The following is a 121,515-nucleotide window of genomic DNA, read 5'->3' as shown; positions in this document are numbered from 1 at the left end:
CCCCCCGCCCACTGCTGCCCTCTACAGAATCCACCCCCCAAATCTCCAGGAGGTACTTTACCTCCTTCCAGCCTATGCATTCGTTACAAATCACATCTTTCTAGATCTCGTATTGCTTTCACAATGGGCTTTACTGCTAGTTAGATATAAAAACAATAGCCCAAAGTACAGAAGAAATCAGAGAAAGAATTGTTGCAATATCCAAGAAGATCAAGAGGCATAACAGTTGGACCTAGCTATACAGAAAAAACTTCCAATTCCAGACTAACCAAAGACAGTTCTACAAATCACTAAAGGGAGATGAAAAAGTAAAAGTAAAACCAGACAAAGAAAAGACAACAACCTTCTGGAAAGAACTCTGGAAGACTCCAAGGTTGCAGTCACATGTGCCAGATGAAGTGGAGGGGAAGCAAGACTATTACCTCCGGACTAATTTGATCCGCAGTTGCAATATCACACCTCCCTTCATACCTGTGGGCTCAGCCCATCGCTGTGCGATGAGATGCAACTGCAGGTGAGTCTTTTTTGTGCTATTTATTTCCCATGCACATAAACAAGGAATTGCGCCTCCGCACCGAGGGCCCCCTATGGGTATATGATGGTGTGCATGCTGCGAAGGGGGGGGGGAACGGCACCAAGCCAGGGTGACCTGATCAGACCATCCCAATGGCATGCATGTGTGATTGTGCAATCAGACAGGAAAGTCCATCTGTGGCCTATCACAACCTATTTACTACCAGATTTTCTCCAGTGTCTTTTTACTCTGCTTCTGTGGTGAAGCAGCATGGGTTGCCAATGACTGCAGGACACTTCCCAGATGTTGCTGTCTGATTGTGCCCTTTAGATCCATCTGGCATTCGTGCCTATGTTAGATCTACTGGTGCATGTGATCACAGCCCAAAGAATATTATAAAAAGTGACCTGGATCACAGATGTGGAAAACAAACTGAAAGGAAAGCAAATGAAGGATATTACAATAACCCTGGAAAGCCTACAAACACAATTGGAGAAAGTGAAGAACTGGTCAGCACCTGGAAGAGATGAAGTCCATGGCTGTTGGCTTTAAAAGTTGACAAGTCTTCATCCATGATTGGTTCAACAGCTTAATAATGTGATCCATTCCAAAGCTGTAGAAGATTGGATACCAAGTGAAAGTACATTTCTCATTCTGAAGAACAAAGGGAAAGGGGCAGTGCCATTCAACTTTCATCCTATTACCTGCTTCTCAGCAACTTTTAAACTACTGACAGGAATTGTGGCTAGTTCATTCAAGGATATCTACAACTTAATTCAACTTTATCACATGAAGAAAAAAAGAATTTTCTAAAAATTCTGAGGTACTAAAGGTCAGTTACTGATTTGATAAAACAGTAACAAAATTGTAAAAGGCAAAAAAAAACAAAAACCCACAACCTGAATGTTGCTTGTATTGATTACAAGAATTTATTTGATTCACTCCGTCATACATGGATCCTAAAAATGCTAGAAGTGGTAGGCACTAGCAAAACTGTAATAATATTTATCAAAAATGTCATGAGTAAATGGAACATGAGGCTGATAGTGAATAGAGAAGAAATCAGAACAGTTAATGTCAAACAAGAAATCTTCCAAGGAGACTCACTACCACCACTCACTACCACCACTCACTATCACCACTCACTATCACCACTGGAGAGCCAGTTTGGTGTAGTGGTTAAGTGTGCGGACTCTAATCTGGGAGAACCGGGTTTGATTCCCCACTCCTCCACTTGTACCTGCTGATGTGACCTTGGGTCAGTCACAAGCTCTGGCACAGCTGTCCTTGAAAAAGAGCAGTTTGTGTCAGAGTTCTCTCAGCCCCACCCACCTCACAGGGTGTCTGTTGTGGGGAGGGGAAGGGAAAGGAGTTTGTAAGCCGCTCTGAGACTCCAAGTGAAGGGCGGGGTATAAATCCAATCTCTTCTTCTTCTTCTTCTTCTTTGTCATTGTCCTAATACCACTCACAGTCAAAAAAAAAAAATACCACTCACAGTCATTCTCAATAGCACAGGCCTAGGATACCAGCTTTCAAAGACAGGCCCAAAGATTTAACACTTATTGTACATGGATGACTTGAAAATTTATGGAAAGTAATAATCAGAGATTGATTCTTTACTAAATACAGTTTGAATATTCAGCAAAGATATAGCAATGGAATTTGGCCTTGACAAATGTGCAGCATTGGCTCTGAATAGGGGAAAGATAATTGAACATGAATAAATCAAAATGCCAAACCAAACACTGGACTTTGAAGTAAATTACAAATATCTTGGGATTTTGGAAGTTCACAATATCAAACATTCCCTTGCCAAGAAAAATATAGCCAAGGAGTATTACCAAAGAGTTAAAAATATATTGAAAACAAAAATGAAATGGAAGCAAAACGGTAAAAGCAATTAACACGTCAGCTGTCCCAGTTTTAAGATGGCATTATCAATTGGAAATAAGCAGAATTAGAAGTGATAGATTGCAAAACTCACAAGATAATGACAATGCATCACTCACTACACCCTAGAAGTGACTTTTACTTACCAAGAAAATTAGATAGAAGAGGTCTCCTGAAGGTTAAGCAACCAGTTGAAGAAGAAAAATGAGCACTGAGTGACTACACCAAGAAAAGCAAAGAGAAGCTTCTAGTTGAAGTGTACAAGCCAGACTTATTTAAGGTTACAGAAACCAAAAGATTATAATCAACATTTACTTTGACAACTGGAAGGAAAAGAACTCGCATGGACAATATTTGAGAGACATAGATAATAAAGTTGATTGCGCATGGACAATATTTGAGAGACATAGATACTATGACACTACCTGGAAATGGCTCCAAAATGGACACTTGAAGAAAGAAACAGAAGGACTCATTCTAGCTCCACAAGAACAGGCACTTGAAACGAACACTTCCAAGATTCAGAAGACCGGTGATGATAACAAATGTTGACTTTTCAAGACAAAAGATGAAGCAATTGACCACATGGTCAGTGCCTGTAGTAAAATTTCTCAAACTGACTATAAAGGACATTGTGATAGCATTGCAGGTATGTTGCACTGAAATGTTTGCAAAAAATATGGCTTACTATCTGCCAGAAATTCATGGGAGCACAAGCCAGACAAGATAATGGAGAATGATGAAGCAAAGATTCTTTGGGACTTCTAATTACAAACAGATGAACACCTGGAGCATAACACCCCTGACATCACAGTTGTAGAAAAAAAAGAGAAATAAGGTTTGAATCACTGACTTTGCAATCCTAGGAAACAGCAGAGTAGAAAAGAAAAGAAAGAACAGGAGACACCAAGCCAAGAGTAGACCACCAGCCATCAGGGGCTTGACAGACTTCCTGTTTTATTTGCCTGGAACTGTAAAGACAGGGGTGTTGACATTCTGTGGGGTCCACAGTGCCATGACTGGTGATTTGACTTTAGCTTCTTGAGTCACAAATTGTGCAAACTTGATGTAAGGTAGCCAAACAATGATAGTGAAAGACCAGTCTCAATGCCAAAGGAAACTGTGTTTGGGCAGAAAAGAGGCTATTTATTTCTCTTACAAATGAAGATAGAGTACAGTTATGAAATCATGCTGCAGCGGTTGTTTTTGAAGAGACATAATGTAATCTGATTTGTTCTAAAATAAAGACAAAATCATATTGATGTGACAGAAGAGGGCATGCAGCAATAAGGCATCATTTTGCCCCGCAGCTTCACATGATTTGCCCCAAGTCTACTCAATCCTCAAAATGTGGGGAAAATTGCGCGAAGCTGCGGGTCTTGTGTGAAATTGACACGTACCATTGAGGCAAAAGGGCAGAGTGAGCTTGTGGGAAATCGGTCACAATTTCTATTTTAACATGCTAATAATGTACAACATAAATGCAGAAATGTGACAGAAGAGGACATGCAGCAATAAGGCATCATTTTGCCCCGCAGCGTCACATGATTTTCCCCACATCTACTCAATCCTCAAAATGTGGGGAAAATCGCGCAAAGCTGCGGGGCTTGTGTGAAATTGACACGTACCATTGGGGCAAAGGGGAAGAGTGAACGCGGAGCAGCGCTTGTGGGAAATCGGTCACAATTTCTATTTTAACATGCTAATTGTTATGTATTCAGATGGACTTTGAATGCATGATCCGTATAGGACTTGATGTATGTGAAACATCTCATTGAAGTGCAATGTTAAGCCTGGGCTAGGATCCTAATGTAACCAATAGGAGCACTAGCCCAGGTTGTGTCATCCAATCACCTTACGGAGCGGGAGCGCTCGTGATTGGTCATTATCCGTTCAACCTGATAGGTTGTTATTTGTACAGTGGGAGTGGCTACATTAGCCGGGAAGGTTTAAAAGCAGGCCAGCTTCTGTGTTAAAGCTGTCCTGGCTGACTGATGTTGATCCGTGTTGGAGAAGTAACAAAGCTGAAGAATAAAAGCCGCATTCTTGCTGAATCACTCTCCGACTCTTTGTTAAGCACACGACTTAACACTAATAATGTACAACATAAATGCAGAAAAGAACAAGATATCTCTGTAGTCATATTTTGATCCACGAATGATGAATTAATGGTTGCCTGAACTTTCAAAAGCTGCTCTTGTGAAGTCTTTTGTACAGTGTAACCCTATTGCCTGTGTAGAAGAGCCCTCTTGAACAATTCAGGTTTGCATAGATTCAGGTGGGTAGCCATGTTGGTCTGAAGCAATAAAATGAAGTTTGTGTCCAGTGGCACCTTTAAGACCAACAGTTTAATTCTGGGTATAAGCTTTCGTGTTCATGCACTCTTTTTCAGATACATTGAAACAGAGTCATCAGCCATTACATGTAGGTAGCAAGTGAGGAGGATGTTGCCCATATCTGTAGACTTCTGCAAATGCGGGAACTGTAGCCTCTGTTCATAACTGGGTCACTGGCCACTTCTTCAGCTCTGCAGAAAAGAGCAGTGCTTCAAAAGCACAAAGAAAATTTGTGGCAGGGGATCAGGTTTTGCGAGCCACTGCTCTCTTCTAAGAGGGCTCTTCTACACAGGCAATAGGGTTACACTGTACAAAAGACTTCACAAAGTTACTTGAACAAATTAATAGGGTAGACCTGTCCACACATGCTTAAGGTAGGATAGCAGCTCAATGTTTCATTAGCAGTGGTACTTAAGAATATCTATTTTCATGCAACAGAACAAAGTTTGAGTTCAGTGGCGCTTTTAAGACCAACAAAGTTTATTTACACTAAAGCTTAGACCCAGAATTAAACTCTGTTGGTCTTAAAGGTGCCACTGAACTCAAGCTTTGCTTGGCACATTTTATGTTTATTGACTGTTAGCCTTTATTTAAGCTGGTTATAGTTTAACTCATTAGCTGAGAGAGAGAAGGAAAAGAAAGAAAGAGGGAAAAGGAAGGAAGGAAAGAGGGGAAAGGGAAAGAAAGGGAAAGAAAGGGAAAGAAAGAAATAGGGGGAAAGGGAAGGAAGGAAAGAAAGATAGAAAGAGAAAGAAAGGGCCAGAAAGGGAAGGAAACAAAGAAAGGGAAAGAAATGGGGGAAAGGGAAAGAAAGAAATGAGGGAATGGAAAAGAAAGGGAGCAAAGGAATGGAAAGAAAGGGGAAGAAGAAAATGGAAAAAAAGGAAAGAAAATGAAAGCCTCTGTGCATGTTTGCTTTCCCCAAGTTTTAAATTCTCCCACCAGCAGTTAAAAAGGAGTTTGAAGGCTTACATTTGTAACATCCCCCTTCGGCTGTGAGTTCCCGGGCTACAGAACTCACTCAGCCACCCTTTCTCATGTCCATTCAGCATATAAAAAATGAAAGTGAAACAAGAGCTCCAACAGGACCAAACTAAACCACACAGATATTAAGGGAAGTGCAGACTGTTCCATTACACATAGACCTGTATACAATGAATATACCACAACAACAGAAGAACAAGACCCTTTCGGGGGAGGAGGCGGGCTGGCTGGAGAAGGAAAAGGAGGCGGGGAGACATGCCTGGCTTCCCTGCTGGATCTTCTCCAGGTGCCCTGCAACTGGGGCACCTGGAGAAGATCAGGATGGGAAGCCAGTCATTTTAAAAAAAACCCTCTCTCTGCTTTTGTAGAGGGGCTCAGGGGGAAAGGAGGGCATGTCTCCCCACCTCCTATTCCTTCTCCAGCATTCCTGGCTTGCGGAAGAAGGAGGCGGAGGCGGGGAGTAGGGTTGCCAAGTCGACTCACCCCTCGGAGCGGGGGAGCCTTGCCGGCGTCTGGGAGGTCTCAGTGGCCGCGTAAGCGTGCGCGCTGGCAGCACGTCACCAGAAGTGACGTGCGATGTAGCTGACATTGGGGGCGTGGCCGAGCTCGTTGGGGGGAAAATCGGGCCTCCGAAGCGGGGGATTCCCTGCCCCCTGGCCCCATTTGGCAACCCTAGCGGGGAGACATACCTGGCTTCCCTGCGCAGTCTTCTTTGAGTGCCCTGCAGTGACAAGATCGCACAGGGAAGCCAGGCATTTAAATCCCCCCCCCCAAGTCTCTCCGGTTTTGCGGAGTGGCTCAGGGGGAAAGGAGGGTATTCTGCCCAGCTTCCTTTCCTGGCTTCCCTGCACAATCTTCTCTGAGTGCCCCGTGGCGAGAAGATCGCTCAGGGAAGCCAGGCATTTAAATCCCCCCCCCCAGTCTCTCCGCAAAAGCGGAGCGGCTCAGGGGGAAAGGAGGGCATGTCTGCCTGGCTTCCCTTCCTTGTTTCCCTGTGCAATCTTCTCCGAGTGCCCTGCAGCTGCGGGGCACTCGGAGAAGATCGTGCAGGGAAGCCAGGCATTTAATTCTCCCCCCTTGGGGCCTGGGCTTGTAGGAAATGACCCCTGAGTATAAAGACAAATAGAACAACACCCCTTCACCTTCCCCAGAAGAGAAAATGGACTACACATGTATGATTCTTTTGTACTGGCATGGAATGCCAGGAGCACGAAGGTTCTGCCAAAAACTGTCACTTTGTGCTTTTTCCATTAAGCTGAAGGGCAAACCGAGAGCAGAAGAATCTGAGGTTCTTCTCTTTCTCTTGAACCATCTACTGGACCTTACATTGTGCCCAAGGCAAATTTGAAGCACGCAGTTAACTTCTTCCTTCACTGACTTGCCTCAGCACAAAATCTAGTAGATTTTCCTTTGTCTGTACTGTCACAAAGGAGGTGCGGAATAATTTCCTTCACCCATACTAAGGTGAGCTTGCAAAGCAGGGAGGCAAATCCTTGCTTAGCAGGGCTCCCTTGGATTCAGCATGGAATCTGGGAGAGTCTGCTACATTTCTCATACTTCTAGAGAGGTTTGGATGAATCTCCTGTACCTATGCTTGGACTGATGCAGCTTGCAAAGCAGTGTGCCAGCTCCATGCATGTCAAGTTTCCCTGGGCTCCACACAAAGTCTGGAAGATGCTTATGTGCCTTGCTCAAAATGGCCTGTTGAGCACTGAGAAACTTCTGTCTAGAGTGCATGGAATGCTCAAACCTCTAAGTACTGCTAGTGTTAAAAGAGGGCACCTTTGAAATTCTGACACAGGACAGTGGGCACAACTGCCAAATGGCTGCTGCAGGAGGTGGAGCCAGCCACAACATTGCTGCCACAAGAGGCAGGGCCAACCATAAAAAAGCTGCTGCAGGAGGTGGGGCCAACTGCATAATGGCAGGGAGTGTGGTTATGCATAACTCTAATAGAAACTCTTCAGCATTTCCATCAGAAGCTCCATTTTACAGGATGCCTTTTAAAATTAACACATTGGTACACATTAGCATATTGCTATAAAATGTATACACACAGCTTGCCTTTTGTCACCAAACAGTAAAGAGACTTTAAATTTCAACAACACAATTAACAGGATTTTTCTAAATGCTTTGTGGTTTTCTGTCTGTTTCTCAATTAAAAAAAATTAGCAATTTCAAAATTTGTGTTTTTAATGTTTTTTACAACACACTTATTTTTGAAAATTGGGGGAGCGCATGGGGGGGGGGGCGCCAGAAGGGATCCTCGCCTAGGGTGCAAAATAAGCTTGGGCCGGCCCTGAGAAACATATATATCTAGTCTCAGCAATGACACGCCTCACACTAATTGATTACAAGAGAAGATAAACTCCCACTTTCTGAAGAGTCCCCAATCTGTAGTAACTGATATACTGAATTTTTAGTTTAATTTTTTCTTGTTCCTGCTCATACTTTGTTTGCTATTTCCACTGCTATTCAAGGGCCTTTGAAATATTCATCTTGTTCCCCGTTACCACAATCCCATTTGGATGGAGGCCACAGGAATCTTTTTGTAATTATCTCCCAGAATGATGTTCTGGAAATATGTGCTAGATCACACCTGCTTCTGTAATGCTGCCAGAACCAATTCAAAAAATGAACAAAAAGATGGGACATTGCAAAAAACTTGTGGTTTGCAATAGCCATTTGAAGAGTTCTACTACTTGTTCATTAAATTAATATAGTGGCAGGATATTGTTTCTCATTTTTGACTTGGAACAAATGTTTTTTTCTTTCTTTTTAAAACCCATGCCTATGTTCCAACTAGTATTTCATGCCTCTGATATGGTGCTTTCTGACATTTCACACACACAGTGTGGTGGATCTAAATCTCTCTGATCTAGCATATATTTTCATGGGAAACAAGAAAAATAAATTAGAGACTAATCGTGTTATGAAGGGAGTGGACTGGGATTAACATTTGAATTAGCCACACATTTCTTGGTTTCCTTGAACAATTTGGGTGTCCTTGGATTTAGTCATATATTATGTGTTGTATTTACATAACATATACTCTTTAAGGAAGAATTGTCACATAATTATGAGTTTGGTTATAGGCAAACAAAATGTAATGATATGGATTGATGCCCTCCTTATCTGCTGGTTGAGGCATCTCTTTGTTGCTTGTCCTGTACAATCACTGTTAAGAGCACTAGGTCTCTATCATTGTAGCAGTGGAAATAAAGAGGTGGGGGAGATGAAGGTCAGCCTGATACTATGCACATGTTGCTACCATGGAAACAGTTTCTGAAGCAAACCATGCATCTTAATATATAACAGATGCATGTGTGAATATCTAACTATGAAATACGTTTGTTTGTTTTTAGGTCAGAAGGTATGCTATGGTGATTCAACACATCCCTGTTACAAGATAGCTTATTTCCATGATGTGTCCAGACGTGTGGGTTTCCAAGAGGCCCGCCATGCCTGTGAAATTGATGGTGGTGTACTCCTGAGCCTACAAAGTGAAACAGAACAGACACTAATAGAAAATATGTTGCAGAACCTAACAAAGTCAGGCCACGGGATTTCTGATGGTGATTTTTGGATTGGTCTGTGGAGAAGTGGAGAGGGCCAAGCTACGTCAAATGCTTGCCCTGATCTTTACAAATGGGCAGATGGAAGCACTTCGCTCTTCAGGTATAATGTTTGTGTGGCTTTATTCAAAGATATTTGGCCTAAAATATAGGCAAAGAGTATTTTGGACTGGATTTACAATAGTCAGATAAGTTACCTATTTAAGATTTCAAAAACCCTTGAATACAAAATGGTCCCTTTGCATATTTTCACCATGTGATAAATAGAAATTTAGCCAGAGGTATAGCTGAATGAGTATTATCCCCCCATACTTGGCTGTCTTGCTGGTTTTCTTCCATCTTTCTTTCCTTGGGCATGGATTTTTTTCTCTCACTGACCATTGGGAACTTTTCATCTTTCCACAGCCTCCTTACATCCTTCAATAAGGCTCCTGCCTCTTTTCTCTCTTCCCTTCAGTTATATTCAGCTATAGTCCAACTATATTGCAGTGATCAGGGGTCTTGTTGTAGAAAAAGAGCTGCCGGAGCTCATTAGCATAACTCATTAGCATAACTTATTTGCATATGCCACGCCCCCTGACATCACCGGAAGTGACAGAAGGCCACACCCCCTGACATCACCGGAAGTGTGTCAGAAGGCCCGGCTACTTACCCTCCTGCTTCATCCTCATTCCCAAACGGAATGAGGATCGAAGCAGAGGGCGGGGTAAAGAAGGGGGCGGGGCTTCACCACGTGACCGCCCCGCCCCCTAGAGGTTCTCTTCCGGAGCTCCGTACCTGAGAGCTCCCCCCCGACTAGAGCCCTGGCAGTGATATTGAGATCAGGACTGCCAGGCCACACCTGGCAATTGGAAGGAGGGTTGGGGGGGCATGAAGGGCCACAACATTGTCTGCATTACTGTGTCACTTCTGGGGAAGACATGGGAGTGATGTAGGGCAGCTCTAAGAAAATTATAGTGATTCCTGGAGCTACCCTACATGTCTTCTGGGTTCCCCTCAGAAGTGATGTAATAGCACAATGGCATCATTTTTTCCCTCCCGCTGCTCCAAATGGCAGCAGGCAATTAGGGCAGCCATCAGGAAGCCTCCCAGTCCCACCGTAGCAGGAGACCTGGCAGCTGTAGTTGAGGTTTCCGCTAAAATTATGGGAATATTTGGAGAATACTTCAAGAGAAGTAAGTCCCTACATAAACAGTAGAGTTTACATTTGTTAGGTCCAAACCTTGGAAGGGTGTTTCATCACTCTGTAGTTTTTCTAGATAGTAACTCTGAAGGCTGGATAATAACTGAAGGCTGTGACCCAGATTGCTCAGGCTAGTCTGATCTCGACAGATCTCAGAAACTAAGCAGGATCAGACCTGACTAGTATTTGGATCGGAGAACGCCAAGGAATACCAGGGTTGTGAAGGCTGTTGCTGAACTCTGCACGTTTACATATATTCTTGAGCTTTTGCTTTCTGGACCCATTAAACAAGGCACTATTTGCCAGGTCCTTTAGGGATAATTCTTATATGACTTTCAGTGTCTGCATGTGAATACAGGAATTGTATGACAAACAAGCACACAACAAATAGTAAAAGGAAATGATCTACCTTGTAGTTCTCTTTCCAATAACAAATATGCTCAGAATAGCCAAAGAAGAACATGAAAGAGTCAGATTAGCATATTTTTGGTTGAAAGCTAGTTGTTGTTGTTGTTGTTCAGTCGCACAGTCGAGTCCGACTCTAAGAGAACCCATGGACCAGATCACGCCAGGCCTTCCTGTCTTCCGCCGTCCTCTGAAGTTGGCTCAATTTCATGTTAGTTGCATCTATGACACTGTCTAACCATCTCATCCTTTGCCGTCCCCGACTTCTTTGACCTTCAAATTTCCCAGCATCAGGGTTTTCTCCAGTGAGTGCTCCCTTCTACAGCTAGAGTGGTTTCCATTTTTCTATAAGCTTTATTTTTTGTTCAGCTCTGATATGGCAAAAGGAGCCTGTTCATCCTTATGAAGGTAATGTTGTTAATTATATTGACGTTCTGAGGGAAGTGGTTATCTCTAACCAAACCTAACCCCAGACATTTATGGTACTTTATACTTTATTATTAAGTATAAAACCGGAGCTTTTTTTCTGGGGGAACATTCCAGAACACAGTTCCAGAACCTCTTCAACAAAATTCTTTTAAAAATGTTTAAAAGTTTATTCGTTTTCAGTATACAGATTGAAGGCTTCATTTCTGTCTTGAGAGTTCCGGCACCTCTTTTGCAATTTTTTTTAAAAGCCCTGTATAAAACTATTCTGGGTGGAGTAGTGCCTTGTCATGACCCCACCAGGTTGCCACCTTCCGCCATCACCATTCTGGACTTCGGGTTCCTTGAGAAGGCCCAGAGTACCCTCCCAAGCCCATCCAAAATGCCCCCTTTTAAGCTGAGAACATAGGCGTGATGACTAGGCAGAGAACAATTAAACAAATGGTTTATTAACAGTACTGGCGCAAGGAACACAATACAAGATGCTTTGAAATATATAACAGTGTTTAAAGGCAAAATAAATGAATCTAACGTGACTACCTAGTTCACATAACTGGTTACTACTTCAAGGCCCACGGCCTGCCAGGCCTCCTGACTGTACTCACTGTCCCAAGTGAGGGATCTTTCTCTCAGACCAGTTCCCTCAGTTTAGCTCTGTGTGAGGCCAGACCGCAGAAGAGCAAAAGAACACAGTTCCCTGCAGTTGAGCTCTGTGAGAGGAAAGAACACAGTTTTCCACAGCCCGCAGAGTATGTAACAATCGCCTCAGGAATCCCTGGACACTGATAGGTTACAACTGTCACTAAGCCTTATGGGGATTGTAGGCTATGTCTGCTTTCCACTGCCATGCAGGTCTCTCCTGGGACCAGGCCGCACCAGGCCCTGTCTCCCAGTCCTGCACAGATCATGATGTGCCTGAATTCAAAAGAAGAGGAAAGATTGGTAGGAAACAATCCAGATTTCCAATGTAATTTTTGCTGTATTTATGCGTTATGTCAGAAATTGGTATACAGATGAACCTTCCTGTGGGAGTGAAGCATGTGTTGTGATGTATCATCAGCCAACTGCTAATCCTGGCTTGGGAGGGCCCTATCTTTACCAATGGAATGATGACAGATGCAACATGAAGCACAATTTTATCTGCAAGTATGCTCCAGGTAAGCAATGCCAAAGCCAGTCTTCACGTATCATTTTTGCTTAACTTTCCAAAATAACATTTGGTAGTAAGTTTAAGCTGATTTTAAAAAACAGCAACAAAAAACATTGCATAACAAGGAAGATTCAGACAAATATGCATCAATAATGATGCTTTTTAAAAAGAACTGTCACAATAGGCTTAATTGGTTATATTGCTATAGAAACCATATTTTTTAGTCCAGGTTAAATAAAAAATGACAGGATATCTGTATAGATCCCTTCTTAATACCCAGAAACACTAATGTGTACTCTCATCAGTAGCTCAGTCACCTCAGGAATTGGGGGGGGGGGAAATTAACAAGTGTGGGACACACAAGGACTTATGGGAAGCATCTGATTCCCCCCTATACCACTACTATACCCCCTATACCTGTTTTTCTTCCCTGAAAAGCCCCCATAGCCTCTCCCCTTTTCCCGATTCCTTCTCTCTTTCCCACCCACTAGCAAACACACCATTATCTAGCCTCATCTTCAGCTTTCCCTCCTTCAGTTCCCTGGCTGCCTCCACCCAGGAAAACTATGGCCCAGTTGTTCAGTGCTAGCCATCAGGCTGGGACCCAGTTGTGTGGTGGGGAACCCACAATTACTTGTGGGGGGCACCTCATTTTCCCCTGTGTTCCTTGCCACACTGTTTTTTCTTTCTCTCCTCCTGGCAACCCCCATATCTTCACCTTTCCTCCTACCCACCAACACCAGCCTTTTATCTGCTCCCATCTTCAGCTATATTTATTATTTATTTACTTCATATCCTGCCTTTCTTATTTATTTTATTCAATTTATGCCTCACCCTCCCCAGCAAGGCAGGCTCAGGGCGGCTTACACAATACATAAAAATACACTTAAAATACATCATAAAACTCATTATAACTAATCAAGCAAAAACAGATTGGTTAATCTAAAATGTATAAATAACTATCCTAAAGTGCTGGTACAGTTGTCAAATAAAGTGCATGAGCAGAAATTTCAGATTAAACCATAGTCCATGGGTGACAGTCATAATGATGTTCCCACATGCTCCATTGGTCTACATTTACCTAGCAAGTCAGGCTAGAGATGGTAAAGCCAGGGTACAGGGTCTCTTCTCAGATGTCACACGTGGCTCCTAGTTGAAAGCCTAGTGGAAGAGCTCCATCTTGCAGGCCCTGCGGAACTGTAAAAGGTCCTGCAGGGGCCTGATCTCTTCTGGGAGCTCATTCCACCAGTGCGGAGCCACTACTGAGAAGGCCCTGGCCCTGGTTGTCGCCAACCTGGCGTCTTTGGGACCTTGGAGGGACAGCTGATTTTGGGCCCCTGAACGCAGTGGTCTCTGGTTAACATATGTGGAAAGGCGGTCCCTTAGGTATGCTGGACCCTGACCTAGAGGGCTTTAAAGGTCAAAACCAGCACCTTGAAGCGAATCCAGTACGCTATTGGCAGCCAGTGCAGTGCTTTCAGCATAGGCTGGATGTGTTCCCGTATGGAGAGACCCATCAACAGCCTGGCCACAGCATTTTGCACTAGCTGCAGTTTCCGGGTTTGAGACAAGGGCAGCCCCATGTAGAGAGCATAACAGTAGTCTAACCTCGAAGTGACCATCATGTGGATCACTGTTGCCAAGTCGTTGCCTTTGAAGGAAGGGAACCAACTGCCTAATCAGCCGAAGGTGATAAAAGGCCGACTTGGCAGTGGCTGCTACCTTGGGCCTCCATTGTTAGAGAGGCATCTAGGAGCACTCCTAAACTCCTAACCTCCGATGCTGGCACAAGCTGCACCCCATCGAAGGTCAGGAGTGGGATCCCTACCCTCAGACTGCCCCGACTCAGGCACAGGACCTCCGTCTTCATCTAAATCAGTTTCAGTTGACTCAGTCTAAGCCAACGAGCCACAGCTGGTAATGCCCAGTCTAGATCTTCTGGGTTAGAGTCAGACTGGCCGCCCAACAACAAATAGAGCTGGGTGTCATCCGCATATTGGTGACACCCCAACCCAGGCCTTCGTGCAATCTGGGCAAGGGGGCACATATAGATGTTGAACAGCATCGGGGAGAGTACTGCCCCCTGAAGCACTCCACATATCAGTGGGTGCCTACAGGACAGCTGTTCCCCTAGTGCCACCCTTTGTCCCCGACCTTGAAGGAAGGATGCGAGCCATTGCAAGGCAAGCCCCTGAACTCCCACGTCGGTGAGGTGGTGGATCAGTAGCTGATGGTCGACCATGTTGAACGCTGCTGACAGGTCGAACGCTGCTGACAGAGAGCCAGTTTGGTGTAGTGGTTAAGTGCACGGACTCTAATCTGGGAGAACCGGGTTTGATTCCCCACTCCTCCACTTGCACCTGGCTGGATGACCTTGGGCAAGCCATGGTTCTGATAAGAGCTGTTCTTGAAAAAGAGCAGTTTCTGTCAAGAGCTCTCTCAGCCCCATCTACCTCACAGGGTGTCTGTTGTAGGGAGGGGAAGGGAAAGGAGTTTGTAAGCCGCTCTGAGACACCTTTGGGTAGTGAAGGGTGGGGTATAAATCCAATCTCTTCTTCTTCTTCTAACAGCAACAGCACTGCCGATCTGCCTCGATCCAGATGCCTCCGGAGGTCATCTGTGAGGGCGACCAGTGCAGTCTCCGTCCCATGGCCTGGGCAAAAGCCAGACTGGAAGGGGTCTGGAATGAAAGCATCATCCAAAAAGCTCTGTAACTGGACTGCCACAGCCCTCTCAATTAGCTTGCCCAAATTTCTTCACAATGAGACCCACATCATTCTCCTGTCCTCACAGCAACACTGTGAGGTAGGCTAGTTGGACAGGGCCTGCCTGGCCGAAGATCACCCAGTGAGCTTTTATAACTGAGTAGGCATTCAAATGTGGGTCTTCCAATCCTAATCTGAAACTCTAATCACTGCACTTCACTGATTACATTTCATCGATGGCTCCTGTTGAACAGTGGCAAACAGCCAGTCCTGGGTGACTTGTGCAAATCATATGGTATCAAGTCTTCTGGTGGTTGCTGTTAGGCCTGGACCCAGTGAGTTTTCCTTCAAAACTCAGAACAGTCTTGGAAAGGTCCCTGCCCCTTCTCCTGCCATTCATTACACAAACTAAAACTCAACTGACAATATTGTTGTGGTTGCCTGGCAAACCTCACAATGGCCACTGCAGAGGTCATTTGTTTCTTTAAGCTACAGGTGCTGCTTCTATTATTTTGGGGTTATTTATTTATTTATTTATTAGACTTCTATCCCACTCCGTTCTCTACCAAGCAGGGCTCAGGGTGGCTTACAACAATTCCCCAAAGGTTTCCCCCCCCAAAAAATAGATCTCAGATTTTTCTACAAACATGGGTGTGTTGTTTTTTTCAGGTCTATAGAAAGATCTGTCTTGTCTGTTCATAACGCCAGTCTTTGAATTTAAGTTTCCACAGATTTGGCCATGTTGAGAATTAGATATATTGATGTAGCACTCACTGATTCACAACTACAATATTTTGGTATGCATGTAGACTCTTCAGTTGAAAATAAAATGTGGTGGAAACAATGGCTTGGATCCTGCATTGCTCAAGTGGAAACATAAATGGACTTCTGCTTAAGCAAGATCAAGTCTAATACCTAATGCTTTTCTTATATATTATAGTTCCCAGAAATTGGTTGTACAAGATCTAGTGCAAAAAGAAATACAAATGAGGATACAAGGTTTGACTTTGTGCAAGCAGCTACTGTGGTCTTTTTCTTATGTTTGCATTGGCACAAGAGCTCTAGCACAAGTCAAAATGTTGTACTGGATCCAACCCACTGTATGCTGCCCTGGGCTCCTTGGGGAAGATGTAGTAGGTTAGGAGAAAGATGTAGTAAGCAAATGGTCTATACTATGCACATTCAATTGGTTGTACTTCTGGTCAAAACGGACATGCAAATAATAGGAATGGAAGTGCCTGTGCATGTACCTGCATCTGACCGAGGGGCCTACACATTTAATGTTTCCTTTGCCTTGCCATAACCATAGTGTAACATATATTGTGGCATAGCTGTGGGATGACATATTTTATGTGTGAAGATACTGCAGGCTATGGCATGACTATGGCAGTTCTGTTACTCCTCCCAAGAAGTAATCAAATAAAAAGTGTGCAAGTATTTAGTAATTCTCCCCTGTATATAAGAAAAGATCAAAGCTTTTCCAGAGTTTGAGTCCACTGTTGACGATATGAGTAAATAAACTTGAGCCAGCATCTACAAGCCCCAAAACACCTGGTTAGAGACCCAGCAGGAGGGACCATTATTCAGTGGTAGAGCATTTTAAAAATTCAGTTCCCACATTCAGACCCCACTACATCCAATTACAGGATCCCAAGTAAAAGATATTAGGAAGATTGTTCTGTCTGTAACACCCTGGAAAACCACTGACAGCCACAGTAGACAATTAAGATTGGCCTATAGTATAAGGCAACTGGCTCCATATGTTCTGCATATTTTTTAAAAGCACAATACAGTATCCCCTGGAGCATGACAGCTCACTTCCTTTTAGTCTGTTAAAAGAGGAGGTTTAGATTAAAATATACGATACAGGGTTTTAAAAAAATGAACATTGTGTATCGTTCAATGTAATGTGTACAAAACAATGTAAACAATCTGTTTTTGTTTTTCATTGTCGACCCATTGATTCAACAGATGACATCCTTGAAAAAGAATTAGGAGATAGAGCAGATCCAGATTATGGTAAGAAACATTTGGATTGAATTGCAATGGTGAAGTAATACAATCTCATTCATCATTTACAAAATCCAAACAATCCTATAAATTAGAAAAGCAGACTAGAAATAGAACAGAGGAACAATGAACCCCATTGAGAGTAATATTTGCAATGTATGTTTTTATAAGCAGATAGATATATTTTGAAATATAGTAGGTTGTAAGTCCTATTCCAGATGTGATCCCAGTGGTCTGATAAAGCTACGTAGACAACTGTATCACCCACCCTTGATTTGTTTTTGAAGCTGATGAGCTGTGAAGTCGGCATTGTCTTTTCAAAGTGAAATAATGTGGCCAGGTGCTGCAACACAAATACATTTTGTTGTAGTTGTAATATTTAATTTCTTTTTCAGAAGTTCAGACAACAATGCCAGCAGGGAAGTCTCATGATTCAAGCAACCCAGAAGATAATTTTCCTGTGGTTGTTACTGAAACTGGTAATTAATGCACATATGATTCTAATATTAATGTTTTTGTGTGTAAGAAATAAACCATGCAGATGTGCAATTGCCATTTATTAATACTATGAGTAAACTGGCTATGTCCCAGAACTAAAAATGAAACTAAGCTCCAGGATAAAATATCAAGATGTTTCTGCAATCAGCTTTTGAAGGGAAGGAAAATAGATTTTAAAGGGAAATGTTAGAAACTAGAGTTAGTCACTGTAAGGTACATATTCCTATCCATTCTGCCAAACATCTTCTCTTCCTCTTCCTCTAGGACCACACAGAAGCAAAGAATCTGTAGTTAGACTTACATGTCCAATCCTGATTGTCTGCACCATATTTTACGTGAATAGGTCCTGACATAGTTAATGAACATGATGTTGCAAAATGTTTTATTCATAAAGAAGTTTCAGAACCAGTGTTTTCCAGTCAAGGATTTTGATGATGAGTTCATGAGCTGAGGAACAGTTTGCGGAAGTATGAGATGTTCAAAGATTTGTCAGTCTTCTGTTTTGGGATCATTCCCAATCTAGGAAGAAAATTTTCTCCCACAAGAATGAAGCTAGAGTCTGCCTGAGATTCCCAACTGAATATGCAGTTTTCATTATAATACATTTAAAAAGCTCATATTTCTATTGTCCTTTTGGTGTTAAAAGTATATTGTGATAGTAATCCTTACAATATTTTCATATTGTAAATGGAGGTCTGAGGTGGAGAACAAGACACTGATTCACCATGCCCCACCTCCAGTGAGTTTTCAGCTGAGATGAAATTTGTATCGGTGATCTGTCAGATCACACCTCATTCTCGTAGGCGCAATATACAGGCTAAAAGTGTAACATGTGAACAACCAGCATTTGTAGTGGGGGACAAAAGAGAGAAGAGTTTCATTTCACTTTAGTCCAGATTCAGATTTGTCACCTGCTGTATAAAAACCTTGAACTAGCTATTCACACTTTGAACTCGTTACAGTCAGTTATAATCTATTACCAATACAGAACACTATACATGAAGTCAAAAACATTAATAAACATGATCTAATATTAGGCATGACATACTTTCAAATAAGTTTCCAGTTAATTTTGTTGTGTAAAGGTGTGCAGTCCTGACAGAGCCTGTTTCCATTGCTCAGTTCTTCGTGTGGCTGGGAAGGTCAGGCACCTGGGGAATCACCTTTTGGGGGACTCAATTCCTGTGTCTTCTGGGTCCAGCTCTGTAAACATCTAGGGCAGTGGTGGTGAACCTATGGCACGGGTGCCAGAGGTGGCACTCAGAGCCCTCTCTGTGGTCACGCGTGCCATCGCCCCAGCCAGGCCCAGACCATTAAAGTGTCGAATTCTCTGCCAAATAATTTAAAGTAAATGAAAGCATTTGGGATTGCTTTCCTTACTTTGGTTGGATCATCTTAAGTTAATGTATGAGTTGTTTTTTTCTAAAGTAAAACCTCAGTATTCAGGTTAAATTGCCGTGTTGGCACTTTGCGATAAATAAGTGGGTTTTGGGTCGCAGTTTGGGCACTCGGTCTCTAAAAGGTTCGCCATCACTGATCTAGGGCTTAGACAGAAAAGGACTTCGGCTTTTCCCACTGAGCCTTGTCCGACAGCTTCATTTTTCTCCAACACCTTGAAGCCTTAAACTCAGTAGTGCCTGTTTCCAGCTAGCCTTGCTAAGGCTGGCATGAACAAGAGGCATTTTCTTACTGACTTTTGCAACATGTGTGTGATCTTGCTCCAGTTCAGGGTGGTTTTCCTTTGCTGAAAAAGAACCAGGTGGTTTCAGTTTTGCCAAGAAAAAGTGGAATGGCATTCCACCTACCCCTTTTTGAGCATTGTGAATAACGTAATTATGGCTGCAAACTGCAGAACACTTTCCTGAAAGTAAATTCAATTGAATAAAATTGGACTTACTTTTGAGTAGACCTGCTGAAGTCCCACTGAAATCATAGAAAATCAATGGCAGAATAGCTAAGAAAATGTTTTTTCATATTTTCAGAGAACCCTTCCAGATTAATATATCTGCCTAGGAAGTCCTTGACATCTGCCTTATGGACTGGACTGGAGAAATACATTTGATTCCTTTAATAGAGGTTGAAATGATTGGTTGAATCTTTTCATGGCATGGAGATAAATAACATCACCTAGTAAATAACTTCCCATAAGTCTCAGTTAAAGGGACAGGGCATTCTTTTCTTCAGGCCACTTAAAAACCCTGTACATAGCAAAATCTTCTTAGATACGTAGTAGGAAGGGAACTCAGTTTAAAGCTGTTGGGCTTCATCATTGTCCCACATGAACTGCAGGAATCTCCTGCAGTTGCACATGGGTTAGTTGCAGGTAAGTTTTTAAGTTTAACGTTTTTGTCTGCTGCTACCAATTGCTGGTCTAAGAATATTTGAAAATTATAAACACCATAGTATCCTGTGGCACCTTAAAGCCTAGAAAATGTGACATAAACATTACTGGACTGTGGTGTACATAATTCAGTGTGTGAACAACTGGCTTTAGAGCGCTTTCTCTGATTGTGCTTCTTTGTATATATTGAGTACAACAAAAGAGACATCCCATATGGTTTAGTCAGATAGAAATGCAATGCTATAAATTGAAATAAAAGGCATTAATTAGACCCTTTTTCTTGTAGGTTTAATTCCCAATCTAATTTATGTTGTTATACCAACTATACCACTGCTCTTGTTGATATTAGTGGCTTTTGGGACTTGCTGTTTCCAGATGCTGCATAAAAGGTAAATATTATACATGGCCAAAATTGGGTCTTGGGCTCATGCACTGTGAAATTCATACTTCCATTTGCGAGCTATTCATGTTCAAGGCCATTCTATATGCAATGCAAAGCCATTCACATTTTCATTGCAAAATTAACTTTGCCCCACTGTTATATATTAGAATAATGGAAAAGCGTATTTAATGATGTATCAAAGCAGTAAGAATGAATCCACATATCACAATAGTTAATGAAGTATGTATCCAACAAAATCTTTTTGCTTCTGGATATTTACTGCAAAAACAGTGTTCTGCTAGAATGGCTAGAAAAAGCCACCCCATATATATGGAAAAAACACAGTATTTAATGTATGTTGGTTTAGTGGCTCCCCAACTTAAAACTGAATTTATCATATTTTCTATTCTACTTGCACACCTTTCCTTTTAAAAAAAGCACTTACTGTGGAGCCAAGATCTGAGATTATTGTCCAAGGCTGGATCAGCACATCCCCGTCATCCATATTATGCTCATTGTCAGAATAATATTTTTTTATTCTACACTGTATGAAGCCAGTGTATTTAGTCTCAGACACATACAAGAAGAAGCAAGAGCAACATGAAGCTAGGTGTGTAGGGATGGGCACAGACTGAGAAAATGCTATTTGTTTCACTTCATGGTTCTTGGTATGCCCGGTTTGTGTGCCATGAACTGTCATGAATGTTTAAGTGCAAAACAAACTGGTTCGGTTTGTGATGTGATAAAATGCACCCCCTCACAACGTGCTAGAGACATCACGTTGCTGAAAATCACTGGCTAACTCTTCTCCCCCTGCCCTCCAAGTTTGGTGAGGATTGGATTTATGAGTCTGAGTTACAGCCCTCAAAAAAGGTGCCCCCAGGAATACTTTCTGGGGAAATTATGGGTTCAAGTTCAGGAGGTTCAAGATTGTATAGAATGGACCTGTGCAAGCTAGAGACATCAAACTCACAGGGGACTTCCCCCTGATGCTCCTCAACATGCCCTCCAAGTTATATGCAGATTGTACTTAGGGGGTCTGAGTTATGGTCTCCCAAAGAAGATTTCCCCAGGAAAGTGCTTTTGGGGAAAATATCAGCCACAGGTTCAAAAGTGTATAGAATGGACCCCCTGCAAGCTACACACACCAAAAGTGCAGGGAACCTCGCCCTGCTGCCTGCTCCTCTACAAGAAGAGGAGGAAGAAGAAGAAATTGGATTTATACTCTGCCCTTCACTTGGAGTCTCAGAGTGGCTTACAATCTCCTTTCCCTCTCCCCACAACAGACACCCTGTGAGGTAGGTGGGGCTCAGAGAGCTCTTTCAAGAACTGCTCTTGAGAGAATAGCTCTGAGAGAACTCTGATTGATCCAAGGTCACTCCAGCAGCCGCATAGGAAGGAGTGGGGAATCAAACCTGATTCTCCCAGATTAGAGTCTGCAATCCTAATCACTGCACCAAACTGGCTCTCCCTCTCTTGCTTTGAAGTTTAGTAAACATTTTGATTGAGTGAAGACAGTCTGGAAATGTATCCATTCATGAACCACCACAAATCTCTTGAAAGTTCATGGAAAGTTCATGCCAGTTGACCTGCAACAAACTTCAGTTCATGAACCACAAACTGGCCAAAATGCATCACAAACTTTAGTTCATGAGCCAGTTTGTGCCCATCCCTATAGGTGTGACTAGCAACACAAGGCTCCCACTAAAACCGACAACATTGTACTTAATCAGACTTCACGTGGATGTTGGATGTGGAGACAACTGGCTGAACTCATAGGAAAGTCTGAATAAAACTTCAAGAAAGATAAAGTTGACACAGTATCCTGGGTTGGTTCCAATGGATTTGTTCTGCTAATTGGTAGTACATTGCTCTGGTATAAGGTGCCCTCCCCTGACACTCTTTAAACTCTTGTGTCAGAAGAACACACCTTGTGCCAGAAGGTGCTACTTAGTGGAACAAATCCATATGATCCAATCCCCTGTGTCAAGCATTGCACCCACCTTGAGGGAGGGGTTCTCAGCCATAGTATTCTTGCTCCTATAGACACAACAACATACGATGATACCTTCTTGTAATATTAAAAGTCAAAGCAAGGGCATGGAAAACTTTTATGTTGTCCTCCCATAAAGGCGGCATTTTCCCTGTGCTTCATGGCAACCAACACCTCATTCATGCTTAGCTACTTTCCCTTTCCTTTCTTCCAGGGAAGCAAGGAGAAACTGCCTCAATGACACATCTCCATTATCATCTGAATGCCTTGCAGAAAGTTTAGATTCTAACTTGGTATATTTCTCAGTTTGTATGATGGTATTTCAAAGTTGAAACTACAATTCCTGACAATTTCCTCAAACAAATCAATACTCTCCCCAGAAAAGTTGCACAAACTCCTAACCTGCTGTTAGTCTCATTCAGTTTAAAAGTTATGATTATCTATATTACTTATGGATGTTTTTAATAGTATAGGTTCCTACAACACATACATTGTTACAGCCATGGTATAGTAACCACTGTTCCTTGGCTTCATCCCACAGTACTAGTATAATGTTTAAAGGACTGACACCAGTTGTGTGGTATAAGTTGTGTGGGTCCTTATACCCAGTTGTCTTGTCTGATCTAGGCTGGGTAAGAATTGACTGAGAGGTCTTCCATGATTGGTGCAGCAGTGTTCTGGAGTGAAGTAATGGAAAAGCAGCTGCCATGGCAGTGCTGGAAAAGAATAAAGGAAACCTATGGTAATGAAGAAATATCTTTACATGCAAAATTGGTTTCCAAGCACTGTATATTAAGAATGGACTGAGGGATCAACACTACTTTATTAATTATAATAATATGCAGTGACTTTAGGTCTGATCCAAATGCAGTAGTAATTAGTAGATATTTGGGGGATTTTGGATCACTTTACAAGCAGCTTTGGATCAGGTTATTAATGGAAAAAACCTCATACAATTTTACAGGTAAGTCTAAAATACTTTTGGTGTTAAACAGTTAATGTGAAACAATGCCTACAGCATGTGAAATATGTTTTTTGTATTAAATAAAAAAGTGAGTGGCACTTTTCCCTTCATGTCTCCTTTCAGTCTGGAAATAAAGAGCAGGGTCAGGAGACTCTCAGAATTGGTGTGGGATATACCATGGCATTCCATGATGGGAAGGGGGAGGGTGATTTGACAGAAGTCATTTTCTCCTCTTGTACAAATAGAAATGCCCTCCCACTCATGGAAAGAGAATCCAAACTGTTTGTATGGTAAATTACTGGATCTAGCAGAGTCCAAGAATGGGCATCTACCCCCAGAAATCTGTAGATGGACTGTGTAGCTCCATGAAGCAGTACATGCTCTATAGAATATCTTGGTATGTTCTCTTAGCATGAAATGTTAAGATTAGATCAGTTTGCAGCTATGTGCATAATGGTTTTTTTACAGGTGGCCAAATAACGGATATTCAGTAATAGAAGCAATTCTGCATCTTTTTACCATAATTCATTCTACCTTATCATCAATCTTCTATTGTATCTTTAGCTAAATCTGAGAGAGGAATGTACATCCTGTAGATCTATAAACATACACATGTGCTTTTAATTTTTCAGTAAAGGAAGAACAAAAACTAGTCCGGACCAGTCAACACTATGGATTTCAAAGAATCCCAGGAAAGATAGTAGCATGGAGGTATAGAGATATGACTCAAAAGTGAGGAGGAATAACATTTTTTTACATGCAGGAAATCTTATATTGTCATGTCAGATATTAGCTTGGAATGGCTTGAAATTGCAAAGGATCAGCAACATGAACTGGAAGCTCCCTCTTGAGGCAACTGTTCAAATCTTTTTTTATATGCAATGCTTTATTTTTAATTCAGCAGCAAAATGTGCCATTTTAAAAGGAAAAGAATGCATTTATTTTGCTAAGGAAAATGACTCCACTACAGATAGCAAGGAGACGAACTGAGCATCTGGAATATGTATGGGAAAATGTCTACTGTATATGTCAGTTCTAAAACAATTGTTTTGAGTTTAAATTAACCTTTCCCCCTTGTTAGTTTCTCATACATTGTACCTTAATTGATGTACTGTAAATTCAGTTAGTATAAATTTACAGTGTAAGAAAGTAATTTATCTTTGCATAAAAGTTTGATAAAATATTGATTGTATGATTATTTATATGGCACCAAAAGTGATTTCGTTGTTATTCTAACTTTCATCCACTTCAGTAAAGGTGCTTGAAAGTGCTGTGAAAGTCATCTGCAGTTAAGGATGCACACACTTGTAAATGTTTCATTCTTTGGTGTTTGTTAAAGTTTGAAAAGCCCTCCTCCATTATTGCCAAGTACCTTTCCCCCCAAAATTAGGTAATTAGGGGTATGCATTTGGGTTCGGTATATTGAACCTGAAAAATATTGATATTTCCCATTATTCCTGAGTTCCAGTACCGGTATGGTATTCAGATTCAGGATTTTTTTTTCTTGCTCCATTATACCCTATGGGGACTATTCCCCATCTCCCTTATAAATAAAAGCCTAATGGTGGTGGCACTTCTCTAGAACATTCCATATGCTCCAAAATCAGTTCACTCTCTGATCTGTTATTCAGAGGGTCTCCCTATCCACTGGCTGCTTTGCCTGAGTCCTGCCTCCAACTTTCTAAACAGTTTGCTTTTCCTGTCCCCCCCATAGCCAGTCAGAACACAGAGGTCGTTTGCATATGCGACTTTATTGGCTTTTGCCTCTAACATTCTAAACAGTTTTGCTGTTCTGAAGTAAAATGTGTCCAATCTCCAGGTGAGGGCTGGAGATCAGTCAGAATTACAACTGCTTTCCAGATGGCAGAGATCGGTTCCCCTGGAGAAAATGGTGGGTTCTCTATCTTTATATGCTGCTGAGGTGGCCCCCGTATGACAGCCAATGTGATGTAGCAGTCAGGGCTTCAGAGCATGGGAGAGGCTGCAGGTGTGTGGGGGGTGGAAAGCTGAAGAGTGAGGGGGAAATAAAGTTAGGTTGATGATTGGCTGGGAGGGAGATAGGGTTGCCAACTCCAGGTGGGAAATTCCTGGAGATGTGAGGGATGGAGCCTGGAGAGGGTGAGGTTTCAGGAGTTGTGGGACCTCGGACAGGTACAAAGCCATAGACTCCACCCTCCAAACCAACTATTTCCTTCTGGGAACCATAGTTGCCAATCTCCAGGTGAGGGCTGGAGATCACTCAAAATTACAACTGTTCTTTAGGTAGCAGAGATCAGTTCCTCTGGAGAAAATGGTGGACTCAGTGTCATTATACCCTGCTGAGGTCGCCACAGCAAATTGACACTGAGTGTCCAAGGCCAGGGCACCCGCCCAGAGCCTCTTTCTAGAGGTCGTTGTATTTATTTCCACAATGGGCCTTTTTCCTAGTAGAGTATAATGGAGAATCAATCCAGAGGTATCTGGGGCTCTGGGCTGTTGTTTTTTTGAGGTAAAGGCACCAAATCTGCAGCAATGCTTTTGGGGGTGGTAATTTATTTTAACCCATTAAAATATGATTCTTTAAGTGAAAAAATCACTACCATTTTCCAGAGTTCTAAATGGGCTGGGCATTATGACCTGTTGTTTTGGTTTCCATATGTGTATCAGTAGGGATTAAAAGGAATCTTCTTCCCCTCTATTCTAAGTGCAAGCAGATGCAATTGTAATCAGAATTGTGCCTCTACACCCCAAGTTAATGTTTGTGTTTAATTATTCGCCTTTTGTTTTTTCAAGAAATCAGCTAGCTTTTTCTTTTAGGCACCATGGGTTTTAATTGTTACACATTTAAATTGATTTAATTTGTTTTAATTAGCAGATGTTCCTTTTTCTTTGCACACACTGGCAAGTACCTTAACCATCTATTCAGCTGGATAGGGTCCTATGGATACTTAGCCCCCTGATCATTCTGTTATCTCTAATGGTTCCTAACCAACCATTCTGAGCCATTAATCTAACAAAGGCATGGCTAATCCACATTCACTATTATGGATCTCTGAGGACACGGGGTATGAGTCCCTGATGGAGCACACTTTGTAAGGGACCATGATAACATCCCAAGTCAGGAAACAAAGAAACAAAGACAGTGAAAGAATGCAAAATAAATAAACAAGATGAAGGATGGGTGGTGGTGGTGGTAGAATAACAATAGAACTATGATGAAAAAATAATTCCACCTAGACTTCCACAAGCAATCGTACAAGCTTAGTTGTGTTTTCTCTGTACCATGCTGCAAAATAGACCATTGAAAACAACATGAGTTTTGTTGAACAGGCGAACCTATTTGTTTCTTGTGCATCCCCTCTGCAGTGATAAGCTTCCAAAACACAGGGGAAACTTCTGATTCGCTATGATGAGTACATTTTACTAGCAAACGAGTTATCTTTATGATTGGCTTATCGAGAGTCACCATGAATCATTCTGCCCATGGCAAACTAATTCAATGCAAACATCATTTGATTCACTTAAAACAAACATGTTTTGACAAAATAAAAAGGCTATTACTTGGTGTATACATGAACTAGGTTTATGTTATAAAAATAAACTGTAACACCCTGTATTCTCCTGTGACAGGCAAAAATGCACAGGGTTTTAGACTTTTCCTACTGCATAACTTTTCACATTGCAGAGTTATTTTGTCAGTGATCTTTCTTCAAGTGCCTACCCTCCTCCACCAACTGTCTCTATCTATCTCCACACAGCCCTGGATTTTTTTTAACCTCCCACCAATCAATTGTGTGGTTTACCAATCCTACATATAACTTGCAAACCAAACAATATATAGCCAGTCCTCTTCAAGTTCCAAACCTCCTTCATCCAATACAAAATTAATTTGCCTAAACCTATTGTCAATTTTCTTTTAAGCTCTCTTTCTGAACTGTATTTATTTTCTTTAAATTTTTAACTCTGGTATTTGAACCCAAACTGTTGTTTTGGTACAGCTGCTTTTATGGTGACTTGAAAAGCTGTTACTCTTTGATTAAACTGGAGAGACCAGTTTAATGTAACCAAAAATGAAGCTTGGTCTTTTGGAATCAAAAAAAGTACTCTTCCACTAAGTTGTTACATTTTGTTCATCCCACTCTTCCACCAATGAGCTGAGGGTGGGATAGATGACTCTTCCCATTCTATCCTTACAACAATCTTATGAAGTAATTTAGACTAAAACAAGATCATCTGATGAGTTTAATGGCTGAGTTGGGGTTGGAAACTAGGTTCACGCTGGCACCCTTTCCATTATACCACAGTGGCTTTCCATTGGCAGCACTCACTACAGATCTCAGGATCAAACAGATGTAATATAGGAGACAGACAATCAGACATTGTTACATTTTCTTTATTTTGAATTATCCTCAGGGTGTAATAGAATTGCCAGCCTCCAACTGAGAACTGGAGACCTCCTGGAATTTCAACTGATCTCCAGACTACAGAAATACATTTCCCTTGAGAAAATAGCTGCTTTGGAGGGTGGCCTCTATGGCATTATACCTACTGAGGTCCCTTCCCTCCCACTCACCGCATCTCCTGGATATATCCTCAAAATATCCACACTTGAGAGGAGATGGATGGAGTGTAAGAGAAATTATTATTGCTTGTGAGAAATTATTACTGAATTTTCAAGAAGTTGGGTATTCCAATATGTAGTGCAGAAAATAACTATTTTTATGATTGTTCAAATGATGATCTATAAATATTACATTTCATGTTCCAGTGCTTGAACATGTACTTTTAAAATTTAAGTATGCCACTGCTGGTTTTATCCCATATTTCTTATTCAGATGTTTTAATGTAAAATGATTGAGTGCGCTGGTTGTTGACTGTAACAATAAATTTGATTTGATTTGATGAACATGGACTTACAGATATGCATTAGCCATTAGCTAGCCATATAGCACCTTGGCTCTTGTCCCTTACTGGAAAATGGTGCAGGAGTTCTCAATTATTGTTCTATAATCAGAACCCCAGAGCTGAATAAAATGATTCAATGCTTGTGAGAAATTATTACTGAATTTTCAAAAAGTTATTGAAATATCTCTTATGAAATCACAATTAGATTTTGAATGTAACATGAACATAAATATGGGTGTCTTTAAGCATGGCACAGTTTTTATAACCTCATAAGAACAACCATTGGGATGAGATCAGTGTTTTCATCTATTCTAAAATTCTGTTTCACACAATGGCCAACTACATATCCCAGAAAGGCCAGAAGCAGGTCGTGGTGATGAAAGCCTTCCTCTACTGTTGCCTTTAGATCTGGTATTCAGAGTTTTCCTGTGTCCAAATAGGAAGGTTCCATTTAGTCACCATGGGTAATAGACACTGATGAAGCTATTTATTCTATGAACTCATCTAATCCTTTTCTAATGCTATCTTTAGCAGTCATCACTACATCTTGAAGGAGTTAATTACTCATTGAAAGGAGACCATCATTTTCCAATGCCAAATTTAATCTTAAAGACACTGTTTTAATTAGAACTGCAGGGTCATGCATTTGTGCTGCTTTTCTTCTTCCTTTTCCCATCTGGGCTCTAAAATAGCACCCAAAAGTATATTTAACAATATGAAATGTTAGCCACAATTAAAGCCAGTTTAAACATTTTCAAGATCATATAAAATACAGCTTCTTACAATAGCTGACAGAAAATCTTTTTAAAAATCCTCCATGCATAAAAATCACACCCCCACAAACCCTCAAACCTGCGTGAACGAAACAGTTTTCATCTGGCATCTGAAATGAAGAAGGTGGCATGCCAGTTGAACAGATGCTGAAGATCTTAATTGAAGAATGACCATGCATGGGAGTAAATGGTCCTTTGGCGAGTGCAGAGGTGGGACTCCAATCAGTAGGATTACCAAAAAGAAAACTGCTGATATATTGTTTGCCATGTCCTGTTTAAATGGTATGCCTTCTTGCCTTGAATTTATGTGAATTTATCATTAAAAAATGCTAACGAATGATCTTTTTCATCCAGTCAACAAATTGTGAAACCTTTACATACACACCAGGGCGATGAGGCAGAGCACACTGGTAGCCAAAGGATGTCACACCAGCCAGAAACCACTTTTCATTCTCTGGACACATCAAGGGCCCACCAGAATCTCCCTGGAATGACAAATAGGAATGAAACCCTTAAACCTTATTCCATTCAATCTTTTTTGTTGTTGTTGGAAATGAAATATGTCTGATGAGACAAATTGAGATTTTTTTCAGTAGTCTTAAGTATCCAGTGAGAGACCTGTCAGTTATGTGCAGTATTAATGCAGCCCTCTGCATGAGTTCTTATTTTAGGCTAATTCTTTTGAGTTTGCATGAAGGTCATGTCACAAAGGCTTTGTAAGTGTCACTGAAAAAAGATAATGCTTTTCTTAGCCTGCAGAACAGCTTCAAAGGGACATTGGTTATGACAGCAGCCCATGCCCTATAACAGTATCTGTAGTAGCTTCCTGTTCCCCCAGGGTTAGGATCCAGATGTTGCCTAGAATTGTATTTTTCTAAAAAGAAAAAAGCAAGGATGTTAAGCTAATGAAGTACAACAACTACAAATAGTAAAATGATGACACCACTGCTGGAGAAAAAATTCTTTTGCTGCCAAGATAAGCAGTGCTTAACCATGAACCAATACCAAACTGGGGTATAAAGTATTTATGCCACAATTAAGGATCAGAAAATATCACGATGAGCCATGCTGTCATCAACTATACTGTAGTGTCAGAAGAGAAGATATACAGTGAAATTCTTAAGAACACTTTCCTGGGGTTAAGGCCTATTTGAATAGATCTGAGTAGCATTCTGAAGTGGCCTGTTTAAGACTGCACTCCTTCTGTTTCAATTTACCTGACAGGAATCAATTCCTCCTTGATCATACCCAGCACACATCATATTTTCAGTAATATTGTATTCTGGCATCTGTTGCTGGCATTTTTTGTGTGTTATAAGAGGGACTTCAGCTTCCTGTAGGATACTTGCAACTGAACCTGTTAAAATATGAAAATATAAAGTTGACTAGCCTGCTTCCAAAAGATTATACAAATCTCTAAACTAAATCTCATCCCAGTACTTCTTATTTTTATCAGTGAACAAAAGCCAGTGATTTGGGCTGCCTGTGTTGTTTGTTCAGCTCCAAATATATTTGATGAAGACTACCTATATCCTGATTGCCACAGTATATGGATTTTCTAACATTTTTGTGTATTCATTACATATGTATGATGTAATTTTACAAAAAACCCAAAGAATAAATAGTAAGGATGAAAATGAGGTGGCTCAAAATCCATGACATCATACAGAATCAGAAAGATACTGAGACGCAGTGTGGTGCAGTGGTTAGAATGTCAGACTAGGATCTGGGAGAGCCGGGCTCCTATCTCCATTCTGCCATGGAAAAGCTTGGTGACCTTGGGCCAGTCACAAACTTCAGCCTAAACTCCCTTATGGGTTTTTTGTAAGAATAAAATGGGTCCCCATTGGAGAGAAAGGCAGAGTATAAATTAAGTAACACAAAATAAACAAAATTTCATCTTCATACTGAGATTCAAGATATGTGTTGCACTTGCAGCCAAACATATCAGCATGACAGTGGAGTTTCAGAGGCAGAGATGTCAATTACAAACACATGGGTTAGATCCAGAAATCATCTCATACAATAACTACAGATTCTCATTTAATGACTGTAGATCTTTCCTGCTCCCCTCCCCCACCCCTTACAGCAGTCATTTCCAGTCCTGGGAAAGTTGATTCCCAAGCTCACAGGACTTAATCTAATGAGGAGAGGCAAAGGGATAAAACCACTATCTCTTCCCTTCCATCAATGGAACTGACAGCTCTGATAATGGAAGAAGAAGGAAGGACTACTTTGCCCCATTCCCCTTCTCACTGCAGCCAAATAAGCCATGTGACTATTATTTTATGCAGGTCTCACAAACCTAGGAATCAACTTTCCTGTGGTTGGAAATGGTTATGGGGGGGGGAGGGGACAAGCTATCAGCACCTTCTGGTGATGGATCACTAGATGAAGCCCAGTGTGTACAAATATTTTAAATACACTTGTACCCACTTCTGGGACAGTTGACTGAGTCTTTTGCTGTGGGAAATAAAGCAATAATAGCACATTGTGCAGCCCAATGTGGAAAGAACAGGAAAAGAAAAGGTTGATAATTCTAATGCATGAAAAGCTCAGTTATGGAAACTTTTATGTGAACAGATTCTTTTAGGTTATTTCTGGCTGTATCGCTTTGGGGACTGCATTCGAACCTAATGAGACATGTGATAGGGTCTTGATAGCCATGTATCATTTGTTGATTTCATTTTGTTTGTTTAAAATCAGAGGTCATTGGAAACCATTTACACGTAACACAGAAGATCTAAACAGCCACTGAATCATAGTTCATGGGCATGAAACATTAAATGTGGTTCAAGCCTAAAATAAATAATCAGTAAGTGGATTTAGTATCTTGAGCTGGAAAAAAATGACAACTAAGTTTGCATGCCCCCTATTGCAAATAAAGATATCTTACAAGTTACACATTTATCTTGGTTGCACAAGCAAAACCATAATTTGTTAGAATCACTGCAGGCAATCCTACATAGAACTTCAGATGAAAAATAAATGATCCTTGGAGAGATGCATTTGAAGAAGAACATCTTCAACCTCCTGCAGGCCACAAGCACAGGCAGCAAAAACAATGAAGAGTCTTGTGATGTCTTAAAAACTAACAATGACAGACTAGGTTTGCCCGATTCCTTACATGTTTTTCCTCTGACTCTTATATGTTTGTGTAGATATCTGTCATTACACTGACAACTTTGGATCCAACTTATTGAGAACAAGGAATGCAGCACAGAAGCAAGAAGATCATAAATTCTATAGAATGAGTAAAATGACAGAACATCAAAATGGCTTTTCAATCCATTGGTTAATACGAAGGAGGTCCCTGCTGGCCCAGCTCCTTGCCCCCAATCATTGCTGTTGCTGCCCCCATCCAGCCTGGCAATGGTGAGGCAGAGAGTCATGGCAGAGAGCCATAGAAGGCCCAGTGGCAGTGAGGCAGGGAGTCACGGTGGGCCTGGTGGTGGCTGTAGATTTAGTTTTGTGTCACTGTGATCCTGATTTATGGATTTATGTATCTGAAGATGGGCCCACATATGACCATTAGATACTATAAAAACATACAGACATACAAATACAATTAGCCAGTCTAAATAATAATAATGAGGAGGAGGAGGAGGAGGAGGAGGAGGAGGAGGAGGAGGGCGAATAAGAGCTTACTGGAAGTATGCCAAATGAAGCAAAAGCCTTCACCTGCTGGTGAAAGACAACGATGGAGACAGACAAATCTCCATGGGAAGGGAGTTCCATAACTTTGGCACCTCAACCAAGATGGCCCTTTCTTGGGTTGCCACCCATCTAGCCTCACTTAAGAAATGCATCTGGAGCAGGCCCTCCAAAAACAACCAGAGTGAAGGAGTAGGTTCTTATGGATCCTTAAGGTATGCTGGACCAAAGTTGTATGTTGTTGGGTCCTCAGACATAATGGATTGTACTATGGTGACAAGTGTATTTTAAAGAAGTATACTTTCAAAACATGATGATATATTTTACTCTAATTGTTCAGTTACACCAGAGAATAACATTTAAAGTACGTGGAGACAGGAGGTTCTACTAATGATTTTGAAAGGTAGTTTTTTGGGTTTTTTAAAAAAGGGATGACATACCTTGATTGATGGTCCTTCCCCAACCAGCAATAGAACAATTAGTTCCTGGCAAATATTGTTTATTTTTTTCTGGAAAGCAAATGGGCTGAATATAATCTGTGAAAAAAGATAACCAATAAATTAAAAATCCAGCGTCCAGTCTTTTATGATGTCATTACTCAGGCAGCTTTTCCAAAGACAGTTGGTAGGAGTGAGCCCAGAATGTGTCAATTTCTGAGGACTCAATTACTCTCTAATTTATTTTTCTTTTTATCAGAAAAATAGGAATATCTTAATTTACTGAAGTTCTTTCAGACCTGGGTCTAAATCAGTCCCAATTGTAGAAAAAAATATATTCCTACCTGTGTAATTGATGTGGAACTTAAGATGCATCAAAGCAATGTCACTGTCTTTTGTTCGCTTGTTGTAATGGGGATTTATGATGATTTGATCAATCTCTTGCATGACTGTTTGAGGATATGACAGATTCATGGTGGAATGCAAACCAAGTAATGCTTTCCATTGAGATAATGCTACATTCCTCCTGGGGATTACAAGGCATATTTTGAATCACCTGTGAGTAATTTGTGATATGTCACTTGTGACACTTCTTTTACATTTTGACCATATTGGTGCAACATTCTCTTCCACAATTCTAACTCAGCATGGATTGTGGAGGGAAGTTTCCGAATGCCTATGTTCTGTATTCTGAACATATTGCTTTCTCAAACTGGTAGGAATTGATAGCAATGCTAATATTGTTTTCATCAATCTCTCTCAGTTCCAAATAGCACTGAAAGTATGTGTAATTTAAAAATTAAACCACCATGTTAGGGATATATCCACCATACTCTGACAGGAAATCGCTATGGAGCACCATTCCCTCTTTTCCAGTATATGGGCAGCAACATAATTTCAAGTGAGGGAGTAAAGATGCACTATAATTTATTTACAGCTATAGCCACTGAGCACATGAAAGTTCCAAATGTATCTCCATTGCCTTGTCCCATCCATAACTGACTGGCTAATGGTAGAGAGGAGAGGTAGTATCAGCTGGGCTATCTTGTAGTGTAAAGAAGTGTATACCCATTGTTCTGTCAATTGATCAAGAAAATATGCAGGTATCTTTTTGAATGTAAAATATTGTAAAATATGTACAATTTTTTTTCAGGACAACCCCCCCCCCCCCGTAGCTTAGAGATCAAAAGCTGTGGAACAACTTAACTTCTAAAGGCATACTTTCAGTGCCTTCTATAGTACACTAGTGTGTATCAGCATACCTTTAGGGAATCAGTGACTTAAAATTTTCAGACCAAATATTTACGTGTTGATTTTGGAATTATACCACTAAAAGGGCAGTACTCTAAGCAGAATTAAACCCTTCTAAGTCTATTGACTTTAATGAAAGGTATAACTTATATAAAAGGCTGTTAGAACTCTAGTAGAAAGGAACAGTCTGGGAGGGAACTTTTATAATGGAACAGGATGTTTCTGGCAATGTAGGAATCACCTTGCTTTTACTGCATGGTCATACTTTGTGATCTACTCTCTGTATTGTTTATAGTAGCCATTGCCTTAGATAGTCTGTTTTTTGGATTGTTCCATAATTCTTAATTCCTAGTTCTATTGAGTAGTTCATTGGTTGTTTTATGCTATCTGACAGCATTGTTTTATCCAAAAATCTGCCTCAAGTTGTAGCAAGAAAGGTGGACTAACAACAATAACAACAGTAAGTTTGGTGTAGTAGTTAAGTGCGCAGACACTAATTTGGGAGAACCGGGTTTGATTCCCCACTCCTCCACTTGCACCTGCTGGATGACCTTGGGCAAGCCATAGTTCTGATAAGAGCTGTCCTTGAAAAAGAGCAGTTTCTGTCAGAGCTCTCTCAGCCCCACCTACCTCACAGGATGTCTGCTGTGGGGAGGGGAAGGGAAAGGAGTTTGTAAACTGCTCTGAGACACCTTTGGGTAGTGAAGGGTGGGGTATAAATCCAATATCTTCTTCTCTTCTTCTAAGTCATGCAAAATTATTCAAACAGGATTCCAGAGTAATAAGTAGGGATGGGCAGGAACCAGCTCATGAACTAAAGTTCATCAAAAATTTTGGCCAGATTGTGGCTAGTGTTCATGAGCTGAAGAATCACCATGAACTTTCACAAATTTTGATGCCATGTTGGCTCTTTACAAACTGCTCTACATGGCTCAGTGGTTTAAATGGGCTTTTTTGGGCAGCCAGCTCCTGGGCCTTAAATCCAATATCTTCTTCTCTTCTTCTAAGTCATGCAAAATTATTCAAACAGGATTCCAGAGTAATAAGTAGGGATGGGCAGGAACCAGCTCATGAACTAAAGTTCATCAAAAATTTTGGCCAGATTGTGGCTAGTGTTCATGAGCTGAAGAATCACCATGAACTTTCACAAATTTTGATGCCATGTTGGCTCTTTACAAACTGCTCTACATGGCTCAGTGGTTTAAATGGGCTTTTTTGGGCAGCCAGCTCCTGGGCCTAGCTTCCCAAGAAAGCCCCTTTAAACAGCTGAGCAGCCAGAGCAGTTTGCTCTGCTGGGCTCAGCTGTTTAAAAGGGCTTTCCTAGGCAGGCAGCCCCTCTGGCTAGCTTCCCAAGAAAGCTTCTTCAAACAGCTGAGCTGTGATGATTAGGCTGTTTAGATGGCTCAACTGTTTAAAAGGACTTTTTGGACAGCCAGTGTGGCCCCAGAAAGCCCCTTTAAGCAGCTGAGCCATGCAGAGCAAACTGTTCCACATGACTCAGTGGTTGAAAGGGGCTTTCATGGAAAGCCAGCCCTGGGGCTAGATGCCCAATAAATCCCCTTTAAACAGCTGAGCTGTGGGAGCAGTTTGCTCTGCTGGGCTCAGCTGTTTAAAAGGGCTTTCTTAGTGTAATATACTGGGTTCGAACGCGTGTAGAGTGAAATCAGCTCATCGTCTATTTAGCACTCAAACAGAAGACAACTAGCAGAGCCGAAGTCCTGCTTAAATCCACAAACACACCACACCCAACACCCACACCCACATCCTGTGCAATGTTCCCTCTAAGCTGTGGAGTGTTATGAGCAAAAATTCAACTTTGTGAGCTACTGGCATTAAAGTCGTGAGCAAGCAATTTGCCTACTGCATAAATTAGTTTGCTCTGGAGCCATCCTTTCAGAGCTAAGAAAAAAATGTGTGAGCCGGAGGGTAAAAAACTGTGAGCTAGCTCACACTAACTCAGCTTAGAGGGAACACTGATCCCGTGATAGGCTATTTACAGTGTACCAACACCAGGATCCGGGTTGACCGACTGGTTCAGATCTTAGCCTGCTATTGTTCTAATTAGCGAATCTTTGTTACTTCGCATGACCGCGTGAGAACCCAACTGCATGTGCAGTCCACGGTTGGTACACAACACTTAGGCAGCCAGCCCCTCTGGCTAGCTTCCCAAGACAGTATAGTTGTTAAAATTAGGATAGTTGTTAAAAAAACTGAATCAGCATATGCTTATGGGCACTTAAGGCCATTTTGGACAGTGAATACAGCTATAAAAAGACACATGTATAAGTCTCTTAGGGACCTATTAACAATTCCTTTTAGTCAAAGTTCTTGAATTTAAGATGATTAATACTCCCATAGTGTGAAATGCTGCCTGAGAACTATGGATTATTCTATTGGGTGGTAAGATATCATTAATGGACTGAAGCCATTCATTACATTACTGGGTAATGGACCCTTCTGAGGACAGCCTTAGCCATTACACAGTTCTAAAGAGAAAGGGGCAAGGTTTCTTCCAAATAGTCAAGTGACCAGATCAACTCAGGATGAGATATATCAATCCAAGCATACATTTGGGGTTGTTCTAACAGGTAAAGGAGAAATGAGGTCTGCCCATGACAAATGAGGTGAAACTGAATGACTTTACTCCATTCCACAACAGCATGGGGTCATTCTAACTGTAGAAGATGAAACTGCTGCTGACCTGGGTTTACTTACAAGAACACTTCTCTGGGATGGTATATTTCACTGAATAGACCTGAAGAGGATTCTGAGTAGAGAGATTTCTAAGTATGTCTACTCAGAATTCTAAGTATGTCTACTCAGTTTATTCAATGGGGCTTCATACCAGGAAAGTGTTTTTAGGATTGCATTGTTAGGCTTAAGTGGGCTGAGAGCAAAGCTTTTATTCTGAATGTACCTTTTAAAGATATGAGGTCATTTTTTAATCACACCATTGGCAACAGATTGGATGAGTAATGTATATGCTCAATTGATTCTAGATAAAGGAAGAACACATAGCCTGGCATAACATATTTAAAGTACATGATCACTCTTGATTTGCTTACATTCCTTATTGTAGCTGATAAAATATGAGACTACAAATAAACTGAACACCTACCAAATTAAATTTCGTTTTCAGGAGGGAACAGCTCAAACTATACTGGGTACGCTTTGAGAAATAATTTCAGATTTTCATAGATTTATGAAGGCTGCAGGATAATCTGATCAATAGTGTCACAAACACAGTTTAAATACATTTATAAAATATTTCTTATTTCTCTTCACTGCTATTTTTTTGCCAATATGGTTGTAAACCATTTGAAAATGGATGGTGTGTAAGAGTGTTTCTCCACACACTTTTGTGCATCTTGAACATGCACATCTGTAGAACATACTGCATTCATAAAGAGTCTACCCGGGTTCCTTTAGTGTTCATCCGGTAGTTGGAGAGAATTGTGAGTTATAAATGAGCTGAGCAGCTCACATTGCAGAAACAAAATTTTGCATATATTGGCCCCGGTCACACGGGCCGGATATCGCGGGGGGGAGGCATGGCTGTTTGCCCCACAGCGAAATAACACGTGACTGCATGATCAGGCATCCCCTCGCAGTCCCGTCGAGGTCCTGTGGTTAGGGAGGAGGTGCCGATCACACGACGCGCCAAAGAAGTGGCGCGGCATGGCAAAGGGGGTTGTGTTGTTTTTTTTAACCTGAAGTATGCGCATGCCCCGTTGGGTGCTTGTGCGCATCCCTGGAGACTTCGGGGGGGGGGGAAACCTTTTTGCAATGGGGCATGGGCGGGCGCCGGATGCCACCAGAAATGCGATCAGACACCCGCGGTTTCCGGAAACTAGTACCTCCGAGGTACTAGTTTTTAACCGCGCATCTTTGGAGGGAAGCCTCAGGTTCGCCATGGGAGCTCTACGCTTCCCAGATGTGGCGGTGAGATCGCGCCTGGAAAATCCGCCTATCTTCCATCGCAGTAGCATGGCTACTGCTCCGTGTGACCGCAGCCATTGTATCCTTTCCTCAGCAATGCTTCTTCTTGTGGCTAAATTATCCAAAATGGAGACTGTGACGTGCCTGCTTATAGGGAGACGGTTTTACCTTTAAACACTCATGGAGTACATAAACTTGGTAGTTTTCTGCTGTCCCCAGGAATTAAAATTCCAATTCTCTCTCTTTTGGTAGTATGACCTAGGGTCTGGGCACTTCAGAGGACTATGTGGCCCTGAGGAAGTACTGTACTGATTTCTGGGATAAGTTTAAACAAAAAATTGATTTATTTAATAAAGAACAAAATAAGTTTCTGATTACTGAAAAAAGAAGAACTTGTAAGTATAACTGGCAAAACTTGGTGTTATAAACAGTCACTCAGACTTCACTCTGACAGGCTAATCTCTTTCTCTCTCATAGCCACACTGGCTAAGATCTTTGTCTTAGGCACACAAGATAAAACATTTGTCTAACCACACAGTTTAGACACAATTTGCTTCTTTGCCATATAGACTCTCTCACAAAACTTTTAGAGTCACACAGACTCTCTTCAAAGCTCTTTCACACTTCGGTCTCAAAATCCCCACACACAGATTCCACTCAGAACATCTCCTTCCACACTCTTAGTCATTAGCCAATCAAATCAAACTTAGCTCTCTCTGTCATTCTTCTTACATTACTGCAGTCAAACAACATTTAAAGACACACACACACACACACACCAAAACATGGAATCATTACAGAGATGTTTGTCTTTCAACTTAGAAAGGCTAATAATGGCACAGACTATGTGTGTGGGGATTTTGATTAGCAAAACCATGTGGAGCAGAGGAGTTAAACCCCTCTCCCCTACCTATCTGGCCCAAATCTGAATCAGGGCGTAGCAAAGTTATAATTCAATATTAAATAGAAATAGAGATCTTAGATCTTCATCTCATTTAGCTTAGACCTTCACCTGTTTGGTAGTTCCTTGAAACATAAACTGTAGTAGGGAAACCATCAAATGCAAGTGGACTCTGGAAAATGGGGGGGGGAGAGATCTCACATATTTCTAAGCTAAATCCTTCTGTTTGCTGGACATGAGAAAGGACTGAGTGGAACAAACCTTAGCTGTAAAGTATATGCTCTCAAGAAAAATTTATATGTGTGTCCTGCGAGGCAGCAGCTGTAAGTATTTACACAGAACAGTGAGTCTTAACTGCTACCATAGATTGCCACAACATCTGCTTTTATAGCTACAACCTAGACTTGTGATCCCATATCTACTGCCCAGCAGTGTTCCCTCTAAGCTGAGTTAGTGTGAGCTAGCTCACAGTTTTTTAGTCTCCAGCTCACACATTTTTGTCTTAGCTCAGGAAGGATGGTGCTAGAGCAAACTAATTTATGCAATAGCCACATCACTCACTCACAACTTTAATGCCACTAGTTTACAAAGTGGAATTTTGCTCACAAGACCCCACAGCTTAGTGAGAGCGTTGCTGCCCAGGTGAGCTTATATGCAAGAAAAGCAAACTGGTTCTACTGCAGCATGTACATCACTCAGTTTATTATCACTGGATTGCCCTACATACTTCTTACTACATACCTCCCTCAAAGGCCAAAACAGCCCTGGAAAGGGCCTTCACTCTTCCCCTGTCTTTTACTAAGAGAAACTAAGGCTTGTAAGCTGGCAATACTGTTGTGATTGCCTAGCAATGGCCACTGAGGTATTCATTTCTTAAAGGAATAGGCACTGCTTCTATCATTGGGAGGGGGGTTAACCACCCATTTTTAATGCCATCTTTTCCTGCAAACCTGGGGCTTTCCCCCAGACTTGTATAAAGATCTGTTTTATCTGTTCATGGTTCCAAGATAACGCAAACAAACTAGCCTATCAAAATAGATGGGAAGAAGAACTTAATCTTACTCTTCAAGAATCAGACTGGGCAGACATTTGGGCTTCTCCAGCGAACAAATCCTCAATATATAACATTCGTCTTCAATTCTTCAAAATAACATCTAGGTGCTACCTTACTCCGCAACAGATTCATAAAATTAAACCATCGATAAGCACTACCTGTTGGAAATGGTGCGGCCAGATAGGGTAGTACCTTCACTGCTCGTGGAGCTGCCAGGAAATACAAAACTTTTGGAAGGCCGTGATAACACAGATAAATGGGATCACTAGGCAGACATTGCCATGCAATCCGGAGGTGGTCCTGCTAAATTTGCGGAATGAAGTGATGACAGGGAGCAGCAAAGAACTCATTTCAACGTTACTCACTGCAGCAAGGCTGACAATAGCAGCGGCATGGAAATCACCTTCTCCCCACACAATTTCGGCTTGGCAAGAGAAGGTCTGGGATCAGTTTATAATGGCAAAAATTACGGACTCCTTCAATAGAGCAAATAATAGTAATACACCGACTTACACCAAATTTGTTAGGATATGGGCCCCAGTGCTGGACTATATGGTAACGAATGATATACTCCCTACTAAGCAGATTTATCATAAATGGTTATATTTATAGATTACATCAGATAACTTAAAAATATCAAACTCACAGTAACTCACCAGTGCTGTATGGTGGCTGTATGTCGTTAAACTGTAAGTAATTATCTTAACTGCTATATGTAGAAACCTTGAATCAATAAATTTTTGTATTATGCAATTTCTGGGTTTAAGTTTCTACAGATTTGGTTATGATGAGAATTAGATATATTGATGATACAATAGACCTATAATTGGCAAATATCCCCAAAATACCAAATGAGTCTGAAGAGAAGGCTATGGATTATTCATGGCAACCCTATTAAGTCTGAAGAGAAGGCTATGGATTATTCATGGCAGCCCTATTATATATATATATATATATATATTTGCATGACTTCCAACAAACTGAAATTGAGTACATGCTGTCTAAAATTCACTAATGAGTAAAAAAAAAAGTCTGAGGAATGAAACATTTTTGCACCTAGCAGCAAAAACCTGGAGTGTGAGATTTACCTAGTAATAGAGACCTATTATAAATTACATTTGGAAAATTCATCAGAAGAAATTACACACTGATATCTGAAACTTTTAGATTGACCTATATCTGATAGGTAGAAGAAATACCACCAAGTTATCTATATGAAATAGTACTTTATTGTGAATCTTTTACAGTACAGCCAGTGTTATAACTTAAGGCATCTAACAGCACCAAAATCAAGGAAAGAGGCTGAATAATTATGGTGAATTTTCATTAGTGATGATAAAAGCTTCTTTCCCAGAAATTCATCATGCACCTAGTATGCAAATTGTAATGAGCCTGCTATTGTTCCATAACTAAATTTTCCTCTAAATGCAATTATATAGAACCAAGTTACATTGAATTCCTGAGGATGCATATTGCTGAGTTTCAGGTGTCAGAATCTTGTTTGTGGATAGCAATTGCATTTAATTATATACAGTCACATTTTATCTATTTACAATATTCTATGCTGCCTTTCCACCCAACTCAGGATCTCCAGGGTGGTGAATGATGTGGACTAAACCCAGGGAAGACACAGTCTATTTTTTTGGGAGCCACTTAATTCTTTTCAAGAGCCTGGGAGCTACCAATCACAAAATAGTGGCTCTGTGGGTGGAATGAATCACAAAATCATTTTTGAACAGTTGGGTAGCTCAGGACTCTGCTCCTTCAGTGGTGGAGAGGGTCTCCATCCTGCTATTTGCAGCCAAAACTGTCATTGCAACCCACTGGAAAACAACAATGACACCTTCAATTTCTCTCTGGCACAAGAAATTGTAGGATTTATACATTATGGCAAAACTCTCGGATAACCTTACGCGACTTGACAAAATTCCTGCCCAATCCTCCTTTACAACTATTTGGTTCCCTATACTGGAGTACTTACAAAAATTTGATGATACTTCTAAGGAAATAGATATTTTACATCTTTGGTAACATGTGTATAAGTAGTAGTAATTAGCATTGCTAGACACTGCTAATTGATAACATCTATAGATATGAAAGTTAAGATATGGATGATAGACGATAGAAAATATGACTTCTGTACGTTATTGTTAAAATTTATGTAGTTCACTATTTATAATCTATTGGAGAAATCTGTTACACAACTGATTTATAACTGTTAATGTATTGTTACACCATATTATACATGTAAGTTATTCTGTTATCAAAATATCAAAAATTAATAAAATTATATTGTATAAAAAATGGAAGATTTCAAAAGTGATTACAGCAGCACTGGAGGAGCAGCAAAGAGCTACTTACTATTGCTTGGAGAGTGACTGATCCCTCCTGAGTAACCTTATGGTCACTGATAGACTATATACCATGATGCTGCTTAGTGAATGAAAGGGAAGATAAGCCTAACAAGTTACCTAAGCTACAGTTTGTGAAGAAAGAGAATAGAAGAAAGAGAAGAGTTTACATGCAAAATTAAGGAAATAATGGAAATTACCCATATACACAGTGTGCTGCTGTGACCAGCCATTCATTGCTGACAAGTGACGCTCCACATATTGGTCTGGAATTGAAGTGTAATGACACCATCCAAGGCCAAGCACCTTCACGAGCATTGGTACCACCAACAATCTTTGTACCACTCTTCTGACTAACCAGCCTTTTCCCACATGCTATGGGTGAAAAGGAAACAATATTGAACTCAAAAGCACATCATTTTGTAAGAAGGGTTCAGAATCTAATTATAATGACCTTTCAAAAAAAATCAGAGTAGTTTAGGTATGGGAGTTTCATTTGGGTCTTCACTCTTTTATACTTTAAAATCTATAAATACATAATGAAAATATTCTTCCCCTTATTGGTATGAAAAAATGGCTATCATGTGACATTACTGACATCTTTCCATTCACACAAATAGCTATAATAACCTGATACAGGTAATTTAATATCCATTATTTTAATTTTAAAAATATTATCTTTATTCTGGTTTGGGTTTACTATAGCTAAGATTGCCTCGAGGATTATCAAGAGTATCCTTTTTCAGTTTGTCACACAGACAGACAGAAAAGAGAGACATTTTTTCAAAACAGTGAGGCTTCTTTTTACCAGTTTCCATAAATCATGAGACTGAGCATCTTTCAGAACTACTGAAAGAATATTTTATCTGGGTGCCTTTTGCCAGTCTGAACTAAGACCTAGGAATAAGATTTCTAGCATCTGTTATAACTATTTTATTTACATTTAATATGAAAAACATATTGCAATACATTGTTTGATCAGAAAACTGCATGTGGGTTGACTTTGAGCATTTCCCCTTTTGTATAGACTTACGTTTATCATTACACTGCAGATGAATCACCAAATTATTAAGACACAGTTTCCTAGAATGAGAGAATAGCCATTACATTTGGGGTGTTTGCAGGCCATTTGAGATTTCAAGACAGTTTATTCAAAACAGGGTTTTCCTAAACTATGTTTGAATATGTTGTGAAGTATGAGCTGTGTATCACGTTGGCCATAGACTGGCAAGGATATTGAGGTCCGTATGTGCTGGCCCCAGGAAAATAGCTAGACCACTGACCTCTTTGTTTATTTATCTCTCACTGGCAGATTTGCTGATGCAACATTTGGGAAATCTGTTAAACATGTCGAACCAAAATAATATAATGTACCAGACCATGTGATGAAAGTATGACAGGGAGATCAACACCAAAAAGATGATGGGATAGAGGCTATTAGGGGAAATATCAGCCTGACTACTCCCCCTGTTGGCACCTTGGAAGCAGGTTCTGCTTTTAAAATATATTTGACTAGAAATAATGCCCGTTGCGGAAATAAATACAATGGGATCTAGAAAGAGGCTCTGGGAGAGTGCTCTGGCTTTGGGCAAACAGTGTCTGTTTCCTGTGGCGACCTCAGCAGGGTTTAATGACAGAGTCCACTGTTTTCTCCAGAGGGACTGATCTCTGCTACCTGAAGTGCATTTGTATGTTTGAGTTATCTGTAGCCCTCACCTGGAGAGTGGTAACCATTGTTACCCATTCTCCTCTCCCCTATGAGGTATGTTATGCAACTGAAAATCCCAACTGCCTTGCGGGGGGGGGGGAGTTTGAGGTGTGGAATGGACTGAAGTCCAATCAGCTTCCATATGCAAAAGACCAGGTTGTTGCAGCAGTTGTGGTGTGGGCGGGACCCAGGCTTTGCCTTCTGATTGGTGGCGATATATGCTGAGGAGCAGTGCCATCAGCCATACACTAAGGGAGTGCATTTTAGAATTAGAACTTTGGCACCCACTATTCAATTATATATAAGGAGAGATTAGAAGTATATTGGCTGAAATGCTATGGTTTGGATCCGCTTCCTCACCTGTAGCCAAGGTAGTTCTCTACTGCAGAGCATGTTCTTCTGGCATAGAGTACTTTTTGGTTCATTGAAAGATAGCATTGAGTGCAAGTGCTTAGAACCAGAACAAAAAGCTCTGTAGTGGAGAACCCGTTGAAAAAAAATGTTTATGTATGTGTTTGTGTGTGTATACACCCTTATAAAGTACAATGAAGGCAATGGTCGTAGAAGGGCGTAACTCTTCTTGGGACAGCACTGTTAAGCAGTATGAAGGAAGGGAGAATGAAGAGAAGATGGTCTATAATAGTACTTTTCAGAAAGCAGACAGCAAGTGAGAAATCAACTGTCAGTGCCAAAGATAACAGAGCTGTACTGAAGAAGCTGGACTTTTTCACCCACACTGGAAACAGAGACTAACTGAAAGTTCTGAGTTCCAGCACTCTGTTTTTCCAGGGGAGTTTTGCCTTAGACTGACTACAAAATGTCAGTTTACTTTCCACTTGAAAGATGAAGGACTGGCCAGCTGAACATTCAATGGCATCTAAGAACATGCCCACAACCAGAGACCATTCTGTGTTGGTAACTATATTCTTGTTTGGCATTAATATCATACACATTTCTGTGACCTTTTTTGACCTGGATTTCCAATGCACATAAGTTCCTTTCAGACCTAAAATGAAATGGAGATGTTCATCTTCTATAGCTGGAAGGGTAGTTACAGTGTTTTCTTACTTGAGGGATTTTGTATCCTATTAAAACTATATAAGAATCCATAATAATCTACCCCTAAAATGGGGGGGGGGACAGAATCTATACTTCCCCATTCAAATTTCCTTTGGGGAAGATAGCAATTTGTATTCCAGAATGCTCAAAAGACAATTGCATTACTTTCTTATGTGTTTACACATTCAGTTGCCACTAGAGATCAGTATGACCAAAGATTTTTAAGAAATGTTAGCATGATCGTTGAGAAAAAAAATAATTTCCAGTGATATTACTCTGGTCTTTCAAGTTTATTTTAACCAGCTCCAGAAACTTTAATAATATTTGACCAAGTAAAAGAAGATGGATTCCAGGACAGCAGAAGACAAAGAACTGAATTCAAGCATCTCTATGATTCAGCAGCTTGAAGTATATTTCCTTAGCCTGTAATTCACCTGAACTTCAGAGGCTGTCCTTGTGCCAGCAATTAAAAACGTCATGGATCAGCTAAGTATCACTATGCATCATGAATAAAAGTTGACAGAATGCTACCATATAATCGCACAAAGGAAAAATCAAAATGATTTCCTTAAAACTTATAATTCTTTATTAATGTATACAATAGGCAATACAATTTTAATAATTCATGATAAAAGACATTGTTCCTAACAAGGATAATGAAAAATACAGTGTAGAAGTATCATTAAAATTTGTACTGCAGTATCACTGAAAAATTCTGCTGGGTATGCCTAGTATACACATATACATACATAGCACACATACTTATGAAGGGCTGCAGTGGCTCAGAGCTTAAGATACTGAGCTGCAGACTGGAAGGTCTGTAGCTTGGCAGTTTGAGACCCTAGGGCCACGTGATGGAGTGAGCTCCCATCTCTGGCCCCAGCTCCTGCCAACCTACCAGTTCAAAAGCAAGAAATTGCAAGTAGATAAATAGGTACCACTTCAGTGGTAGGGTAACAGCATTCCGTGCACCTCGGTGTTTATTCATGCCGGCCACATGACCACAGAAACATCTTTGGACAGCACTGGCTCTTTGTCATGGAAACGGAGACAAGCACTGCCCCCAGAGTCGGATTTGACTAGCTTTCAAGCAAGGAAAACCTTTTATATACTTATGAATGACCCAAGACTTCTCAGAAACCAAAGAAAAGTGAAGTTCATCAATATATACACCAAGTGTCTGATGCATTTAGTTTTTCATTACTAAATGTTCAATATTTAATAAATGTAACTCTGGATTTGATACAGTTATGAATTAGATTTGATACAGTTATGAAATGCTCTTCCTTTTGTATGCTCAAGGCAGCTAACAAAAAAAATCAAAGTTGTATAAAGGAATTACTAAATGGATAAAAATAGAAAATTGAGGTCTCTAAGTTTTCTTTTGTTCTTGGCAACTGATTATGTGGAATGCAACAGCAGCAAAGGTAGCAAATGGTTTATAGTCCTTGACCCATTCCTCCCTATTGACAGCCAATTCACAGTGTTAGGGTGTAAAAGGAAAGTGTCTTTGTCCATAAATGATATCTGTTATTCTGGTTCTTGTTTGTATTATATTTAAGGAACTGTTCTTAGATAATATGTAAAAGAATAAGGTATCAAACTATATTTAAATAAAGAAATACACGCTCATCACAACTTATCATCATATTTTTTAAGTATGCTGCAATCACTTACGTTGGTGTTAATATCAAGCTGTTGTTGATTGCCTTTGTAACATTTACAAAGGGCCCATTTCCATCAAACTGTAAAGGAGACGATGTATTCATAGTTCTACAAGAAAAAACAGTTTGTAATAAATCTTTTCAAATGGAACATATACTAGAAAAAAACAATTAAACGACACACATTATCATAGAGTTTTAGAATTTGTTTAGAACTACCGGTGGGTTTCATCTTGTTTGGTCAAAGAGATGTATTGAGTCAAAACCTGTTTTGGGGAACCATTTGTGAAGAAATGTGTGTGTGTCTTAGGTTATCTGCATATGCCTGGCAACATAGGTCATCGATTCATACTGCACTTCAGCAGCTGCTTTACAGTAGCTTTGTGTTTTTCACAACACTGTGAGTCAGCAGGGACAATTTGTCCAATATTTCACCCAGTTTACTGTTGTTGTGCTTCAGTCACACAGTCGAGTTCGACTCTTCGCGACCCCATGGACCACATCACGGTGGCCAAAGTATTTGAGCTTCAGTTTCATTATCTGGCCTTCCAGGGAACAGTCAGGGTTGATTTCTTTGAGGATTGACTGATTTGTTCTTCTTGCAGTCCAAGGGACTCTCAAGAGTCTTCTCCAGCACCATAGTTCAAAAGAATCTATTCTTCGGCGCTCGGCCTTCCTTATAGTCCAACTCTCGCAGCCATACATGACTACTGGGAATACCATTGCTTTGACCATGCGGACTTTTGTTGGCAGGGTGATGTCTCTACTTTTTATCATGCTGTTTAGGTTCGCCATCGCTTTCCTCCCAAGGAGCAGGCGTCTTTTAATTTCATGGCTGCAGTCACAGTCTGCGGTGATCTGGGATCCCAGGAACGTGAAGTCTGTCACTACTTCCACGACTTCCCCTTCTATTTGCCAAGGAGTGATGGGGCCGGATGCCATGATCTTAGTTTTTTTGATGTTGAGCTTCAAGCCCACTTTTGCGCTCTCCTCTTTTACCCTGAGCAAGAGGCTCTTTAGGTCCTCTTCACTTTCTGCCATTAGAGTGGTATCGTCTGCATATCTGAGGTTGTTGATCTTTTCCCCAGCAATCTTAATTCCCGCTTGTGATTCATCCAGGCCAGCATTTCGCATGATGTACTCTGCATATATATTAAATAAGCAAGGTGACAGTATACATCCTTGTCGTACTCCTTTTCCTATGCTGAACCAATCAGTTGTTCCGTATCCGGTTCTAACTGTCGCTTCTTGGCCCTTATACAGGTTTCTCAAGAGACATGTGAGGTGGTCTGGTACTCCCATCTCTTTAAGGACCTGCCATAGTTTGTTGTGATCCACACAGTCAAAGGCTTTAGCATAGTCAATGAAGCAGAAGTAGATATTTTTCTGGTACTCTCTTGCTTTTTCCATAATCCAGCGAATGTTGGCAATATGATCTCTCGTTCCTCTACCTCTTCGAAACCCAGCTTGTACTTCTGGTAGTTCTCTATCCACGTACTGTTGAAGCCTAGCTTGTAGGATCTTGAGCATGACCTTGCTAGCGTGTGATATGAGTGCAATTGTGCGATAGTTTGAACATTCCTTGGCATTGCCCTTCTTTGGGATTGGAATGTATACTGACCTTTTCCAATCCTGTGGCCACTGTTGTTTTTTCCAAATTTGCTGGTATATTGAGTGCAGCACTTTAACAGCATCATCTTTTAAGACTTTGAATTGCTCAGCTGATATACCATCACCTCTACTAACTTTGTTGTTAGTAATGCTTTCTAAGGCCCATTTGACTTCGCATTGCAGGATCTCTGGCTCGAGGTCAGTGATTTCACTGTCATGGTTGTCAAGGACATTAAGGTTCTTCTTGTATAGTCCTTCTGTATTTATCATGGCCAGCTTTGCATGGAATGTTTTTTTGAAGAGATCTCTAGTCCTTCCCATTCTATTGTTTTCCTCTATTACTTTGCATTGTTCATTCAGGAAAGCCTCCTTATCTCTCCTTGCTGTTCTCTGGAAATCTGCATTCAGTTCGGTAAATCTTTCCTTTTCATCTTTGCCTTTGGCTTTCCTTCTTTCCTCAGCTATTTGTAAAGCCTCATCAGACAGCCACTTTGCTTTCTTGCATTTCTTTTTCTTTGAGATGGTGGTGATTGCTGCCTCCTGTACAATGTCACGAACCTCTGTCCATAGTTCTTCAGGCACTCTATCTATCAAATCTAGTCCCTTAAACCTATTCTTCACCTCCACTGTATTTTCATCAGGGATCTGATCTAAGTCAAATCTGAATGGCCTAGTGTCAATCAATTTTCTTTATTCAGCCAATGAGCAGTACAAGTCAAAAATAAAAGCTTTACAGTAAAATCATTAGAAAGTAAAAGAGAATAGGTAGAAAAGCAATTGTCACTCTAGCTTTAAGCTCCTTAAAATGTGAAGTTCTAATGACTTCTTAAGTAAGTAAATCAACAGGGAATAACAGAAAGTTAATAACAAGTTAAATTGATTATCAGACTTGTAACTTTGATTAAGTATATAACTCATGGTTAAAACACTTTGATAGACTGAGCATGTGTGCTAAATGATACTCTTGGAGGAAACCCATAACATATTGGTTATGTTATGTTAGTTTATTAATGTGTGAAAACTTTTTGTGGTCTTTTTATGTTATACATGTAAATAGAAAAATACATGTAAAAAAAATTAAAGATGTCACTTCCAATTTCCTGTGGCCCGGCAACCCAAATGCCACCTGACTTGAACACCAAATAGGATAACTTTGGCAGATAAATTTTCTTTCATTTCCTATGTCAATGTAATTCTGTAATATATGGTTGGCCTGCATAATAAACAATATTCATAGATCACAAGATTTTTATCTAAGGTAATGGGTGGGCCATGAGGCTTGATATTTGCCATGTATCTGAGCAACAAACTAATCAGTTTGAAAGAAAATGAATCAATGTTTGAAAATTCTTTGCTATGAATGCTTTTCCTACAGAGTGCAAAGCATCCCTTTATTATTTAAAAACTGTATTTTAATGGAAGTATGGTAGGAAATAAATGCAAATCACATGATACTGTATGAGAATGCTCATACATGAACTTCTCTGAATCTAAACAATTTGATAGCTGTTAATTCAGACGATCCATATTGACACATATGGAGGAACAGTATGGTTTCTAATTGGCAAAGGTGTCAGACAAGGGTGCAATTTATCTGCCTATCTCTTAAATCTGTATGCAGAACATATCTTAAGGAAAACTGGATTAGATTTAGATGAAGGTGGAGTGAAAATTGGAGGAAGAAACATTAACAGTTTGAGATACATAGATGGCACCACATTATCAGTAGAGAACACTGAAGACTTGAAAGAACCTACTGATGAAGGTTAAAGCAGAAAGTGCCAAAGCAAGTTTACAGCTGAACATCAAGAAGACCCAAGTCCTTGGCTGCATCATCAAGCAAAAGAGATCAAGAAATCTGAAGGAGATTAAAACTGGGGAGGGTAGCCATGAAGGAGCTAGAAAAGATCCTTAAATGCAGGGATGTGTTGCTGCGAACAAAATCAAGTTAATTCATGTCATAGTATTCCCCATTACTATGTATGGGTGAAAAAGTTAGACAATGAAGAAAGCTGACAGGAGAAAAGTAAACTACTTTGAAATGTGGGGTTGGAGGAAAGTTTTACGGATACTGTGGACCACCAAAAAGACAAATAAGTGGGTTCTAGACAAAATCAATCCTGAACTGAACTAGAAGCTAAAATAACTAAAACAAAGTTATTGTGCTTTTTTCCCATTATGAGAAGACAAGAGTCACCAGAAAGACAATAAAGAGTCACTGGAAAAGAGGAAGACCCACATAAAATAGATTGACTCAATCAAGGAAGCCATGGCCTCCAGTTTGCAAGACCAGAGAATGGTGGTTAACTATACAACATTTTGGAGGACGTTAACTTAACAGTTCATAGGGCTGCCATAATTTGGAAGTGACTTGAGAGCACTTAACACACAAAACACATCAGAACATTTGGATTATCCATCCCCCCATAACAAATACCCCATAAGGTCAGATTTCATTATCACCATGATACATGATGACAATGTCAACTGAATTGGAAGATGCTTGAGAATATCCTGTTCTAAGTTTATTTGGTTCTTCTGCATAATTACTAATTGAAGTAACTGTAATTAACAGTAATTAAACACAAATTGTCCATAATTGTTCTATTCTATAGCAATGATCATATTGGCACTTTGTTTAGCTATAAGATGGTGCTGTCTGTATCTAGCAGTGTTCAGTCTTATTTTCTTGTCTGCTGCTGCAGATACTCCAACCAAAGAATTGATCAGTATGAAAGACAAAAGGAATAATTTCAGTCACCCTATTCCTATGCTTTTCCCAAGTGCTGCTAATATAGGGGCAATTATATGTTTGCTTGTCAGATCCCTGTGTGAGACAGCACATGCAAACCCATTGGTGCAACTGAGGGATCTTTAGACTGAGACCAGACACAATTTGAATGTGCTTTATTATCAAGTTTCTTTTTTTAAAATAGACACACATCCATTTAGCATTTTCCACTGAAGTCAAAATACTCAGCTGGGAGATTCAACAGAGCAATGACTAACAATGCACAACTTATCAATAAGGTTTTTGTCTAGCAGGGTGAAATACTTTCCCTGAGGGGAATTGCTGTAATCACATCCATTGGCAGCGTTCAGACTGGCAATTTGGCCCAGCAGGCAAACGTTTGAGGAGCGTTTCAGTAGTGGATTAAAGGGGCGGGTTCACACAGACACATGTTTCAGGCGTCCCCCAGCCATACTCAAGCCATCTTGTGCCACTTCAAGCTTTGGTGTTTGCCAAACTGGTGGAGCCAGTTTGGTGTAGTGGTTAAATGCGCGGACTCTAATCTGGGAGAACCCGGTTTGATTCCCCACTCCTCCACCTGCACCTGGCTGGATGACCTTGGGCAAGCCATAACTCTGGCACAGCTGTTCTTGAAAAAGAGCTGTTTCTGTCAAGAGTTGTCTCAGCCCAACCTACCTCACAGGGTGTCTGTTGTGGGAAGGGGAAGGGAAAGGAGTTTGTAAGCCGCTCTGAGACACCTTTGGGTAGTGAAGGGTGGGGTATGAATCCAATCTCTTCTTCTTCCCTCCCAAGTTTAAATGATACCATGTTAAAGTGGTAGCAAACCGTGTATACAGTGCGTTGATTCTGGTTCCCTGAGTCTGAATGCAAGCGCTGCTAAGGCGGGAACAACCCACAGTCATTGATGATAGGCACTGGCTGTGTCCATGGGCAGGCGCTGTTGGCGCCTGCGCGATCCTGCCCTATTTGTTGCTGTGCCCATGCGCATGGGCACATGCAGGCCAGTGTGGAAACAGCCGCTAACAGGCCACCAGGGCGGCCCAACAGTGTGAACGCTCCCTTGCGCTTCCTTCACGGTATCCTCCTGCTTCATTCACTGCATTGTGAATGGGAATACTGCAAACAAGCCGTTCCAGGTATGTTCTGGGTTTTCTTTGCCACGACTCCTTAGCGCTTCAAATTGCCAGTCTGAACTCGACCGTAGAATGTGTAAAAACATCATATGATGCAACTATTCAGCTTTTGACAGCTTATAGCCTGGAGATCTCCTGGAACTGCAGCTGATTTGCACATTACAGAGATCAGTTCCCCTGGAGAAAATGGCTGCTTTGGAAAGTGGACTCTATAGCATTATACCCCACTGATTTCCTTTCCCTTCCCTGGCTGCACCCCTAAATATCCAGGAATTTCCCAACCTGGAGTTGGCAACCATAATGTAACAATACAAATATAAGTTGCTTTTGTATATTATGGCAGCAAAACTCAGTAGATATCAGCATATCCATCGGGACAAAGTACTCAGGAAATTACTATGCAGACCAAATATCAGCACACTTTCCAACTGAAGTAATTACCAAATGTATGGCAGTCACTGGACAATTGGCAGAATACCCTGAAGTTTTACAAGTAGGCTTAGGTGCAGCAAGTGTGGAGAATAATCTAACACTTGGCAGGAAGATAGACCAAATGACCTAACAGGACTTTTCTGTCTCCAGCTGCTTTGATGTTATGATTGACTTTACTCTTGCCACTTCACTGAAGGGCTTGGAAGCAGCATGCCCTGTAGAGATCTGAGGGAGAATTTAAGGAACAGGCCAAACACATTTATATCAATGGATATAAAATATAATATAGTCTATCTTCCAAAAACATTTCAAACAATTGGGATTGCAGAGATAGTTAACAGAATTTAACACACTGTTCTAAATGTGAGAGACTCCATTTCTTTTCCTTTAAGGTCACTCAGTTTCTCCAGCTGTTCCTCAAATCAAGAAGGAGGGCACTGAGCACATGAACAGCCTTCTGATTTATTACTCCATAACAATATGGGAAGATCAGATATTACTTATGTGGCTAACCTCTTATCTCATAAAAAGCGTAAGAAACCAAATAGTCCTATAAACCTAGGGTTGTCATATTGAAGTTTCCAGATCTGGGAAACCCAGTTTTCAGTCTTGCACACTTGCAATGCCATCCAAAGCACAGAGGAAGTCAATGAAGTCAATGCTATCACCAGTTGCTACACATCTCCTCCTGCAAACTATTTCATTGTTTATAGTTATTTATGTTATTTACAGTCTGCCTTCCTCACAGGGACTCAAGGTGGATTACATATAGTGAGCCAGCAGAATCACATAAAAGTGGAACATTCAATAATCAATGCATTAGGATTTTAGAAGTCTGTAACCACTTGAAAGAACTGAAGTATAGCACTAAGTATTCACATAACACATTAAACAATACAGAAACTACATAAATAGGATACTACTTACAATAAACTAAACACAGCAGTATAGACAGTCCTTAATAGTTTATCCAAGCACGTTTGTAAAACCATTTTGTGCAACCCTATTACCTCTGCAGAAAAGCCCTCTTGAATAGTTCAGTTTTGCATAGTTCGCAGAAAGCCCAGGAAAGTGAGAACTTTCCTGACCTCCTCGGGCAGGCCATTCCACAAGGTGGGAGCCACAAGTTGGGGAAGAAGGATCATAGAAAACATATCTTTGACTAGTCCTTTGCAGGATTTGTCCAGGCTGTCTTCTGAGACAGTGATGCATGTAAGGGGAAGAAAAGAAACATGGAGCAGAGAACTGCGTGGCTCTGCTTTTGTTCAATTAATGTGCAAGTAAGATACCCCCAAGTTAGAGGTCCTTGTTTCTTTTTCTTCCATGTCTTGAAAGTTAAATGCTAAGCAAATACACACATGCTCATTACTTGAAATATTCAACCTTAGCAAAAAATAGAAAGCCCTCACAGTCAACTATAGGAAGACGTGGACTGCCATTCCTGGACAGCTGCCTATTATTTATTTCAATGGAGTTTAACTGGTTTCCATGCAACTGTTAATGAAATGTGGCCCTATGGCCACAGCCTTAAAATCTAGTTCTAGCATGTAAATCTACCCATTTAAATAGGATTAACTTTCAAACATGTGCACACAGAACTGTAGCGTTAAGCATCTTGACTATCTCCCAATGACATACACTCTCTGGACCAACTACACCTGGACTGAGACCTGGAGCATCACCCATTGCTGGGGACCCAGGAAGCTCCCAGATAATTTTTCCCCAGTGACACCATCTACACCAGAAACTATTCCAGTGGTCCTGCCTGGATTCCTGCCAAAGTCGTCTGAGCCACTGGACCCTGTCTTATAAAGTATCCACAGAAGATGGTCAGATACTTTGAAGACACATTGACTACCTCCGCCGCCGTCTCCTCCCAGCCAAGCCAGAGTTGCCAACCGCTACCACAGACTATGAGGCAAGGTTGCTGCAACCACAGGAACCAGAGACCATGAGAGACAACCCCCATTAAACAACACACCACCAAACTGCCAGGAAGGCAAAACACATGACCAGGCAGCCACGGAATTGCCAGATGCCCCACCAGTTCCACAGCTGTCCACCAGCGCTGCACCAGCACTGTCGGACCCTGGTCTAGAGATCATGGCCCCTCAGATGGAACTGCGATGTTCAACCCGGGAATGACACAGACCAGCCTACTTAAGAGACTTTGTCTGCTAAGGTGGTCCTGAACTTAGACGGGAGGGGTGTTATGTACTGAGCCTGAACAGTACCTGGAAACTGACTAAGCTTGTTCCACCAGAACAATAGATAGGCAGGATCCTGGAATGGACCTATAGAGTAGTAGTTGTAATGTAAATAGCCTGTCGTTGGTGGTGGGTTGTACTGGGGTGTGGTCTTTGCAGGCTTTATAAACAGGGCTGCAAGGCCAGTTTTTCAGTCTTAGAGTTGAGATGAAATCACTAATAAACTATAAGCTGATCACTATACGCATCTCGAACCCAGTATATTTCATTGGACTAAGGGTCTGATTCAGTATAAGGCAGCTTCATGTGTAGGTACAGGTGTGTAAGCTGGACAAGGAAGAAATCTGACAGGAAGAAAGTTGAAGTTGATTCACTTGAAATGCGTTGTTGGAGGCAAGTTTTATGGATACCATTGATCACCAAAAAGACAATAAGGAGGTTCTAGATCAAATCAAGCCTGAATTCTCCCTAGAAGCTAAAAAGACTAAATTTAGGCTATCATACTTTGATCACATTATAAGAAGACAAGAGAAACTGGAAAAGAAATAAGGAAAAGTTGAAGGCAGCAGAAAAAGAGGCAGACCCAACATGAGATGGATTGACTCAGTCAAAGGAGCTATGACCCTCGGTTTGCAAGGCCTGAGCAAGGCTGTTAATGATAGGACATTTTGGAGGTCATCAATTCATAGGGTTGCCATAAATTGTAAGTGACTTAATGGCACTTAACATAGAGACACACTGTGTTAGTTCCAGAAGTGAATAAAGCATAAATGAAGAGTGAGATGTAATTTGAGGGCCAGTGTGGTGTAATGATTAAAGTAGTAGACTAGAGCTTGGAGAACTGGGTTCAAATCTTTACTCAGGAGATGGGAACATAAGCAGTACTTGTGAAGGCTTTCATGGCAGGACAGTACAAAGCATATAGCTGGCAAGGGCTGAGTTGATCCAAGAGTAACAATGGGCATATTATTACATGCAAACTGTATTTCTCTACACATCCCATAACCACTCTTCAGAACTTCTTGAATCCATCACGATACAGAAATCTTCCTACAGTTAAACAGGTTAGTGTCTGGATGATAGGCTTTCTAGGAACCCCATATATTCCACCCTGAGATCCATAACAGGAAAAAAGTATGGGATACAATAAACATATAAATACCATCAATCCATTTGGAAAAGTCACTGAAAATTAAGGCACTGTCCCCCACCTATTAGTACATTTTCAAGGGATCTTCCTTGACTTTAAAGTTTCCAACACAATTTCTGCTATTTTGTCAAAAGTGATAATGCTAGTAGGCAATACAAGTCAAGGGCTATTATTCAATGTATAGATAAGTAAGAATAATTAACCAAGGAAAGAAAGGGGGGAAATGTGACCTCATGGGCACCATTCCTTTGAAACTGACTGTAGATCTTTACCGTCATTTATAATATGTCACTGAAAATATACCAGTTAGAAGAAACTGCACAATCATTAATATAAACACCCTGCATTTTATAAAGATGGCCAATAACAGTGCTCTGTGTAGATATAAAACATAATATACAAGTGAGCTCTGCAAATGAGGAAATGAAAACTCATTGAGCTACATCACTTACCCGAACCCCAACCAATGGCAGGTACTACTTGATAATTCTTCAGTCCAAGAGTCTGCACAAGCTATATACCAGTTATTCTCAATCTTGAATTGAACCACTCCATTGAGGATCAGAGAACCATTAAGTAAGTGCACTGTTGACAAAATAGACAGAAATATGTATTTATTTATTGTAAATGTTTATAGCCTGCCTTTCTTCTATTCAATAGAACTCAAAGTAGCTTACGTTAATTAAGAAAAAAAACCCTAAAACCTCAACAGAGACAAGTCCTCTCAAAGGTCCTGACCACTTTTAGCTTTTTAGTACTATAGTCATAACAATTTTTAAAGGCACCATGTATAGAAACTCAAATTGTGAAACTTATATATATTCCCTAAGACTGTGCAAATAAATTATTTGTACTTCCACTCCACACACATACACTTTAAAATGTCTGAAGTCATTCTGGAAACAGTTTCATTACCAATACCACAATATAAATTGTTACCACTACTGCCATGGTTGCTCCTGAAGTGCTTGGGATTTGTATAAAATCCTTCCCTTTAACCACATGTTTAGCACACAGCATATTTACCTCTTGAGTGGTACAGATTGCCATCCTAAGCACCCTTTGATACTTATAAGCCCATTGACTTCTATGTGTTTGAGAGATGTTTGATTATTTTAATAGGAGGCTATTATCCTTCTCACTTTGTTCTTCCTGCAAGGGAAAGGATGACTGAAACCAACTCTGCCCCTGTGCTCAGTGCCTCCTAAGGGCCAAACTAATGTAGTGGTATCCTTGTGTCCACCATGGAAATGTTGCCATCATTTTAAAGATGCCACCATTTCGCAGTCCATTTCAAAATGGACTGAGGGCCCATTTCTGATCAGGCCTGCAGCATACCTTTTCAGGTGCCAAAGCACTTCAGTTTAAAATGATGGCAGTATCCCCATGGTGGACATGGGGATGCCATCACATGTAGTCACCATGAATGCCTCTCCACAAAGGAGCAGACAAGTGGCCTCAAGTCAAGATCCTGGACTAACGAACTGTTTTTCTCTCATCCTTTAAAAGAATCCAGCCTGATGAGAGAACTCTAATGTTCACATACTATTTTGAGTAATTTTGTGTTATTTCTTTTAATAAAGGCTATAGCATGGATATTGCTTTGGGGTGTTTCTTGGGACCAATGCATGGAACTTCTAATAAAATAAATTTGGTCACTGTTAAGAACCAGCTACAGTGCACATAGGCAGGAACAACTATACCAGCTGGGGAACTTGATAAGAATGTCTCATTCTGCAAGTTGTGCTTAACTGCAACATTTACTGGTACTGATCTCATTTTTGGATTTAAAAAATACATAAATAATTTCCCTTAATTAGATTTTATTGCAAAATATTTCCATGTGTTTCTTTAAAAATAACAATGTTAATTCCTATTTTTTGAGCGGGTTGGTGGATAGCCTGTGATTTTGTTTGTCTTCTCTTACAAAAATTAGCAGAAGACATTTGCTTTTCGACACAAAAAGCAAGATAAGATATATGAGGAACTATATTTTGCCTCTGGACATATATACTGCTAATCATGAAGTCCAAGATACCTGCCAACAGATGTCTAAGGGTTTCAGTAGTAACAGTTTTGATTTATCTAGCATAAACTAAGGGAATATGTTTCCAAATCTAAACATCCACCCACAGGAAAAAATCGTGTCAGACAGTGCTTGGTCTGTAATAGCAATTTCATTTTTACCAGTCTCAACATCATTTTAACATCAGTTCTGCGTATGAATTATTGTACAGAGACCATTATATCTGTTTTATGTGAAACAAAGTTGTGTATGGAACATTTAATTTTGGAAATAACTATCTCCACAGATGGTACTATGACAACAGCTGTCACTGTTGTCAAAGTAACCCACATATGTGTTGTGAAACAGTTGAAATGCTGCTCTCCACAGCTGTTTTATGCTCTGTCAAACACTTTTATCAGGCTTATGTTTGATCCTAAACTCATTTCTTGAAAATAAGCATAATAATGTCGTTCTAAGCATACTTTGCAAACATTCTAAAGAGAACCGTGTGCAGATCTATTTTTTCTCCATTTAAATGAATAAAAGAAAGCTTGGCTCTTCAATTTATGGATTTAGTCTGTTTATTGTTGCATATTTAGATATGTAACACCAAACTAGATTAGATAAGTAACACTAGATGTTGCACCCATGCAGTTATTTCAATGGTGTCAACCATGTACATCAACATCAACATGGGGCCCAGTTCTGAGAAGCCAGGATAACTACCATAATGACTTACTAAAGTGGACAAACAAAGCCACTGTGAGCCAAAGTAACATTGCAATGGATCTTGCCAGTGTGTCATCTCTGCATCTATCAGAACCTTTGTACTGCTGTTTTGTTATTGGGCCATAGACACTGGCCAACTAATTAGTGGTCAATAATGCTGGAATAGATTAGAGAAACAATTGCTCAGTTAATTCTGAATTTCCTTTGTTTTTAAGGGATGCAAATGTTGCACACAGATAAAGAGGAATATATTTTAAATGTAGGTCGGGATTGCTGAAGCCATCATTGATTGGGGGGGGGGCAACCAAATATGAACCCATGGTTAACTTTCTTTCATCGTCCCTTAATTAGGCGAGATAGATCTATGTTCATGGTTCTAAGATGAGAAAGAATAGTGAAAATATTATCCTCCTTGAAGATGTATTATATATTGGCTGCCTTTATTTAACCAAATATACACAACAGAAAGAGATATCATGTTCCTAATTAAAGAAGGATTTACCACAGTCTGCTTCATCAGACTTATCTTTACAGTGCTGGGTTTGGTCGCAAAGGTAAACCAATGGTATGCATTCCCCACTTCCGCACTGATAATATTTAGGTGCACATGAATCTGTAAAATAAAAATGATGGTTCATGAAGCAGCATTTTAATTATTATTCTGGAATCTGGACCATAAGGATGAAACATTCTCAATGTAAGCTTTTTAAAAAAAAGTACGCTCAACTCACCTGCCACACCTAGATGGTAGCCAGTGGAGAAGTTGGCTACAAATCCATTCTTAGTTCCAGCCTTGTCAGTAATGAAGAGCACAGTCATCTGGTGAGTTGTGGAGAATATATCTGGCACTGGAGATTTTCCTGTATATACAGCTACTCATAGGGAAACAGGGATATATTCCAGATATATGTATTTTTTCCTTGAAAATTTGTGATATTTTGTTACACATCAAAGTTTGCAAAAAGTTTTTGATAGCATATTGTCCATTTTTTATTCATCATAATGACATTATTTCCTAAAATTAGTCTAGAAAAATATTGCTTTGTTCTTTAAATATTTGTATGAGAGAACAAACTTATTCGGTAAGATATATAAAATATAAAACATATCCCTTCATTCCACCAATAGTCTCTATTGCTATATGCATTTGATTTGCACATTTTGCTGAATTCTTCCTCTACTGAAATATGTATAAACTTTATAGATTTCTTCCTGGGTATAATTCTCCTCAAATGGATTTATAATCCATAAAATGATCTGTCACATTCCAGAAAGCTGCAGCTTCATTACTAGATTTTCCCACATGTGTATGGACATGTGTTGCTTTGTAACATCACATAGCAATGTGGCATGGTGATGCTATTGCACACATCAAACACCAAGCCACTTTGTGATTAACCTAACAATCTCATGGCAGACATATCATGGTGGAATCGAGAAGGGCCACTCCAAAATCAATATGAGTTATGGAAATCAACTGGGAAGTTTCAGTGAAATCTGAGGTGAAAAGGTCAGTTCTACTGAATCATTTCTACAGTGGTACCTTGTGATTTTTCAGCCCAGTTCTAGTTTCATTTATGCAGTCAGTGCTATTGTTGTAGAAAATATTTTTGATTTGTGAAGTTCATTGTAAAATCTAAGAATATAGTAACAATACTATGTTCTGATTCTCGGACAATGGAAATTATTACCAAACGTACTATGTGCATATTAAAGGCTTTTATAACTCAGTTGGCTTGAGTTTTTCAGCAAAAATGAAATGCTGCACAATGCTGCACATTTTAATTTTATATGCTTTATCAAATGGTGTCATAAATCATACTTGCCCAAAAATAAAGACTCTGCTCCTCCACTATCTCTGATTTCTACAACATCATCAATATTTTCCAGATCAAAATATTGGAAATGAAGCTGTATGTTTCTCCCCCTTTCAGCATTTAAATACCACACACCTAGAAGATAACATTTAAGAATGAAAGAACAGAACACTTCCTTTGCTTTATAGACAAAACCATATAGCTCATTGGTAAACATCTGGACATAATGAAATGAGAGCAGCAGTTTATTCAAAGTGACAGCCACTTGCAGTAACATTCCCTTCCAGTCTGAGTGAATAAACAAAATCATTGTTCTTTTCCTTGCCTTTTGAAATCATCTGCAGAATGCCACCTTAATTGACAGCCCAGGGGATAGAATAAGGGAGAAAATGAGCAACCACCCCTCCAGAAGCCAAATGACCAACCATTCTACACAAACAGGTGGCCTGTAGGTAACTGCTTATGTGAATATCTCTGAAGGCTCTCAGAATGCAACAAATGAGTCTGGCAACAAAATAATTTAAAGAAGGAACAGATGAAAAAAGATCTACATAGTATGAGAAGGAAATTGTTAGATTTCAGAACATTGATTTCATGAACAGTAGTGCGCACTACTTATTCTAAGCTTAGTGCAAGCATCTGAGAAAAATAGCACACAGCCACTTGCCCCAGAGCCCCTAGCTATACCTTGTGGCTAATAGCCACTGATGGACCTCTGCTCCATATGCTTATCTAATTCCCTTTTGAAGCTGTCCATGCTTGTAGCCGCCACCACTTCCTGTGGCAGTGAATTCCATGTGTTAATCACTCTTTGGGTGAAGAAGTACTTCCTTTTATCCGTTCTAACCCGACCGCTCTGCAGTTTCATGGAGTGCCCACGAGTTCTTGTATTGTGAGAAAGGGAGAAAAGTACCTCTTTCTTTACCTGCTCTTTCCCATGCATAATCTTATAAACCTCGATCATGTCACCCCTAAGTCAGTGCAAAATAAAACAATGTTTTAAAGAATTTAATCCCAGGATCAAAACAGATACGATCCTGGAAGATCTGTGAGTGGTTCATCCAGGTGTTTGGAAAAGGTAATCACTGCTGTGCAGGGCCCAATTCAGAGGGAAATCTTTCACATCTACTGTTGAAATAATCTCCCATTCCGGCCCCACAGGACACAGTCCACAGCATGCCTCCTGGGGGCCGCATTTGCCTCCTCATGAGGAGGAATGAAGGAAGCGCTGCGGTGCAGCCTAAACTCCAAGAGGGGGAGCGGAGCCTGCACAGTCTTAAAGGCTGGCTCCGCTCTCCCCTTTCGGTTGCTCACCTCGTGCTCTGCCCACCTACCCGCCCTGTATGTAGTGTAAGCACAGGTTGGTTGCCCCGTTTAACGGGGGACCGGGTAGGAATTTTTTTGTCCCCTTCTCTGATTGGCTATTGAGATGGGGTCTTTTTTGCCTACCCTGCACTGCTGTCAGTGGATTGAGGAATTGGTTTCGGATGGTGCCTAGGGGCTAGTTCGTCACTTTGTTAGGGCAGAATTAGGTTTAAATAAAGTTCAATGGCTCGTAAGCACCAATTAATAACCCATGAGGGGGTAGAGGGGTCTGTGGGATCAACCCTGCAGCCGTGCAACCGGGGATGAGGCTTGCAGACTGCCTATGGGGATGGCCATGACGGAGACTCAGCGCTGGCCGTGCGGTGGTGTTTGAGGGCTCCTGAAGGCACATCCCAATCATTGGCTCGGCTGGGTTTGCAAGCGACTTACAGTTGGCTCCAACCCAGGGCCGTGGTGTCTTGCTGTTTATACGGTTAAGGATGGGGTCAAAGCGACACCAGGCCTTGCTGTGCCGCTGTTTTCAGGTTTGCCCTTTGCCGTTACTTTAATATGTTAATAAAGTAACCTTATTTCATCCAACCTTGTTGCCTATTTCTTCCGTCTGGGGGGTCAAAGTTACATTTGTTTCAGCACTCAAATATATCAAGGCCTCTTTTAGACATTTCATGCCATGAAGACAAACTCCTGGGCTGTATTCTACTCCTCTGCTCAGCTAAGTGTGGAGCTTACATCCAAGAAAGGAGAGTTTCTTCAGAGAAAAGCATGTTCCAACACAGGAAGAGGAACCCCTTGCCCCACTGGAGTGTTCTACATGTTAGCTGAGCTGAGTAGAAGAAGACACCCCTGAATTTTGTGCAAAACAAGTGCTTTGGATTCTGTCAGATTCATGAAATGGAGGCAAAGAGAGGCAGAAAGAATTCAAAAGGAGCTGTTCCCATTTCTGCTTCTGCTTTTACCTTTGTGTAAATACACATATATGGCAACATTTTTATTAACATTCTTTATAGGAAAGCACACAGTCCTATAAAGTTTCTCTGTCCAAGTTATTAATACTATTTATTTTTTTCAGTTAATTTTTATCCCCCTCCAAACACATTTATGACTATAACATTTTCCCCAATCTAATTGGAATGCCAGATTTATGCACCGTTCCCCTTAGTCAAGGGATCCTGCCTGCCACATTTCAACAGATAGGAGGAAGCATTCTATTTTGGCAACTAAAATTCATATTTACAGGGCAAATGCACAGAGAGGGGTTTGATAACCCAAGAAAGCAAGTGTTGTGTACAAATAATATATAATAGCATTTTATTTTCTAATAATAAAAAGGAAATCAGATTAATTATACTGAAGTTCCTAAAGAGTAGAGGGGATTTTATTCGGATTTCAGTCAGCTATTTTCCTAATGCACATTCTTGCTAGGCACATTATACTCTTAAGCACCTGTTACTCTTACAACATAGATACGAATCCGATAAAGATCCATGGATGTGCACACTTTTCTTTTAAATAAACAAAATGTGTGGTACATGCTTCTATTCTTATCAATTCTGCTTCAGTTTTGAAGATATAATACTTACAAGTAGCTAGGTTGGGGTATTTGTTGGGGTAGTTCATTGAAGTAAATGTAGTGTTTGGCTCCCACAGATCAAAAGGCCCACCACAGTCAGCTAAAAGGGGAGAAAAGGTTCAGAACTGACAATGCTCTTAATTTGGACTATTGTATTGTAGGTCAGAATACTTAAGAATGTTAGAAATGTACTATTATTAAAACTTTAATGGTCCAATTGCTTACTCTTATTTCCCATTTGTCTAAATATGGTGACAAATTCTACAATAGCTTCTGTTTTTTATTTATTTGGCTTAAAGGTCATTATTAGAATTAGCATCATTATTCATAGTATACAGTTTTACAAGTCATTTAACAATACTCTAATAGATGTTGACTTTAAAGAGCTCCAGAAGTAGCATATTTATCTTAAGATTTATAAAGGTGCCAGTTCCATGTCAGCCAAACCTGATCAGAGCACTGTGTTCAGTTCTGGTTGCTACACTTTAAGATGCAGACAAACTGGAAGAGGTTCAGAGGACAGTAGCAAAGATGATAACTGGTCTGGAAAACACCCCTAGTCATATTATATCGTTTATTGAACACCCCACCCTATTGATTGTATCAATTCACTCTTTGTAATCTGCCTTGAGTCCAAGTGAGAAAGGTGGACTCTAAATGACATAAATAAATAAAATAAAGTCTTATGAGAAAAAATTGAAGGTGCCCAAAGAAGACTGAGAGAGATGTTGATAATTCTCTTCAAAGACTATCAATTGTAGGAGTGCAAAGAAGTATTCTAAGCTTCTCCACAGGGTGGATGAATATTGGCTGAACATTACAAGAAACTTCCTAACCATGGATCATTTTGACAATAGATTTCATGGTGGGGGGGAAATCTCTTTGCTAGAGGTCATGCAGAAGATAAGCAGTCAGCTGTTGGGAATGCTCTAGCTTGGATTTCCTGCATTGAGTACTGGTTAGATTAGATAGCCAATAAGGACATACTAGGATTCTATATTTCTGGTCCTATTTTTTTTAAAAAAAGTTAAAATTATGTTATCAGCATTAACAAACCAGCCAAAATTGCAAGCCTCCTTAGTATTTATACATTAAGTAGAAAAGTTTCTTAAATATCAAAAAGCTAATTTTAAAAATAACTTTAAGTAAAATTGTACAGCTCACTAGGTATGGTATGTTTTATTCTTGGTCACAGATATATCAACAGCTGTGTAGGTACAAAGGGCTTGTCAGAAGCACTTACAGGATCTGCTATTACCATAATGACACCATTAAGTCCAATGATAATTTGAGTACTTTTCTCTTATAATATGGCTTCATACATCTTTGTTATTTTCTTTTACTAGACATGCTAGCCACAGCTTCAGAACAAGCATATAATGATGAAGGTCAATAGCTGTTTATGTTATTTAGGGAAAAAAGCTGTGAAATCTGCCTGAGAGAAGTGTATGACTAATAGCTATCAAGAGGAAAGCCATATGAGACTTGTTTACACATTCATATCTGTAGAAATGAAGCCATGTACATGAGCAATAGACGTCATACCTATTGGCCTTCAGGCTTCTATGCATTCAAGGGCCATGTCTAACTTACAGGCATTCATTTCTATTTCAAGCTGTTTGTTCTCACCTATAAAGCCATTTATGGTCAGGGGCCAGCATACCTGAGGGACTGCCTCTCCCCACATGTTCCCCAGAGAGTACTGCATTCAGGGACACAAACCCTCCTGACTCTCCCTGCCCCCAAAGAGGCCAGACTGGCCATCACCAAGGCTAGGGTCTTTTCTGTGGCAGCTCCATACTGGTCGAATGAGCTCCCCAAGGACATCAAGGCCCTGTGTAATTTATTACAATTCTACAGGGCCTGCAAGACAGAGCTCTTCTACCAGGCATTCAAGTGAGAGCCACATATAACATCTTAAACCAGAGCCTTACCCTGGATTTTCTACCATTGGCTATTACCATTACTGACACCAGAAATTGTTGTTTCACCGTCTGTTCTGCAATATCTATGTATAGCACTTTAGAATTGTTTGTATGATTTTATTCTGTTTTTTTAAATTATGTAAGCCGCCCTGAGCCTGCCTTGGCCGGAAGGGCGGGTTATAAATCTAAAATAAATAAATAAACATGAACAGAGTATGGTCATGGAGAAAACCTGTAATTTCAGTGCTTTGGGGATGGCAGCTGCAAATCTGAGCACTAAAACAGGTAGTCTGCATACATTTATTTATTTATTTATTTATACCCCGCCCTCCCCGCAAGTGGGCTCAGGGCAGCTTACAAGGGAGCTCTAGTGCTCACACATAAAAACACATGTCTCTTTGTGTAAAATATTCACATTTATAATAACAGAATGTGAAAGACTTCCACTTGATCTGTGTACATTTATGCATCATGATAAACCACAGTATCTAACCAGGATTCTTTGTGCAAAAGGTATGGGGGGAGGAGTGAGGTGTATACTCAAACACAGTTACAAGCCGGGTTGTGAGAAGGTTAGCTTAATGATGGCCAAGTGCATCTGAATGTAGCCAACATGTAAATAGCAGCCCTAGCTCTTCAGCTCTGGAGTACTTTATGGGGATTTCATTTCTATTTACAAGAGGGACAGCTTTACCAATTACAAATATGCACTTCAAACCGCAATTCCAACTTTCATTTTGGTAATGAGTGTTTTGGATACTAAAGCAACAACTAGCTCTGAAGACTGCCACTTATTGTTGTCATGCTGTTGTTAGAATTAACAACATGAAACAGTACCATCTGTTGTGTAAGGTTATAGAATATAAACATAAAATACAAGAAATTATGTGCATTTGCTATAATTTTCATGCAGACAGCTTCAGCCAATTCTTGCCTTTTGCGGGTGCGTTTCACATTACTCTGTCTCTAGTTTACTATGATTGTAGCAGGGAGGGAAATTCCTGAGGGGGTGTGTGGATGGCTGAATGTGTGAACAACTCTATGGCAGATGCTGTAACTCTTCCCAAGATACCTCCCTTAGCCAAAGACGACCCAGAAGCCAAAGCTGTGCCTGCTTCTCTGTCTTAGATAAGGGATCCATATATTCACCGGGGGGTGGGGATAGAAGTGTGATAGCTAGGTGGGACATTTGCAGATCGTGATTGGATGTACTGGGAGGCTCTGTTTGAGCTGTCTATATCTTTGGATTCTCCCGCCATCAGTATCACAATATGACATCATAAAAAAAAAATAACCCTACATGCAAGTAAAAATTTGTGATGGATATTAGTGATATTTGGAAATAAAGGTGGGTTTTTTTTAAAAAAATAGAACCATGGTATAACTGCATTAAAAGTTATGGAAATTTTGCTTTTACTTGTGCAAGCAGGACTACTGCCAGTTTATACTGTAATTCGCTAGAGTGAGTTCAGACGCTCTGTTGTTTTTGGCAGGGCATTGTTAATAATAGTAGAATGATAAAACTGTGACAAGTTGAGCGATTGAATTTGATGGTATTCAAGATTTTTGATAGCTCTATAGGGAAAATAGTTTTCAGTATGTCTTAGCTGTAAAAAGGAAGATAATAAAATGAGACGTATTAGCCAGCTTTTCCCAGCCTGAGTTAATACAGACTGTGCCATTATTTCATTATATAGGGCAATCTAATCTTGCTTCTGAACCTCATTATCTGTTCCATGAACACATATATTGCTGTCCTTGTATCTTTGCTTCTCTTGCTTCTATTTACCAATTTATTGGACGTTTATTACACACAACATTTCCCCCTAAAATTGATAAAATTGCCCTTGTGCATCATCAGCTGGATGACTTTCAATATCTATCACAGCAATAGCAAGCAATGCTGGAAACGAATGAATTTGATTAAGGGTTTTTTAATCCAATGCTACAGGTCATAGCATATCAGTGCTCTCACTCACATTTCAGTGAACATCATATTGTTAGGTAATATAATTAATGAAAGCGTTTTTTTAAATTTTACATTAATGATGCTTTACAAAGTGATGTCACGGATAAATTTGCATCAGTATATGATGCTAAAAGCCTACACAGAAGGCAAGAGGGGAAAAAATAGTGCAGATAAAGTGATGGGACTACACCCAAAACATCTACATCCTCTCACATCAGATGAAAAATTCTGGAAAAAAGGCAGTATCTTCCACCCTGGCATGTTCTCCTGGCCCAAACTCCCCCCACTTGACAGGGTCTGGGATGCAGGAAGCAGAAAAACAGAGTGAAAGTATTTTAGGTAGGAGAACATCAGAATGCCAAGGTAGAAAGTACCATTGTTTAATCGAATATTGCATTTTCTGCCATTGGTTATCCCTTTGCTACCAATAACCTCTGAGAATCACCAAATCTGCTCCAGCAGATTGTAAAATTAAAAAAGAACCCCCCCACAAATTAATAGCTATACTTACTGGGTAGAAAAGGGGTTGTCGGTACTGTGGGGATGTGAGTAGGTTCTGGATAAGGACTTTCTGTGCAGAGTCCATTTGTTAATCCTATGTCATCAATGGCAACATCATCCCACCCTGGTCTTTTAATGGCATCAAAAGCAACCTGGAAAAAGAATCACAAAAATTGCACCAGCCCTTTCTGTTATGACTTAGTAAGCAACTGTTGTAGAGGAATGAACTATATATATATATAGTACATATTGTGGACAGCATTACAAAAAGAAGCAAAAGGTTTATTCTAATACGCAGCTGGGAACATTTTGTGCAGTTGGAACTAAATTTGTGTACAGTTGGTTACACGGAATTTAATACGGAACTAGGCTGCATAAAATTGATGAGCAAAATAATATTAAAACTGTATAGCGCACATAGATGAACAGTATAATTCAGTGATCTCCAACATGGTGCCTATCGGCACAGTGGAAGCCACCATTACTGACTTTCTTCCGCCGTTGGAGTAAGAGACATTTCAGAGAACCTAGTAGGTATCATCTTTATATCTTCAGGGAAACAGCTACTTCTGTCATAGCAGTATGCTTAGCTTGAAACCTCCTAACATTTTGTGGATCTTCAAGAGTTTTGTGATTGTACACAGCCCCCCCCCCATGGCAGCCATGTTGTGATTATTCTAACAACCTTACAGTAGCCTTTTCGTTATGGCACCCATTCCCTGTTCTCAACAATCAAAAAAGGTCCACAAGTACTACAAGATTGAAGACTCCTACTATAATTCCTTGTTGTTTACCCTTAATTTTCCTATTCCCCTGTTAGAAAGGAGAAGGGTGCTGTACTGACTGCTTGTTGGGTGGGAGAGAAAAAAAAAACTTGCAGTAATCCTTCACTAATTGGTTGTACAGAACCTGCATGTGTACAGTGGAAGGTGCTAATACACTGCTGAGATCTTAGACTATGTGGAAGGCCAAGTTAGAATATCAATTTTCACAGGAATAGGACTACAGGTATATTACATCAGGAGAAATGGGGGATTTTTCACCAGCACCAGTTACTGATTCTATACTTGAGTTTTTGTTACAAACAATTAAATCCTGCTACTATGTAATATGGGTACATGACAATGGTACAAATACCGTTCCTTCAAAAAGTTTACAATTGAAAACACTGCTAAAGTGCCTAAGAATTCTTAAAGCTTTTAAGAATACACAGCTTTTTACAGATAGGCTGACTGCATGTGAAAGTACCAGTTGCAAAATATGTAACATGCAATTACATGCTATATAAAATACCAAAATGAGTGTGGGCAATAGCTTCATTAGTCTTATCACTAGTTGTAAACATTCTCCAATACTGTGAGCCAAAACTATTGTTTATCAACCACTTAAAGCAAGATTCTTTCTAAATATCATTTAAAATCATCTGTGGGCAAGCCACAGACATTATCCACATAATAGAAATGCAAGGAATTCTAGAGTTCTTAAAAATGAATAGAAACAAATTCATATTCCTACAGAATCTGTGGAGTTCTTCCCTGGCAACATTTTTGGTGGAAAGGCTTTTATCATAACAACCAGAAGATAAAGGTTTTTGTAAAACCTTTGGCCCATATCCATGCTTCAGTACAAGAAAGCTGAAAGAACATTTCAGTTATTCTTGATTTATCAAATATCTTTGGCCAATAATTTATAAACTAGATTTAAGCACATTCTTGTTGAGAAACAAGTTTCACAAGTCACAGAAATCTGTTTTGGATTCAAAAGGTCCCCAGTGTGAATCCCAATAGAAAAAGACTAAATGATATTATTATTTGCAGATGTGAATGTTGGAATCAAAGTCCATAAATGGCCACAATAAAAGTAAAAGAGACCTGGCTGAGAATACTATTGAATATTAATAGTTTGACATACTTTAAAATTAGAAGTTTCATTTAGAAGTATTTGTCCATAGTTCCAGTTGTTTCCATAATTTCCTTCTTTTTGGAAAACTGTCTTTTCAGTGTCATGCTCATATGTGATGTTAATGCTCAAACGATAAACATTAGCACCAAACATGTGATACCTGAATGGACAGCAATAGGTTACTCACTTTGATTAAACTGAAATTCACCCAACTGAACAAATATAAATCAGGTGAATACACAGAGCATATGAAACAGTATTATGATGTCAAAAAATGAATAAATAACAAAATCGGCAGCTTGGCATCTGTTACTATTCTTCTTTCTCCTCATTCAGCTTTCTAATATGCTACAGATTGTTTGTAAATTTTCCTCGATTGATCAGTTCTTGGCACAAGGCTCTTGCTAATACACAATAAATAAATAAGCTTTCACTATGATGTTCTGCCCTGTGATCTTCTCACACTATTTACATTGTCTCTATCCAGAGATTAAAATGAATCAATTAATGCTTTTGAAATCTGACAAAGAAGGATATAATGCAAGTATCATCTTTGCCAATTTTCTTCTTTGTACCTTATATTCCCAAAACATTGCAGTGGAGTTAATTTTACTATTCACAGAATACACCTTCAACAGCCTTCTTCCTTATCTAGGTCTTCCAGTACCTAGCAATAATAATTCTCGCCACTGACAATAAAAAAAGAAAAAGAAAACAATGTCCCTTCAAACTTTAAAGGGACCCTAGATGATGGCTAAAAGCTGATGGTCAGAGGCAGTTTTTTCTCTCTTTCTCTTTACTCATGATGCCCGGGAGGAAATGGATACAAAAATTGTTATAATGAGGCTGTGGTCACACATGCCAGTTGAAATGGATGGGAAGTGAGGCTTCCTCCGGAGGAATTTGCCAAACAGTTGTGAGATCACACCTCCCTTTGTAGCTGTGTGATCAGATGCAGCTGTGGGTGAATCGGGGGGGGGGTTGTTTTTGATGCACATAAACAAGGAATCACACCTCCGCACTGAGGGCCCCCTATGGAGTATGCTATGATGTGTATACTGTGAAGTGGGGGGGAACCCGGCACCAAGCCAGGATGGCCTGATCAGACCACCCCTTATGGCATGAGAATGTTCTTGCACGATCAGGCAGGGGAAAGTTCATCTGTGGCCTGTCAGAACCCATTAGAGCCGGACTTCCCCGGTGTCCTTTAACTCTGCTTCTCTGGCGGAGCAGCGCGGGTTTCCAATGACTGCGAGATGCTTCCCAGATGTTGCTGTCTGATCACTCCCTTTAGATTCATCAGGCATTCACATCAATATCAGATCTAAAGGTGAATGTCTTTTTTTTTTTTTAGGAGCATGATTTTCAGGTGCCAAAATTCCCAAATCTGAAAACTGTGCCCACCCAAAATTATAAAAATAGTATTGAACCTCTTGAAATTTTGGTAAACTGAAAATCATGCCCTTAAAAAGAACCCTGAAATTAAAATGAAATGCTTTTGAAGTACATACTCCTAGGCAAAACATCTGAGGGAAATGTTAAGAGGAAGAGTGAAGAGTTAAGTGAATAGTTAAGCCTTGCTTAATTTCCCCCCCCCCCTAAGTTTCTCTGATGCAGATCTTCTGTCTTACTGCATGCTTTGTAAGAGGCAAGATGCTGTTTGGACATTGTTACAGGCCATTGCAGAATCACTCCACTGTTAGCCTAAGGAATCCTAATGTTTGATTGCGCTAGTGGGGCAGTTCCTGCTCAGGAAACTTTCCATGTATATCCCCAAACTCCCTTGAGCTTTGGATTATGGTTACAACATTGATCTAAATTACATGGAAATTAATTAAAAATTATTCATGTAATAGGGATGGAATTCCATATAGCTTTTTACAGTAATTATATGTTTATCACACCAGAAAATTAGGCAGAACATATCTGAAGCAGGGACTAAAGGTAAACTTAGAAGTCGAACTCGCACTGTTCTAGCTCCAGGTACCCTTGGTGTTGAAATATAATACCCTATGAAACAAAACAAAAAAATGCAATGTTACATCAGTGAGGCATTAATTCTTATGACACCATGTTCCAGATATCATACTTTCATATAATTTAGAATATTTATTCAGTTAGATATTTATACCCAGCTTTCCCCCTGATAGGGACCTGAAGCATCTTACATTTTCCTCCCCTACTCAATTTTTTCTTCTTCTCAATAACCCTATGAAGTGGGGGAGGGGGAGAGAGAGAATGAAAGAATGAATGGCTGTCCCCATGTCACCCAGCAAGCTTCTCTAGCAGAGTGGGAGTTTGAACACATGTCTTAAAGATCCTTGTCTGGTACTCTAATCATTCCACCGTGCTGGCTCTGCCTTGGCTTCAAGTAGACTCCAAATGTTCCATATGAAAGGTGTCCCAGACAAAAAGTAGCCAATGAGCACAGTGCTATGAATCCATCAATAAGAACTGTACTGGAGGAGTTAAGGAGATGATAGGGAGAAGTGAAGTGGGGATGGCAGAATAACAGATTCCTGGTGCCAGCTATTAAACACCAGAGCCCAATTGGACTGAAGTGCCTTCTCCTGGCCTCAGACAGAGAGGGGCAGGGTTTGAGTACCATCCTGTTCCATTGCTCTAGCTCTACTCCCTCCTGAGCTGGAAGCCAAAGCTGGTCTTTTCTCAAAGGCCTCCTTCCTCAAGCCTTTGAAGTCCCTAGCCAGGCCCAGTGGCCTCCTTCTAACCAGAAGCCTTATGCAGGCATAGTCAAGCTTGTGAGCAACCAGTAATGCCTTGTTCTAGGTAATTTCTGCAGTGTTACTCCCCTTCCCAACCCTGAGATTACAGCTTCCCAAAAGCTGATTGTCAGACAGCTAGCAGTCAAAAAGCCAGCTGTCAGTGGCTGCCTGTCTCTTAAAGGACCAGTTGCCATTGAGCAGCTAGTTGGTGTGAGGATGCCGCGGCGGGGGATCCGCACGTCTTCACAGGATCCCTGCTGTGGGGGACAGCGATACGCATTGCACCGCTGTTGCCAGGATGTGACGCTACACGTTGCTCTGGCAACGGGGCTGTTTGGAGTCCCATTGCCAGAGCGACGTGTAGCGTCACATCCTGGCGACGGCGGTGCAACGCCTGTTGCTGTCCCCCGCGGCAGAGCTCCTGTGAAGAATGACGATCCCCCGCAGCGATTCAACGAGACTTGGCAGCCCTAATGCTGGACTTGACCATAAAGAAAGAGAGTCCTGGTATTATCTCCATCACCCCCACCACACAGTTAGGAGTTTTGAAGGTTAGTTTAAAAGAAATGTTAATATTTATCTTAAATTATGTGCTTCTGTTTATTTTTTAAAAGAAACCATCTTGTGCCTGTCAGTTTTAGCTCAGTGATTGATCTAGGCTTGAATGGATTTATACTCAGGCCCAGATTCCATTCCCTTGAGCCCAGTTTATATTCTTTTTAATGTCCCACTGGTAACCTGGATGCTATGTGGTAGGAGGGAAGTTTAAATTCTGATTGGAGGCAAAATCCTGTCTGGGGTAGTGGCTAGCCCTATAGGATAGTCACTACATTCCACCTAAAGGATGTTTATGTAGCTGTTAACCCCCCTCCCCCAACACAGATAGCAAATCTGGATACATTGTAAAAAAATGGATAAGCACATTTGATGTAACTAGTAGTTTTACATCTTCATGGCCCCGGTCACACGGAGCATTAGGCATGCTAGAGAGATGGAAGATAGGCGGATTTTCTGGGTGCGATCTCACTGCCACATCTGGGAAGCATAGAGCTCCCATGGTGCACCCGAGGCTTCCCGCCGAAGATGCGGGGTAAAAACCACGGGGCAAGGGTGGGCATCTGATCGCGTTTCTGGTGGTAGTTCCTGTGCCCGCCCATGTCCCCTCGCAAAAAGGTTTTTTTCCCCCCAAGTCTCCATGGATGCGCACAAGCACCCAATGGAGCATGCACAAATTTCAGTTTTTTTAAAAAACACAACCCCGTTTGCCGCACCACTCCGCTTCTTTGCCGCATTGTGTGATCGGCACCTCCCCCCTAACCACAGGAGCTCGACGGGACCTCAACCCAATGCCTAATTGCGCAGTCGTGCATTAGTTTGCTCCGGGGCAAACAGGCACCCCTCCCCCCCCCGCATTTTCCTGCCGTGTGGCCGAGGCCCATGATATGCTATAGAAAAAGAAGACTGCCAATGGTCCCTGAGGGAAAATCAGATTAGAATGTATCTGATATTCAGCCAACTCATGGATCAGTGATAGCACAGACTAAGGGTTAAGTGTGATATGCCATTGGGATGTCTATAATTTTTTTTTAAAGTAAAGACCAGCCACAGTCAGTGTTCCCTCTAAGCTGAGTTAGTGTGAGCTGGCTCACAGTTTTTTAGCCTCTGGCTCACAGATTTTTGTCTTAGCTCGGGAAGGATGACTCCAGAACAAACTAATTTATGCAGTAGCCAAATCACTCACTCACAACTTTAATGTCTGTAGCTCACAAAGTAGAATTTTGCTCACAAGACTCAACAGCTTAGAAGGAGCATTGGCCACAGTTAAACCTTGTTTGGATTCTGATCATGTGTGGAACAAGAGGTCACCTTTTCCCAAAAGACAGTTTCCCTATCTTCAGTTGTTCCTCCTTTTCCAGAGCTGCTATTTGCCACGTGGTTAAAGCATACATGTATGGTGCATGTACATTTTCCTCTCAGGACAAATAACAGCTCTACGAGACTTTATCTGAGTTCAGTAAAAGGCCATAGGGGGAAGCACCACCCTCTGTACCCAATTATCTGAATGAGGCTGCCCTGAAGATATGTACTCTTTAAAAATGAGAAAATCCATTCACATATCTTTTGGTAGCAGTTCTGAACTCCCATCAAATTTGATTATTTTTTTTAAAAAACCCTCCTATCTAAATTGATTTAAAACTAGCTAGATCTTAAACATAATAAATATGTGCCACTCTGGTTGAATCAGTAACAGCATAATTTTATGCAATACAATCCTATGCAGCATAATCCTGTGCAAAATTACTCCAGTCTAAACATTTTAATCCATGGAGTTAGAATGGAATAATTCTTCATAAAATTGCACTGCAAATATATGTGCCTAGCTTTGCACTGGCAGATGTCAGAGAAAGTTGAGTAAAATAATAGCTCCATGAACACATCACAGCTGTGACTGTTTCATTGGATGGAATACTAGTTTACCTTCCTGTCAAAAATAAACAGAAAATAAATGACTAAGGATAGAATAAATATTGGCAACACATTTTGACACAGGTGACATAACATCACAATTCATTTGGCTCCATGTGGTAGGTCCTAACCTGCCCAAGGGAACAAACAGATCCAGGGAGCTCTAATTGTATGTAACCAAACAAGCTAAGTCTCTAGCAGCAAAATTGTTTTCTGTTTCTGAACACTTCTATTTTATTTCCAAAACATTTTCTAGGTAATACTACTAAAATTAGCAGAAAATCTCCATTTGGCTCTTACCAGAGAGATTGCCAGTTGTATGATCAAAATCAGGGCCAGATGTAATAGGAAAGGTGGGCCCGTTTATTCGTTCCCATTCATCATCATCATTTAAATCTTGAACCCAGTAACAAAAGCCATCTTCAAAACTGCAGTCAATTTTCTGATCATCTTGAAATGAAATTTGCATAAAATAATTTCATAGGCCATGGACAATGAAATTCTACAATGTATTTACTGATTAGGCTTTTTTGAATATCATAAACCAAGTGAAAACACTGAGGCTGCGATTAGATGTGGCATTTGGTGCACAGGGGAAGCAAGCCTATTTCCCCCAGTGGAAATTGACATGGTATTGAGCAAGTACAGATCCTTTGTAACTCTGGGCTCAGCCTGTCACTGCATGATCAGACAGCATGTGTGGGCAAGTGGGTTTTTTTTGCCTTTTGTTCCCCATGTGCATAAAAGAGGAATCACACCTCCACATCGAGGGTTCCCCATGGAGTGCATACTGCTAAGCGAGGGGGGGGGGGAAACAGCACTAACTCAGGATGGAATGAGCAGAGCATCCCATCAGCTTGTGTGCATGCTTGAGCAATCAGACAGGGGAAAGTCGGTAAGCATTAGGACTTGTGATTTGTCAGTTTTTAATTAGTCCATCAATTGTATGACCTCATCTCTCGTGACCTCAATCCAATTAAGGTCTTTTGATACCCCTCCTGAAATCAGTGGAGGTTCTGGAGTGGGCAAGCACCTCTCATTTTCCGCAATGAAGACAAAAGGAAAAAAATGCATTCAGCTTCTTTGCCATTTCCCTATCATTCTTTAGTAATCCTTTCACCTGTTGGTCATCGAGTGCCCCCACTGCCTCCCTAGCTGTTTTTCTCTTATTAATGTATTTGAAGAAATGTTTATTTTTGGTCTTTATGTTGTTTTTTGCAATATGATCCTTTTTTCCTGTCTGATCACCAACTCCCTTTTATTTACTAGCCTTCCACCACCTAAAGGAATCCTTCTTACCTTTTATTGCTTCCATTACTTTGTTCATTAACCATGCAGACCTTTTTTATACCTATTTGTACCTTTCATAACCTGTGATATACATTTTGTCTGAACTTCTAAGATTGTAGTTTTAAATAGTCTCCAAGCTCCCCAAAGGGATTTGACCCTCCTTACCTTTCCTTTCCTAAAAGATCAACCCTGATTGTTCCCTGGAAGGCCAGATAGTGAAACTGAAGCTCAAATACTTTGGCCACCAAATGAGAAGAGAGCACTCACTGGAGAAGACCCTGATGCTGGGAAAGATTGAAGGTCAAAGAAGACGGGAATGGCAAAGGATGAGATGGTTAGACAGTGTCATCGATGCAACGAACATGAAATTGAGCAAACTTCAGAGGACGGCGGAAGACAGGAAGGCCTGGCATGATCTGGTCCATGGGGTCGCGGAGAGTCGGACTCGACGGTGCGACTGAACAACAACAACATTTCCTTTCAGTTTCTTTTTCAAAAGCCCCCTCATCTGAGATATGTTATTACTTCTAAAGTTAAATGTGATTGTGTTGGTCTTTTTGGACATATTTACATAAATGTTTAACTTAATAACATTATGGTCACTGTTCCCAGCGGGTGCTATCACATTTACTTCTCTCACCAAGTCTTGGACATTACTTAGGACCAAGTCCAGGATCGTCCTCTGGTAGGTTCTGTGACCATCTGCTTCATGGCACAGTCATGGCACAGTCATTAAGAATATCTAGAAACCCAATCTCTTTCTCCTGATTTGAACACATATAGACCCAATCGAGGTGGGTAGTTAAAATCACCTATTATTATTTATTTATTTATACTTTCCATTTGTACCCTGCTCACCCCCGAAGGGCTCTGAGCGGCTTACACGGTGCATGGTGCAGAGACCTATGCAGAAACCCTAACTATGGCCACAGTATGTCTGGGGTGGGGGGATCCCTACCAGGTACCCTCCCGGCTCCGATGACACAGTTATTTCATCTAGCCACTATCTTTAATTCCTTTGCTCTTTTTATATCATCCTCTAACCTTTGATCTGGTGGGTGATAACAAACTCCCAGAATTAAACTTCCTTTGGGGCAAACTATTTCCACCCATGGCATTCTGTAAGTGAATCTATTTCTCTTACATTCTCAATGTTACTGGACTGTATAATCTTCTCTGACACACAGAGCCACTGCATCTCCAAGTCTTCCCTCTCTGTCCTTCTGATATAATTTATATCCAGCAGTCACTGTATCCCACTGATTTTCCTCATCACACCAAGATTCTGAAGTGCCCACAATGTCTATGTTCTCTTCTGACACTAAGCATTCCAGCTTCCCCCGTTCTACCTCTGACATTTCTAGTGTTTGCATATAAACATCTATAACTTCCTAGACATGTTGGTCCTGCAACCTTCCTCCTGTGGCCTCTAGACCTTGCCAGGCAGTCAGTATTGTCCGTCACCTTCTCAGTGGCCAGCCCTGAATCATTTCCCTGTGGAACAGTAACAGCTACCCCTTCATCTCTTAGAGATTAGCCATGACGAACCAGAGACACTTCATCTCCTGTTGGCTTTCCCCAAAGATTTAGTTTAAAGACTGCTCTGCCGCCTTTTTGATTTTAAGTGCCATCAGCTTGGTTCCTTCTGAGGACAAGTGGAGGCCATCTCTTTTGTACAGATCCTGTTTGTTCCAAAAAGTATCCCAGTGCCTAACAAACAAACCCTTCCTCCCTACACCATCATCTCACCCATCCATTGAGACTCCTAATTTATGCCTGTCTAGCTGGCCCTGCACATGGAACAGGTAGCGCTTCTGAGAAGGCTACCTTGGAGATCCTGACCTTGAGTTAACTGCCTAGCAGCCTAACTCCAGGACCACATGACTACATTTCCCCACATCATTGGTGCGAATGTGTACCATGACCACTGACTTCTTCCCAGTACTGTATACCAGCCTATGTCCACTACCTTCGCACCAGGTTGCCAAGTCACCATGCGATCAGTATGTGGGTTCACCACCCATCTATCTACATGCCTAAGGATCAAATCACCAACTACCAAGAGTCCTCCTCCCTCCCTGCCCAGGGATGGTTCCTTGGTGCAAAAGGATACCTGTTCACCAACTGTAGAAGAGATCCCTTCTGAAGGAACATTCTCCCTTTCTTCAGCATGGTGCCCTGTTTCCCCTTGACCCTCATGCTCCCTGACAGCGGTGGGGCTGCCGTTCTCTAACTGGGACACATCTGACAAGTCCCTGAGAGTGTTATCTGTAAGCCTAACTGCCTGTTTCTGCTTCTCCAGGTCAGCCACCTTGGCTTCAAGGGTGCAAACACATTCCCTCAGAACCCGGAGCTTCTTGCACCGAGCACACATCCATTACTTCTGTCCAGCTGGCAGGTAGTTCTACCTGTTACACTCAGTGCAATACACTGGATCACCCCTAACCCCCTGCTGGAATTCTACCTACATAAATGTCTTTTTTAAAATCCCCCTTTTAATAAATTTCCTAGTTATGTGGATTTGTTTGTGCAAAGTCTGCTTACCCTATTAGGGATGTGGAGAGATTCGTTCCTTGGCTTACTCACCCGGCTGCTGAACTCACATGTCTATTAAATTCACCTGTATATTCCCTCCTTCCAGACACCTTGTCACTGGAGCTGAGAAACTTTGTCACTGCCTGCTACCTTGTAGAGGTATTATACACACAATTGGGAGTGCTTGATCCTGACCTGGCTTATGGGGAAAAAAATTGGACCTCTAACATCAACCATCCAGATAGTTATCTTTGATGGTCCTAATTAACCACAAAGGGAGATACTTAGCCCTTGTTAAAAAAATAATAATCTAAACCTGGAGTAAGCAAACAGGAGGAACAAACAGGGAGTTTTGTGTGGGTGTAAAGCAGGTGGTAATACTAAGGGTATGGCTTGTGCTTAGTTTATTTGATTTGACTGTTATATTATTATTAAACATTTGTGTTTGGCTGCTTGGTTCTGGAGTTTGGTTCTACCTTAACTCCATTGAAGCTTGTTTTGTCTAGAGTACGTTTGCCTTCCTTTTTATGTGTCTGCTGCTTAATGTGACTCACTTGACTTGAGTTGGTTGGGGGTGGGGTCTGCAGTTACACAGCTGTATACGTAGCACCACAAAGCTAGTGAGCTTGTGATCTGGAATGAGAGAACAGGAGCAGCAAACAAGGAGTTTTGTCAGGGGAGTTTTAGAGAAGTGCAAGAAAGACTGGACTGCTTCCTATATGGACTGAAGCAACATGGCTGGTGAAGGAGCTGAGGTAGTGACCTGCAAAGTCTGTGCCATGTTTGTTTTCTTACCTGAGGGTAATGGCAAGTACACGTGTAGCACATGTAATTTAGTAGCCCTACTGTAGAAGAAGATACAGGGATTTGAGGCAACACATGAACATGTGAAGCTGCCTTGTGTTGAATAGATGAGTGGTCCATCAAGGATCACAGGCTGAGGTCTTTCACATCACCCACTACCTGGGCCTTTCAACTGGACATGCTGGGGATTGAACCTGGGACCTTTTGCATACTGAGCAGATGATCTGCCAATGAGCCACAGTCCCACAGTGAAATCAAGTGCATATTTACTTTCATCATAGAAAACTGTCACAGTCAGGTGGCAGCAGTGGTTATAGCTTCTTCCACAATAGGCATTGGAACAAAGAATACTTACTGTTTAGCTCACTTGTATTAAACGCAGTATATGTTGCATTAAAACCAATGTAATTTTCAGAATAATCTGTAGCAAATTCTACAGTGGCTTTATTTGAAAAAATGTGAATTGTACCAGGATTAGAACCCCAAAGGGAAGCTAAGGATAAAAAGAAAAAAATAACTGGTCAAAAGTGATAATAATTCAGATAATCTGACCATCAGATTTTATGTTTACAGGGCATAGAAAATGAAGCAAACCCCTATGTTTATTCCAAAATCATCATCCATTTATTTCTTAGTTGCTCCTAGCTTCTACCTTGCTAGCAGACTGCTCAAATCCAGCTGAAGTCAATGGTTTTTAGGCAGCCTGTGAGCCAGATAGCAGCCACATTATTTTGCCACTGAGACTGTTTCTGCTTCACATGGGTTCCAATTTGATTATTCTTCAGAAGTTCAGAAGAAAAACAGAAAAGTACTTTATAATTAGATAGTTGCTTAAAAGCACCAAGAATGGTGCCTCTAGCTAGCTGCTTCAGAAACAAAGCAATCGTTTACAGGCCTTTGCCTCATGAGAACACACAGCATTACTATTCTCCTTGATTGAGAGCATGAAGTAATATTTAACCCCTGTACAGATAAAATCCACAAATGGCTGGCTCTCCATGTGGTTAGAGTTGTCATATAGGATGCTTTTAAACAGAGATTCTACAGTGCAAATGTCTCTTTTCACTCACAGGGAAGAGATGAACTGCACATTTCTTGATATGTGTTACAGTTTCTTCATGAACTCTTTGAAAATGGAAATGGAAGAAATGACAAAAGGGTGATCAAATAAAAACACAAATGGTGAAATCTCAATTTCACATGGTGGAATAAAATATAAGAAATGATCAAAAGTATGCATGCATACTTAGGAATATCTAATCTGCAGAAGCTATATAAATGCAAGCCTCCTATTCTATTGTGAGTTATCATCTAACAGGGCAGCCTACAGGCACTCAACTCCTAGCACCATATTCTTCATCCTTCATGGGGATGTTCTTCACACCTAGTGGGGAATGGCCTTATTTGATTAGTACATGAATTTGCCCTGCAATTTGCCCTGTGGAAGCCAGCTCTTACAAAAACTCCATGAAGATTAGAGGACAGGGAAAGTTTTGGATGAAGAGCATCATGGTGCTAAGTAACAATGCATTGCAAATGACAGATTACAAATTATTATTAAAAGTCATCCTACCTCGTAAAATCTTTCCTGGACCTAGGCCTTCATAAATGTTTAGTGTATCCACATATTGCTGTGTATCAAAAGCAGTGAAGTTTATTTTGATTGACAGACCTTGGTTTACACTAAAGAAGAAGAATATATTCCATAATTTAAGAAATGTGACAATTCTAAGCAAAGTGAAAGGACAGATCTTGAAGCATTACTGCTTATACATGCAAAGGAATGGGGGAGCTCTCTGCATCTGTTCAATTAGTTTTACATAAAGGCATTTGCTGGACTGTACCCAAATAAACAAATCCAGAGATAAAGTTTACATAGATCATATTGAAGTACATGAATCAGAGGTAAACAACCAGTCCTAAACTTGCTTACTTGGAAGGAAATCCTAAAGAGTTCTGTGGGATTTATGAGTAAATAGTTTAGTCATGCAATCTAAATTCTGTTTAGATACGCTTAATTTTCTCTGGAATGCATCCTGTTAATAAAAAAAATAGTGCAATAAGCAATCACTTCTACCCAATATTAAAATTTGATATAATGGTTAGAGAGTTGGACTGATACTGGGAAGACCCAGGTTCACATCCCAGCTCTGTCATGAAACTCACTGAGAGATCTTCGGTCAGTTGTTCTCTCTCAGTCTAGCCAAGTTCACATTGTTGTGAGATAAAGGGAAAACCTGTATATTGTTATGGTAGCTATGGGGATGGTTCCCAACTTCCAGGTGGTGGCTGGATATCTCCCACTAATACAACAGATCTCCACTTGACCAAGATCAGTTCACATGGAGAAAAAGACCACTTTAGAAGGTGGACTCCATGGCATTATACCCCACTGAAGTCACTCCCCTTGCCAAACCCCACCCTCCTCCGGCTCCACCCCTGAATCTCCAGGTATTTCTCAACCTGGAGCTGGCAAACTCTAGCTCTGAGGTATGAAAGAGAGGGGTGGGGAAGACTCTGAGGCAACTGCCTTCTGAATTAAAGAAATATCCAATCCCCCACTCTAGACACTAGGGATGGGCATGAGCCTGGAAAAGGTGGTTCGGTTCGTGGTTTGTGGCTGAACCATGAACTGAACCTCGAACTGAACTGGAAAGCTTATATACTGAACCAGTTTGTGCAGTTCATGGCTTTGCAAACCACGTTGAAAGGGCCTGCAGTCCCTTTAAAAAAGGTTTGCACAGGGGTCGTTTCGTAGAAAAAGAGCTAGGGGAACTCATTAGCATAACTCATTAGTATATGCCACGCGAAGGCCCTCCCTGGCCCCAGGCAGGCAGGGGTGGGGAGAGGCAGGGAGGAAGCAACTTACCCTCCCTCTTCTCCTGCCTCCTCCTGGCTGAATGAGGGCCGGAAGCGGGGTGGCCAGAAGCAGGGGCCAGAAGCTTTGTCATTTGCCCCGCCCCCGTACCTCACCTGGGGGAACTGCGATCCCCCGCAATCCCCCCCGAAATGACCTCTGGGTTTGCAGAAAGCCCAAAAAAACAGCTGAGTGGAGGGGAGCAGTTTCCTCCCTGCCGCTCAGCTGTTTTGGGCTCACTTGTGCAGTCCCCTTAAAGTTTAAAAAGACTGCAAAACAGTGTGAAAAACAGCTGTATGGCATAAATCACAAAGATTGATTCAGAGCCCTGAAGAAGCAGCAGGACCTTTAAGGATGATTGCTACAATGGTTTTGACCATTTCGGAGAAGGCTGGGATTTAAAAAGATAGATTACATGTGCAATGGTGCTGTAAATAGTTCACTGCTAATAAATTTTGACAACTAAGTCTGGTACTTTGTCATTGTTTTATTCAATTTGAGCATAACATCCATGTATTTAACATTACTGCATGTTAATATAATGGCTACTTAATATGCTACAAAGTTAGCAAGTGTTACCTGAATAAGGCCCTGTTCATACGAGCCCATTTGGGCTGGGAGCGGGACGGAACGGGGGCGGAGCAAACCAGCACGATCCCACCTCAACATCTGGGGAGCGTGCCGGATCCGTCCCGGATCCGTCCCTACCGGCGAAAATGCGCAGTAAAAAAGAACCACCTACCTAGGTGGTTGTAACCGTTGGAGCGCCGCAAGCCGGGCCGTGGGATCGTCCGGCTTGTATTTGTGCTGGTGCTTCCCGACCCCCTGCCGTACTGCGCATGCTCGAGCATGCGCAGTTCGGCAGCCTCCCCCTCCCAGCCGACTCTTCCTCCCCGGCATCTGATCGTGCCGGGGAGTGACGCGCCGTGGCTCCGGGGATCTGTGGGATCCCGCCGCGGCGTTCCAACTTTGGTGCGGCTCACATTTGCCGCAGATCAGCCCTCCGTTTCCCTGCCGTGTGGCAGGGACCTAAGTAGTGTATCCTCTGACATGGGGAATAATAGATCGTATAATCATAGAGTCAGAAGGGATCTCCAGCATCATCTAGTCCATCCCCCTGCAGAATGCAGGAAATTCACAAATCCCTCCCCCCACACCCCCAGTGACCCCCAGTTCCATGCCCAGAAGGTGACAAAAAACCTCCAAGATCCCTGGCCAAAATGGCCTGGAGAAAAATTATTTCCTGATCCCATTCTATATTCTAGGAGGTGTCATTTGGACTGAGTTCCCATAAAGCACCCATGCAATGTACACAAGCTTTTAAAGGGCATGTTGTCCTCTCACAAGTTATGGTTGTGCCTAGGTAGCTATAGCAGATCCACTAATTGTGTAATGTAAAGTGGATTTCACTTTAGAATAACTTGCAATTTGATAAGAGTATTTCTTCCTTCTATAAAATGAAAATCATGCATGCTCAAATTTACAAATGACTCCCCTGATGCAAACTATCTGGAATTTATTTTCTTATTCTTCTTTTTGATCCCAGTTTCCAAAAGGGATTAAAATATACACTTGACCACAATCATTTCAACATGTTTGTCAAAGCTAATTTGGAAAAAGCAGGAGAGTGCATTTTTATGCAACCAATAATCCTACCTATGTATTCTTTTCTTAGCACTTGCATATGTAGAAGAAGCATGGCAAATTATATCGTACAATAAAAGTACTCAAGGAGAATGCTGGAAAATAATGAGGAAGGCATATTTGTTTAATTTAATGTGATGAGGTAATTTGACCACAACCAACTTATTTGTTTAGATTTATTAAATGAATAATGATATTATTTCTTTGCTCAGGAAAAAATACAAAATTGAAAAAGGAAATTAAAAAATCTTTTTAAAAAGTGGAGTTATAATTAGTTGATATAGAAAGGAAATATGCAAAGAAAATTACAGATAATCTTGGCCTTGGTTCAGATTTTCTTTTTTTTTCCTTAAAAAAAAATCCTGCCTCTGGTGATTTTCCCCATAAATAGCAAAGAACAACAACATGTGCAGGTCTTTGCTGATGTCATCGTGCAATGGATATGGCAGAGGAAGTGTCAAGCAGAAGATAATTCGCCGAAGAGCTCAACAATTTCCCCTTACTCCCCCCCCCCCAACAACAGATGCTGTTTCCTGGAAATAGTTGAACTGGAAGTAGACTTTCTTGACCTTTTCTACAAGTTCAAATTATTAGAAATGAAATAGGGCATATTTCTAGATCCTTTAGTACAGGGGTGGCCAAACTGTAGCTCGGGAGCCACATGTGGCTCTTTCACACATATTGTGTGGCTCTTGGCAGGGCAACTGGAGAAGCAAAGAGAAGCTATGCTTTCTCTTCCTCCTTCCTATTTTCTTTCTTTCTTTCTTTCTTTCTTTCTTTCTTTCTTTCTTTCTTTCTTTCTTTCTTAATAAATATCATTAGCAAACAAGTATCATTGGACAAATAAATATCATCATCAATATCTGTTTTTATCCCTTTTGTTTTTATTTTTGACAGTCTCATTTAACGTTAATAAAAAGCAAATGTGCATATTTTTAAATAAAAATGTGTGTAATATTTGTTCACATCTTGTGGCTCTCAAACACCTGACATTTATTCTATGTGACTCTTAACTGAGCAAGTTTGGCCACCCCTACTTTAGCAGATGTCCTTACGGCTCTTTCACATCTTTAAGTCCCAAGAGGTAATACCTATTTGGAATGTAGGAAAGTTTTATAAAGCACATAATATATGACTAAATGGAATGCTTAAGGAAAGTTGTTGGGACTTTAATAGAGAAAATGTGTTGCGTTTTATTGACAAATAGATTCTGTTAATCATAAAATTCTGTGAAGCCACTTACTGTATAATCCATCGACAAACCAAATTTGAAATATAGGGCTTTGGATAATGAATAGAGTGGAAAGACCCAGAGGTGTCCATCAAAATAAATTTCCCATCACAGGATGTAGCTGTAAATAAATAACCATTATCTTTTCAATTAATGCAGACTTTAAAAGAGACCATTCCCATCTCTGATTAAAATAAAACAATACAAGTTTCCAAACTATTTTGTTTACCTGACATATTATGGAAAAATAACTGTCTCAGTTTAGAGACAAGCCTAGTTACATTTCCAGATAGTAGTACAGATTCATTTCTCTGTATCTCATTTTTTAAAAGTTGAGAGTATCTGGAAAGAAGCTAGTTTCTTATTTTAAATAGTAGCTCCTTAAATTGATTTTCTGTAACACAAACAATAGAAAATAGTTAGATGGATTACTTCACAAAGCAGCTAGCATGCCAAGACAGCTATGGTTGCTCCAATTGTTCATGCTAGATAGCATTTTCTTACTGGACATGCTTTTCCTATCATCATTACTAGGGGAAAAAAACTCTTGAAATGCCTTAAAAAACTTCAATAGAAATTTCAGTAATAGATTTTATGCACAAAACATGAAGGTCATGTCCAATGCTCCCTCTAAACTGTGGAGTCTTGTGAGCAAAAATTCTACTTTGTGAGCTACTGGCATTAAAGTTGTGAGTGAGCAATTTGGCTGCTGAATAAATTAGTTTGCTCTGGAGGCATCCTTCCTGAGTTAAGACAAAAATGTGTGAGCTGGAGGCTAAAAATCTGAGCTAGCTCACACTAACTTAGCTTAGAGGGAACACTGGTCACGTCCCCCCCCCTTCTCATAATGAGGTAAATTCTGAACATGGAACAATACAATTTTCAACACTTTTTCAGGCAAGGCCAAAGACTGCTTTCTGATCAGGGGGAGCCACCACACAGTTTTCCCTTTGCCAGTTCCCAGATGTTTCCGCATGGTCCAAGGACACTGAAATAAAATCTACCAATATATATCAACATGGTCAAATCTGTGGATATGTAAAGCCACAAATGGAGTTATGAATGGATATGGCAGATCTTTCTACAAATCTGGAGGAAGGCCCAGGTTTGCAGTAAAATCTGAAATCTTTTAAAAAAATAGGGGGCAGTTGAAACCTCCAAAATAATAGAAGCGGTACCTGTAGCTTTAAGAAATGAATGCCTTCATTAGCCACTGTTAGGCAACTTCAACAGCATCACTAGCCTTCAAGTCGTGTGTTATGTATTAGAACCGATAGATAGAACTGATAGATAGACATTCCAGGACTATCTACAAGAGACTGGCTGAGCTTGGACCTCTAGAATAATAGCCCACCAGGACTCTGGAAGTGACCAATGAGAAACCAATGTTATGTAAATAGCCTATCATTGGGAGTTGGGTGTGTTTGGGTGTGGATTTTGCATGCTATTTAAACATGGCTGTTGCCCTGGTGTAGTTGTCTTGTTCCTGAAATCACTTAATAAAGTAGAGCTGTTCACGGCAATGTGTATTGAACCCAGTATTTAACACCATGGCTTCTGTCAGCAAAAGGCAAGGCCCTTTCCAGGCCTGTTTTTGGCCTTTAAGGGAGGACTCATTGGGGCCAGATCTGGCAGCAACCACCAAGCAACTTGCTATCACATGACTTGCATGGCTCACCCAGACCTGGCTGCTTGCTATTGTTAAACAGCAGCCACCCAACTGAAGCCAGTGTGGTGTAGTGGTTAGAATTTGATACTAGAATTTGCGAAGTCCAAGCGCAAATCACCACTTTGCCATAGAAGCTCACTGGGTGACTTTAGGCCAGTTGCATATTCTCAAACTAGCCTGCCTCACAGGGTTGTTGTGAAGATAAAATGGAGAAAAGGAGAATGATGTATAGTGCTTTGGATCCCCACAGTTAAAAATAGCAGGGTATAGATGAAGTAACAAAATAATAAATATTGGTAAATATGGGGAGCAGATAGGTGGGAAGGAGATAAAGAAACAGAAAGGTAAGTAAGTAAGTAAGTAAATTTATTACAGTCATTGACCAGTACACAGTAAGAGAGAAAGATAAAAGTATGGGGGTTGCCAAGAGGAGGGAAAGAAGAAATAGTGTGGAGAAGGAGATACAGGGAAAATGAGATTCACCTCACAAATCCTTGTGGGTTCCGTACCGCACAATTTTACCTTGCCTGGTGGCTGCACTGCACAACTGGGACATAGTTTTTCCCAGGTAGAGGCTGACAGGAGGCTGGAAGGAGGGCAGCTGAAGACTAGGGGGGGCAGATAAAGGTAGGTTGACTGGTGGGTGGGAAGGAGAGAAGGAAGCACAAAAATTGGGACTTTAAGGAAAAGGAGAGAGGAAATAGAGGGGAAGGGGAGATGAAATGCCCCACAAGTCCTTGAGGGTCCCATGCTTGTAGATGATATTTTCATTCAGAGCCACATTTCCCCCCAGATTATGGCCTGCCACATGCTCTGTGATTAAAGCTGGAAAAGGAGTGGGCAGTCCTTCATGTCCTATATGTTATTAATTCATGGCAGCTGCATAAGGTTAGTGAAACACAACTTCAGACACAATATTGCCGTATAATTGTTAGACCGGGCTAGGAGGAAGAATGCCTACCCTTTTATCAAGCTTACATTTCTCATTTATGCTGATATGCTTCATGACTTCTTTTCAACATAACAACAGATTAATGAAACATGTTCTGATTTCCACATGCCTCTGGAATTTTTTTTAAGCATTGCTACTAAATGTATTTCGTGCTGTGATGCTTACTTCCTGTAGCTGAATTCTGTGATGGTTGTGGAGTAACTTCATTTCAGGATCATTTTATCATTAAAACTGGGAAGTGATGTCACCTGTTGCCTACATTTGAAGTGAGAAGTTAATTGATTTCTCTGAACTCTAACTCAGCCAGGAAGGAACTGTTAAAGTCACACCATTCTTGTGCTATGCTTTTATACTTCAAGCATATGCTTAGCTTAAATAGCACTATAGAGAATTGTAACACAGACTGGATGGTGTCAGACATAGTTCTTTTGAAAGAAATGTGTTATTTGGTGGGCACAAATAGGGGTAAAATCACTACTGATTCCATTACCCTTTATGCAAAAGATATAATGTTGGGGAAGAGATATGAGTGGGAAGGAAGGGGAAATCACTTTAAGGAGATGTTGGGCCCTCCGGATTACATTACATGGGACTACAGCCCATGTATGCTTCCCCATCTCAAAATATACTCTAAAATGCTTCATATTTTAATACGTCTGCTGATCTCATTTCTATTCTTTCTCCATTTCCCCTTGTCATGCATGCGCAGTACTGCTAGTTCCATTTCCCATGACTATTGCAGTCATTCTTAAACTCTGTGCTAACATTAAACTATTGCGAAGTCTGAAGGTCCCTCCCCCCCTTCCAAAAGTATTCTTAGTGATATTCTGGGCTGGAGTTACAATACAAATAAATAGATTCTAGTGCTAAATTAGTGCAGAAATATGTGCTAGGAATTTACTTTGAACTGGTGATTATGCATGTAAAATACCTTTGCAGACATAATAATATGAATTCACATAAAATAAGCTATTCTTCATTACTCTTGGGAAAAGAATATTACTTTCAGGAAATTTTTAAATAGATCACAATATAAAGTGATTCAAAGATGTCCAAAGGCTAATTGCAGCTGCTTAAATACTTACCGCATGTTTTCTTGTATTCATCAGAGCCATCTGGGCAGTTTGGAATTCCATCACAAAATTTGTCTTTTTTAATGCAGCTTACACCATCATTGCAAAGATCATCAGAAGGTAAACATTTCACTAAAATAAATTTTTTAATGAGAAATTGCATTATTCTGGAATGCTTGTTTCACTTTAAAACTACTCGAGGTAACTTCAGAGAAGTGTCCCTCTGCCACAAAAGAGAATTTTTTAACAATCCCACCAAAGTGAACAACAATACACAACAGTGTAGAACAAATGGCAGGAACAGGATTTCAGGGAATGTTTTGGGCTTCGGCTGCCAGAGAGGGGGTGATAAAATCATGGTCTGAAGCAGGCCCATAGCTACATTGAAACATTCTGGGGCCTGCCCCCCCGACTTCCTACCAAGGCCCCACAACTTCCCCACCTGTCAGCAGCCCCACAGGCTCCATCCTGGGCTAGCGGCCGAATCGGGCAGAATCAATTTCGGCTGACAGAAAGACTCCCGCGTGTCAATTTCAGCAGTATGAGCCGATTGAGGAGTATTTCCACCAGCCGAATGTCAATTTCGGCCCCATTATATCCTATGGGCCATTGAAGTCAATGGTGAAAACATAGGGTATATTCTAGGGGGCTGGAGGGGAGGTGGTTTGAGGGAGAGGCTCCAAACTTGCAGGGTAGCTGCTGGAGCCTCTGCCCAAGATACCCACCATAGTTACCTTTTCCCACCATAGAGAACAATGGATGAAATGGGGCAACCTATTTGGGGGCCCATAGAATTAGACCTCCTGGTCGAATGTTCTTGAAACTTGGTGGTATCTTGTGGAGAGGCTCCAGCAGCTACCCTGCAAGTTTGGAGCCTCTCCCTCAAACCACCTCCCCTCCAGCCCCCAGAATATACCCTATGTTTTTGCCATTGACTTCAATGGCCCATAGGATATACTGGGGGCGATTCAGATCAGAGAATCTGAATCAGCCCACGGCAGCTCAAAAGGGGCCTGAATGGGCCATTTTCGGGGGTGCATTCAGCTCAGATAAACCGAATTCACATCCCTAAGCCTCGACATGAAGCGGTGCAAGGAAGCCTGGCGAGCAGGCTGGCAGGTGAGGTGCAGCCAAGGGGCTGTGGGTCCTGTGGCTGAACCTGCAACTACAGAGATTTCTCCCCTTCTCCCTCCAGTGCAAGATTGCAGACCTCGCTCGCTTGCATGTGCCTGTGCCCTCATCGCTGAGGAAGCTGGCCACCAAGGGAGAGAGAAACACAGCACTCCCTCAGCTTCCCCTCCAGGGTTTTTCCTTTAGCTCCCGCCTTCTCAGTCCAGCCCGGTTGCACCAACGCAGGGTGCACACAAGCCACCAGTGGCAGCAGAGCAGCCATCTCCATCCCGTCTGCTCTCCCACCTCTCCTGCTTTGGCTTGTCTCCCCGGGCGGGCTGCTATTTCCAGGTCTGAGAAGTGTTGCAGCAGAAAGCCCCCCTGCATGGCAGTGAGTGGGAGTGTGACCAAGGCAAAGTCACCGTGGAAGCACGAAGTCAGCCAGGAAGAAAGAAATAAGGAGCCGAACAGGAGCTTGCCACTTTCGCCATAGTTCCCTGCACTCCATACAGCCAATGCGGTTGCGGGGGGAAATGAGAGGAGGAGGGGATCCTCCTCAGGTTACTCGGAGTCAGTGACTGACTTCCACTTATACCCACCCTCCACAAAAGGGGAAATAACCCTGCTCCTGCCTGCAAGTGTGAATTTATTTTATTTTTATTTATCAGTGCCCCCTGAGTTATTTAAAGGCCCCCTGAATTAAGAAATCCTGGCCACGGGCCTGGTCTGAAGATACAAGGATTTGAGCTAATGGAAATGCTAATATGGATCTGTCTTTCTTTCAAAAGCTTGTGTTATGTTCATAAAGGCATTAGTACAGAAACTCTTGATTCTAATGGTGTAACCTACTATTTTATTCAATGTATTTATAATACAGTGTCTTTCTACTTGTATATTTTTATGACTTTGATTTACTGATATATGCCAATAAAGGCTTACTTGACTTGGCTTGACTAGTGGAAATTAAGCTTTCTTCAGCTGAATGTCCCTTCTGCCCCCTGCCTGTTGCTTCTTGCTTCAAGGAACTAATGGATAAGAACTCAAGACAGTCAGAAATTGTTGGTAGACAAGAACACTGTCAGTATTGTTTTTAATGACTGACTTAAGTCTTGTAACTTCAGAAAACTACACTACAGTGCCATCTACTGGAGACAGACAAAATGAGTCCATTTCAAAATGTTTTGTTCCATTCTCAGGGCCAAAACAAATGTGATGGGAACCACAGATCACTATTAATCTTTAACAAGTAAACTATGGACATACAAAGCCATATTTTGATCAGGTCCATGCAGGAGAGGAAGAGGGAATTTAATCTGAAGCCATCCTCATGTTAGCTAATTGGTTTAAAATTGGACTCCCTGCACTATTCTCTGCTGTGGCCTGTCCGTCCTGGGTGGCCCTCCACAGCATAGCCCACAGCCTCATTGAACCATGCAAGCCCCCTTGCCACGTCAAGGCAGTGATCCATGAGGGAGGCCAAGTGTGATCCACTGGAGAAGGAAATGGCAACCCAAACCCATATCTTTGCTAAGAAAACCCCATGGACAGTAGCAAAAGACTACAAGATATGACACTGGAAGATGAGCGCTTCAGGTTGGAAGGTGTCCAATATGCTACTGGGGAAGAGCAGAGGGCAAGTACAAGTAACCCCATAAAGAGTGAAGCGGCTGGGCCAAAGCCAAAAGGACACTCAGCTGTGGATGTGTCTGATGGTGAAAGGAAAGTCCAATGTTGCAAAGAACAATACTGCATAGGAAACTGGAATGTAAGATCTATGAAACAAGGTAAGCTTGACGTGGTCAAAAATGAGATGGCAAGACTGAGCATCGACATCTTGGGAATCAGTGAACTAAAGTGGACAGGAATGGGCGAATCTAACTCATAAGACCATTATATCTACTACTGTGGCCAAGAATCCCGTAGAAAGAATGGTGTGGCCTTTATAGTCAACAAGAGAGTGCGAAAGGCAGTAATAGGATATGATCTCAAAAATGACAGAATGATCTTGTTCCGAATCCAAGGCAAACCATTCAACATCACAGTAATCCATGCCCTAACCACTGATGCAGAAGAGGCTGAAGTGGACTGGTTCTATGAAGACCTACAACACTCATTAGAATTAACACCAAAAGAAGATGTCCTCCTCTTCATAGGGGACTGGAATGCTAAAGTAGGAAGTCAAAAGGTAACCAGAATCACAAACAAGTTTGGCCTTGGAGAACAAAATGAAGCAGGGCAAAGGCTAACAGAGTTTTGTCAAGAGAACATGCTGGTCATAGCGAACACCCTCTTCCAACAACCTAAGAGGTGACTCTACACATGGACATCACCAGATGGGCAACACCAAAATCAGATTGATTCTATAATCTGCAGTTAAAAATGGAGAAGCTCCATCTAGTCAGTAAAAACAAGACCTGGAGCTGACTGTGGCTCAGATCATGAGCTACTCATTGCAAAATTCAGACTTAAACTGAAGTAAGTTGGGGAAACCACTAGGCCTTTCAGATTTGACCTAGATCACATCCCTGATTAATATACAGTGGAGGTGAAGAATAGGTTTAAGGGACTAGATTTGATAGATAGAGTTCCTGAAGAACTATGGACAGAGGTTCGTGACATTGTACAGGAGGCAGCAATCACCACCATCCCAAAGAAAAAGAAATACAAGAAAGTAAAGTGACTGTCTGATGAGGCTTTACAAATAGCTGAGGAAAGAAGGAAAGCAAAAGGCAAAGATGAAAAGGAAATATTTACTCAACTGAATGCAGATTTCCAGAGAACAGCAAGGAGAGATAAGGAGGCTTTCCTGAATGAACAATGCAAAGTAATAGAGGAAACGATAGAATGGGAAGGACTAGAGATCTCTTCAAGAAAATTGGAGAAATCAAGGGAGCGTTGCATGCCAAGCTGGCCATGATAAAGGACAAAAATGGTAGGGACCTAACAGAAGCAGAAGAGACTAGGAAAAGATGGCAAGAATACACAGAAGTACTATACAAGAAGAACCTTAATGTCCTTGACAACCATGACAGTGTAATCACTGACCTCGAGCCAGACATCCTGCAATGTGAAGTCAAATGGGCCTTAGAAAGCATTACTAACAACAAAGCTAGTGGAGGTGATGGTATCCCAGCTGAGCTATTCAAAGTCTTAAAAGATGATGCTGTTAAAGTTCTGCACTCAATTTAACAGCAAATTTGGAAAATACAACAGTGGCCACAGGATTGGAAAAGTTCAGTTTACATTCCAGTCCCAAAGAAGGGCAATGCCAACGAATGTTCAAATTGTCGCACAATTGCACTCATTTCACACGCTAGCAAGGTCATGCTCAAGATCCTACAAGCTAGGCTTCAGCAGTACAGGGATCTACTTCTGCTTCATTGACTACACTAAAGCCTTTGATTGTGTGGATCACAACAAACTATAGCAAGTCCTTAAAGAGATGGGAGTACCAGACCACCTCACATGTCTCCTGAGAAACCTGTATAAGGGTCAAGAAGCAACAGTTAGAACAGGATATGGAACAACTGATTGGTTTAGCACAGGAAAAGGAGTACGACAAGGATGTATATTGTCCCCTTGCTTATTTAATTTATATGCAGAGTACATCATGCAAAATGCCAGCCTGGATTATTCAGAAACTGGAATTAAGATTACTGGGAAAAACATCAACAACCTCAGATATGCAGACGATACTACTCTAATGGCAGAAAGTGAAGAAGACCTAAAGAGCTTCTTGCTGAGGGTAAAAGAGGAGAGCGCAAAGGTTAGCTTGAAACTCAACATCTAAGATCGTGGCATCTGGCCCCATCACTCCTTGGCAAATAGAAGGAGAAGTCATGGAAGCAGTGACAGATTTCATGTTCCTGGGATCCAAGATCACTGCAGACGGTGACTGCAGCCATAAAATTAAAAGATGCCTGCTCCTTGAGAGGAAAGCAATGGCAAACCTAGACAGCATAATAAAAAGTAGAGACATCACCCTGCCAACACAAAAAAAATAAATTCAAAAAGGGACAAGACAAGGTTGTCCCCTTTCACTGTTGTTATTTATTTTTGGGCTTGAAACTATAAATGATGTAATTAGAGCAGAAAAACAAATTAGAGGACTTAAAATAGGAGGAGAAGAGTTTAAACTCTTAGCCTTTGCGGATGATTTGGCGTTCATTTTGAAGGAGCTTTTAGACTCAATAGAGACTTTGTTATTGAGATTACAGGAATATGGAGCAGTAGCTGGATTAAAAGTTAATAAAAACAAGACAAAGATACTGGTAAAAAACATGACAGAGCCACAAACATGACTTTTGCAGGAAATATCAGGACTGAAAATTGGAAAGAAGATCAAATACTTTGGGATAAATCTGACCAAAAAATGTAGTTCTTTGATGGAAAACTACTGAAAAAACAAGATTTAAATAAATGGAAGAATCTTCAAATTTCCTTTATGGGCAGAATAGCAGAATCTTCAAATTTCCTTTATGGGCAGGATAGCCACCATTAAAATGAACATTTTGCCAAGATTGATGTTTCTATGTTAAACTATTACAGTCCTTCAAAACCATTTTTTTTTATAGACGTGGAGAAATTGCTTAGACAGTTCATTTGGCAAGGAAAGAGACCAAGAATAAAACTCAAAGTGCTACAGGACTCAAAAGAAAGGGCTGGTTTTGGTCTTTCAGACTGCATCTTGTATTATAAAGTGGCAGCAGTGGCTTGGATTAAAGACTAGATTACATTGGATAACCAAAAACTCTTTAAATTGGAAGGGCATGACATGCAATTAGGTTGGCATGCCTTTTTATGGTTTGGGAAAGTTGTTGTTGTTCAGTCGCACAGTCGAGTCCGACTAACTGCAGGAGGGGCTCAAAACGTCTAGCCAATCCTATGTTGCAGCCATGACAACCACCAATTGGACACACCCATGCCCACTCGCAATTGGCTGATGGCCACAGCTAATTTGTGACTGGAATTGGGCTATGATTGTTTGATCCCCATGAGAGTGAGCTCTCTCTTAGCTCTCTCCCTTCCTCCTCTTGTCAGTATCTGTTTTATGGCACCTGAAATGCTGCCTCTTGAGAGACAAAGAGTTGCTTTGTGACTTGAAGCACATGGCAAACACAAAGATGCAATTAGGAGAACCTGTTAGAAGATATCATGATTTATTGGACGCTAACTCTAACTTAAAATTTCCCATGGAACTGAATTGGTGGCAAAAAGTTCAGATTGAGTCAAGATATACTAAAGATAAAGTGATTGGTTTTCATGAGAACTGGTTAGAAATAGATAAGTTAATGCTCTCATCTGAACAGAATTTTATAAAGATGTATGTTTTGCTGTTAGATTATAAAATGCATGATGAAACTGTAAAAAATGTCATGATACAATGGACACAAAATGTGGGTCATAATATTCAGCTAGATCAATGGTCTAAATTATGGGAAAAATATTAAGATATTTAAATTGCATTTAAGAAAACATTTACAAGATGTTTTACAGATGGTATATAACGCCCGAGAAATTAGCTAAATTTGATACAAAATGTTCAGATAAATGTTGGAAATGTGAAAGTAAAACACGTTCATTTTATCATATGTGGTGGCTATGTGAGAGAGCTAAGAAATACTAGATATGGATACACTAATTTTTACAGCATATATTGAAACGTAGTGTACCTTTTACTTTGGAAATATTATTGTTGAATATGTTGCCTGATGACTTTAAAAAAGAAGACTCTTATCTTATGGTGTATATAAATACTTCTGCTAGAATACTGTATGCTAAGTACTGGAGGAGCCAGGATACGCCAAGTAAAGAAGAGCTCATTAACAAAATATTAGAAGCAGCAGAGATGGACAAGCTTACTTTGTTATTAAAGGACCACACATAAAAGACTTTTGAAAATACACGAACAAGATTTTACAGATGGTATGAGAACTATATTTCCAAGATGACAAGACAAGATATATAAACTAGTTGAAAAAATTGTGAAGATTATACTCGCAAATAGTTGCAAAAGCGTTTATAAAATTAATTTCTTTTGTAAGGTATAAGCGTAAAATGATATATAGTTCGCCACAAACTATGAATACTTATAATGTACCCCCAATTTTATGTTAATGTAGATTTTTGTTATGTCTGTGTTATAGGTATGTTATAGAAAATAAAAAATTTCTTGAAAAGAAAAGAAAAGAAATCAACCATGACAGTTTCCTGGCAGGCCAGAGACTGAAGCTGAAACTCAAATACTTTGGCCACCAAATGAGAAGGGAGCACTCACTAGAGAAGACCCTGATGCTGGGAAAGATTGAAGGTCATAGAAGAAGGGGACGGCAAAGGATGAGATGGTTAGACAGTGTTATCGAGGTAATAAACATGAAATTAAGCAAACTCCGGAACACGACAGAAGACAGGAGGGCCTGGCGTGATGTGGTTCATGGGGTCGCGAAGAGTTGGACTCAACTGTGTGACTGAAGCACAACAACAGTAAGCTGGGTGAAATATTTTCATTGTGAAGAGTTGGACTCGACTGTGCGTCTGAACAACAACAACAACAATCCTGCACTATTAGCAGTTTTAAAGAGGATAATACACAGTTTTCTAAAAACCTGTCTTTGCCCTCTTTTAAATGCTTTTCTTTCCAAATCAGAATATTAAAAATATGCATCCAGTAATCCCTTTTAATGATCATCAATAGTTGTGGACTCTGATTACTAAAACAGAAATATTGAGTAGATTCAGACATTCTTAGAGCTACAATAATGTTATTGGCCTCCTCCCGGTTTTTGTCAAGTGTGTGTGATGGGCGTTTATATGTTTTTATTGAATTATTGTTTGTATATACCTTGTTTTAAATGTTTTTAATGTTGAAACAATTTAGTGTGTGATGTTCACCTTCTTGAGGAATTTACCTGGGTGGAAAAACAACATAGGTATGCTTTGAATAAATAAATAATATTTGAAATGATGAAATAGATCAAAAATGTCAAAGGACAGGTCCAAAAGTGAAAATGACAGCACGTCATCTGTTGTCACCAAAGAAAACAATCCTAAACCAGTCAACTCAGAATCCTGTTCAAGTCTATTAGGATAGCACTGTAAACCTTCCAGCTAAAACCAGTCATCCTTGGACAACCAGTGCAGGTTTCTCTGTCCTTACTGATCAGCTTTTAATTTAAAACAGCTGTTTATTAATAAAATGGACCAACTAACAGATACAAGCCCAGAAACCATGGAGATACAGTTGCCAACTATATCTCCATAACCAATCAGGCAAAACTATTACAGAACCTATAACAACCTCACTCTCAGGGGCCTTTTTATTTGTTCATCTACCGATGGGCTATATATAACTGACTGTAAAGAGAAATGCCCCTCTGGTGTCTACATAGCACAAAACAAATCTCTATGCAAAAGAAGAAAATTGACAAATAATTTTAATGGCAATATTTAGAAACCAGTAAGACAACATTTCAGTCTTTCAGGATATCCCATCATCTGAATATTGTTATTCTTTACCAAAGGATCTCAAAAGGAGACTCAAACACGGAATTGTTGTTTTAAAAAAACTGTAGAGATTATCACAATTACACTAACTGTGTATCTTGAATTAATTGTGGTATTCCAATCACACTTTAACTTTTCCCCCTTATATATCTATCACTTCTAAATACAACTTAAATGGTGCTTTAAAATGTAGGCTGAAGATCCTGGAAATAGTCATATTATTTGGGAATAAATAATATTTGATCCAAAAACATATCAATATATTTAATTCTCTATTTGCCCAAATCTGTGGATACTTAAATTCATGGATTGGGTCCATGTTGACAGAAGGGAGATTTCTCTCCAAATTTGGGGGATCCTACAAGTTTGCATAAAGTATCTGAAACCCCAATAGAGGGGAGGGGTTAAAAATCCTAAAAAGAGAAAGCAGTTGTCTGTGCTTCAGCAGACAGCTGTCTTCTGGGAGCCTCCTTCTCCTTGCCTGCAACTGAGGCAGCCTCACGGGAAGCATGTGGGCTGACCAGGTGAAGTTCTAATACTACCAATGCCACTGAGACAGTACCACTAGAGGCAGCCAGATGGGCAAGCAGGAGGGGGAGCCTATGCTGCTCCCATCCTTTCCCCCATCCTCAGTGCAGGTCTCCACTTGTCAGTATACCTAATTCTCAGTATGCCCAAATCTGTAGATACTTAAGTCTGAAGCTTAGAGCCATGGACAAATTGGGAGCGGTGGCGCAGGCAGTAAGTGAAGCCTGCATTAACATCTGGCCGAACAGCTCCGGCTGTTCGAGCCCCACCATGGCCGGGGTGAGCTCTCGGCGCTATGACCCAGCTCCCGCCCACCCAGCAGCTCGAAAGCCCATTAAAGGGTGATTAGACAAATGGGTACCTGCTATTAGAGGGGGGGCACCCATCCCTTGTCTAGCAGCGGCAGCGGTGAGCGATGAGCGGCGGCGGTGGTGAAGTATGGCGGCATCTGGCAAGGCAAAAAGCAAGCGAAGGAGGCCAGACCAACAAGCGTGGAGGCGGAGCGTCGCAGCAGGCCAGAGCCTAGTCTGGACAGAGGCCGCAGCGAGCATGTGCGGAAGTGCGAGTGGCCCAGGCTCGGAAAAGGAATCACAACAGCCGGAAGGCGTAACTTCAAAGACCAGCGCCAGAGAGGACGCCGCCGGACTATCTCCCGCAAGAAAGGCAACAACGAAGATCCGCTACAAAAAAGGGGGTGCCTGGTAGGCTTGTCACTTTCCCCGTATGTATGTGGCCCTAGGCTAGGATTTGTGTTAATTGAAACATGTAAGCCGCTCAGAGCCCTAAGGGGGTGAGCGGGATACAAACTGAAGGAAAATAAATAAATAAATAAATAAAATAAGACTGATCTTTCTAAGAACCTGAAAAATGCCCTATGTTTGCAGATAAAGTCAAATTTAAAAAAATACACTGCGTCATAGTTTTTCCAGGCAGAGGCTACCAGGGGGAGGGAAGGAAAGCTCAGGACAGGTGAGCATATAAATGTAGGAGAGAAGGAAGCATAAAAAGGGTAGACGCTAAGGGGACTTTCAGGGAAAGGAAAGTTGAAATAGTAGCAGAGGGAGAAATGAAATGTCCCACAAGTCTTTGCTGGTCCCCCACTTGTCATATGGTTTTCACTAACCTACAGTTGCCAGAGGAGTGCTGGTAGTGTATGTTCCCAAACCTGCAAAGCAAAAAATACATATCAGCAATTATTTTTGAAGCAATTGTTCCTGCTACTAATTATGGACATTTAATGCAATAATGTGCAACATTATTAGTGGCATTCGTGCACAGGTTAAGAGCTTGGAGGTACTCATGTACTCAGCCTTTCATTTTGAAAATAGAATTTGTATGGTGGCCAAGAGTGCCCTCTATTAGCTGCTTGCCAGTGCTCTCCTTTATTAGATTCACCTGATCTGGCCATGTCTCTGTAACTTCATAGCTGGATTACTGTAAGTGGTTCAGAATATGGCATTCTGATTACTGTTAGGGCTTGCTGATGGGAATACACCTTGACTATTTTGAAACTGCCATTTTGGCTACTGGTTTATTTCCAGTTCAAGACCCTTCATGGTGTAGAACCCACATATCTAAATGAAGGTCTCTTTACATGTGTCCCATGAGCCAACTGTTGTCCTCAGGTTACCATCTATTACCTGCTAACCCAGTTAGGGTAGGGATGTCATTTTCATTCAGTCTGGTTGGTACAGCTAATTAGGGATGAGCACAAACCAAACCACAAAGCAAAATGCATCACAAATTTTGCCCTGTTCGTAGTTTGTGAACCAAAGTTTGTGATTGATTTACTGTCACAAACTTTCACAGACATTTAAATCAGTTTGTAGATAAAGCAGAAAGCAGGGGTTTAAAGGGACTCCAGGTCACTTTAAACCAATGTTTTCTGTTCCCAGGAAAAGCCGCAAAAACAGCTGAGTGGCATGTAGCAGCTTGCTCCCCACTGTTCTTCTGTTTTCGGCTTTCTTATGCAGTCCCTTCAAAGTTTAACTTTAAAGGGACTGCACAAGAAAGCTCAAGAACAGCTTTTTTCAGGATTTTCAGGTCTGTGGGCCCATGAACCACAGACTGATTTGCTTTGCGAATGAACCTCCCAGTCCAATTTTGTTCATGGTTCGGACATGAACTATGAACCGGCACGAACCACATTTTTCCAATTCATGCCCATCCCTACAGCCAATTTCAGCTTGCTACCAACTACAAAGAGCTTGCATTTATGAGGTATTCAAAAAGGTACATGATGATATGTGAGCTCAATGATTTCTGAGAATTATTCTTGGCTTATATGAATACAGCAAAAATTTGGCAGGTCAACCCATGCAAAAACAGTTCCATGCCTTCACCTTGTGTTATTTCATACATATTGATTGTCCAATATTGCCCTGAGATGTAAGAAGTCATAATTTGTTATTCAATTGCTGTATTAAATACCACTGTTATATTCTGTGAAAGATACAAAACATAATTCTATGATTCTTAATGAGGGTGCCAATGAAGTCATTCCCCACCCCAATTTATCACTTTTGATGTAGGAAATGTAATGAAAGTGGGGAAAGTGAATTAATCTGGGGGTTAGGTGGGTTGCAGTGACTGATACTCAACTAAAACAAATCTCTAAATCGTACTGTTAGTGAATCCATGATGTGAAGAAGATTGGATCAAAAGATATATTCACAATACAATGGAGATAGGATGTCAGGTTTCACTGGAGAGGGATAGACAGCCAATGTAGTTGTTGTTTTGGACTACTATCTGGCAGATCTGGGTTTGAATTCCCACTCATGCCATGGAAGCTTGCTAGATGACACTGGGCCAGTCACATTCTCTCAGCCTAGCCTACTTCACAGTGCTGTTGTGAGGATAAAATGGAAGAGAAGAGAACAATGTAAGCTGCTTTGGGTCCCCATTGGGGAGAAAGGTGGGGTACAAATGAACTAAATAAATACTAGGGCAATTTTTTTAGTTTCAGATCTGTTTATCGCTCTGTGTTTAAAAAGTCACCTGGAAACCCATATCCACAGAAAAAAGAATAAAACTTGCATCCAGTGGCACCTTTAAGGCCAACAAGGTTTTATTGCACACACAAAAGCTTATATCCAGAACAAAACTTTTTTGGTCTTAAAGGTGCCACTGGACTCAACCTTTGATCTGCTGCCTCAGACCTCCACCTGAATCTATCACCACAGAAAAAAGGTTAAGTAATCACTTAATATACAGTATATGACTTTTGTTACTTGACATTCAATATCTACTATTTTGTCATTCTATGCTTCTGATCATAAATAATCTGAATTTGCTATTCAGTTTAAAATAATAATTTAAAAAAATCCCTAGAAAATTTTAATATTATATTATATAAAGGTAGCTCATACATACTATCTTTCACACTGTATTAAAACCAGACCTGGACTTCCGGTTTTGGTGATTCCCAGCTCGGACGCGCCTCTTCGTGCTCTGATGGAGATGCGCCCTGGTGGACAGGAGGGGTCCCGGATGGGTCTGGGGGCCCCCAGTGTCATTGTAGGGGACCGCTGGCCTGGGGTGCAGGAGGGAGTTGCTTCTGAGGCAGTCAAGGAATTGGGGCTCCCTTTTTACCCTGAGAGTTCCTGCCATCAGGAAGCTGATATGGTGACAAGAGTATGCTTCCGGATGAGGCAGGCAAGAGATTAAGTGTGGAAATGTCTCTGCACAACTTTTAAAGCATTAAAAGTGAGTTAACCGATCCCCTGCTTAAGCGATAGTGAATGGCCTCAATTCACTAAACAAAGGTGGGTTCGGGGAAGAGTTGGGGAATTCCCCCTCCATGAGAGGGAGCAGTCCATAGACTTCAAAGCAAAAAAAAAAAAAGCAAAACTAACCATGAGAGATGTTCCAGGAGATTGAAAGGTGGAAAACAACCTTAAGCGCATACCAAATGGCAAAAATTCATTTTAACTTGAAAAACTTTCTTCTTATGTAAACAATGTCTGGAAGGGGAAGAAGAATGGCAATCAAAAAGAAGCCTCCTACAGGAAATACCCAACCATTGACTCCAGCTCCTCCACAGGCACAGGAAACAGCTGCAGACTTCCCTAATATGCTAGCAATGGCACTGCGCCTTCTGCTGGAACAGATATCTAATGTCAACACTAAACTGGATGGAATACAAAAACAACTAACATGTATGGAGAAAATAACAAACCCTGAAAAAGCTATTAAGAAAATTGAGACAAAATTGAACGGTACTCAACAAAAATTGGATGAAGTAGTGAAAGAAAGATCTCTAGATAAAGGTCAACTATTACAGCCTCAACTGGACAGATCAATGTATGTGTTGCATTTTCAAGGGCAGTCCTGAACAGAAAAGTGAAAACCTCAAACAACTCTTAAGTGAAACCTTGGCACCAATGACTGATCTTAAACAAGAAGAACTACAGAATGGTATGGATTTGATATATTGGACTTATCTGGATTTTATCAAGAAGAACAATTTACCAGGCAAATTATTTGTTAAATTCTCTAAGAGATCTACCAGAGATGCTGTTTTAAAAGGTACTTCTGGTAAAACCTGGAAAATTAAAGAAGAAGAAGTGAAAGTCTTAAAGGATATCCCATTTGAGGTGAGAAAGCGAAGAAGGTAATATAGAGACTTAACTTCCTTTCTCCAATCCAATTACTTATAGATGGACATTCCCGGAAGGACTTGTATTCAAATACAAAGATAAAAAAAATTAAACTTGACTCCGTACAGAAAGCTAAAAATTTTGTGGAACAGCAACAAAAGCCGAAAAAAGGGGAAAAGAAGAGGAAAAACACTCAAGAAGAAGAACAAAGTGAATCTGACTCACGGGATTCATCAAGCAGCTCGACTAAGACTTTTGAATCAGAAAATGGAACATCAGAGACTTCTAACTCAGAGAAAGGAGAAGTAGCCCCGAAGCAAATCAAAGTGAAACTGAAATACAAGAAGAAAAAGAAGAAACCGGAAAATAAACTGAAATAAACCATGTAGTACACCGAGTAAACAGTATTAAAAATAACTTAAGCTATCTTTTATAGAATGTAATAACTCAGATTAAAACTTTTCCTTCCTATTGTAGGAACGTTATATATGGAATGTACCTTTTCATTGTAATTGATCCTTGCCTTATTTAGCTTCTGTTTTAGTTTTAGTGTTGTTCCCATCCCCATGCCCTATAGGATGTAGTGTAAAAATCAATAAAAATTTATAAAAAAACAAAACAAAAACCAGACCTGGAATTTGTTCTCAGGGTAACTACTAATGGAAAATGCAAGTGTTTTTAATGTAGTGCAGTAAACAAATTAGTGCCAGCATCTCTTAATTGGTCTTAATTAGTATGTGATCTAGGTTCACCTCTTCACATCCTTTGCAATATAATGTTATAAGGAATCTTACTTGAAGATCCAGTCATTAACTATTGCTAATGCTCTGTAGAAGAGTACAATGCACCCAGATTTTGGATGTTTTATGAAGCAAGGTGCCAGTGGCTTTGCCTGTTATGAAAGCGTTAATGGATGGAGTAGGTAAGTACATCTCTGTAGACACCATTGTAGACCAGGAAGGAACCATTAAGAGTAATTAAGCAAATGGGATGTTTTATGGCTTTAAAAGGAAATAATGGTTACCTGTTACTTGTATGCTGCTCACATCAATGAAGAAAGTCTGCAAATGGACACTTTTATTTCCTTCAATGCCCAAAGCCAGTTCATTTTTTATCTTTACATCAGATAACCATTGTACAAAGAAGAGGCTGAATACCACAATAATACTGCCATTTCTGCCAAATAAGCAATACGAAAGAAATTAGCCATCAAAATAGGGCTGTTACAAATGTTGCTGCCCTGATAGCTGCAAGTAGGCCTAACCTTAGGTAAATAATATATAGTTGGCTTAACAAAAGTGCATTGATGTTCCTACAAGGCTATATATCTCTACCCTGTTTTTAGCTTGCAAGATATATGTGAATCTGGACACAGAGAAAGTAAAACAGAGTTAACAGTTTCTTGATATCCTGTTAGTTTTCAGAAAGTAATGCAAGAGAAGCAGTTTTACTTCCTGTTTTCAGTGTATGCTGTCTTCCAATATGCTCTATTGCAGAGGTGTTGAACTCATTTGTTACGAGGGTCGTATCTCCCTTATAAATAAAAGCCGAATGGTGGTGGCACTTCTCTAGAACATTCCACACGCTCCAAAATCAGTTCGCTCTTTGATCTGTCATTCAGAGGGTCTCCCTATCCATTGGCTGCTTTGCCTGAGTCCTGCCTCCAACATTCTAAACATTTTGCTGTCCCTCCCCCCCCCATAGCCAGTCAGAACACAGAGGTTATTTGCATATGCAGCCTCATTGGCCTTTGCCTCGGAATACAGAGGTTGTTTGCATATGCAACTTGATTGGCTTTTGCCTCTAACATTCTAAACAGTTTTGCTGTTCTGAGGTAAAATGTGTCCAATCTCCAGGTGAGGGCTGGAGATCACTCAGAATTACAACTGCTTTCCAGATGGCAGAGATCAGTTCCCCTGGAGAAAATGGTGGGCTCTGTATCCTTATATGCTGCTGAGGTGGCCCCCATATGACAGCCAATGTGACGTAGCAGTCAGGGCTTCAGAGCATGGGAGAGGCTGCAGGTGTGTGGGGGGTGGAAAGCTGAAGAGTGAGGGGGAAATAAAGGTAGGTTGATGATTGGCTGGGAAGGAGATAGGGTTGCCAACTCCAGGTGGGAAATTCCTGGAGATGTGAGGGATGGAGCCTGGAGAGGGTGAGGTTTCAGGAGGCGTGGGACCTCGGACAGGTACAGAGCCATAGACTCCACCCTACAAACCAACTATTCCCTTCTGGGAACCCATCGTTGTCAATCTCCAGGTGAGGGCTGGAGATCACTCAAAATTACAACTGTTCTTTAGGTAGCAGAGATTAATTTCCTCTGGAGAAAATGGTGGACTCAGTGTCATTATACTCTGCTGAGGTCGCCACAGCAAATTGACACTGAGTGTCCAAGGCCGGAGCACCTGCCCAGAGCCTCTTTCTATAGGCTGTTGTATTTATTTCCACAACGGGTCTTTTTCCTAGTCTGACATAAATGTCACTTTGTTGGGCTGATGCAGTAGATATAAATATTATAAAGGACACAGGCAAACCCAATTAACACTATTATTTTTTACTCAAAATATAAACATGCTTAAAACATTTACATTCTTACAGTATTTTCTTATAGTATCTCCCTGATGCTCACCATCCCACTTCCACAGCCCATTACTTGTTAGCACTGGGACAGTGTACAGGGACATAACGCACAGCCTCTGTCATCTGCCAATAATAAAGGTAATGACCAGTTGCTCACAGTCCTGGATGGACCGGTTCTGGCCCATGGGCCTTATGTTAGACACCCCCTGCTCTATTGCATACTAATAGATTAACTAATATCAAGAGAGTGGACAAACTGCTAGGGCAATTACCATTAGCTTTCCTCCCATTTCTACTGTTGCGGCACACACATTCTTTCCAAGAAATGAGAAGTTCAGGGACAGTGTTACAGGGTTTAGTTCCTTTTGGATATGAGGGAATACTGAGGTGTATTTTTAATATCAGTTAAATTTCAGCGAGGTTTGACTGATGAGGGGTGAGGGATAGAGGATGTTTAAAGGTAAGAAGGCCCTGACCATTCAGCTTCTATTTTCAAGTGTATCCTGAACATCTGGTTGGAAAAGAGTGCAATCAAAACAGGTCTATTCAGAATTCTATTCAGGACAATGAGACTTACACCCAGAAAAGTGTTCTTAGAATTGTAATGTTAGTTTTCCAGTGCATTATTAGTTACAATCAATTTTATTTTATTTATTTTTTTCTATTTGTATCCCGCCCATCTCGCAAGCGGGCTCAGGGTGGGTCACATCATCTTCAATAATACAGTAAAGTTTAAAACAAAATAAAGCATTTACATTATAAACATTTTAAATCAGTAGTTATAGCTGCTGGTGAAAATTCCGACCCATTCATACTGATGGATATGGCCGGTTGCTGGTAGATGGATGGCCAGTAGGTAGGAGACAGCAACCTCGGGGAGGTCATATATGGATGCCTGCTGCCTCAACCAAAAGCCTGGTGGAACATCTCCATCTTGCAGGCCCCACAGAACTGAGTAAGATCCTGCAGGGCCCTGATCTCGATGGGGAGCATGTTCCACCAGGTGGGGGCCAGGGCAGAGAAAGCCCTGGCCCGGGTCAAGGCTAGACAGACATCTTTGGGGCCAGGGGCCACCAGGATTTAATTTATCATTTAATTAAATTTATGGATCTTGCAAAATATTCAGACAAATCATAATGTTATAGAGTACAGAATAGTTTCTTACAACAAAAATTACAAGATGTCTCAGTTCACAAAATTAAGTCATATGAAGGTGAAAATTATCATTTAAAATAAGTGAACATGATAATAATAACAAAACAGTCTCAATTACAATAAATGAGCCGTCAGTAAATTTGAGGATGGAGGCTGAATTTAACTAGAAATTAAACGTAAAGTATTCAATTAAATTGTCTCAATTGTCTGAACTTTGATATCCCATAATTTTTAATCTAATGGAAGCAATATTCTTTTAACAATCGAAATTCTATTACAATCATTACTTACTGATAATTGTCTTCTGTAAAATTATAGTTTGTGATTTTCTGCAACAGAAGACACTGCAGACTTTACTCTCAAGACTGAAAACCTCTCTTTTGAAAAAGATGACCTTCTGGTCATCATGGATGTTAAATCATCATGTACCAATATAACACATGAAGAGGCCCTTTCTGTTGCAGAATTTTTTCTTCAGAAGTAGAAATATTTCTCTCTTCCCATCTCTTTTTTGATGCAAGTCCTTGAAATTGTTCTAGAGAAAAATTCTTTTCATTTTCAAGATCAATTTTATGTTCAAATTCAGGGGGTTGCCACTATAGCCAACTTGTTCAGGGGCAAATTTGAAGAACAATTTCTTTTTCAGTCTCCTTCATCTTTTTCTTTTGAATCATTTGAAAGGTTATTACAGACTAGCAATAAGGTCCATTGTGGAAATAAGTGCCATGGGCATTCAGCATCAATTTGCTGTGGCGACCTCAGCAGGGTATAATGACACACAGTTCACCATTTTCTCCAGGGGAACTGACCTCTGCCATTTGAAGGGCAGTTGTAATTCTGAGTGATCTCCAGACCTCACTGAAGATTGGCAAGAATGGTTCCCCAGGAGGAAAGGGATGGTTTGGAGGGTGGAGTCTATGGCATTGTACCTAACGTCATACCCCTCCTCAAACTTCACCTTTTCCGGGCTTCACCCCTCAAATCTCCAGGGATTTCCCAACCTGGAGGTGGCAACCCTATCTCCTTCCCAGCCAACCATCAACCTACCATTATCTGCCCCTCTGACTTCAGCTTTCCATCCCTCCTGCCTCTACCTAGGAAAAGTACAGTCTTTCTCCACAGTGGAGACCCAAGCAGGAGGGAGGTAACATCAGCAGGGTATAATGACACAGAGTCGACCCTGCAAAGCAGCCAGGGGAACTGATCTCTGCCATCTGTAGAGCAGTTTTAATTCTGAGTGATCTCTAGCCTTCACCTGGAGATTGGCAGCAATGGTTTCTCAGAAGATAAATAACTGCTTTGGAAGGTGGACTCTATGGCATTCTATTCAGCTGAGGCCTTTTCCCTCCCTAAACTGTAGCTTCTATAGACTCCAATACAAAATCTCCAGGAATTTCCCAACCCGGAACTGGCAACCCTAGTCAGGACTGGCCCCAATGAGTTCCCCACCAAGGCCTGGAAAGGGCCTCCTGCCTTTGCCTTTTTACTGACAGAACCAAGCTTGGTTGCCTAGCAACAGCCACTGAGGGGAAAGTTAGCCCCACAGGAGCCAAGCAGGAGAAGTGTCCTCATCAGGAGAGACAGCCATTTTGGCAGTTTATTCTGTCAGGGAAGAGTATCCAGGCTGGCAGTGGACAGGGGAGAGGAGCAGACCCAACACCCAGCCAATAGCACATGAGTACTCTTGAGTGGCAGTTGATGGGCCAATAGCTGATGGAGTGTACAGCACAGCCAATGGGAGAGTCAGAAAGTGCCAGTACATTGAACTTTTATATATATATGATATATCAACAATATTTTTTTAATGATTTTCAATGGGAATGATATATTTTGTGAATTTTTGGAGTGGTTGGATAGATTGCATCCCACTTTTAAGTTTTCCTATGCCTTTGACTCCATTCAGATTTCTTTTTTGGATACATTGGTATATGTTCATGCAGGTCATTTGTATTAAACCTTTTGTGAAACCTACAGATAAAAACTCTTTTTTGCATTGTTCCAGTTTTCACCTACCATGGCAGAACAGGAACCTTCCTCTCAGCATTGTTTAATCTATTAACCATAGTACTTCATCTGCTTTGGTCTACTTTGGTGAAGACAAGTCTATGGCTTAGAAATTTTATCAGCATGGATATCCCAACAGAGTGATGACATCAGCCTTGAACCGAGCTAATTGCAAATCAAGGAAGGAACTATTTGTTCATTCTAAGCCCAACAAGGAAAGTGGAATATTTTTCCACTGGACTTTTCCCTACTTGCTTTACATATTAAGAATATAAATTTCAGGCACTGGCATCTTCTAAACAATATTCCATGTGAATCCTGTGAAGCAAAACCTATTATTGGTTTTAAGAAGTCACAATCCATTAAGGACTTACTGCTTTGTGGTGATTTGAAGACAGTGGAGGCATTGCATATTTTGAAGGGTCACTACAAGTGCAATGGATGTTTTAGCTGTGCCCATGTAGCTCAGATTAAATGTGTACAGTAGAGGTGTGTGCACTTAGATGCTAAGTATGAACATCCAACTCAAATAATTTCTTTTATTTGATGGCCTTGTTCCAAATAAGTTTTTGCTGGTGAAAAAAAGAAGTGCCCCCCTTTAACCACCAACCAAGATTATGTTGGATATCATGGGACCTGAATGTACAAATACCATGTGAGATGGAAACAGTAGTAGGGAGGGGAATTTGGCAACATTCAGTAAAAAACCGAGTTCACTTCAAGGTGCTGGTTCTTACCTTTAAAGCCCTTTATGGTCAGGGACCTACATACCTGAGGGACCGTCTTTCCCCATACATTCCCCAGAGAGCACTGCGATCAGGGTCCCAACATCAATTGGCCCTCCCCAGACCCAAGGAGGCCAGGCTTGCTATAACTAGTGCCAGAGCTTTCTCAGTGCTGGCTCCTCTCTGGTGGAATAAGCTCCCAGAAGAAATCAGAGCCCTGCAGGATCTTATGCAGTTCCACAGGGCCTGCAAGAGAGCGCTCTTCCACCAGGCTTTCAATTAGGAGCTGCCCCTGATAGAGAACTCTGTTCCCTGAAGTCATCAGAACAGCCTGTGCTGGGTGCACAAGGTTAGACGTATGGGCTGACCACTAGAGGATGGAACACTGAAGGTCAACTGCCCTCATTTAATAACCTATTAGTGTTTTTAACATTAGCACCTTTTAAATCTTGGAATGATTTGTTTGGATTTAGGACTATTTAAATTTTTTATTTGTGTGTTTTGAATGGTTGTGTAAGCTGCCCTGAGCTGACCTCAGCTGGGAGGGCAGGGTATAAATCTGACAACAAAATATACCCCCTGAAACACCTAATCAGTATTTTTGGGTATATTTCGGCATCCCAAATGTATCTGGGATTTTTCAGGAGAACAATAAAAACTCCCTGAAAAAATCCCAGATATATTTGGGAATTATCGGCAAACCTGGAACAACAGTTGAGGAGCTGGAGCAGATTGCTCCCCACTACTCAGCTGTTTTGGGCCTTTCTTCTGCAGCCCCTTTAAACAGAGGGTATTTAAAGGGACTGCAGAAGACAGCCCACAAAACAGCAGAGGGGGGCACTCTCCCCACCAGCTCAGCTGGGGCTCTTTTGGACTGTTCAACTGAACTGCCGAAGAAAGCCCCAGCTGAGCCTGCAAGGAGAGTTCTCCCAGCATGATCAGTTGCTTTGCAGGCTCTTTTGGGCAGTCCAGTTTAAACCAGGATGCCCAGCAGAGTCACACTTGGGCCTGTCAGGAGAGTTCTCCCTGCAGGATCAGCTGCTTTGTGAGCTCTTTGGGGCAGTCTGGTTTAAAGGGACTCCCCAAAGAGCCCCAGCTGAGCCACCTCTCAGCTGTTTTTTTGTAGCTTTACTGCTGCTTTTTTAATTCTGTATTTTTTTAGTTCAGGTCTATTGGACCTGGAAAAATTCAGGATTTCTGAAAAATCCCAGAACAAAATACTTTACCAATATTGGGATCCAGGTTATTTTTGAGAATCCCAATTTTTTTATGGGTCCAATAGACCCAAACCCAAAAATACTGGGAGAAAAAATTGCACACCCCTACTGGATATAACTTAAGATCTTTAGTATACCCAATCCAGTTACTAAAAATGATGACAGAAGCCTTCTAAAATGACCTTCTGAAATACTGAGAGTGGCCATGGCTCAATGGTAGAGTATCTGTTTGGAATGCAGAAAGTTCCCAGTTCAATCCCTGGCACCTCCCATAAAAAAGCTCAGATAATAGGTGATATGAAAAACTTTTGCTTGAGACCCTAGAGAGCTGCTGTTAGTCTGAGTGGACAATACTGACTTTGATGGAACAGTGATCTGTTTCAGTATATGGTAGCTTCACATGTAACCTTGTACCTTGTTGTTTTCGTTGTGTGGTTTTTCAAGGTGAGGAAACTTAGAGGGGCAGCAAGAGAAGAAAGCTGATACACTGCTGACTGTAGCATCCTCCAGCTGAAATGTTATCAGATTCCATCTGATAATTTGGAATGGGCCATATAAGCCCTTGAACAAATTGGAAAGAAAACTCTGTGAGGCCCTGGGGGCCTTGGTGATCTTTTATGGGGTTGCCTAGCAACTCAAAATGATGTCCAAGGTCTTGTGATCTAATCTCATGACATCTCAGTTGCCATTCTGATTTTTTTTAAAAACAAACAAACAAACAAACAAACTTGTGATGTTCCCATTGCCTGGGAGGTTATCCCCCCCCTTCTGAATTTTTGATTATTATTATTTTTTTGTAAACCTGGAGGTTTCCCTGTGTTTGCAAAATTCTACTCTAGATTTTTTTTTTAATCTGCATGGTGGGGCAATACTTGGAAATATGGTATCCCTACTCAAAATTTATACAGTGTATGAAATCTCTGCTCTTTTTAGGCTGAGCATCACTTTGGAATATTTGATTACCTTTTGGGAACTGCTACTTGGTTTCAGTAACTCTCAGTATTGATTTAACTTGTACCAAGACCTGAATTGAAGATGATATGTGACTCTGTAATCATGCTTACTCAACTGAATAAAGTTTTCTCTTGGTGAAAAAAAAATTAAGTTGTGACTTTTTTTTTAATTTCAAAGAACATGTGCCAGAAGACTGTCACTGATACTTCTGTGCTCTTGGGGAAGCAGTGATTAAACCTATCATAGCAGAAAGCAGAGGTGGCAGTATTCTTCCCTTTAATTTCTTAAATGATTCTGATAACCCGGAGGGCATGCTGAGTAAACAAAGGCTTCTGTTGCTATCTTGATGACTCATCTATGCTCCAAGGATGAAATAAGAAACTAGCTTGCTCCACAGGATAGAGCATTACATTTTTTTTATTTAAAAAAACAGTCCAATTGTATGTTCTTGAATAGAAGTTTAAAAAATTACATATTTCTGCAAAGAAGAAAAGAACACAAAATCCTTAAAGTATTATAGACCTGATAAATGTTCTGATGTAGTCAAAAGAATCCTTGTTTACACCCATTTTTCATACTATCCAAGCTCTATAAGAGGCAAGAAAACAGGAAGTGCTTACACAAAAATGTTTCTTTACATATTACACTAGTAGAATCAGGGACTACAATAGCAAAAGAAACCAGAACTGAATGAAAGAAAATCATATGGGAGATTTGTTTCATTTTCATATTGATTGTTATAATTATGAACCCCCCATTTTCATAATTAGTATAACTACAAATGAAAGTAATACACATCTAATGCCGAGAAAGCAAACAAAAGCCATATATTAGAGGACTCTCCAGATCAGTCCCAGAAATGACTTTCCACCCAGATATGTAACTGTGATTTGTCTTACCTGCAACAATTACATCAATGTAACATGTAAATGTGGCCACTAGGATATCATGAGATACTTTGCCAAATGCTTTGCTGAAATCAAGACACACTGTGACCACAACATTCCGATTTTCTACCAAACAAGTTATTTTATCAAAAAGTAAGCAAGTTTAGTCTAGCATGACTTGGTTCTTGATAAAAAAACACTCTGGTTCACATGAACACATGAAGCTGCTTATACTGATCATGGCATTCGTCTATCAAGGTCACTATTGTCTATTCAGTCTGGCAGTGGCTCTCCAGGTTCTCCGGCAGAGAAGTCTTTCAAACCACATACTACCTGTTCCTTTAAAACTGGAGAGGCCAGGAATTGAACCTGGGACCTTCTGTTTGCCAAACAGATGCTCTGTCACTGAGCCCTGAACCCTCCCTAGTAAGAAATGCTTTCTCTTCCAGAAGTTCATAGAACAGCTATTTAACAATCTATTGTCGAATTTTCTTAGATATCAAACTCCAGATGACAAGTTTGTAGTTTTCCATGTCATTTATGTGACAACACCCAGTTTCCAGTCTCAGAAACTAGTGTTGCCAGAGGCACTGTCTTTACTCTTGGGTAGCCCCAATAGCAGGGGCACCCCATTTCTAACCTGCCCCAGAGACCCACAAAACTAAGGCCAAGGAAGGCACTCCTGGGTCTGAAACACAGCTAGCCACAACTTTGAAAAGGGGCTCTCCATTTTCAGGATTCATAAGGTGACCTCAGAGCAAGTCTCCAGTCTTCCCCTTCCATCCAGCAGAGATATGCTTATGGAATAACAATGAGTTCCACCAGGTGAAGCATCTACATTTCTAAAGTCTATTCAGAGGCCACCTGGCAAATAATCCTGTCTCCAGTAATTCTTTGTCTGAATACCTGTCATTCCTGCTCTGTCCCTCAGGATACCGGGATAAACCAATCAATCATTCAAATGTTTAGCAATCCTTCCTGAGGCTAAACAGGGACTCATCTCCCACCTTTTGTCTATACTTGGGAACCTTTTCAAACTACCCTGGCAAGACCATTAGTGGTCAGAAAATCCATTCAACTAGCCCCAGTACAGTCATCCAACACCTAGCTAAATCCAGTCAAGATACTGTCAGTCTCAGCATAGTCTGACTGCCTCTCTGGAACTTCAGTGGTCACATCCAGGCCTGGCCCATCCTGATGCCACACACCCCTGGGACTCATCACTGGCCCAAGTAATCTATTGTTCTCACCTGAGACCAGCCCCCAAGATCTTCCATTGGTCTGCATTGTTTTCCTATGAACACATGGTGTTAGACTGTGTGCTTTTGCCCTGATGCCAACTGGCAGTCCACCCTTAAACCCTTTAGGTTTAGGCCATAATCCTTTCATGGACCTCTGCACATCTGGACAGGTAGTATCACCCCAAACCCTTCTATCAGCTATCAATCACCTCTGGTTCCTTAGTTCTATATTGTGTGTGTGAATGTTTAATTATTGTTTGTGTGCTTGAGAATATTTAGTAAAGAAATCATTATTTTAGCCACCCAGACTCTGTGTCTATTCCTGGGTTCTTGGGAATTCTAACTCTGGTATACACAGGTCTGATCCCATAGTTATGCCTATTGCACATTAATATCATAATTTCCCAACCTTTTATTAAGGAAATAGAGCAATTTGGCTAACACTACGGACTTCATACCCTATACACTTCTTTTGTCCCCCCCCCCAATACATTTTTATAATTGAGGCTTTTGGAACCTCTTAGTCTTCCAGTCCTCAGTGAGGACAATGCTTGGACTCAGGGTGCCACTCAGCATTCATTGACCTGTTCTGAGGAGAATGACTTGTTTCTTTGTTTTCCTTTTTTTTTGCCCTCTCAGTATTACAATAACAAAATAACTGGAGAGCTGGGGCCTTAGAATGCAAACAGTTATAAAGCAGTTTCCTTTTTCAACTAATTCAGACTTATAATATGCAACAGAAAGGTTTTTACTTTTTAAACTGTTTTTGACAGTAACAGCACCCAAGGCCTATTTTCAAAATACCTGAAGTCTCCAATAGACTCCCTGCCTAACCAGCTGACCTCCTAGCCATCCTTACACCAAAATCTGACAATCCCAAATTTTGTCAGTTGGCCACTGTCAAACCCCTCTTTTTTCCCAGTGTTCCAGTCCACTGTTACCATATGATTGGCAGAAGCTCTTGGAGGACAGAACTTAAGACCATATATCATAACCTCCAACCCCCTTTTTTCTGAAGACCTGAACAACATTTTCCCATTGCTAATCTTCTGGCTCATCATCTGTTCTCTAAGGATTCTAAATGATTAAAATCACAGGCTCCAAAATAAAATCTGTAAAGTCACCAGTAACTTGCCTTATAATTCATCTGCCTCTGGAGACTTGAACTCGTTTAAAATAGCAAAATCTTTTCAATCTCGTTATGTACTCTGGCCTGCAAGTAGCTCCTCTCATTGTATGTTCTGCTTTTCCTAGGTTGGAGACAGTTCCTCTCATGGGAGCAGAACAAGGCAAAATAGTAATTACAGTAGTTCTCCTTTGTCTTTGTCATCTGTTAAAATTTCACAAGGGCAAGCCTACCCCTTCCTTTTTTCTTTTAGCTTAAAACATAGCCTAAGAAGTCCTTATTATTGTTTTTAGCATCCCTTCCAAGGCCAGCTTTAGCCTTCTCGACACCATCCTTACAGCTTTTGACTGCTCTTTTCATCCTTAGATATATCTTCCATCTTCTATACATTTCTCACTTTTAAGTCAGCTCAGAGAATGCCTTATGCAGCCACACATTGACTTCCTTAGCAATTTCTCATTGCCCTTGTGCTTTAATATTTAACTTATCAGAATCTCCCACTCCCTTGAATTCATTTCTCCTTCAGTGTTTCAGTGAAGCCTTGGTATTTTATCATTTTTTTCTTCAAGTCCTTTGAAATCAGCTTTCTAATATGAAGGGCGTGCATCTAGCCATATTCAGTTCTCACATTACTTAATATCACAGATTCCAGGATGGCATTAGAGTGGTGATTCTAGGCTTCATTAAAATTTTCAGATGTATCAAACAGCTGTTGTATTTAGCAATGAGAAAAGGCCCTTTATCTCTTGTCATAGCTATTTGAAAACTAATTACATTAGCAATATAGCTGTAAGGAGGGAGAATGTTAATTTGGCACAGTTTTGTACCAACTGACTAGGTGCTTGGGAACATCAGATCAGCTATTAGAAGAAATTGACTTAGAAACAGTCCACATTATGTGATAGCAAGAGCTCCCAGTTTACATAGATCCTTCTGAAAGCCTTATCCAGTTATATGGAGCTTGCTGTTAGTCATGAAACAAGGGAAAGAAATGGATGAGAAAATAGCATTACAATATATATTCATTATATTGTTAAAATAATTTGATTCGTAATCCTATACACCATAGCATACCTTTTAATCCCCATGAACATCCTGGTACTTCAAGTGTAACAGTCAATATAGACTTTCACTCTATCAGTCCACTCACCTGAACTGCAAAACCTCACATCTCTTATACTCATTTTGAACTTCACTTGATTGAAAGATGTCATCTACCTATGTAAAAATATATGAGAGAGAGTCTTTTTTATGGAATTAATAACTGTCAGTGCCTATCTGCAAATCTATGTACTAAGTGTTTTTTCAGAGAGCTTTCAGATGAACTAAAAGGAATCATTTAACTCTGGCTTTCCTCATCAAAACCAAAGCACTAATGTACATTGGAGTCTAATAAACTGATAACTGTGTAAAATACACTGCTTCAGTTCCAGCTTTTGTCATAGTTAGGAAGTAACTCCTCACCATCACCCAAGCATGCCATATATTCAGATACATGAATTATTCTTTAGATTGTTTCAGACATGATTTTTAAAACCCGGGGATAATCTCAATATACAAAAAAGTGTAAACACATGTACAACACTATGACTGAAAGTAGCACAAATATTAAATGGTAGTTTGTGGTGTGAGTCACAGGAAAGATTCCCACCCTTGCAACTGAGAACCATTGAAAGGGGACAAGAGCACAACCCCCCACCTAGAAGACGAAGAAGAGAGAAGAGATTGGATTTATACCCCGCCCTTCACTTGGAGTCTCAGAGTGCCTTACAAATTCCTTTCCCTTCCCCTCCCCACAACAGACACCCTATGAAGTGGGTGGGGCTGAGAGAACTCTGACACAAACTGTTCTTTCAGGTACAGCTGTGCCAGAGCTTGTGACTGACCCAAGGTCACATCAGCAGGTGCAAGTGGAGGAGTGGGGAATCAAACCCGGTTCTCCCAGATTAGAGTCCGCACACTTAACCACTACACCAAACTGGCTCTCAGGGTGTCAGGAAGCAGCATGGATCTCCTGGGACCACATGAGAAGCATCATGCAGGCTCAAGACCACTGAGTAGTTAATGGAACTTGTTGTCAGCAACAAATGTTATCACCCTGTTCTCTTGCAGTAGTTCCACTACTACTGACTACTTGCTGTCTTCATGATGTCGTTAAAAAAACCTGGAAAAAAATCTTGTGCTCATACATATGATCACCTCAGGATTGCCCTTTTCAGATGTTTTATCAGTTTAATCAGTGCATTCTTTGACATAGTTAATACATAGGGGGATATACAGATTAAGAACATAAAAATATAAGAAAGCTTTGCTTGGTAAGACTAATGATACATTGAGTCCAGCTTCCTGATTCTTCAATGATGCCTCTAGGAATCCAATAACTTGGGCATTAAGGTTTATGAACAAGTAAGAACTGAAAAGACAAACACAATGCTATCTATCTATGTATACACATTGGAAATAAAAACCAGCAATGAAGGGTTTGTAATTTACTGCTTCTGCTTTACAAACTCAATCATATAATTTGAAACACTAATATCTGGGAACAAATTTGGAGGAAATTTTTTTTTGGAAGTTTACATGTGTAGTCTAGATTTGTTCCACATTTTCCCCAGGTGAGTTAACATATAGTTGTTCTGGGATAAGAGGAAGTAGGTTACCTGGGGGAAATCATGTGGGAATCAAAGATGAAATTGATCACAACATTCTCATTTGGGAACATCTACAAAAATGTTGTACTGCTGTTGTAGTGGTATGATGTTGTGGAGAGAAGCCTGTTTTTTACTCTACCTGGTAATGGCATCCTCTACCTATTAAGAGATGGAGTGGATTTAGGTGCCTTGTACATGGTGGCCAATCAGTATTGGCCAAAGAGTCGCTATGTAAGGCATCCCCACCTTTTACAGTGTCTGATTGTCCTCCAGCCTTTGTGAAAACTTTGTACCAAGCAGGAGTTTTTGGAAGGCCTGTTAAATTGGTCTGTATTGTACCTTTTCTTATTCGCTTTGCACTGCCTTGACTAGAAGTGGTTAATACTAAAAAGGCATGGCTTTAGGGATCAAAGAGGTTCTTACTGGCTTTGAGAGGAATAATGTGTGCTGCTGATACATACAGGCACAAAAAGTTGCTGCGTGCCTGAGGCATTTAAGGATGAAAGGAAGTTGCTCAGTTCAGGCACCTATCAGCTGTATAGCCACGAGATTGGAGCCTGGAGACTCTCTTGGTGCTGGCAACATCAAATGAACACAAAATGTTATATGACATGGAGGGAGAGGGAGGTCACTTGTCACCTTTGAAACAACTTAGTATTCAGACTTAAAATAGTGAGGCCCAACAGCAATGCTGTACCAGGATTCAAATCAGATGGGTTATTTAAAATGTAGGCAACCTATTGTCAGCCAAACTAAAATGGTAGGTTGCATTGAATTATAGCAGACTTTTTGACAATTTATGCCATACCTTCATTCCAGTGAGTGTGGGGGGGGGATAAAACCTGAACAGCAACAATTACATATCAGGTACCCACATCAACTTCAACCCTCAGCCATAATACAAGGATATAAAAATAAGGTAGTTTCTTAAAGGCAATTTCTTTTGCAGTGTTCCAGAATTTTTGGTGCTGACCTGTGTGTGTGTGTGCATGAGAGAGAGAGAGAGAGAGAGAGAGAGAGAGCTCCTGCTTTCTGTGCAACTCAGGGTTTTTGTTTTAAAAAGAAAATGCCACACAGTAACAGTTTCATATGTAGTTGTCAGCTGATTCTTACCATTTGCTGGATGTCAAAGGCTAGACTTTTAAAGGCCATTGATGATTTGTCTTGCAGAGCCAAGCTGAAAGATGCTCCTGACAGCATTGTGAATGTACCTTGGGCTGCATGACTGCTTCCACCTGATACAGATCAAAGGGAAAACATGCATTATAGCAAGGATTAATTTTCTCATTTTACATTTTGTTTAGAACTATTCTTCATGTTTTATTTACTAGCTTAAAATAGATTCACAGAGGAACAATGGAAGAAAATGTATTGTTTATGACCATATTGTTTATCACAATCTAAGAATTTTAAAGTACAGCTTACAGCACTCCTGGTGTTAGTGTTCAGCTTTGACCTGGGCATAAATGGGCACAAATGCTTCCTATGGTGTGGCTGAACCAATGTTTCCCTAGGAGTCTGTAAGCTTAACACAGAAGGGTCTGTTCATGCCCCTTACATGGCTTAGGCTGAGTCAGCTGAAATTGAATCAGACGAAGACAGAGGTCCTGTGCCTGAGCCGCAGCGATCTGAGGATAGGGATCCTGCTTCCGACCTTCGATGGGGTGTCGCTGGTGCCAGTGCCAGAGGTTAGGAGCCTGGGAGTGCTCCTGGATGCCTCTCTAACAATGGAGGCCCAGGTAGCAGCCACTGCCAAGTCAACCTTTTACCATCTTTGGCTGATTAGGCAGTTGGTTCCCTTCCTCGAATGCAGTGACTTGGTAACAGTGATCCATGCAACTGTCACCTCAAGACTGGATTACTGTGATGCCCTCTTCATGGGGCTGCCCTTGTCGCAAACCTGGAAGCTGCAGCTGGTGCAAAATGCCACGGCCAGGCTGTTGATGGGACTCCCTATAGCATACCAGATTCACTTCAAGGTGCTGGTTCTTACCTTTAAAGCCCTTTATGACCAGGGACCTACATACCTGAGGGACTGCCTTTCCCCATATGTACCCCAGAGAGTGCTGCGATCAGGGACCCAGAATTGGCTAATCCTCCCGAGCATTGGGGAGGACAAGCTGACATCTACTGGGGTCAGGGTTTTTTCGGTGGTGGCTCCACTCTGGTGGAATGAGCTTCCCAAGGAGATCAGGGTCCTGTGGGACCTTCTACAGTTCTGCGAGGCCTGTAAAATGGAGCTCTTCCACCAGGCCTTTGGAGCTGCCACCACCACCGCCGCTGCCTCCACTACCTCCATGACCACTGTTACCATCACCAACAATAATTGACATTCTATGGTAGAAGAGCCCTGATCCGCTGGACCCTTTAATCACTGCCCGAGCCAACCCCCCCAACCCCCCAAAAAACAACTGAGCAGACCAGTGGAGCTGACGATAAGAAGTGAGGAACTTATACTAGCACTTTATTATTATGTTGGGTTTTAATATTGTATTTATATTACCTGTTGCTGTGTTTTTATATGTATTGCTGGAATTTTATTCTGTTTCTGTAAGCTGCCCTGAGCTGGCCTTGGCCAGGAGGGCGGGATAAAAGTTAAATCAATTAATCAAAGGCATTTTAGTCTTACAGGGACCACAGGATTGGATGCTTTGCAGAAAGCCAGAACTGCAGAAACATTCCTGACACCATCAAGTCGGCTATTCAAAGGGTGGGGGCTGCTACTGAGAATGCACATGTATGGCTCCTGTAGAAGGCTCTGTTCAGATAAGCAGAGTTGTTGTAGTGGGACTAGGAGGAGAGGCAGTCATGCAGATATGAGGGTCCTAGGCCATGACAGGGCAAAGACCTTGAACTAGAGTATCTGCATTATGGGAATAAATATATATGCTCTGTCTAGTTCCTGATAATAATCGATCTGTGGCATTCTGCACTAACTGAAGTTTCCAAGTTGATTTTGAGGGAAGATCGATATAGAGTACATTACATGAATCTAGTCTCATGTTACTATAGCATGGATCCAGGTGGGCAAAGTGGCTGAGTCAAAGTAGGGGGCCATCTTTGGTGGCCATTTTTATAGTAAGTGGTTTCCCAGGAAACAAGGCAAAGCTAATATACCTTAGCAGCAATTAGTCACTAATTGTGATACTACTGTCTAAATAATGGAATGTTAGCTGGCTATGTTGTTGAAGTGTTCTCCAGTAAGCATATGCTCATTTCCCTGCTTTTACTTCATTGTACTTTTTAAAAAAATTATTTTCCTCTAGTTTTACTCTTTTGTTTGTTCATTGGACATTCTATCCCTTATGCATTCCCATTTGTTTAAATGAGAAACATTTTTGTCTGTAAAACTACCATCCTACAAGCTCAGATAAAATATATTCCACAGATTAGGAAAGGCACAAATAGGTATAGAAAAAGACCTGCATGGTTAACACACAAAGTAATGGAAGCTGTAAAATGTAAGAAGGATTCCTTTAAGCAATGGAAAGCTAGTCTCAGTGAGGTTGATAAAAGGGAACACAGACTATGGCAAAAAAAGAAGAAGCAAGTCTGTGATCAGACAGGCAAAAAGGGAATATGAGGAGCATATAGCAAAAAAACATAAAGACTAACAACAAAACTTTCTTCGAATACATTAAAGCAGGAAACCAGCCAGGGAGGCAGTGGAGCCCTTGGATGACCAAGAGGTAAAAGGAGTACTGAAGGATGATAGGGAAATGGCTGAGAAACTGAATGCATTTTTTGCCTCTGTCTTCACTGTGAAAGATGAGAAGTGCTTGCTCACTCCAGAACTGCTGATTTCGGGAGGGGTGTTGAAAGACCTGAGTCAGATTGAGCTGACAAGAGAGATGGTCCTACTACTGATAAACAATTTAAAAACTGATAAATCTCCAGGTCTGGATGGCACACATCCAAGAGTTCTG

At 40.8% G+C, this 121,515-nt stretch overlaps 2 protein-coding genes across 2 annotated transcripts in view; one reads left to right on the top strand and one right to left on the bottom strand.

The window, feature by feature from the left end:
- CHODL (chondrolectin) overlaps positions 1 to 24,073 on the top strand; it is a 52,692-nt gene extending 28,619 nt beyond the window's left edge. The window contains exons 2-7 of the mRNA XM_015414281.1: positions 9,090 to 9,402; positions 12,313 to 12,470; positions 17,140 to 17,187; positions 17,574 to 17,657; positions 20,304 to 20,406; positions 23,989 to 24,073. Of these exons, the coding sequence (XP_015269767.1) occupies positions 9,090 to 9,402; positions 12,313 to 12,470; positions 17,140 to 17,187; positions 17,574 to 17,657; positions 20,304 to 20,406; positions 23,989 to 24,073 (791 nt within the window). The remainder of the gene's footprint in view (positions 1 to 9,089; positions 9,403 to 12,312; positions 12,471 to 17,139; positions 17,188 to 17,573; positions 17,658 to 20,303; positions 20,407 to 23,988) is intronic.
- A 5,209-nt stretch (positions 24,074 to 29,282) lies between these two features.
- Positions 29,283 to 118,824, bottom strand: TMPRSS15 (transmembrane protease, serine 15; the record flags this gene model as incomplete). Its single annotated transcript, XM_015414275.1, has 28 exons — positions 29,283 to 29,498; positions 30,231 to 30,370; positions 32,695 to 32,697; positions 33,108 to 33,203; positions 33,449 to 33,630; positions 42,801 to 42,975; positions 43,634 to 43,683; positions 47,045 to 47,140; positions 56,769 to 56,901; positions 59,556 to 59,666; positions 59,785 to 59,925; positions 60,880 to 61,005; positions 63,777 to 63,866; positions 68,172 to 68,313; positions 70,073 to 70,223; positions 71,968 to 72,073; positions 75,553 to 75,702; positions 80,237 to 80,374; positions 81,455 to 81,564; positions 85,626 to 85,734; positions 89,320 to 89,439; positions 99,572 to 99,613; positions 100,089 to 100,142; positions 103,275 to 103,381; positions 103,844 to 103,941; positions 104,081 to 104,225; positions 116,089 to 116,156; positions 118,703 to 118,824. Coding segments are annotated over 28 exons (3,161 nt in total), but the record flags the coding sequence as incomplete, so codon positions are not given.
- Positions 118,825 to 121,515: the final 2,691 nt, after the last annotated feature.

The sequence above is a fragment of the Gekko japonicus genome, unplaced genomic scaffold, assembly GCF_001447785.1.
Source record: "Gekko japonicus isolate JY-2015 unplaced genomic scaffold, Gekko_japonicus_V1.1 scaffold72, whole genome shotgun sequence".
Classification (NCBI taxonomy): domain Eukaryota; kingdom Metazoa; phylum Chordata; class Lepidosauria; order Squamata; family Gekkonidae; genus Gekko; species Gekko japonicus.
This window is presented reverse-complemented; position numbering and strand designations above follow the sequence as displayed.